Source organism: Juglans regia, chromosome 16 (genome assembly GCF_001411555.2).
Source record: "Juglans regia cultivar Chandler chromosome 16, Walnut 2.0, whole genome shotgun sequence".
Taxonomy (NCBI): Eukaryota; Viridiplantae; Streptophyta; class Magnoliopsida; order Fagales; family Juglandaceae; genus Juglans; species Juglans regia.
In genome coordinates, this window is record NC_049916.1 from 24198277 (window position 1) to 24312018 (window position 113742).

Here is a 113742-nt window from a genome sequence, read left to right on the forward strand (position 1 = left end):
CGAAATCGACAACCACAACATGGTCAGTTTGCGTGAGGGAACCTCCATTAATATACTCAGATCACCGATTAATGATGGCGATGTAGCGACTCCAAAGGTAGCCTTGTCGATCAAGGGCCCCCATTGGTACCAAAGGTAGGACCATGGGTTCATGCCCAATTGCTTCTTCATTTTTTTTTTTTTAAAGTTTCCCTTTATCTAAGGTTTTCTATGTTTAATTTTTTTTTTTATAATTTTGTTTTGTTTTTAAATTCAATTTTATAAAGTTTTTGTTGATGTCGTGTTTCGCAACTCGAGCACTTCCATGGTATCCAAGCTCGCGTAACCTGCAAAATTGGTAGAAGGGCTCCGATGATGTCCGAAGTCACTCTGATGCCTACGTCAATGAATGATTCTCTATTTGGGAATTTAGAGGAATAATAAGAACAACCAGAAAATTAAGCCCGCCCTTCCATGGGTAGGGAGCCCGTTATTTATACCTGATACAAGTTTTGTTGCCGAGGGGGTCGTGGTATGTCAGGTGTAAGACCTGCCATCACTCATTTCTCTCTACCATGATGCGTCTGCTCGCGACTCTTACGATTGAAGGGGATCGTGGTGTGTCAGTTGTGTCAGGCCTATCCTCTGCTCTTTAGGGGATAGAAGATCGTGGCTGGCGCTGGTGTCAAGCTTGCTTCCACTTACTTCCTATTGCCACAGCGTGTGTCAGTCCGCGACTCTGACGGCTGATAGAGATCGTGGTGTGTCAGGTTGTGGGTAAGGCTGTCCTTAGCATACGGGATGTGTTGTCGCGTGTGGGGCCTCCCGACTCACACATTTGAGTGCGTCTTCCTTTGAATCCAAAGGGTCTGCGCTCGGGCGTATTCAATATTCCTTGTGTCGCTGGGTGCCTTGTCCAGCATCCCTTAGTAGGTCCTGGTGGGCTGCCGTGCCCCGAGACATTCTCATCGGTTCCTCCGAATCCGGCCCCAAAAGATGTTCCCAATTGGGTTCGTCGTTCCGGGCTCAGCATGGAGTCATCCGGCTTGGACTCTTAGCTCTCGGAGGGGTCTTGTCCCTGGCCCGAAGCCTTTGGGCTTGGCCTCCTCGGGCTTAGAGCTCTTGGATCCGGCCTCTTTGGGCCCAGGCACTTTGGGGATGGGCCTCTCCCTCTCAGTCTCAAATTTATTTTTACAACTCAAGTGCTCTTTAATTTATTTTATAATTCTATTCATTTTAGTTCTCTTGTTTCTATTTTATTTTATTTGTTTAGTTTTATTTTTTGAGAATATGATTTTAATTTTTGGTATTTTCTAATTTTAGTTTATGACTCTCTCTCTCTCTCTCTCTCTCTCTATATATATATATATATATATTTCATTTTAAGTATTTCTTTTCCAAATTTTAGTTTAATCTTCTTAATTATATATATACTTTTAGTTTCTTCAGATTTGGCATGTCGCATATTGATTGATTATTTTTATTTTTTAAACCACTGATCATTATGCATTTTGACCTGTATCATCATTACATTTGTTTTTTTTTTTTCTTTTTCTTTCTTTCTAAGCAAGTTCATATATTATAATTAAGGGATATAAAAATACATGAGTAGGAGGTAGGGGATCCCGACAAAGAACCTTTCTTAACTAGTGCAACAATATAAAAAAGAAAAATAAATGGATAGTGAAAATAAATAAATGTTTCCTATCATTCTCTGCTAAGAGAGAGTCATACAAAGTAGCGGTTTTTATACAATCTAAGAGTGAGATTGTAGTTCCATGATCGTAGGCCTTGAGGATTATAGTGATTGCATTTTGTCTTAAAGTGACTGTTGGAAAAGTCCATTGTCTCGTCTTCACGATCAAAAAGTCCATTGTCTCGTCTTCACTATCAAGTGGCCAAATAGGATAACTCTTATAATAAAAAAAATCGAATAAAGATCTGAACTCCATCGCGTTATACATCGTCACAAAACTCCACTCTCTCTTAAAGAAGTACATGTGATTCTCACGCTGAGGGCAAAAGTAAAAAAAAAGTGAGGCTTATAGGTTGTGGCGAAGAGAGACCGCCAAGGGACCAAAGAGGAGGTGGTGATTGTCGAGCACCAACAGTTCACATATTTTACTAAACTCTTTAGATATAAGAGTATCCTAGCAAAATCTGGGCAAAATAATAAGGAAAATAATAAAGACAACAATAAGATAGATGCAAAATGGACGGATTATAGTTTAGATCAACTTCAATAAACTTCGAAATCTATGGCGGTGCGTAGTGCCCACATGCCTGTCTCCTTGCAGTCACAACAGTCAAATATGAAGGGTCTGATGGTGGCAAATCCATTGGTCCGACGCGTGTGGTGAGAAAAGCTCCTGAAAGGAGTGACGCGTATGGCCCACATGCATTAATATATGATCTTATTTACTAGAGTCATTACATTTAGTTCAAACATGATAAGTGACTCGTGAATGCCATGGTAGCATTTTGATCTACCATAGAATTAACGAAAATCTGGTCAATCATGAGCATTAATACTCTAAAGACACTTAAATTGGACACAATTCCCACACATCAATAGTTGAATCCACTCTAAATCGAATTACGAAGCAGTAATATTTAATTAATAGGGCAGGAGTATAGTATTGATGCATCATATATATATATATATATATGTATATATAAGCTATATATGTACGCAATGATAAATTTGTGACGGCGCGTGAGACCCACATTCATTAATAGATGAACTTATTTACTAGAATCATTATGTTTAGTTTAGACATAACAAGTAGGGGTGTAAGTTGAAACCGAAAAACCGGTCCGGACCGGACCGGACCGGTTTTGAATCGAGACCGGTTCTTAGAATGTGAAAACCGGCCGGTTCCGGTCCGGTTCCGGTTTTAGGATTTTTCAGACCTGACCGGACCGGACCGGTTGATAAAAATATATATAAAAATAATATTTATATTATTGATAAAAATACACATTTATATTTTGCAATGATAGAGTTACAATTCATTTATATTTTATTTACAACTTATCAATAAAATATATTTATTTTAAATACATCAAATCAAAATCAAAATTAAAATTAAAATAAATATTTTAAAAAATATTATTTTATTTAAAAATTATAAACAAAAATTGTAAAGCATTTCTCAAAAAGAAAATTCATCGTCTAATGTTCCTACTTCGATGAACGGTTTGAAAAAGCATTTGAAAAATAATTAAAAAAATTCATTTTTTTCCCCTTCATTCACTCTCTTATTCATTGTTTGTGTTGCATGATAATCATAAGAGCAATGTTACGTATAATCTTTATTTAAAGATTCTAATACAAGTTTAGAAAATTTTATCTTTAAAATTTTTTAAAATTACAAAAATATTCCTCCTAAAATAATATTTTTTTTCATTTAATAAAAGGTCTGCACATACCGTTCCCAAATGAGGACTACAAATAGAATTTCTCTAATCATAAACTCACTTTAGTTTTTGCTTTGTTTATTTTATCTCTCTCTTCCTCTCATTCATTATCATTCTTTTTACTTGTATTAACACTTTATAGTTTTTATTCTTCCATGTCTTATATTCTTTTAAATAAAGACACTATATTACCTCCGTACAACATTTTATAATCTAGCTGAAAATATTTTGAAAATGACTATTTTCTTGAAAAACTCAACACTTTTTTTTTTTTTTATCACTAGGAAGGTTTGTCAAAGTCATTGAAATTAACAGCTTTAATCACCACTCAATGCTTTCTTTCTTATCGTAATAGTAGTAGCTAAACATCTAATGTCATAATCATGGTTTAATGAGATTAGGCCGGCATTTATGGATGCTTAGGATATCTTTAAAAGTTTCTCGAAATTTTGTGAATAGTAGTTAAATAGTTTGAGTGAGGATATTTTATTAAGTTTTGAAAAAAAAAAAAAAAAATTCAACACAATTTTTTTAAAATAAATTTTGTATTGGAGTGTGTAAAAGTAAATAGATAAAGTTAAAAAGCCACTTGAATGTAATTTTTTAAGATTATTTTTGTTTTAAAGTTTGTAAAAATTATATTGATTTTTGTATTTGAGTAATGATTAGGTAATATGATTAGACGAAAAATTTAAAATTTTAAAATTGAAATTGTTTTGTGTGTAAATGATGTTTGGGAATGAAGTAAAATTTTTGTTGGAAATTCTATGGTTATCCACACATGCCCTTTAACTCTCCTAAGTATTCTTTTCAAAACGATTCATTTGAGTGACTAGGACAAATAAAAAGTAGCAAGTAAATCTCGACTCATTACCACAAAAGAGCCAATTGTTAAACTTGTGACGTGGTTCTTACTCTGATACCAATTGTTAAAAATTAAATTATTGATTTAAAATTCATAAGACTATTAAATACTAATTTAGTTAAACATTTAATTCTCAGGATCATAACTGTTGAGGACGTTCTTCACCGATACACACTCTCAACCTCCTACAACCAAATAGTAAGGGGGCTTGGGGGGTTGAAAGGGAACCCTCCGATGCCTAAGTCAGTAATAATAGGTGTAATCTCCGATCCAAAATATTTCATACCCTCATTAAGATACCTGGTCCCTTTAAATAGAGGTTTTGTCTTCCTGGGATCACCTGGATTAATGACCTCACCCATTAATCCACTCTAAATCGAATTACGAAGCAGTAATATTCAATTAATAGGGCATGCGTATAGTATTGATGCATCATATATATATATATATACATAAGTATATATGTACGCAATGATATATTTTTATGAGAAAATATACTTACAACCGTGAATTGTGTAACCGCCGCGTAATCGCTTTGAAAAAAATAAATAAAACATGGGACCCACATGAAAAAAATTAATTTTTTAATAGTAGACCCCACTCTTTTTCAAAACGATTACGCGGCGGTTACGCACTTCACGGTTGTATGTAGAATTACTCTATTTTTATAGATCAATGGAATTAGAATCATGGTCCAAAACGAGGTTACAAACTAGAATTCTCCACAAAATAATTCAAACGAATAGATTATAAAATAATAATACACTCTTAATGAACCACTGTGACATTGTATCCAACAATTGCATCACCGGTGTTGGCGTCAAACCAATGTGTGTGGGCAATGGCATACCCACGTGCAAACCGGAAAAGTCCTGTTCCGCCTACGATCGCCATCTCACGCACTGGATGCGTCGCCGGGTTCTTGCCAAGTAGGCTAACACTGCTACCATTGTAGATGCCATGCGTGAATCCATAGTTCATGGCCATGATGAGACCAAGTTCTTGTTGTCCTGCTGACCCGTACAGACCTTGAGCCCTGCCCACGAGCTCTGAATTCGGATCGGCTGTCTTTGTTAAGGGATCGTCTGCCATCATGAGAAGGCCGAAGGAAGTCGGAGATTTCTGAGTGCCAGCGGCTTGAGCCACCCTAATAGCGCTGGGGTTCTTCCCGCTGACTGTGTCATGGAAGTAAAACTGGAGTTTGGTCAACGTCTTCTTAGGGAACTTCTTGCTTGTGGCCCAGTTCTCTGCTTCCGAGCTTTGAGCCCATGGGATGCCTGCAACTAAGAAGAAGAGCAGTAGAACTGTGCCTAGTTTTGGCGCCATCTCTGTTCCTTTCTGTTTAGCAAAGTTTTGTGGAACAAAGAGGGATGAGGGTACTTTGGAAGATGGGGGTAACGGTTTGGAAAGTCTTACATATAGGGCATGGGGGAAAGATTCTAGCGTCGTTTTTGGAATATGGAGAAGTAAGTTTAGCCACATTTGCAGGGCGTCCTCTGTTTTTTTTGAGTGCGCCAACTGCTTTTACTACTAAATCAATAACCAAGCTGTCTTTAGCCTTTCCTCCGATTTTTGGTGTGTGGGCTGGCAAACTTACCCATAATATAATTTTGAAAAGCACTGAGACCATTGCCTTAAGATAATGGAACTGAGATCAGAGTAATTTAAATTTTCAACTAGCTAAAATAATATGAGAATGGCACTCCTAATTTCTATCTGCAATGTCTCCATCCCCACCGGTTCTAAATTTTAATTCCATGGATATTGATGGAACCCCTAATGCCTCAAATTACGAGGAATAACTCCAGTAAAAATAAGTTTTATTAATTCATATGTTAACATTTTAAAGGATTACAACCTTAAATATCGATCATGTTTCATAGATATGAAACTCATATCATGTAATTTTATTCACTACGATGGATGAATGTTAATAACCGTATCTTACTCGTAGTGCTGAGGAAGCGTGCTTTGAGGTTCTTGATCAGCAATAAACTCCATTGACGAGGAGAGAATCAGAGATCGGGTGTCCTCCGTACCCTGGTGGCTTGTTCAAATCCATAAGCAATCTCAATTAGCTTCGGTTCTGTACCCTTTAGCCCACCGAAACAGATCCCAAATGGCATTCCATCGCTTTCATACCCTCCAGGAACAGTAATACCTGGGTATCCTCCAATTGCTAGCACTACGGCGGCATCTTTGCCAAGCGTCACCATTGCATCCAAGTCATTTTCCTTCATCATTTTCTCAAATCCATATTTCGACAGTTTTTCCAATTTCTCGTGTGCCTTTATCTCTTCCTCTCCAATCCCATTAGTCATCTCTGATTTAATGAACTCGTCCTGTCCAAATTCTTTCATCATTTCCTGCATCAGCCAAAGTTAGTTCAGTATAATAAAATGCACTGGCTTTTGCAGGGTAAACGTTATAATTATTAATAGTCTAGAAAAGATGGGCAATAATTTCCTTACTTTGATCTAAATTTTTGTTTACAAGTTTGATAGTTTCACGTCGTCTAAAAACCATATACACTTACCAGGATAGGGTGATTCGAGTTGAAGGCAATGATATCTGACAATGACCTCACGGTGGAGTTGAGGAGTTCTTCTAGGTAGGTGTTTATGGAGAGCTTGAACTCAGCTAAAAGGAGAACTAATTCGCCACTTATATAGCGATTCATAATGATATCAATATTTGCAATTTCTAGATTGTCCACTATAGTTGCACCTCTTTGCCTTAATTTGATAACACGTGAAAAGAAAAAGAGTCAAAGAAGTATAAGGATAAGATAAAAGGTTAACTTCATTCTATCATCTAATGTCAAATCATGAAATAATAAGAAGATGATGAGAAAATAGATAATGAATAGATTTTTTCTTGTATGACACACATGATGTATCTATCTCTCTTTAAAACTGAATACATAATTCCAGCAAATAATCAGGGAGAATCTCTACTCATTCTATCCAATGCGTTCCAGGAATATTGAACCAACATGCCAAATGAGCTAAATTGTGAGGGTGGCTTGCTTACCTTAGCACGTTGAGATGATGCTCGAAAGCGGTAATGGCAGTGGATCCATTATAAGAGTCCAAAAACGGATACCTGACAACGCCCAATCTCTTTCCGTGGAGTCCATCTTCCTTAAGGAATTGACTGTAGCCACCTGCAGGTATGAACTTAGCAGCTGCCTTTGTTGCTTCATAGTCTTTTGGATCGAATCCCACAATTGCCTCCAGCAAATAAACTGCATCCGTTACTGTCCTGCAGATGGGCCTGTCATTTCGTCATAATCAAAATTCATGAGTTAAACATCGGCCCAGATAAAGTGTCCATGGCTGTTGGCAGGGACGGGTTTTCGGGGGTCCAAATTTTGACTTTTTCTTTTCTTTTCTTTTTTTGTGAAAAAGAAATTGGTTCAATAAAGTCTGTATTTCGTTCTTATTACGATTCACCTCTATTGTTTTTTTGTTTTCATGGTAGCCCAATGTGTTTTGAACGATTTTGAATAAAATCCATCCATTATCCAACATACTTAACGAAGAGCCCACGTTGAAAATATTATTATCTTTTTAAGAAATAAATTAATATAAAAATTAAAATAATCCACTAATAAAATACTTATGTCTCGTATGGTTATACAATTCAGATGAGATGAGATATTTTGTTAAAAGTTGAATAAAATATTGTTATAATATAATTTTTAATATAATTTTTGTTTTGAAATTTTAAAAAATTGAATTGTTTATTATATTTTATGTAGGAATCTGAAAAAATTGTAATGATTATATGAGATGAGATAATTTGATTTTGTGTAATCAAATCAGTCCTTAAAAAAAAAGTAATACTACGTACATGATTTTGTGAAATGCACAAGCGTCATATTGTCGCTTTGAAGAATAATAGGATTTATTATTAAAAAATTAATTTATTTCATTTGTGCTTCATATTTATTCATTTTTTTTCAAAGTTATTGTACGACACTTGCATACAGAACTACAACTATCATTTCTCAAATTTATGTACCTTTTCTCAAAGAAAAAACACGTGTTTTCCTAAATTAGAAAAGAGTAGACAAATTTGACAAAGTACAAGAGGCTTTTTTTTTTTTTTTTTAAATAGTAAGAGGATATTGATCATAGTGTTAAAACTAAGAATAATACTAATCATCATCTCAATTTTTATTATCTTCTATCATCTCATGATATGGTCTTGGATAGTTGAAGATTATTTATTATATTTTACTTATGAACCTATCATCTAATGTCACACTATAGGATGAGCAGATGATAATGAAAAAAAAAATAATGAATAAATTCTTTCTAAAAGTAAAGACATTACGTGTAAAGACATTTTGCACAAAACATCACATCCTTTCATAAGGTAATTGACATCCTTTCATTTTTTTATTTTTGTCTTTATTTTTTTCATCTTTTAGCATTACTCTTTCTTTTATACCGAGTATTCAAACTTATTTTATTGGTAAGTTATCATGATCTGTATAATTTATACATAATTTAAGAGTATTGGTATTGGATTCATCATTTTCATTTTCAAAATTTAATAAAAAATATATGTTTTTCATAAATCTAAAACCTCTCTATCCATAACCCTACATTGGATTAGTTATTGGATTCATCAAAATAATAATATAATATTATTTTGTTAATGATAGTATTTTTAATTTATTTTTTTCATATTTTATAATTACACTAACTATATATTAATTAATAATTTAATTTGATACTTAAATTATTATTTCCTAACTTAAATATATTGTGTCTCAAAATTGAGAAATAATAATTTAAATAAATAAAATAATGGTTATAGAGTGTGAATAGTGAGTTTTCAAATTTGAAGATGAAGACATTTAAGCATATGGTGAATCCAATGACATGATTTTAAAGTTAAAATTATCAAATTTTAAAGATTGGACTCATTTGATGAGTCTAATATTAGTGCTATTTATCACTTATATTAAGTATTGACGAGAATTGCAAAGTCAAAATTTAACATTTACTTATGTATTAATATAAGATTTTAAAATAAAATAAATAATAAATTTCTTATAAATTATCTCGCAATTCATGAGCAAGAAATTACTAAAAAACTTAATACTAATGTGATCATTAATGAATTTTATGCTCTTGAATAACGTTAAGGTCAATTATCTATTTTTAATTGAACATATAAACTTGAGCAATGCTATTTATCATTTATTATTTGTTAATATGACATTAAATATGTAATTAAGGGAAAGCAGTATTGCACAAATTTTATAGAATTTTCTAATAAAATTTTATTTCTTTAATTCAAACAAATCAAAATCAAATAAAATTTAAATAAATTTCAAAAGTTTATATTTTATTAAATAATTATGTGAAAGTAGTGCTTATATCTTTATCATTGTTGTATGATTAGTCAAAGCGGACATGAGAAAGCAGTCTCTATTAAATGGGTTAGGAAAGCGACAAGTTACCCGATTGAGTCCTGACGGGGCGAGATTGGGATGACGCCGGCCCTGCTTGTGAGACCGACAGTGGGTTTGATCCCTACAGCCGAGTTGTGATCCGCTGGGCAGATGATGGAGCCGTCTGTTTCAGTCCCCACTGATATTGATACCATGTTTGCTGCCACCGAAATTGCGGATCCACTGCTTGACCCGCATGGATCTCCCCATTCCACATATGGATTCTGCATGTATTTTTCCGTAACACTTATTTAAGTTCTGTTTGTTTTGAAAAATGAACGAGAAAGAAAAAACATAATATACTGACCACGCTTCGTCCCCCTCTAGCAGACCAGTAACTGGGGATCTTCAAAGACCGAATACCATACCACTCCGTAAGACTAGCTTTCCCTAAAATCAAGGCCCCGGCCCTTCTCAGGCGGTCGACCACGCCGGCGTCCCCAGGTACCTTGGATCCCAGCAGCGCGTACGACCCAGCCGTGTTGTTCAGCTTGTCCTTGGTGGCTATGCTGTCCTTGAGCAGCACCGGAATGCCGTGCAGCTCTCCCAAGCTCCCGGCGGCTGCCTCCTCCCTCTGGCGATCGGCCTCGTCCGCTTGATCCCGCGCGTCTGGATTCACTTCCAGCACGCTGCGAAGCAAGGGATTCAGCCTTGCGATCTGGTCGAGGTAAAGGTCAACCAGTCGTCTGGACGTGAGTTCTTTCCGGGAGAAGGCGCGTTGGATGTCGTCGATGGTGGCTTCGATGATGGTAAATTGTGAGCCGTGGGTTGTGTTGACGAGGCCGGAGAAAACTAACAGAAGGATCAACGGTGAGAAGAGGAGAGAAAGTAGTGGACGACGGTGGACACCCATTTCTTCTAATTATTTTTCTCTCTATGCTCTATACATTTATCTTAATGAATTAGGAAATATAATTTATTCTTCACTGCTTTGTGATCTTTGTTTTGGATAGAATATTGTCTGAATCTGAAATTCTTACATCACTCCTTTTTTTTTTTTTTTACTTTTTACCTTTTTTTATAAGTATGGGGAGTTTTGAATTTAAATTTTTTATTTGAAAAATCAGATCATATATCATCGGGTGACGGGTCATCATTCTCTTAACTTTTTGAAAAAATTTTGAAATCTCAGAAAAAATATTTTAGATGTTGACTCCTTTTTATTTTTTAGAAAATTTTATAAAAATAGTGAGAATGTGAAATAATATTTGGACTGTAAAAGAAAAAAAAAAGGCGGCGAGATTTTTTTAAAAAATGTCTAAAAGTTTTGGTAAACATTTATATTATAATTAATAAAATGATATGCACTTCTTCCTATTTATGCAAATTTTTAAGATATGTAATGATTTTTCCGATCATATTAGTTCTAACGAACATTCAAAATATGAATAATTTTTTATAATTATTAAATAAAGAGATTTGATTTGAAGATATTTATCTTATCTCAATAAAAATTTTTTTATCTAATTTCTCTATAAATAAAGACTACTGCTTTATATTATATTACAATTAATAGTACTAAGAAAGATGTAGCCACAAAAATGTATGATCTTCCTGATCATGATCTTTTTTCCATCTCATTTTAATTTCTATTATAATATATATTATCATTTTATCTCAGGCCAGCCATACATGATTTATTCTGGCTACTCAGTATCATGTTGGTAAAGAAATATACTTAGCGATGAATTTTGTCCCCTACAAACACATGAGAACTAAAGATTATATATAGCTTGACAACAGCTCAAGCAACTTGATTAATATAACAATGATCAGCAAGAGATCTCCATACATGGTTTGGGTACTTTCGTTTGGTGAAGAACTTTTGTTCCTTTTAGCTTTGCCAGTTCAGAAATGTCTTACCACTACTGTGTACTCCACAATGGAGTCACCGGTATTCTCATTGAAGAAAATGCACTTTAGATTGGCTACCCTCTAGTCATGATCCTCAACTTCCCTCGCCCTCCAAACACTGCAAATTCTCTCTCAATCTCCGTCACCAGATTCCTAGAAAGCACGCTAATGGAGCTGCCGTTGAACTCACCCTTCCGTGAAACCAAAGTCGAGGTAAGCCACAAGCATCAACTCGGCCTGCCTCGCAGACACATAGACACCTCGGGAGTTCCCAATGACCGTTGATTTAGGGTCCGGACACTCCTTCAATGGATCATCAACGACCCAAATGGTGCCAAATGGGGTGAGCGACGTGTTAATTTGTGCTGTGCCATTGGCTTGGACCACCCGGACTGCGCTAGGGCTATTGCCTCCGGGCGTGTCGTGCAAGAAAAAGTGGAGGACGGTCTCCTTCTCCCTCGTGATACGGAAGCAGCAGCATTAGAGAGTAGTACTGTCGAGGCAAGGTGGCTATGGTGACCATGCACAGAATGAAAAAAGCACAAATTAAAGAAACGAATTTTCCTCGCCTGAGTTTCATGCTTTCCTCGATCGCTTCCTTCTGCATGTGTGTGGCTCTGCTCTCAACTGTGCATGAGGATCATGAGTTTTTATACGCACGTTGTAAACAACCAAACCTCACTAATCGAAGATATTGCAAGATTGCCCGCACTTACACGTACGACTAAGCAGTGCAGTGCTTGGGAGCCACTCACTAATTCCATTCCAGACAAGTTCAGGGGCGGCTCGATATATTTTATGGCCTAAAGTGATCTCCCATTTTGGGCTGCAAACAATGGCCACTGATGAGGGGGTGGGTATCACAGCGAGATGAGTGGGTGGGTACCACAGCGCGCGATCGTAGGAACTCGGGGATGGGGAAGAACAGTGTAAAAAAAAAAAAAAGAGGGAATGTGTTTTCGTTTCGGGGGGGGAAATTAAACAATCCGTGAGTTAAGTGCCCTAGAGATGAATTGCAGCGATTGTTTGACCGTCGCAATAATTTTTTAACTTTTTAGCGAAATACAGCGCCGCAATATCTGTCAAAATCGCTGCAATTGATATGTACAGTGATCCACTCCTAGTAAATCGAAAGGCGTTGTTTACTCTATGCGACGAAAAATAAAATCGCCGCTAAAAATACCAATTGCGGCGATTTTGTCTGCAACAGGTGAAAAATCGCCGCAATTGAGCCATTTTCTTGTAGTGATGATTTGCAAAAACCTAAGTACATGATGATTTAATTTAAAAATAATAATAATATTTAAATATTAAATATTAAAATTTTCTGAAATGCAAAACAAATATTAATATTATTTTAAATAATAATATTTATTAGTACTATAACAATTTGAAACAGAATTTAATTTTTTTCTAAATAGAGTATTATTTATTATCCATATATATATATACTTATTTTAATTAATACTTTATTATGAAAACAAATAAGGCCATCGATATCAAAATAAACATCATATTTTATAAAATATTACAATATATCATTATATTTTTGCTACTTCTATTCCAATTTCACTATTGTCTTAAAATTTTGTATATTTTGAGTAAGATTTTTTTTAATAAAACTTCTATATTTACTATTTTTTTTACCAAATTTTACCATTTAAGATTGATTTTATTTTAAATAAAAGAAATTTCATCTTTTACGCTAACTAATATTTTTTGTCTATAGGTTAATTTTTAGATTTATAATATTTTTTTTTTCTTTTGGGGGCCTACCAAAGTGGGAGGCCTTAGGCGGTGGCCTTAGTTGCCTACCCCTTGAGCCGGCCCTGGACAAGTTTCGAAATGTTTGGATAATGAGATGAGATAAGATGAATTAAGATAAAAAAAAAATTAAAAATTAAATAAAATATTATTAAAATATTATTATTATTTTGATATTTGAAAAAATTAAATTGTTTATTATATTTTTTGTGATAATTTAGAAAAATTATAACGATTAAATGATATGAGTTGAAATGAATTGAGAAACTTTTGTATCCAAAAATGACTATTATTCCAACTATGCTTTGGTGCCCTCCAAAATGTTTGTATCCTCCAAAATGATAAAGAGAAAATATATTTGTAACCATGAATTGTGCAATCGCCGCGTAATTATTTTGAAAAAGAAAATGAATAAAGTATAAGACCTACATGAAAAAAATTAATTTTTTAATAGTGAATCACACTCTTTTTTAAAGCGATTACGCGGCATTTGTGTACTTCACAATTATATATAGAATTACTCAATATTTAAAAGAATTATCATTAATGAATTTGTGTGGGCTTTTATTTAACATTATAAAAATTAAAATGCACTTAAGGCACTTTTGGGACATATTTACGGGGCATCCTAGCATCAATATCCTTTTAATTAATATTACTTGAGAAAACCTTCAATTGCGTGAAATACTAGCTAGGTTGCCTCCATTGGCTAAAACGACAAATTTTCAAGTCTTTTATTAAGAAAGAAAAGTGTAAAATAGTTTTTTTGCGTGTATTTGTATTTTATTTTTACACTTTACATTTCATTAGTATATACATTACATTTTACTTGTATTTACCTTAGGCTGGTTCATTTACCTCTTAGTATAAATACTTGTATTATTTTATTTTCACTTACTGAAACATTTGGGCATTTTCGAGATTATTGAAATAGAAGAAACTTCTAGTTTTTCTATTCTTGATATGGTATCAGACGTTTTCTAGGATTTTTTATTTATTTTTCTCCCTCATGGCAGCAAAAGTTCCGAATCCTCCTTCCTCTTATCCAGATGTTGCGAGTCTCTTCTTCCTTCATCGTAGCGATAAACCTCGGCGTTGTTCTGGTCACACAACTCTTGATTGGAGACAACTATCACACATGATCTCGTTCGATGACCATGGCCCTTTTTGCGAAAAATAATTTAAGGTTTGTGGATGGTACGATTCTTGAACCAATATCTAATGATTCTTTTTTCTCTTCATGGTCACGATGTAATAATACGGTTATTTAACTCGGTTTCTTTTGAAATCGCTGCTAGTGTACTGTATGTTACCACTGCTTTTGAGATATGAATCGATTTAAATGAACGATTCTCTCAAAAGAATGGACCTCGGATTTTTCATATCCAGAAATAGATTTCGTCCTTGTCTCAGAGACAACTTTATGCTAGTGCTTATTTCACTCGATTGAAAGCTCTTTAGGATGAATTGGTTAATTACAAACCAACTCCTGTGTGTTCTTGTGGTGCTGTAAATTTGTTGAATTCTTATGTTCAATTGGAATGTATTTTACAATTCCTTATGGGACTTAATGAATCTTTTGTTTCGACTAGGGCTCAGATTTTGTTAATGGAGCCATTGCTAACGATTAACAAGGTTTTTTGTTTTGTTATTCAGAAAGAGCAACAGAGAGAAATTTTTGTTACTCCTCCTCTTGCTGATGCTCATGCTTTTGTTGCTAACTCTGATGCTTCGAGATATGTAAAATCTTTTTCTAAGAAAGATCAACCAGTTTGTAAATATTGTGGAATAACCGGTCATGTTGTTGAGAAATGTTACAAACTCCATGGTTTTCCTCCTGGATACAAGCAAAAGCTGCGGCAGTAGTCCATGGCCACCAAGTTATCCTCAATGATAATTCTTCAGCAGAATCTCCATTCTCCTTGACTGAGGCCCAATATCAGCAGTTGTTACCTATGTGTACTCTCAATCATCAGCATAAGTTTGATGATTCTAGCCATGTGGTGAATACTGTAGCTTCTTCTTCTCATTCTTTTTCTAGTATTGTTTCTTCTAAACATTATATTTTTAACTCTAACAGATATACTTCATTTAATCCTTCTAATTCTAGTTGGATACTTGATACGGAGGCTACAGACCATATGGGTTCCTCAATTGATATTCTTACAAATGTCACTCCTGTTCCAAACACTTCTGTTAGATTACCAAATGGTCAATGTGTTCCTGTTTCACATATTGGCACTATTCATCTTTCTGAATATCTTATTCTTAAAAATGTTTTTTGTGTACCTACATTTACTTTTAAATTGATTTCTATTAGTAAACTCACCAAGTCTCTCACTTGTTTTTTTTTTCTTCTGACTTTTGTTTAATTTAGGACCTGACCACCTCGAGGTTGATTGGAGTGGGTAGACAACAATGAGGACTCTATATCTTGCAACAACCAGAGACTTTTCTCAACCCTCATTTGCCATAATTTTTTCCAAATAAACATTGTAATAACAATGATACTTTGTTGTCAAATGTTTGTTTCGCTTCCTCTAAATTTTCATTGTTTCACCTTTGGCATAATCGATTAGGACATCCATCTATTTCAAGAATGTATTTCTTGAATAAAATTGTGCCTAATTTGGTTGTGTCTGATAACCCTTGCATTGTTTGTCCTTTAGCCAAACAAAGAAAGTTGCATTTCCCAAATAATGATAATCTCTTTGATTCACCTTTTGACCTTGTTCATTGTGATGTTTGGGATCCATTTTCAGTCCATACTGTTGAAGGTTACAATTTCTTTTTAAGAATTGTTGATGATTGCACTAGGGCTACTTGGATTTATATTTTCAAGAATAAGTTTGAAGTTTCTTTTTTAATTCAAACATTCTTTAAAATGATCAAAACTCAATTTAGTACAAAGATAAAGAAAATTCGTACTGATCATGGTACTGAATTTTTTTTTATCTTCATATCTCATTTCCAAAGGTGTCATTCACCAACATAGTTGTGTTGAGACTCCACAGAGGAAACATCAACATATTCTAAATGTAGCTGAGCATTGTTGTTCCAATCTCATTTGCCTCTCAAATTTTGGGGTGATGTTGTTTTAACAGCTACTTACTTAATAAACAGATTATCTTCTCCTATCACCAAAAATAAATCTCCTATTGAAGTTCTCTGTAATGTTTCTCCTTCATATGAACATTTAAGAATTTTTGGTTGCTTATACTTTGCCTCTACCTTACACAGAACTAGAACAAAATTTGGTCCTAGAGCTAAGGCTTGTGTTTTTCTTGGTTAGCATTTTGGTATCAAGGGTTACAAGTTGTATGATCTCAAGACAAATCAATTTGTTATTTCCAGACATGTCATCTTTCATAAACATGTTTTTCCTTTTCATCATTCTTACTCTGATTTGTCTTCATATTCTTCTCCATCAATTCATCTTCCAATTCCTTCTCAATCTTCAACTTTTTATATGTTTAATGTGCCTTTAACAGTAACTACTGATTCTTCTTTGACTTCCCCTATTTTTTACTTACATAATAGTTTGTCATCCCAATCTCCTTCAACAAATAATACTTTACCATCACATAATACTTTACCACCAAGAAGATCCACTAGAATTCGAGGAGCTCCGGGTTATTTGCAACATTATTATTGTAATTCATCTACTACACACTCTAAATCAGTTTCTCCAATAGGTTTTGTTCATTCTTCTTTTCCTTCTTCAATCAAATATGATATATCCAATTTTGTTTCTCATGATCAATTATCTCCTGGTCATAAATCCTTTGTTTTTGCTATTTCTGCTAATATTGAACATGAGTTCTATCATCAACAGTCAAGCACTCTCATTGGAGGGATGTTATGGCTGCTAAGATTGCTGCTTTAGAACTCATACCTGGACTGTTGTCAATTTGCCTCCTGGTAAAGAACTCATAAGCTGTAAATGAGTTTATGAGATCAAGTATCGTTCTGATGGTTCTGTGGAGAGGTACAAAACAAGACTTGTGGCAAAAGGTTATACTCAAACAGAAGATTTAGACTATTTTGAAACATTTTCACATGTTGCCAAAATGACTATTGTCACAACTTTATTAGTCATTGCTGCTGTTAAGAACTGACATCTTATCCAACTTGATGTTAATAATGCTTTTTTACATAGTGATCTTTTGGAGGAGGTATACATGAAGTTGTCTCTTGATTTTCATATTAAATGGGGATCACAAGTGTGTAAGTTGAATAAGTCTCTTTATCGTCTCAAACAAGCCTTTCGACAGTAGTTTTTAAGTTTTCCACTACTCTTCTTGATTTCGAATTTCTGCAATCCAGATCTGACTATTCCTTGTTTACTAAGTCCACTTATCATTCATTTATTACTCTACTTGTCTATATTGATGATATTTTGATAGCTAATAGTGATTTGGAAGCTATGAATTCTTTGAAATCTTACTTGATGCTAAATTCAAGCTCAAGGATCTTGGTTCCCTCAAGTATTTTCTTGGCTTAGAGGTAGCCAGATCACCCATTGGTATTTCACTGTGTCAGCGAAAATATGCTCTTAAAATTTTATAAAATGCTAATTTTTTAGCATGTAAACCAGTCTCTTTTCCTATGAAGCAAAATTTGAAGCTTAGTAAAGATAATAGTGACTTGCTGCCAAATCCCAGTGTTTCGGAGGTTAATTGGTAGGCTGCTGCATAAACAAAAATAATATGTACACATAATAATAATAATAAAATAATAATAATAATAATAAAAGAGTCTACCAAAGCCTCGGCAAAGGAAGCACATGCGTTTGTTGTCTCATTCGACCATGGGCAAACAAAATGACTTGCAGTTTTTTTTATAACTATATATTAAATGTTCAAATTTATTTTTTTATAAAATGATATGCTTGTTGATTGATTGTGAAATGAATTGTATAAATATTTCATTAAGAACACGACAGGCCGACCCAAATTCAACGCCCAAAAGACAATGGCCGGCCCATAGAATTAGAGGTCTTGCTCCTAAATGAACCAGAAGAGAACTGCACCTAAAATTCAAAGAAGAAAACCTAATTACAATATACAAAGATACTACTACCGACTAGCCATTAGAAAAGAAACTTCTCTTGTCCTCCCAAGACCCAAAACTAAAGTTCTGCTTATAGCATATTATATATATATATATATATATATATATATATGCGCTACATATATAAAGCAATATGCCACATGCATTCATTATAAAGACGTCGTCAGAACCCAAAAAAAAAAAAAAAAAAAGTCAAAATGGTCAAATAAAATGCATTCACTAAATACAAAATTGTCACTACCTTAATCCCCTACCAAAATTGTCTTACGACTGTTTGACAGTAATAACATTCACGGCAAAAAAAAAAAAAATACAAGTTAGTAAAATAGAATAAAAACCCTAAAGAAAAAACAAGCATCTCATTAACCAAGAGCCTCTACCACTTTCTGCCTCTTTTTCAAACCTCACCATTGAACGTCACCTCTCCTAATTTTTCTTCAACAGAACCATCCTCAGTTGTCTCAGCACTGCAGAAAAGGATAACAAACAATTAGTAATTCAGTTAAATAAGCATATTGCAGCAAATACTTTAATGGAACAAAGAACAAAGAAGCGAGCTCAATAATTCCTTTCCTCTAAATGGCAAAAATATAAATACTTTTTCCATTCTCTAGTCATGCTTCAAAATTAATAATATGTATGCCACTTATGAAAACAGTATTTCAAAAAAAAAAACCAAACAACGTAGAAGTCATCAAGTTCTCAAAATCATTAACTATCAAGACCCTACAGGCTACAAAGACAAGTTTCTATTCAACTGAAATTAAAATACCTTCAAATGCACATATTATTAACTGAAAATTAAAGTGCCTGACTTTACCACAACAGTGGATTCATTAAGAAGATGAGGTAATAGCTCTAAAGTGAAAAACTGATATGTTAAAAGCAATGCAGAGATTTGTTTTTCCCATGTAATTATGGATCTGTAAAACTTGCAACTTTTGTCATCTGTAACACATATCTAGAAAATTGATTCCTCCGTACTCATGTGAGACCCACACGGGTTATAGGCAGGAGCAGCAGTGAACCAAGACCAAAAACAGGAATGCTTCGGAATAACACTAACCATTTGCACGGTTAGTGGGTTCAACTATATGCATTCCCAAGAAAGTTATATGTTAAAATAAGAACCAGATCATATATTTTTAGAATGAAATAGATGCCTGGATTCTGACTGTTGATACATGAAATCAATCAGCAGGATTGAAGTGGCAGCTAATCAATTTGCACAAATGTCATTACAGGATATGAGGGATTGACCTTTGAGCATAATCAAATCATGGAGATAACATGATACATTTTGGGAACCAAATTTCCCTCGATTCACTTTGGTTCAACAAAACCCTAGGATCCCTTACATGATTTCCTAGAGCCGCCGTAAAAATAAAACCTTAGCTTTGAAATGGTCACTTATTGTTGCCCCACATAGCAACCAATTAAGGTGAGTGCAATGTCTGTAGAACAAGCTTAAAATGCTATTTCACACAATTATGGAAAAATTACACTCTCTTTAAGTACTAAATTGAACTCCTCCGAGTTATAATGAGCAAAATTATTACAAAGTACTGATAACAAATATAATTACAAAGCAACACAGTAACACAGAACAATCTAGTGGGTCGAACAATACAAAGCAAACAATCGGAGTAAATATGAAGCCGATATATAGAATGACAGATAGCAAATTAGTTCCTCATGCCAAATGAGCAAACAAACAAACAGAAAACAGTCTCTAAGGAACAAAATTGTAAAGCCACATAATCAACAGGCAATTAAAACCAACAAAGATCATCAGAAACCAAACAAGAAGTAAGCATCTTTTGCTGCAATTCAGCGAATTGACGAATCAGGCAGCAGACTGAACAAACCTCTGAGGACGGCTACTTTCAATCGATTCTGGCTTCCTCCATGTCCGATTATCCTCCTCCACTGCCAAGCGGCCATTCCCAAGCCCAAAATCTCTCGTTCCGAATGAAGAAGGCCTCTCCGCCTTCTCTACCACCTCCTTCTTCGTGGTTTCTAGCTGCTCGTCAATCTTCTTCCAGTCCTTCCCTTTCTCTGCCAGAACATCCTCTCTTGGCCTTGCCTCCCCAAATGGATTTGAAGTCCTTGACGGCTTCGAAATCATCCCCGCCCCCTCCCGCTTCTCCCCATTGCTCACAGGCAGAGTCCTCGGATGCAAATTAAGCCTCGGTCTTTCAGTCACACCACCTGCTCCAGTACTCACCTCCTTCTTGCTCCTCGCCCAATTATCCGAATCGGCACCACCATTCGAAGCGAACCCCACCCTTCTCTCACCGCTAGATCTCCGTCCGTCCGTTGATGGCACAAAGGCCTTGTTCGATCCCCAATTGTCGGAATCATCCGCTCGAGATTGCGAGTTGAAAAGCACACCTCCACCTACTCCTCCTCCTCTTTCTCTCCTATCAAAACCGTTGTTTCCGACCGTCGGTTTCTTCGCGGCGGCCCAATTATCGATCTCGTCGGCCCGAGAAGGTGCCGAGTCCCTGTCCCTGTCCCTATTAAATGAGCCGTTTCTGCTGGGCTCATCGGAAACCCTAGAAGACCCCCACCGAGAATTGGAATCGTCGCCACTGGAGTAGCGACTGTTATTGTTGGAGCCGTAGGACCTAAAGCCGCCGCCTATCCGGTTGCGGTCTCGTTCAAGCTCCTCAGCTGAGCGCTGACGGGGGCCAGTGGGGAGAGCCAGAAACTCCTCGGGGGTGAGTCCCTGGGGTTGTTGCAATGGATGTCTCGTCTGAGTGGGCATGGAGATAAAGTCGGCGTGGGAGAGGGTCTGGCCCTTCTTCTTCTTGGGCTTGGTGGCAGCCGCGGCGGAAAGGGACGGAAAGTCCGGAAGCGGCTCGGTTGGAATCCCGGAGATTGGTTGGTCGAGGTTCTGTTGCTGTTGCTGGAGCTCGGCCTCGTGTTCCTCAGAATCTAGAGCCCAGGCGCCGGGTTTGGCCCACGGAGACACAGTTGCCGCCATAGTCTTCTTCCTTCACCTTAACTCTGTCGTGCTCGCTGGCCGGATGCTTGGGGTTGCGTTCGTTTTCAGCTTAGCAGTAGGGGACGAGGGGGTTATTCCCTACTTTATATAGGTAGGGAAGTGGGGATTGGATCGTTCGGTAAAAGAAGAAGGATGTTAAAATGGGAATGAATGGACGGTGGTGATATGGGGTATAATAGTCTTACTGACAGACGGCTTTCCCGGTCGAGAGAGCGGGGCTGGTTTGATTTTGTAGATGAGGTAACGTAGAGTTAAAATTAAAATTAAAAAATTAAATAAAATATTGTTAGAATATATTTTTAATATTATTTTTAATTTTAAAATTTAAAGAAGATAAATTTTTTATTTTATTTTATATTAAAAATTAAAAAAATCATCATAATTAAATAAATTTCATCGAGATTGAAAACAAAAGTTGCAACATTACCTGCTGCCTTGGGACCTAGTTTCGACATTTGTAATATTTCAAAATTTTGTTAATATGAAATATTTTATAATTTTGTTAATGATAAAAATGAGTTTAATTTTGTTAATGATAAAAAAAATTTATTATTTTTAAAAAAATGAGTTTAACCGTGATAAAGTGGGTTTTTCAAATGATTGTATATTTCAAATTTATATAGTTATTTATTTTAATTCAATTTTTCAAATTCTTCTATAATTCAATTCAAATTTGTTTTAATTTAAAAAAAAAAACATTTTATTTTATATTGATTTCTAATTATCGACCTAGATTTCATTGAAAGCAAAAACATTATTGATTTATGATATCTTTTTTTAAGGAAGATTGGTGTCAATAACCATTCCTTTCTTATCCATGGATGTGAGAAAAATGACTCTAATAAATCGCAAATTCATCAGGACGACCTTGTCTAGATCCTAGGTCAATAAATCTGAGACCGATCCGTTTGGTTCTATTTTCCATTTATTTTCTCTTTGTTGTTGTTTTTTTTAGAATGTTTATTAGGGTTCAGCCCCTCATAAAACATTTCTTGTTTTAGCGAATAAATCAAACATTATATAGTAATCTTCAGATTTTAACATTGTATTTTGTTACTAAACTATATATTCAAGCTTTATTTGCTTGACTTATTTAGTAGTGTTGTTATTGATTAAGTTACTTGTTAATGTTGTGTTTCGCGGGCCTAGACAATTTCATGCTGACAGCACTCAAACTCTTCCTTACAAGGAGGAGAATGGAGATCTTGAGGTCCGTGGTACTTCTGACGCTCAAATTAATTTCAATATTAAAGATGAAGAGAGAAAATCTTGAATAAAGCAGTAATATGTATATAGATGTTAATCTCTTTATTGATCGTAAGAGATGTCTATTTATATCTGTTGATCTGGCCTTCATGGTAGCATGATGTCGCTCTGTAGGATATCTTCTTCCTTAAGTTTCTCCCATTTTAATAATGCGGCTATCCGCCATCTTGATCTTCTTAAATCACATTGAATACGACATACCTTCTTCTCTAATGCAAGCCATATGTTTGAATACGACATACCTTCCTAAATCAAATCTTTTTTGTTTCATTAATGCAAGCCGTCTACCGCCTGATACTCCTTAGTCGCATTAAATATAACATGCTTTATTATCTAAATCTCTCTCATATCTTCTATTTGGGCTTTTGAGGTATGCTCGACCTGCCCCCCAAGTCTGGGCTTCGACCCGGGCCCTTCTCCTTGTTCGGGCCACAAGATAACTCCCCTCACATTACTTAATAGAATTTTTTAATAATTATTAATATCCCATATTCTATTGAGAAAATAATTTGAATAAATTATTTTATAATTTCAATGTCAGATCCTATTATTATTTTTTTTAATTTCAATATGAGCAATTTATCATTCTATTTTGATCCATGCAATAAACAACATGTGACTGACTATACCATACCAAAAAAAACAAAAACAAAACAAAACAAAGATATTGTCTGATTCATACTAATCTTTATTTTATCACAAAATAAAATATGAAAAGTCTGGAATGGATCATAAAAACCCACCAAAACCATAACCATGAACATGACACCATGGAATTCAACGACACAGTAACAAGTTAAACGACACCATCCCAGTAGATGAACCACAACCACAAACAAAACATAGATTATTACTGGATTTATAGTAGATATCAGATCTAGAGTTGACCACAGTCAGCGATGACCACGGGCTTTGAGGTCTTTCCGGAGCTCGATCCTACCTTCTCTATCGCCCTCACCACGTCCATCCCCTCAACCACCTGCCCGAACACCACGTGCTTGCCGTCCAGCCATTCCGTCTTCTCAGTGCATACGAAGAACTGTGATCCGTTGGTGCCGGGACCCGCATTGGCCATGGACAGGACGCCGGGGCCAGTGTGCTTCCTGCTGAAGTTCTCGTCCGCGAACTTCGCCCCGTAAATGGACTCTCCGCCGGTACCGTTCCCGGCGGTGAAGTCACCGCCCTGGCACATGAATCCCGGGATCACCCGGTGGAAGGCCGACCCCTTGTAGTGTAGCGGTTTACCAGCGCGACCAGTGCCCTTCTCGCCGGTGCAGAGTGCCCTGAAGTTCTCAGCTGTTATAGGAGTGGTGTCCGCGTAAAGCTCCATAACGATCCGGCCGACGGATTGGCCGCCGATTGCCATGTCAAAGAAAACCTTAGGATTGGAGGAAGCCATTGATGGTGATGCAAAAGATTTGAGTTTCTGTTTGGGTTTTCTAGACAGTCTGAGGAAGTTATATTATATACAGGGGAGGGGCTAGCCACTTGGTTCTGGAAGGTTGAGTTGAAGCGCTGGATAGAGACGCGTGGGAGGATCGCGGAGGTGGTTGGAGTAACCAGGGCGAGGTTAAAATTTTGACTAGGGTTAGTGAGTGGATCCGATCTTATCCGAGCCGGCTGGGCTGCTATGGTGTATGCTTTTGTGTCATGGATTGGGGTGTAGGAGAGTGGAGCGACGAGTCGTGGACTGACAGACTAATGACCAACCAACCATATGGGAAAGAGCGAAAGCGACACCGTTGAGAGGATTTACCATTTCAACTTTGGTAGATGCATCAGTATTGTTATGGATGGAAGTTGCCTCTCAATTTCCCTTTCACTTGTATTTTTATGTTCTTTATGTATTATTAATTCTCCAAATCGACAAGAGATTCTGTTTTATCTATTTATTTATCTTTATTTATCATGAGCTTGGACCAACAGAGATTCTAACAAAAAACAAAAAAGATGGGGGTCGTATTCAACGCATCGATCGAGCCCTGGATGAAACTGGAAAAAAGAAAAAGAAAAAGAATAGAGAAGTTGGAACTGGAATCATCATGTATGCATTTTGAGCTAGCATATCCCCCCCATGTATGCATTCTGAGCTAGCATGAAACTTCAAATTCTCACACAAAAAGAAAGAAAATACGAAACGTTCAGCTCTCAAAATGCCATTTGTTCACGGTTACCGATGTGGAATCACGTATAGAAACAAAATAGTAAAGTGACTCAGCCTAATGGCCGTATCTTTCTCAAAAACCACCTCCCTGGAATCACAAAACCAATGACCAAGAAATTGCTACAAATGATAAAATATTTAAACATGTCCAATATTTTATACACGCCTTCTTTTAAAACTGTCACGAATCATGTTGCTATCTCGAATTATTTACAAAATCTAGAACTCCTACGCCTTTTTCTACTCTCCTTTTAGGCCAACGGAATTCACCAATATCAACATGTATTTCACAAGAAACCCTCGGATTGTAACAAGCCTGGATAGACTGATAATATTATAAGTTTCAAGGACTTCATTGACGCTTTCAGAAAAGCATGGCTGTCTGTTGCTGCATAAAATGAACATCACCAAAAATTTTATTACATGCAACCAAGCATTGGGTTATTATCAGATTGTCAGAGGGGTGAAAAGACTAGTACCTCTTATTAACAATTTTAGTTCCTTTGAGAAATCTTCAACACGCCCCAGTACAGGTCTTATGCCACAAATCTGTAGAACACACAGTTCCAAATATAAGGCCATCTCCATTATCTGCAGCAATAAGCAGCAGACATTTTGGATTTTGGAATGAATCCGCTCCGACTTGTTGGCCTCACACAGCTCCGTAACAATAGCAGCGACCTGATCCTGCATTTTGATGGACTGCCGTGTTAAAAGATTGATCTTCAACGACATGATGACTTCATCTAATATCAAGTACAGGACAGAAGATGTTTTGCCGATAAAAAGTACGCTAACACGTCAAAATGTTGAACGAATAGCTTATAAACCATTGCCATCCCATTTTGCTGAAATAGTTGATTATGATAAAAGGATATAAATCATCATCATACCTGTAAACCATGTAAAATTTCAGGCATTGGTAGCTCAGGAAAATGAGCAAGATCAACAAACCCCAACTCCTCTGCCCTTTTGGCAGCACCCTCAGCTTGTAAACACAGAAATTTCAAAATAAGAAATGCAATTCTGTAGATCTTTAAGGCAATAGCGTCTGAGAAGTATGTTTGAGAAACATCATTATTCTCATTTGCTTGATCCTTGATTGTTACAGCAGTTGAGACAGCAGTGAACTTATGTTTTGACACACAACCAAGAGGTGAAAGAGCAAACCATCCACTTCTACTTTTGATGACAGATGCTTTCTTGCAGCAATCAAAGTCCTCCTTGAGGGTAGGAGGACATAAAAGAGGGGCACCCCTGCTGGAAGCCTCTCCATGGCGTTGAGTTCCTCGGCTAATAAAGGCCAATAGGTGAATGCTTTTCTCTCTCAGCTGCGAATCCATTTCTTTCATGGATTTAACCCATGAATTCCAATGTTTCGCTAGCGCACACATTAGCATGAGGGTGTGCTCTGTTTCCTGAAGAGCAGCAAAAGAAGTTTGTGTCCTTTGAGCCCGAGGTCTTTTCTTGTTAGGATCATCAGATGGAAAGTCTGGTGCATTGAGATGATAAAATATCATATAAGCTTTCTCCGAGAAGAAGTAAGGTATCATCTTGTCCACAATATCACTGCCAGTTGAACTGTCTCCTAAAGATTGAATTATAGCTGTAACCACTGACAAGCCAAGTCCCCATATGTGCTGAGGCTTTTCAATTTTGTCAGATGAGCTGGAGATGTTCCCCTCACTATTAATTGAGGAGAAAAGTCTACCATCCGAGGATTCAGCAAATAAAACCCTCAGAGATGAGAAAAAACCAGAATTAAGAAGCATTTCAGCACCTCCTCTCACTCGTGCCAGTGTCAGAAAGAATTTTAATATTATGGGAAGGGATGCAAATGAATTTTTATCTTGAAGCTTAAGAATTAAATTCTGCAGTTGTAGATGATGTTGTATGATTGGAAACCAAGTGTTTGGCATCAAGAGACTTCTTAGTATAAAGTCCATAGTCATCAGAGAGAGAGTGCAATGCTCAGCCCTAGTAGTGCAGTTGCAGAGAATAGGTAGAAGCGGAATAGTTGCATTTGAAATCTCAGCCGAGTCTTTGACAGATTCCATGTCTGTTGCCCCATCAATTCGTGTACCAAGGCAAGTAAACTCCACAGTCGATAGAAGCAACGTCAGTAAGAGTTTCATTGTCGTGTTAACCCCCATAACTGATCGCCTCAAGTCACTCAACACTTTAAGGCCAGAACCCAAGGTTTTTAAGACAAGTACACGAGCGAGCAAGGACAAACTCTCATATGCAGATCTCACAATATGGAGAAGCAATTCTACTTGGCCAGTTAGAAAACATAGGATATCATCAGAGCCATCCAGAATTGGCACTAATGATTCTACTGTGGCACAGAAACATTGGCAAATATGATCAATGCATGATAAAAAGACTTGGTCACGGACCTTTGCTCCAACAGGTTTTTGCTCTGGTGACTGTATGAGTGGGTAAACATTAATTAGTTCTGTAATAAAGCAAATTTTCTCCAAAAAAAAAAAAAACTGATTATTCTAACCATGAGTTTGAACTACATTAGCTATATCACCAAGATGTTGACACAAGGTTCAACACATCCGGACAATCAAATTGCATGCCTGGCAGAAATCACTATGAAAGAATTTAAATAAAGGGTTTCACTTCGTTGAATACCGCAATGCCTCTCCATGCTGTAGAATCCTCACAATTCCTTTTGTGCTCCATTTAGAAAGAGACAATTTCTTTGTTTGACAGGTAAAATAAAGTTTTATTGATAACAAAGTAGGTGTAGCCCAAGCTCACAGAGTATACAAAGAAAACACCTAACAGCAACTAGGGAATAGACATTGATACAAGCAAATCATGAAAACTAGTCCCATCACAATCCATTTAGTTAAAGATAATTACTTACTTTCATGCTCTACATATCCACGAAATGTGACTCATACTTATTTTTATGCTCCAATGTAACACTAGAAAATTTACTATAGGCAATCATCAAATGTAGCTTTAATTGACATGACTTCCACAACAATTTGCAGGTAGAAGGATGCAGATCTAAATTGCAAAATTGCTATAATCCTATACGTTTTCCATCTAATAACCATCAATTTATCCTTTCCAGACATTTCGTTTAAAAAGTGGACGCATAATAAAACATAAAGTTCCATATCAAACGTCTATAGGTTCCACTGCCCAACACACCTGCCTTCTTCAAAGCATCATTTTGACAATAAAGCACGGTGGTAAGGCATGATATCATTCACTGCGACTTCATTATCACATATACTATGAAACTTCCCAAAACACACAAAAATCAATTTCCGTAGAAGAAAACAAAACCTCAGATAAATTGCATTATACACGGTCCTCATAAAAGTTAGATTACGATCATTATTTCACATTTTTGTATTAGCATAAAATATAAAGGTACACAACCCTTCTTAAACTTTGCATTTTTGTCCCTAATAAATCCCAGCTTTATGGAAGATGGTTCCTATTTGTATTCTATGGTGCATATGGAAGGAACAAAATGATCCGAATTTTGAAGATAGGGAATGCTCACTGGAGATTAAATTATTCTTTGTTAGTACTTTATTCCTATGGGCTAAAGCTATTGACTTCAATGGGCTAGATTTTCATGATTTTCTTGTTTCTATCTCTTCCTCTTAACTAGGTGTTTCCTCTTGTATACATTCTGTGCACTTGGGCTATCAACTATGCCTATTCCTATTAATAAAATATTTTTATTTATAAAAATAAAATCCAATCATTACCAAAACAGCTGTCAATAATGTATTTCTAACTTGGGAACTTCAAAATGGAAAAAAAAAAAACTGATAACTCACCTGATCCTGGTAGACTGTTAAAACAGTTATTAATGCTTTCAGTGCAGAATGCCTTGAATTTGCAAGCAACACCATTGAGTTTGCATTCTGCATGCAACGCAACATTGTTTCAGCAGTTGCTTTGGATGCTTTCCACTCCGAATAATCCCACATATCTAATCCCAAATCTGCTCTGAGGCGTACAAGGTCAAACAAGTACACATCTTTGGAAGTAGCAGAAAGGTCATCATCATACTTATGCTGATAGCTCTGCAAAATCTTTGATTCAACTAGATACTGAAAGAGTTCTTTGAAAGGCCCAGGACCAATTTTACGGCCTTCAAGCTCACCTTGTATATGATAATAAAGATCACTGAGAATTAAAGAACCAAGCTCCTTGCCTTCACTGCAATAAGTAAATAAACTACAAAACTGATTTCCACACATCTAAAAATGAAATATGCAAGTTAGAAGAAAAAACAAGTACTGATAATTAAGCAAAAACCTTGTGTTTGAAAAAAAAAAAATACAACCTGAAATACTGAAAGTGCATAATATCAAGCCAGTGCCTATATAATTTGTCACGTCCTTAATGTAGAAGACGGGGCAATTCCTCCAAATAATTTCAAGTTGTGTGTATAACACGTTACAGGTTTAAGTGCCTATTTATATAAAATATAAGTAATATCTAGAATTGTGGTCAAGCACAATTATAAACAAACCAGAAACGCAAAGAGAAAATTGTATATATAATCAACAATAGAGGATTGACTCATTTCCAGAAGAACTGACATAATTATATAATTTTACAAATGGTAATCAGACAGTTTTTTTTTCTAACTAAAAAATTTCATTAAAAATACAAAGGATCATTTCCAGTTTACAATACATCCAGATGTATTAGTTCTAAACCCCCTACCCCCCAAGGACCAGTCTTCTCTATCATTAGTTCACTTCATGAAGTTGTAATTACAAGTTTAGCATTTGGATCAGAAAAAGATGACTATTGAAAGGCTCTACCTGTAACCACACTGAGAATATTGAGCCAACAATTCAGAAAAGGCACGCTGAGTGCTCAACTGCAAACAGGAAATGACATACAAATTTGGAGTTAGATGTAACTCCAAGAAAATGAAATGAAGAAAAAGATTAAAAACGCAAATCTGTCTGTCTTAGATTCAGGATCGAACCTTTTTCCAAATCACATGGATCTTCTCAAGTAATGCGACAGACAATGTTCCTGAGTCATGGGCTGCTAATCTACCCATCACATGCACGGCGAATAAACTGGAAGCAACCTGTAAAGTTGCAACTGACTAAACTGATTCTCTCTCATATCAAATATAAAGAAGATAATAATCAAATAAGACAGATGTATTCTACACCAGATACACAAAACGTATAATTAGGGCATGCATAAGCATAACTGATAAATAAAAAGCACTCATTTAGTTGACTAAAGAATTGTAATCTTAACTGTCAAAAGTAATATCACCTGTCGAAAGTAAATAACCCAATTCTCAACCACATCATCATCTCAATTAACATGTTAGAATAAATAATAGGGAATCGAATATGGTCACCTTTGCACGGAAGAATTTTTCGTTGTTGTAATCACAAGAAGTATGTGACTTGATCAGATTGCCTAAAACAGAGCTCTCACACCAGTTTGACACAATATCTCTCACAGCTTTTGATTTTTCAACATTGACCGCATTTTCTATCCTGTCCTTCAACTCAGCCCCATGCTTTACAAGTGATTCAGCATGTGACAACTTCTTCTGCAGGAACATCTCATATGCCATTATTTCTAATATTACAGATTGACAGCGATATTTACATGCCAAGTCTAGAGCCTCCTTTTCAGTCAGATTTTCAAGGGCCCCATCTTTAGTGCCAGCAATTAACGAAATATAGTTGGACAAATGTTTCCAGAAATTTTCAGAGCTCCTCAGCCACTCCAGAATATGTGTGTATTGAGCAGCCCCTTGCCACAAGGCCTTCAAGAAGTTGAGTACATTCAACAGGATTCTGGGATTGCTGCAGATAAAAACATCAGCAGATTAAAATGTGAAGCTAAGATAAGATGCAACCGAATAAAAAATGAAAAATATAGTGCACTAATAATAATAAAAAAATACTGACAAGTATACCTGTTGATAAGATCATTTTCCCTATCAAGATAGTGCATGAGTGCATCTACCAGAATTGATTTCCTAGAACCCTGTGGCCCAAGGGAAGTTTCATTTGCTGCTTGCTTCGCATCACCACCATTGCTATTTTGGACATCTCTAGACCCTATGGCAGAAAATACGGCAACAAGAAAAGCAGGCTGCAGAAAGAATTTATATGTTAGGAAACGATACCACGAAGAGCTAGAGATGATAAGATGAGCAAGAGATTTACATGAGAACCATATCTAGGCAATAATTGAGCTGAACTTAGTAAAATAATGCTCAATTAGGCCCAAATCAATTTTCCTGGGTTCATTATGGTTTACAATCTTGGGTTTGGCCACCTTACTCATATCAATGTGCCAGAAACCCCAAATTATTAATTTTTGTTTTGTAGGTCCAAACTATCAACTTTGTTAAGCACAACCTAAGGAAATGCCAAATCATAGTCTTGGATTGGATTGGTGTTGTTTGTATAAAAAGAGCAGAGAATCCATCAACCATCTACCAATACATTGTGAGACTGCCACAACTTTGTGGAATGAATTTTTTGCTAGGTTGGGTGTGGCTTGGGTGATGCCAAGAAGGGTGGTTGACCTCTTAGCTTCATGGAGAGATCTCCACGGCACTTCTCAGATTGCCGCAATTTGGAGAATGGTTCCAATCTGCCTATGGTGGTGTCTTTGAAGGGAGAGGAACAGGTGAAGCTGCGAAGATCGTGGGTGGTCATTGGATGCACTTAGAGATTTCTTTTTTAACACTTTGTTCCAATGGTCGATTGTAATTGATTTTAATGGCATGACCATTCATGATTTTCTTGTATCACTAGAACATCACTCGGTGTTGCTTGTGTATATTTTTTTTTTATAAGTAAAAATATTATATATATATCAAGAAGGAATAACCAAGTACATTGATGTATACAAGAAAACACCTTGCCCATTGACCCCAATGACCCAAAAAACCCGTAAAAAACAACCCAAAATACACTAAGCATGACCCCAACCCCTTGCTTCCCGTAGAACTAAAACGCTACCCGAAAACCCAACCCCAACCTCTTATTTCCTCCTTTAGAACTAAAACTTCACAATGCCCTCCCTTTGGACTTCCCTCTAGTTGAGCTACCACTCTTAGTGTCGTAGTTGATTTCCCAATGAAGACGTTGTAACTCCCTACTTTTCTTGAAACTTGATTTGGTTTCAAGCGCGTGGCTTGCCTCAATCGCAGTAATTAGTTCTTTAAATTGGTCTTCACATCCTCCATGTGAAATTCCCACAAACTGCTGAATCTTGCTAACTTTGGGCAAAATCCAATCTGCTATTAGATGAAGAGAGACCAAGGGAGCAACATTATCCCCAGACACAGCATCCAACTGCACTCTCGCCTCTGGACATTCCTCTATACAAGGCACCAACGCCATGCTCATTGGTTCTCCAGCAACTCCATTGATTCTCTCCAACAATTTCAGGCCCATTGGAGATTCTGGAGTGACAGCAAGTTCCTTCACCTCTAGAGTGGTATCGGATTCTACATCTCTTTCAGACCTCGGAAGCACCATTTTCGTTCTACTCCGCCGAGGGAGCCATAGTTTTTTCAAGGACCAAGGGTGTAACAAGAGGCGAATGGCATTCCATTACTGATGTCTCAACGCCGATACTGGATGTAGACCCCGCTTCAAATATTCCAGATTTCCTTTTGACCCGCCATACTCTCCTCGATCAGGTTATGAAGACAGAGCCGAATCCAATTTTCCGTTCTCCTTTAGAGTTTAAAGGGTTCGGGCCCGTCTTGTTTCTTACAACTATGTTGTCTCAAGCTGATATTAAGTCTATTTTCGTAGACAAGCAAATTATTGCTGCCTTCAACTTGACCAGTTGGGTTTCCATCTCCTTTAAAGAATTGTACATCTCTACAAGCGGGTCTTGAGTGGTGATTTGCAAACTCCCCTCATTCTGAAACCCCGAGGCATGACCCGTCTTTAAAGCGGTCGCATAGGATCGCCTCGACACCGAGAATGTACTTGGGTCTTTCCCTTCCAAGCTCTCTTCCGCGCCACCTACACGTCTTCTATAGCCCCCTGCATTTGAGTTGGAGGGACTGGCCCCCCTCCAGCACCTCTGTCCTTCCACAGGATTGGTCTTGCCGTGGGAAAAATCATGCAGTACCTCCCCCATCCTTCTCCAGCAACTGCCCTTCTCCTTGGGGATGAATATAAAATTCTACCTCCCACCACCACCATACTCCTCTACTGCCATATAACGTCCTCAAGAATTTGAGCAGCGATGTGCAGTGAAAGTACGCCTGCCTTCCCACACAGTGGAGTAAAAATCATGTTTATCATTTGTACACGCAGTCATGGCCTTAGCCAGCCATTGTATTGTTGTTGAACCCAGAACCAATTTTGAAATCACCCTTCGACTCCTGTCAGTAATACCCAACATGCTCCCCTTCTTCACGAGTGTAAAGGATTTAGATTCTATGATCAACCTCATAGAAGAAACCATTCTAAGCCCAAATAGCCCCAACACCCAGAAAGAAACCTGGTCAACAACCAAATGTCATCTTTCAGAAACCATGGAAAGATGCGGCTGTTGGTCGCCGACACACCGTAGCCCTATGAGGCAGCAGCACGGCCACCGGAGCACTTTGGAAGGCAGCAAAAAAAGACCTAGGGAAAAACAGGTCGCCGGTGGGATGACCGTCACCAGATGGCCCTCAGCGAGGTCACCGGGGCCCGTCGGCCTTGTCTGTGGAGGTGGTGAGGATGCCCTCGCCGGCAAGTGTGGTTGGATCTCGCGAAAATAAGCTCCAAGAAGTAGTCTCGCGAAAAGAAACTGTTCGCCGGAGAGGACCGACACCGGCTGGCCCTCGGCGAGGACACAGGGGTCCGTCAGCCACATCTGTGACGGAGGTGAGGTGCTACTCTCCGATCAACAATGGGTAATGGGTGACGGCTAGATGGGTGTACTAGGGTTTACGAGTATCAAATGGGAGATGTAAGAAAAAAAAAAAAAAAAACTTTTTAGAAAGTTGTACGAGGGTTTACGTGTATATGAACTGTGTACTTGGCCTTTTGCCTATTCCTACAATCAATAAAATCTTTTCTATTGAAGATATTTTGAAGACAAATAGCGTTCTTTTGAAGATCTTCGTTATTTTTTCTTTTCTACTTTGAGTTTGTGGGCTAGGATCTTTGTAAGGAATGATGATAATGTACTAAATCTGTTTCTGTCGTAGTTTCCTGCTTTCTAGTGTGTAGCAAGTATTTCCATTGTATACTTCCAGTGTACTTTGGCTGTGCCTATTCTTGGTAATAAAATTCTTATTAATTATAAAAAAAATCTTATTTACTGATAAAATAAATAAATAAAAGTTGATACAATCGTATTGGGAAACTGTCTGATTTTGAAAGATCTAACATCTTATACAGAGATCCATTCTATCTAACTGAATCTTCTCGATCCAGAAAAGCTTCAGAAACCAATAGCACCACATTTTTACTAAAAAATATGTACAGGTACAAGTCAATTATTCTCCAACATAATAATAAAGAATGAGGAATTAGGTGGAGCATATCATCAAAAAAATATCAAACCTGGAGCAAGTCTCAAACGAAATCAGATTTAGTCCAAAGCATGTAAACGTGTTATTCCAAACATTGTTTAAACCTCCAAAAAGGTTTAGAAGGTATCACACCTGATAATTTGCTGCAGACGTGAGCATAATGACTATGGCAACAAAGAGATCTTCATTCCATGATGATTGCTCAAGTAGTATGTGGTTAACAGAATGCCTCAAATCTGTAATCTAAAACCAAGCAGTTAATCAAAATAAGGTAGAAACAACTCATCTAATCAATAGAATGCTACAAAGAAGGAAAGTAGGAGAAAAACTCAAACATAAAATGGAAAACCTGCTTATCATCCAAACCAAAGCATGCATTGCCAACCAAATATTGTTGCAAATAATCTGCAACAATCAACAATTCTGACAGTACCCTGGCAGCACCAACTTGGATTGCCTGCATAGACAACTCAAAAAAATTCACCAAACATTCTAAAAAATAAAGTACCATGTGACATTGATAAAACTTAGAAGGAAAATAAATCCATGAAGGTATACAGGATTATGAACCAATGGGGTGCAACCAAAGCAATGCACAGTAAGTGCCCAAATAAACTCCAATCCAATCTGTATAGTCTATCTGTAATTTATGCATACATGTCTATGTGCAATGCAAAAATCCATCAGTAGGAGATGCCTTATTGAAGGCATGTCTGAGTCCAGACAAAAAATTAACACTGCAGTAGTCATTTTTCCATACACGTGCAAAGTTGATGATAGCAGAACACACGTGATCACCAAAGAGCACACCTCCGTTTTATAATTTTTTCCAAAATTTCTAAACATATTATCAAATTGTCTACAACCCCAAGCACAAAAAATGAATCATTAGGTCAGCAACCTTGTGTAATATATTGGCAGCAGGCCATGCAAGAAGAAATCTAAGCTTTTCAAGACAAACACACTTGGGATCTTGTGACTTGTCCCTCTGGTGCCAAACCTATTGGTTGTAAATAGGTGTACTCAGTCAAGTTTTGGTTTGATGGCTCACTAGACCGATATAAGGCTCGTCTCATAGCCCTTGGGAACGGACAGGAGTATGGTATTGATTATGAAGAGACATTTGCACCTGTTGCCAAAATAACTACTGTACGGACTATCTTGGCACTTGCTGCATCGCAGGGATGGTCTCTCCGGTAGATGGACGTGAAGAATGCATTTCTACATGGGGATTTGAAGGAAGAAATATATATGTCTCCACCTCCCGGCATGTTTACTACACCTTCCTCAGAGGTTTGTCAGCTACGCCGATCTTTGTATGGACTGAAACATGCTCCGCGTGCATGGTTTGATAAATTTCGCTCTACTTTACTTGCTTTTCACTTTACTCAGAGTCAGTTTGATTCCTCGTTGTTTCTTCAAAAGACTTCTGCAGGAATTGTATTGCTTCTGGTATATGTTGATGACATTGTGATTATTGGCTCTGATACTGAGTTAATTAAGCAATTACAACAGCATCTCAATGCCTCTTTTCACATGAAAGATCTTGGTCCCTTGCAGTACTTTCTTGGCCTCGAGGTGCAAATTATTCCGACTGGTACTTTGTTATACCAGCATAAATACACACAAGAACTAATTTCATTGGCTAGTCTCCAATCGGGTAACTTTGTTCTTACTTCCTTGGAGGTAAATCTTAAGTTTCGTCAGGAGGAAGGCGAACTTCTCTCAGATTCATCCTTGTATCGACAGCTCGTTGGGAGTTTGAACTACTTGACGATTACTCATCCTGACATTTCTTTTGCTGTGCAGCATGTCAGTCAATTTATGCGGGCCCCCCGACATCTTCACTTAGCCGCTGTCCGCCGCAATATCCGATATCTGAAGGGCACCTCTACACGCGGGTTATTCTTTTCTAAGGAATCTTCCTTACAGTTGGTGGGGGTATAGTGATGCTGATTGGGCCGGATGTGCGGATACCCGTCGCTCTGTTACTGGCTGGTGCATGTTTTTAGGCAATGCACTCATTTCTTGGAAGAGTAAAAAGCAAGACAGAGTTTCCAAGTCCTCCACTGAGTCTGAGTATCGTGCTATGTCTTCCGCATGCTCTGAGATCAGATGGCTTCGTGGGTTATTGGGTGAACTTGATTTTCCTCAACTTCAGTCCACTCCTCTTCATGCTGATAATACCAGTGCTATTCAGATCACCGCTAATCCTGTCTTCTATGAGTGTAAGAAACATATCGAAGTCGATTGTCATTCCATACGAGAATCCTTTGACAAACATGTGATTACTCTTCCTCACATTTCCACCGAACATCAAACTGTCGACATAATCACTAAAGCTCTTTCTCAGCACCGGCATCAGTTCTTGGTTGACAAATTGATGTTTCTTGATCTATCAGCATCAATTTGAGGGGGGATGTTATGGAGATATGATTTGGGATATGATTTATTGTATTTTTTATGATAATTTCCTTTCTAGCTAGATTAGCTATTGATGTAAATACTTACCTTGTATAGCATATTAGACGCATAGAATCTGGCAACAATCTTGTATATTCTCTTCTATATAATGAAAGCAAACCCTCGGTAAAGGGTATTCAAACCAATTTGACATGTCTAACACAAAATTTTGCTGCAAAAACCTATAAATTCCTTGATGAATATTTATTGGATGACCAACCATTAACAGAGAAAAGTAGGTGAGAAACTGGTGAATTTTTGTACGAATGTGACGGAAACACATTATATGTAGGAAATAAGATCTAATTGCATTGTCAAGGAACGAGAGATGAAGAGTATCAAAATTTAAGCATGATCACGTACAGATTGAGGGAGGAGAAAGCACATACAGGACTGCGAAAATACGATATTAGGGATATAACGGCAGCCACGACAGGAACTGGTTTGGTCATACATGACAGCACTGCTTGATAAAAGATAGGAAGGCTGGAAGATACATCCTGGAAAATCAACAGAACTGAGTTTCAAATTTGTATTTTAAATTATCTGATCCATAAAATCACTGCAACAATCAGAATGAGAAAGATATCTACAACACATGCATATATACTAGCAAAACTAAGCTTGATAGGTTGCTCAAGATTGTAGTGTAACAGGAAGAGTCATGAGAACTTGAGAAGACATACATTAAACAAAAAAACTACATCTATTTAGCATTATAAGAGGAAATTTCACATGAAATGCTACTTCACAAAATTATTCAAGCTTAGCATGTCAATCAAATGCAAAGCTCTGTTTATTGAAGATACCTTTGAAAATTTGGAGATCATGATGAAAAGAATATCTAGAACAGAACTCATGGCGAGCTGTAATCCTTCAATCTCCATCAATTCAAATAGACGGCTAACATAGAGATTCTGCAGGGAATTGTTCTCACATCAGTAAGGAGAACAGAAATCTTGTCTGTCATGGCTAGGCAAAATTGGTAGAGATGGAACATAGCTTACCTCTAAGGTCTGTGTAGTTGTACACACAATTCGAAAGAGTGTGTGGTGGATAGAAGAATCGCGAAGTAAGACGTCATGAATAACCTCACCCAATCTTTCGTAGTATGAGATTGACAAAATGCATTTTTTCATAACTTCCAGCACCTAAAACAGTAAACACATGATCAGCCTATCATGTTATTTTGGCAAGGTTTGCAATAAATCAGGCCTCCAACAAGTCAAACAAAGAAGATTTGCAATACCAGTAAAGACACCTTAAAAGCCAGCAAAAGAATGTGGCTGATACACGTGCAATAATTTTGAGATTTTCAATTTATACATCACAACAAGCAAGTTAACTACTGGGAAAAAAAAAAAAAAAAGTTAACTGTTGAAGATCTTAAAGTATAAGAACTACATGATCATAGAAATCGGTACATTCAACTACATTGAAAGAAATCAAAAACAAAACAATATGTGGACAATAACTGGAAGATAAATGTTACCAACAAAAGAAATAAAAACCGGAACACATAGATTAAATGCTGTCTCTATCCCCCTACCATCCACTTATAATATTTGAGAGTCAGGCCAGACCTGACAAGAGGTTAATGGAGAGCAAAGTTTTTTATATCACACGCACAACCACCAGAAAGAGCTTCATCAGGAAACAATCAGTACTTGCATATTAAAAATAGTTTTTTTTATACAAGAAAAATTTATTAATCAACATAATTAGGCTGCTCTACCAACTGAGCTATATCCGTCCGAGCCCAGTGGAGCATGCATGAAGGAGTCAGATGCTTCTTCTATTATAGCCCAAGGTCCCAAGTGCACAGGGAGTATACAAGAGAGAACACCTAATTACAAGCTAAGAGCTGGAAAGAGCAACATAGAGATTACGAAAACTAGTCCCATCCAATACAATAGCCTATGCCCAAAGTAACAATGTATGGGGGGAAAAAAATCTCTAATCCCTCCCAGTGAACGTTGGACAGATTTCTTGTATACTTCGATATAAACCACTTATGCTTATGAACTCAATATATTCTTTGCAAAGAGAAGTAAATTCCATTAGAAAACGGTGAAAAAAACAGATGAAACAAGACAGACAACAAAGGCGTCCATCACTGTTACAACAAAAAGAGCATCACAAGATACAGTTTTTTTCATCAGTAAAACAAGGATTTTATTGAGGATATAAATAGGCATAGCCCAAGTGCACCAGCATCACAAGATACAGTTGACATACAATCAACGGCTTAAAGAGATCATTTGATAGGAGGGGCAGAAATGTGGAAAGATGGGAAGAAGTGGAAAGGAAGCACATTCTTTTCTTCTATTGTTTGTAGTAGAAATGTAAAATTGAAATGACAATTAACGAAAAAATATATAATTACTGTTAAGCCCTTTTAGTTAAAGGATATAAGTACTGATTAAGAAATATGGGATTCAGACGCATTAACAACTTCTTACATACCAATGTTGGCTAATTATCCTGAATATATATCTGCTTGCATGGGTTTAAGAGAAAGCATAAACTTTTTTGCAGTTTTACAATGCTTAAGGCTCTTTGTTCTGGACTTTCACCTGTCTTGGCAGTATTATGTGTACCAATCAAGACTCAAGCAAATGGTTGATTAAAAGAAATCCAGAAAAACAAAATTATTGGATTATTTTGTACATGTCTACAAAAAGTTAAGTAGAACATAAAATGGAAACCAAGTTGTAGCATTCCAGAGAGATCCAAGGTGTACCTTCAATGTTACTTTCCAACGCACATACTTCGCCTTGTATTTCCAGTACTCATGACTAACTAGCACATGCTGCAGGGAGAAAACAACTAGAGCCAGGACAGAATCATCCTCTAATCCTGTTTCCACAAGCCGCATAGTAAAGTCCAATACTGTAAAAAGTTTTTGAACCATGCATGTCAGAGCCCATAGAACACATAGATAATATGATATCAGACAGTCCGTGCACAATCTTACACAAAGACAGATCCTGATAATTAACTTCTTAAAATACTCCTCTATGTAGGTGATGTTATGCAAGTTTTCAGTGAATTTCACTCTTTTCAAAAGTTTGAAAAATCCCTTAATGCGACTTTCATTGCTCTCATTCCTAATAAACAAGTGGCTTTGATTATTGAAGACTTCCGTCCTATAAGCTTGGTTAGTAGTGTTTATAAAATTATTTCGAATGTTCTTGCTAATCGACTTAGCCCAGTGATGGAACATATTATTTCTAAGTCTCGGAACGCTTTCGTTCGTGGGAGACAGATTCTTGACTTGGTACTCATTGCAAATGAGTGCCTGGACCACATACTGCAGGAGGGTGGTTCTGGTGTTCTTTGTAAGCTTGATATGAAGAAGGCTTATGATCATGTGAATTGAGAATTTCTCTTATACATGCTTAAGAGGTGCGGTTTTGGGACTAGGTGGATTTCATGGATGCATCATTGTATTTCGACAGCACGGTTCTCAGTTCTAGTTAACGACACACCCGCGGGCTTTTTTGATAGTTCGAGGGGTTTGCAGCAGGGAGATCCTCTATCTCCTCTTTTATTTATTATAGTTATGGAGGCTTTAAGTAGGATGGTGCAAGCGACCGTTGGGAGAGGTTTCTTATCTGGTTTTCAGGTGGGCAATGGTTCTAGTAGCCCTACTATCATCTCACATTTTCTTTTTGCAGATGATATCTTAGTCTTTTGTGAAGCGAATGCTAGCCAGGTACATCTCTACGAGCACTCTTACTCTGTTTTGAAGCAATGTCAAGGCTTAAGGTGAACCTTGGCAAGTCTGAGATGGTTCATGTAGGTGAGGTTTCTAATATCCGTAGTTTAGCAAGTCTGCTGAATTGTAAGGTGTCCTCTCTTCCAATAAAATATCTAGACCTTCCGTTGGAAGCAACTTTCAAGAATAGAGCTACTTGGAATGGGGTGGTGGAGAAGGTAGAAAAAAAGTTGGCTAGTTGGAAACTGGTGTATTTATCAAAAGGGGGTCGTCTCACTCTCATCAAGAGTACTCTCACTAACCTTCCTACATATTTCTTATCGCTATTTCCTATGCCTATAGGGGTGGTGAACAGGATGGAGAAACTTTTTAGGGCATTCTTATGGGGAGGCATGGGAGAGGAGAAAAAAATCCATCTGGTAAGATGGAAGACAGTATGTGTCTCAGTTGAGAATGGGGGGTTGGAAGTGTGTAATTTGAGAACTTTTAATAAAGCTTTATTGGGGAAATGGCTTTGGAGATATCATTTGGAGGAGAGATCTTTGTGGAAGGAAACTATTGACGCTAGACATGGTGTCGCTGGAGGTGGTTGGTGTTCTAACGAAGTGAGAGGGGGGTATGGGGTGGGTGTATGGAAATTTCTAAGGAAGGGGTGGCCAAGTTTTGTAAATCAAATTCGCTTTGTTGTTGGTGAGGGCAATCGAATCAGTTTTTGGAGGGACATGCGGTGTGGAGATCAAGCATTGGAAAGGGCTTTTCCGGCTCTATATCGCATTGCAGGTAATAGGGAGACTTCAGTGGCGGATGTGCGGTTTTTTTCTCATGGGGGGCACCAGTGGAACGTTCTTTTTATTAGGGATTTCCATGAATGGGAATTATCTATTGTTTCAGATTTTTTTAGGCTACTATATTCTATGGGGACTCATAGGGCACAGAGAGATAGATTGACGTGGAGGTCTTATGATCATAAGATATGTACAATGAAGGCGTATTATAACATCTTGACAACACAAGAGCATACTCCGTTCCCCTGGAAGAATATTTGGAGGACTCGTGTGCTTCTAAAGTAGCCTTTTTTTGCTTGGAATGCTGCTCTTGGGAAGATATTGACCACGAACAACCTGAGGAAGAGAGGATGTGTAGTGATGGATTGGTGTTATATGTGTAAAAAGAATGGAGAATCTGTGAATCCCCTCTTATTACACTGTGAGGTAACTAGGGTGTTGTGGGATGAGATTTTTCAAAGGGTTGATGTTGCATGGGTTATGCCTATGAGGGTGGTGGATTTGTTGGGTTGTTGGAGAAAGATGCAAGGCTGTCATCAAGTGGTTGCAGTGTGGAAGGTGATTTCGTTGTGCATTATGTGGTGCATTTGGACAGAAAGGAATGTGCAATGCTTCGATGATAAGGAACGCACAATGGCCAAGTTGAAGAATTTTTTTCTCCACACTTTAATGTGCTGGTTTTCCGCTATTGTATTGCATGGGGATAATGTTCATGATTTCTTGTCTTTAATTTATCGCTTTTAGAATGTAATTAGGGGCCCTTCTGTATACTTCCTGTGTACAAGGGTTATGTCTACTTCACTCATATATAATATTTATCTCTTACTTATCAAAAAAAAACTCTTCTATGTCTTAGAGGTGGATACAACTTTTATGACAGTTTTAATTACTTTTTTGGAAATTAATAGGATATTTATTGGAAATGCAAAATTTTCCACTTTTGCTAAGTAAACATTTACTTTAAAAAGTCCTAAAAAAAGCAAGAGATTTAAATAGGGATGGGGGGAATCCATACAAAGGTAAAAACAAAAAGAAAAAGGAAACAAGAGTTTCAAGGACCAATGTAAACCCATTACAAAGAGGTGCAAAGAGACAAGTTTTGATCAAGAAGATACCAATTTGAGAGGGAGTAGGGGCCCAGCACATTTTAACCAATTTTTAGAGTGTACAAAGGGAAAGTAACTCGATCTTATCATTTTAAGTATTCGTGCTGGCTTGGTTGATGAACACTGACTCAAAGACCATTTGAACATGGCCTGATCTGGCTAACGTCTTTGTGACGCACTATGCATACAATACATACATTCAGTTTTCTAGGCGTAAACTAGAACTCGTTAAGCAAGGACCAGCTCAGTCTTTCACTGACTTCATAACTCGGAGGAGGGCCCAAGCTGCTCCTCATATTTCACATTAGTAGTAATTTGCTTACTCAGTACCACGTCCCTAATGAAATGACAATCAACTTTGATATGCTTGGTTCTTTCATGGAACAATGTTTATGGATGAGACAAATATAAAGATACAGCAAAACACAAGAAAACTACTACCAGAAACATGCCTGATATAGCCAGCGGGTTGTCGTTATCGTTCTGCTCGCAGTCAATTAGAAGCATCTTTGCCAGTTTTCCAGAAAGTAACCATGATCCACTAGACAAAGGAGATAAAAAGAATTAAAACACAGACTATAAATTCATTCTTCTTTTTTTTTTTTAATAAGTTATCAATAGTTCTTCTTTTATAAATAAAATAAAAATCACGGATTGTTAACACAAAGCAAGGAGGCCACCGCACTTAGTAAACATGCAATTCTGCGGAATCACATATTTACACTTTGACATTTGATTAACAAAAAAAGTTACATGAAATTTGAACTAGAGGATTCACCTTGATGAACCATTACTGTCAACATCGTAGACACTTGTCCTTAAAACCACATCAAATATATTTGCCTTTAGAACCACCGCAGCAACATGAGATGGGGAACTGACAAAAAAAATGCATTTTTTATCAGTAAATAAGAATTTTATTGATGATAATAGGCATGTTAATGATTGAGGTTGTAGTATTTTTTGTTTCTGTTTATGGCCATAAACAATTCACACACAAATGTCAAATATGTAATAGCAAAGAACCAGACCAAACACGAACAAAAGATTCATTCAGAGCAACCAAACAAAAACATATACCATTTCAACAACTTGCCCAGAATCTTGACACACATGGACATCAGAGCAGCACTGCTGGAGTTTGGAGGCAGATTTCTGACCAAAGTGCAAATGGTTTCAGCCACCCTACAGTGGACATAAAGACAACAAACTATCTCCAACTTAAAAAGAAGCATAACCATGAAAGGGACGACTAGAAAATGAACCCAGGAAAGGAAAGATAAAAAGGAAGGGAAAAAAACATCCAAGTGTCCTAATTACCACATATTCTTGTCCATTGTCTCAGTCATCCCAGTTTCTTCAGGATGCAATAAGCTGCCAATCTCCATCAAAGCAAAACACAAAGCCTACATATGATAAATTGATAGAAATTAGGTGAGAAGAAATCGAAACTGAAAAAATTAAACCGTATTTATTTAAAAAAAACTGCCGGCCCTATAAAGGATGAACTTTATTTAACACTAAGACCCAGGGATGAAACAACCCAAGCTAAGCATTGGGGTATTCAATCTCAGCACAGTCAAGCTGGATTTGTTCAAATGAAACTAGGCTTTAGCCAAGCTGCGGCAACCATGTTCAAGCTCCGTCCATCATCATGGATACGGGCTTAGGACAGAGAAGTCAAATGTGAGCATGAACATGGGTATCATGCCGGAATAAAAATCACACAGAAATAATCGAGGAAGAGCTCAACAAAGAACAGAGATAATGATAAACTTTCGCAACCAAAACCATACAGAAATTTATATAAACCTAAAAAAAGTCAAGATTTTCTATTAAACACTTCTCATCTATTAAACATTCCTAGAGTGAATCTAAGTAATAAAATAAAAATTCAGGACACAACTCAGGAAATTTAAAGGTGAAATTTCGGAACAGACACAAATGAAAAATTAAGGAAAAGAATGCCAACGACAAGAGAGAAGAAAAATTATTTTCTTGGCCAAATAAAGCACTTGGCAGTACAGATCCTGTGGAAGGAAAAACAAACTCCAAGAGCCACAACAATACCAATAAGAAATTAAAATCGCAGTTTATTATAATCTTTAAAATGCAACCAAGTCTCAGATCGAGAATACAAACAGAGCCATTTCAGTTAAAAAAACAATGAATCTTTCCAAGTTGACTGGATAGCAGGGCAAAAAGGGACAAAAACAAAGAGATAAACAGGTTTATTGAATACGAGTCAGATCACTATAGAAAGCTGAAACTATAGGACCAAAGTTTTCTGACAGCAACACCATTCCCAATAGAATGCATCAAAGAATCTTCTAGTGTAGTAACTCGGGCACCATGTTGATCATAGAGAAAAAATTTATAATAGAAGTGTCCATACAAAGATCAATATCCAGGTTGAAATAGATCAAAGGCTTGTCACACGATTAGATTATGAAAGGACTATTGACGTTCTGATCTATCCACGTCCACCACCATCTAATGCAGCTCAAACATTTTCCTTTAACACACCACATAGCAATGGACGTTCTCAGGCAACAGTCAATTTACTATCATAAATTTCTATCAAAATCACCTAAACGTGACCTAACCTAAACAGTTCCAAATCAGATTTGGCAGGATATCAAACAATAGTTAGATAAAGCAAACAAATTACCGTGTTAAAAGACACCATTCGACTAAGCAGGTCAAGAGTAAGGAAAACTTCCTCACTTTTGTCCAAATACGGCTCCTGGGCCAAACGGAGAAGCAATACCAGCATGCCAGACTGAACATACTACAAACAGAAAAAAGATGCATATATCAGCAAAAAGGAGCAGCTAATATAAAAACTGAATTGAATCACCAAATTGACACGACAGCAAGACCATAACCATGTGTCCAGGGTCCAGGGAAGCAAAACCATGAACATGTGAAAAAAGGAGATTCAAGAAGAATTAGCCATGACCAGAATTTTAAGGTAGATATCATTCACTATGCAACCATGACAAAACATGGATTTCAAGGTTACAATCAATTTCATTGTAATGCTGCACCAAAAAATAAATAAATTGATGGACTCAAGTTCTTTCAGTAAAATGACAAAATATTAAATAAATATTCCATGTAAGATATGAAAAACATTCTACAACACCTCATCCAGTCCAGAGAGGAAGGTCAATCACATGAGTGTTATAAGAGTAGGCCTTTTCAGACACCACAAAGTTAGTGCCACGATAATAGATGGAAATCTAAGGAAGAAAGGGAAATAGATATAATAGTGTAGAAACATCCAAAAATGTCAATTGAAATGGTAATCAACCATCCATAAGCAATGGACTTGAAACCTAGATTAAAGGAACATCCTTGTTTCCAGCAGAATCCAAAGGGCCTAACATAACAAAATTGCAAACGTTAATTTAAAACCATTAAAAACTGTCCAATTACCTCCCATCGTACAAGAGCAGTATTATCACCAATGATTTTCAAAATGTGTCCACGTGTTTTTCCAGGAATGAATAAACCTTCAATTCCAGGAATGTTAATTGGCAGGTGTGTTTCAACAATTTGTGAAATGTCATCCACCAAAGAATCTCTACTGATCTCACACAAGGATGATATGCCAACCGACTTGTCAAGAAAGTTATACCTATCAGCAGAATGAAGACAACAAATGTATTAAAGGACTAAATATCATATAACAGTAGTATATTCAAAAATAAAATAAAAAAGAGAATCATAGAACCCATTTATGTTACAAAAGGGATGTATGATTCAGCCAATGGGATCAACCTGAAATTAAACAAGTTTTGCTTACACGCATTCTGCAGGCCAAGTTCCTTCACAGAGGGATGATAAAAAGCGAACAAGTTCTATGGTCCTAAAGGGGAATTCACCCTCTAAGTTACAGAGAAGACACCGAATGGGACCGTCAATAAAACTTTCCTTGTCCCAGAACTGAATACAAAGTGACTCCTGCAAATTTAAGAAAAATATTTCCCAATTAGAAAACTATGAACAATAGTTAAAATGAGGAGCTGAAATATAATGAATGACCCTGAAGAACACTGATCATTATACAATCGAACCTCGCCTCGATAAATTTTGCAGAGAACATCCAATATAGAATTAAGAGTACTGTCCCCTATCTGCACCATGATGAAAGCGGGATAAATCAGAAAAGCGCTCAATAAACTCATTTAAAACAACTTGAAGATATACATAGTATAGTTACCTGAAGATTAATCTCATACGATGCAATAAATGCAGAAATAGAAGTCCTCAGGACACTTCGATAACCAGCAATAGGTCCCTGGGTAAAAAGCAAATGGCGAGAAAAGAAGTAAGAAAGAGAGGTTACTTGTTTTAAAAAAGGGAACATATACAAGAACTTGAGAGGAAAAAAGGCAAAACTACCAGAAAATGCAAGGACCAAAATAATGTTGTCAAATTCGAACTCAATGTTGAACAATAGACTACAAAACCTTTTCTCTTTGGATTAAAAAATGTAGTTTACTAGAGCTGCATTGTTTATGATGAAAAGAAGGACAAAGCAGTCAGAACACTTGAAATAAATGAGAAACACTAGAAATGAGTCATGTGAATGCTTTGTTACAAACTAGATAACTCACATCTGTTTCCTTCAGTACATCACTTTGAAGAATTTCAAGAAAATAATTCAAGGATCCAGCCTCAAAGGCTTGACGTACATAACCAACGTGATCAATCTCCTGGAATATAAAATAAAAATAAAATGGATAGCATGGTCAAATTTGAGATGATCATAAATCCCAGTGTGGCAAACAACGATTCAGTAAACAGAACCATGTACCATCAGAACATTATTTTCCTCCTTTCCTGGAAGTGATGAACTTAGGCAAAGAAACACTGCCCATGCTAGAATTAGTGGACTGGCCTCTTTCAATTCCAAAGCATTGAAACTGGAGATTATTGCATCCATCTCCAGGATATCGGGCAATGCAAAAACAGAGACACCCTTCCTGAGAAATTGAAAAACATCTTCGAAAAATTATGACAAGCTATTTTAAAAATGAAAAATGGGGGGTTTAAAATGAAAAGGCGATGTAAGGGACAGTAATCAGCAAAAAAAAAAAAATCAGAACCAAAACAAAAAACAGAAATCAAAGTGAATAAGTTTCCAATTACAACCAAAAGGCTTCAAAATTGTCCACTATACATCTACACAAATCCAACCCAACTGCCTTTGCAAAGTCTCCCTAAAATATGGCATTATTGGCTAATAGAAAAGATGTAACACAGAACGAGAACTTAGAGAGTGCAGTAGTGTTGGACAACATCACAAAAATATAAGTACCAACATCAGTCAAACAAGCAATTTTTTTTTTTATGTTGAGGAACCTCTCCAAGGCAAGGCCCTTCAAACCCACCCCTACAGAGTAAACCCCAGTCTCATGCACTGCACCCTCGAAAGTTTCCCTATATGGAACTGGTTAAATTGATGGCTTTTCACCAGAAGATGCGGCTCCAAATGATTGTTTGCACACATGAGGTGTTAAACCTTGGACCTTAAAGGGAGTGATACCCCAAGCCAAGCCTTTACCACTTGGGCCAATCCCTTGGGGTTATCAGTCAAACAAGCAATTGCTCCCCAAAAGGTAGACACTGACACTCATGTCTAGTTCAATAAATGCACTACACATGAGTCCTTAGTTGATAGGTATAACACCAATGTAGCTCTACCACAGTAGCCTCCGTATATTCAAAGGCCTGGGTATTCTACTCTCTCCTTATTCTCCGCATTAAACATAAAAGAGCCAACCTCCATGCTACCAAAAAACTTACCGTGCCCCTGCTTTCTTCCCTAGCCCATCAACAATTCTCTTACCCTTCTAGTCATAACCCAATTAGCATCAAACCACTTCAATAGCAAAATCAAATAGCATAAATCACTTGCAGCTTCAAAATGAAGAAGAAGATGATCAGCTGACTCTCCATCCTTCTTAAACATACAACACTAATTCACCATTAATGATGTTCCGCTTCCTTGGGTTATCTGACATCATTATCTTCTCCGATGCCATTGAGCTATGTTGTACTTAAACACAAGATCCTAGGAAGAGAGAGTAAAGACTACATTATGGATTATCTAATACATTAATGACTCAATGCATTTTACCTCATGGGGGATTTATTCATTTGGGATTCAATGTGCCAAAACCTTTACACTGTATTGCTCAGTAATTGTGCGAAATCATCAACTAATACTAGGGTATTTAAAAGGTTTGACAAGTCATTCTTTTCTCTGACAGACAGAAAGGCTCCTATATAACTTTCCACATTACCTAGTAAGCATATATAAAAGGTTGCTAACAACTAGTTAAAAACCTGAAAGGAATTTCATCATGAACCATCTGGAGAAGAATATCCAGGTCCAGGGTTTCTATAAGGATAAGTAGCAGCTGAACTTTGGCACGATAAGAAGAATTTAGTGCATCAGATGATATTTCCAGCTTTCCAAAGTTGTAAGCCCCAGATATGATTCCCTGCAGGTGAGTTTTGGAGCAAGGATCAGGATAAAAGGAATTTAAAAAACAGTACCATTACAAAGATTAGAAAATACCTTGTAGAGGGAGCACATATTTTTCCATCTTCCACCATCGCAACTACAAAATGACTCATAATATGCTAGGAAGAGGTTGTCTAGAACCAAATTGTCTTCTATCAATGTCTCCTCAGCCCACAAAGTGAAAAGATCAACATCCTACAAAGCATCCCCACAAGCCAACTAAACTTTTAAAAGCACAGCTATGATAACATGTGATCAAAATGAAAATAAGCAACCACTTTTTTCCTGTAAAATAGAGCATGCACGCATCTACATTTTAATAACTAGCTGTGTACAAACATGATTGAAGAAACAACAGAAGGGAAAAAAACTTGTGATCACATGCACCATATAAAATTTGACCAAGCCACTAAGGGAGGGTTAGCCAGTATTTATGTACTGGCTAACCCTCCCTCCCTCCCTCCCTCCCTCACTCCCCCTTTTGGCACAACATTAACTCACTAACCCGACTGCAATCAAACACAAAAATGAGCTAGCACGTTATTCCAACATCCTGAAGTCTATACACTGCATTGTGCTACTGAAAAGAGAGTACAAGACCCAGTGCACCATTAACATAAGTTGATGTGGAATGAGGTTTTTGCTAAGCTTGGCATTACTTGGATGATGCCCAAGAGGGTGGTGAATCTCTTGGCCTGTTGGAGAGGGATTCAAGGTAATCGCGAAATAGCGGCCGTTTGGAAGATAGTACCTCTTTGTCTTATGTGGTGTTTTGGAATGAGAGGAATGGGCGTTGTTTCGACAACAAAGAACGATCAGTGGGAGGGATTAGAGACTTCTTTTTTCATACATTGTTGCTTTGGGCTTCGGTTATTGTTATGGATGGGACTAGTCTTAATGACTTTTGCGCTGTTTTTCAGCTTTAGCTTGTAATTAGGTCTTTTTCTCTTGTACACTTCCTGTATACTTGGGCTATGCCTAATTACATGGTTTAATAAATTTCTTACTTATCAAAAAAACAAAATTTGATCGTGTTGCTAGTCAATATAAAAACTCTATTGGTCTAACATCATAAATTCACATGCCCAACTGATATATCTGTCATGCAGCAACCAATCTATTACAATCACACAGGGTGCACAGTAGAAGACACGTGCAAATACTGCACATACCATTTGCTCAGGATGACTGGAGGATAGGAGATCTTCCAGTACAGATATTAATTTCCTTTCAAGTCCATTGGAAAACAGCTTTAGCGCCTCCTCTCTAATAATCTGACCTTCTTTGGAGCCAGTGCCAGCATGTACTGCACCCAGATTAGTACAATTATGGTAGGAAGTGTAAAATCTCAGAACCAATAAGCAACAATTCAAAACCTTGAAGCTAAGGAGTAAGTTTGCAGGTATAGTTAGATTGAAAATCCACATGGTTCAACCACTCCGTGACAATAAAAGGAATAAACTCAAAACTAGAGAACAGAAAATAACTGGGAATCAGAAGAGCTCCACAATGGACTTACAGGCGTGTACTAGAATTTGTCTGGTACACTTTAGTAAGCACTGTCGTTCCATGTAATACTGAAGCAATATCTGCATGAAAACAGCAAAAGGAAACAGAATATACGGAGGGGAGAAAAACAAAGTTACACAAGTGGCTAGCAGTGGAAAAAATCTTCAAATATAGCATTCAATATCTCTACGCAAAGAGCATTTCACACTTACAACTAAGGTAGACCGGATTGAGTAAGTAATACAATGGCATTTTGAACGTTCACATCAATTGGATAACAAGAAAATCACCTTCGAACTATAAACCAATTATGGCTCGAGGAATAAAGGAAAAAGAAGAAGCTACTAACCATATGAAGAAATTCTTGAACTACAGAGTGAGCACCTAATTTGTTGTCCTCGAGAGACCTTTCAACAAGAATGTACGATTGCACCTCGTTTAAACACTGAATCAAACAAGAAGAACAATGTGGTGAATCAATAACCACCTAGAATATTAATGGTAATGAGTATAATGAGTTCCATAACTAACAAATTACAAATTAGCAAAAGGCGATAAAGGAACTCACCAAGTATGAGCTGATATTTAAAGCCTTTTCTCTCAATTCCGGCTGTATACTCAATTGGTGAGTCCCTAATTTAATTTTCTGTGAATTCAAAGCCTCCCTCGATTTCGCATTCGGTGGCTTGAAGCACGACACTGTGCCAACGAACCAGGTGTGATTGTCCCTTAACTTCTTCACCTAAATAAACGCCGAACAATTCAACGTTATATATAAAATATGCATAAAGTTACTTCATATACTAATATGGGAGAGAGAGAGAGGGGGGGGGGGGGGGAAGGTTAGGGTTTACCAGATTTGGAGGAAGGTCAGAGGAGAGAGGGGCATTCTCAAGCTCGGAAAGGAGGAACGTGAACGGGTCCCACCAGAGAGAGGCGTCGACGGAGTTAGTGCTCGCCATTATAGGCGCTTGAGAGAGGTTGAAGTACAAAAACCCTAGCGGAAGAGCGAGAGAGGAGGAGGAAGGGGTTTATGGATTTGAGTTCTTTTCGCGCTTTTGTTCTTCCAAGTTCCAAGGTTGGTTTGGCTCACAGTAGCTGAGAGAGAGCGACTAAAGACGAGCTGTGCTTCGAACCGACCAGAATGGTATGGGTACTTCAATTTTTTGAGTCCATCTCCTTCGATGTAGTGTTTAAACATGTAAATGTACAATTCTTTTGAAAAAATAGATTACAAACGATCATTTGGATTAGACTACAGCGCTAAAATATAAAAGTACAAATTCTAAAATTATTAACCATAATCATTTATAAAGCGCTAGCATTGTACTTATTAAATTTATCTTTAAATTTTGATAAAAATTACGTATTTTTCATATATTTAAAACCTTATTATCCATAATTTCACATTGAATTAGTCATTGAATTCATCAAAATAATAATGTAATATTATTGTTTTAATGATAATATTTTTGATTTTTTCTTTCATATTTTATAATTACACTAACTATATATTAATTAATAATTTAATTTGATACTTAAATTATTTTTTTCTAACTAATTTTTTTTTTCAACCTAATTATCCAATAAACATATCTTACCGACCTAATGTGGGGCCAGTTTATGCATAAAGAAAAAAGCACATGAATTTAGTAGAAAAAGGACAATGAAATTCTTCATCCACGTTACACACCACATTTAAAGAAATTCACGTTTGGGGCGACCTTTAAATAAACGATCTGGGTGAAAATCTAATTTTACTAATAAAGTAATGTAGATAGCCATCAACAGTAAATCTCTAAATTTGAAAAGAAATGAAAATGTCATGTAGCTCAAAACATGAAATTTGGATATATTATGAATCCAATACTAAGATTTTAAAGTAAAAATCATCAAATTTTAAAAATTGAACTCATTTGATGAGTCTAATACCAATGTTAAACTGCGCCTCCAATTACTACTCCAGTTGTCTCTCAAAATGATAGCAAAGTAATCACCATCAATCCATTGCGGCTCAAGAGTGTTGAAATGAGTTTCCCACACTAACATCTTAAATCCCTACTTTTTTTTTAGTTTGAACTTAAGGCCATGTTTGGTTATACAGTTTAAATGAGACGAGATGAAATATTTTGTAAAAAGTTGAATAAGATACTGTTATAATATCAATTTTTAATACTATTTTTATTTTTAAAATTAAAAAAGTCGAATTATTTATTATATTTTGTGTGGAAGTTTGAAAAAGTTGTAATAATTATACAAAACGAAATGAGATAATTTGATTTTGTGTAACCAAAACTTGGATAGTGTTTCATCTCATGTCATATTAATTATAATTTTCTCAAAATCTCACATAAAATATAATAAATAATTCAATTTTTTAAAAATTTTAAAACAATAATAATATTAAAAAATAATATTCTAATAATATTTTATTTAACTTTCATCTCAACTCACTATCCTAACCGGATCTTAATTTTATGGCTTTGATCTTTAGCTCTATAACTTTTTGATAATTTCTTAATCAAATTTTTGTTAAAATTAAAAATGAGGCAAGTTTAGAAATTAATTTTATCCATGTAATTTATAATTACTAATATATTTAGTTATCTTTTGTCGGGTTTGAAAAATGCTCAGTCCTAATAAGCTAAGAAAAACTCTACTTGCAACAGGTTGGGAACCCCCGCGAAACCGATTGCATAAAAAAGTTTATTTTTTCCCACTCTCATTTCATTCCCCCACCCCCCCCTCTCTATCAATTTTTTCGTTCACTTGTTCACTCATTCTCCCCTTCAAATTTTTTTTCTTAGTCTAAAAAATAAAATGTCAGCATTAATTCATAACTAGATTACTTACAGACAATAACCCAAAAATACAAATTCATATACCAATTTTAATATCACCCACATCAAGCTGAGCAGCAATTTCATCCAAATGCTTATTGACACTCATATCAATCAGCTTGGAGCTAGCATTCCCATACATGACGGTGCACTTGACCACCAAGCTCAAGTCAATAAGGGTTTTGATCCTCATGTTCTAGGCCCCAATCAGCTTTTGCACCTGCTTTGTGATTTGGGCCAAGTGTTGCGACTCAAGCTTCACCACTGAGCTAAGCATCGCCAGCTCCGTGTTGATCATCTTGTTGTAAATCATCTTAAACTTCTTCACAATCTTCTGGATTAGGTCAATCCTCTTGTCGTCCACCAGGATATTGAGAAAGTTGGTCGTGTGCGGCTACGGAAGACATTTTGGTGCCACCTTTACCATTAGAAACGATCTCCAGTTCCCAGATCCAGGCGGCGAACTCTCATTCTTCCAGACCAGAGATCAAGCAGAGTAGAGCTTTTCTTCTCCTTCCAGACAACGCAATCTCCTACTTCCCAAATCTGAACTTTCCCTCAACTTTCATTGTGTTATGTTTTCGTTCTTTTATTTTTTTATTTTTATTTATTGGCTGATGTGGCTCAACCAGTTTCCCAACGGTTACTTGTGGCAGTGGTATATTGAAAAATCAAAAAATCTACTCAATCTCTTACTATTCACATAACTTCTACACTTTATATTATTTTTAATTTTTATTATTTTTTTTTATTAAATATTTATTATATAAATAATGAATAAAAAATTTAAAATAATTTAAAAAGAATAAACTCAAAAAAAAATTCAAAAAAATAATTAAAAATTTTAAAAAATGTGAAATGTAAAGTGTGGTGGAGGTTGTGTAGCAAAACTCTAGAAGAATTGGCTAAGAAAAGGGCTCAAAAGGTGAAAGCACCTCACCAAATACTCTGTCCTAATTGACAAATTACAATCCTATTTCTTTGACAAACAAAATTATGCAGAACCAAAAAAAAAAAAGGAAAGTCTCACCTATATCGAACTGAAAAAATAATAATGAACAGAAAAAAGTAATTTCTGATTTTATTATGAGTGTTAATTATAAAGTACCGTTACTAATGGACTTAGGCCTCGTGCATGAAAGTAAATTGAAAAAGGAAAAAAAAAAGAAAAAAACACTAAGGGCCTTTTGAGATTGCATTAGGAGTCTTTCAAGAATACTTAAATATCTTTAAAAATTCTTTAATGAAAACACTTTCAATGGACAAAAACACTCATACAACTTTTAGACTTTTAAGGATATGGCTATAATTTTTAAAAAATAATCTTTAAAAAATCAAATGATCGTTATTTCTATCTCAAAATTTATTTTTTTAATTTGTTTTCAAACAAATGTAACACGTTTCAAAATATTTCAAACATATGATTACTAAATAGTAAATAATTTTTTAATAGTATAACTCATCGCTTAAGGCGCTATAAGTTGTAAGCTCTAAATCTATAAACTATATTTTCCACCACAATCCCAAACACGTATTAAAAGGCACTCAAGGCTAGGGGTGTACAACTTTGGGTCTAGATCGGAAAAACCGACCGGACTGAACTATATATATTTAAAATATTTTTAATAATTTAATAAATTATTTGTATATAGCAATTATATAAGTTGATAATGTAATTTTTATTTAATTTATTATCATTGACCATATAAAATATAAAATAATATATATTATATATTATCAATTAATAATAAATCATGTGATAATTTGTCATTATATGTAAATAGTTAATATATCATATATTTATACATGCTCTACTATTTACACTTAATTAAATTAATTACGTCTTTTTTTTTTAATACCTAAGATGCAAGCAAGCATGGATAATCTATGTATAATGAAATTATTTGATATTCACTAACCATATATAAAATATACGACATTATTAATAATTATGCATACTAAAAAATAAAGTTTAAGGTCACATTTGGATATTGAACTAAGTTTAGTTCTTTATAAATAATAGTGAGTTGAAATGATGAAGTGAGTTTTGAGGAGTCCACCTAAGACGAGTTTAGATGCATTTAGATGTTAAGATAAGTTTAGAAGTGTTTATGGAAAGTTAAAAAAGGTTATCGGTCCCATGTGTAAAGAAGTAATTTTGAATTGAGATGAATTTAATGATTTGAAAGTTGAGTATTTAGATGTTAAACTCAGTTTAAAATTAGACTGAACTCTAAGTTCTAAACGGGACCTAAGTTAGTAAGTAATAACTATCAACATCATAAATATAATTATAGCTAAATATTTTTTTAATGAGTTAATTACAGAATTTACATTAATAATTTATTTAATTTTAATTTTAATATTTTTTATTAATTTATTTAAAATAAAATAAAATAATAAAATAATTTCACCGGATCGAACGGACAAACTGAATACGTACAAGCAGTATGCGCTATGCAACGATTTAGCAAGGTGGTCGTTTCAATACTCTCGAGGTGATTACGACATGTCGCCTCAACAGCTCTCCAAGCATTGCATGATTGCATCTCTAAATGAGAGTTATAACGATGACTCCAAATTGTTAAGTGGATGTTGTGGGCTTAACATATCGTTGAAGTTGAAGATATTGAAAGCAGGCGATTTTCACATGGACCACATATGGGCATTTATAGACCCACTAAATGTCCAACTGCCTATGTACCCAAATCCATTAACGCTAGATAGATATATAGGTCGTGCAATAGTAATCCAGAACGGTGATTGATCTTGTTAGTTCATGCATCAGTTTCATTCATAAAAGCACATGAATCCAGATCGAGTACGTAAAATACATAACACAAAAAATAAATGAAGACTTTACGTCTAAGAATCGAATGAATTTTACAGCAAAGTTCTTTTGAAGTTTGACAGAGCTCTAGATCTTTAGATTCACGCCCTCAAAATGCATGCAAGGTTGAATTAATGCACATGCATGCATGTTAGGTATCTGGAAGTTGGTCTGTTAAGTGACCTTGTTTATTAACCATCGATGTCTAAGGCTCTCAGCCCTTTCGATATTGATTCTAGCTGTAAAAGAAAAAGGAGATAGGGGCGGGGAGGAAATGCCGTGAATCGTGATCGTCGTATGAACAGAGAGTAGTCATGCATGCACCGGTGCAACAACTTGTTTGCAATCTGATCAACTCGGTGTCATTCGAGAATATATCAAATAAAAGTTATCGCAAAATGGAGGATATATATTTTGCAAGACAAGATAGTACAATTATTACAGCAAGTCAAATGCATTCGGACCTCTAAATGTAAAACTAAAAGGAATGATCCACACACGGCCTATAACTTCGACAAGTAATAAATATTGATTCATATCTCTCTCTCTCTCTCTCTCTCTCCAAGCCTTTTCATTTGCACCATCTTTTTCTTCGAGGCTTTATTACAGTATTAAATTTCCACACCAGACTTAATTAAATAAAACAACATCGTTTCCACTTACATTTGGAACATATACTGCAGTGATCTAAGGATGAGGTGGCAACGGAGGCCACTTTCCAAACTTGGGGTGGGGGAAATACTTGGGATGCTTTGGAATAGGAGGAAGTTTAGGATGAAGTGGGACTTTAGGAAGGGGTGGGCAAGGCTTCTTATAATATGGAGGGATCTTTGGGATTGGTGGAAGAGGTTTATGGTATACGGGGGGTTTTGGTTTGTAGATTGGAATGGGAGGAAGGGGCTTTTTGAATTTTGGCAGAGGTGGGTGATAGATCTTTGGGATTGAAGGAGGCTTGAAAATTGGTGGTTTCGGTTTGAATACTGGAATGGGAGGTGGAAGTGGCTTTTTGAATTTTGGAAATGGCGGAGGAAGTGGCTTCTTATATACAGGTATCGGCGGTGGAAGTGGTTTCTTAAACTTTGGAACAGGCGGAGGAAGAGGCTTCTTGTATACAGGTACCGGAGGTGGAAGTGGCTTCTTGAACTTTGGAATTGGCGGCAAAGGCTTCTTATATATGGGAGGGAAGACCTTTGGTGGTAGTGGGGGAAAGACCTTATGAGGGTAAGGGAAGTGATGACCAAAGTACTTCTTCCAGTGTGGATGGGGAGGAAAAGGCGGCAATTTGGGTAGTGGCGGGTGTTTGTAGTGAGGCCACAGGAAGGCTGAAGTACATGTCACGGGGGAGAATTTGAGTTTACCAGCCAGCCCAAAGGTATGTTTTCCATTGGCTTTGGACTTGAATATAACTTTTGAGGATTCTAGGCCATTGTGGGCAGGGCATGGTGCAGCTGATGCACTGTGAAGCTGCGCATAGCATTCTTCATTTAGTTGTCCGTCTTTCACGATCTCCTGAGGAAGAGACACTTCAAACTTTCCTTCTTCATCGAGCTTCCCTACTCCTCTGGTCCTGAAGTGTCCATTTGCTTGCTTGCAATCAACTGTCACAGGAAGCCCTGCACAGTAATCCACAAAATCATTTTTGTTCGTTGCCCACTATGTCTTTGGCATTTCAATGATCACAGTTCAGATTTGATCAAATAATGGTTACCCTGAATCCAACCACTTGGAGCTGCATCTCGGTTTCTTTTTTCCACAGTTTTCAGGTAATAATATAGACTAAGAGTACAGCATATATGAGTGGTAAGTAGGTATCACAAGACAAGACCCTTCAAGAAGCAGTAGGGGCAAAGAGCATATCAGGTAAACCATGCAGCAATGCATCTTTGTGATACGTGGCAACATCAATGCTGACATTTAAAAGAACAATGGTTCAAGGAGAAAAAAAACAAAAAAGAAAGATTAACAGTACCTGAAAAGGCATGGCTAGTCTGAATGTTACTCTGCTCACAGTCTGCACATTCCCCAAGACCAACTACCTCAACTGTCTGGTCACTACCATAGCAGAAACTTAATGTGAAAAGCAAGATCACCGAGCAGCACATAAGTGCTCCTCGGCAAAAAGGAAGCGTTCGCATTGGCAAACTCAACTTTGGATCCCAACAGAAAAACAAAGGAATGAGAGGAAGAAAATGTAACTTGGACAGAAGGCTGCTTAGCAGCTGAAAAGCAATATGCTGCTATGGTTTGATGGGTAAGAATGATGACTGAGGCCTTGTTTTTATAGAGATCTTAAGGAATTGATCTCAAAGGCAAACCGACACCACACTTAAGGGCTTCACATGAGGTTAGGGACCCATTGAGATTAGTTTTTCAATATGAGAAAGATGGTCACGATGCCCACTAGTTTTGTCACCAAAAGGCCATTGAATGAGCTCTCAACTGCATGCACAGCTAGATCTTTCTGTGCTCTCTCTCTCTCTCTCTCTCTCTAAACCTACTAATAAAGCTGTCATAAATACTATGCTTTTTATGAAATGTAGGGACTGGATTAATGAAAATTTTCAGGCCTTTATAAAACTAACATCGACACTGTAATTTGATTCTCGAGCCCTGATACAGTCAGTTAGAAAGCCTCAAAGAGTCAAAAGTGAAGGTGTACTTGAGGCATTAGTTTAATTGACCCATGTCATTGCAAAACCAAACACATTGGAATTTACACGCTTGCAGAACGAGGATCATCACGTTTCCAAAATCTTAAAAGAATTTGAGGTAGGTGCAGAATAACTTGGATTCGTCTAGCCAGCATCATTCATTCCTAGAGATGTTTACTTTTACTTCTCACGTTTCTTTTTCTGTGACTGATATCCTTTAAAGAAAAATCAGAATTATTTGGAACCTACAGGTATGGGTAGTATTTGTTAATGATATAATACAAATAATTAAATTTATCTTTTCACATGAGATTAAGCTTTTGGGACAAATGATGATTTCACATGGAATAAGAGCAGAGGTCTTGAATTCGAACACTCTACACTCTTTTTCATTTAATTAAATATTTGACGTATTAGGGCTACTCAATGAAGGGGAGTCTAATCAACACACGAGGATGAATGTTAAAAATATAATACAAATAATTAAATCTATCTCTTCCTACGAGTTTAAACTTTTGAGACAAATGATGATTTCACATGTGATCAACCTTATCCGTAGCAAACTTTCAAAGCATAAGGTAGAAACCCTAATACTAACTCAGTGAACAAAGCGTAGAGCCACTAAGCGAATATTGTATCAAGACAAATATCTGGAGTGTCTTTGTCTTCCCAAGTTAAAACAATCATGTGCTCCTATATCATTGTCATTAAGATGTTAGTTGTGATGGACATACAACGTAATAAGACACCGATTAAGTAGATGTTCAAGGCTGTCACAGAGAAGCACAAAACTTGTGGAGGAGGAGGAGGAGGAGATTACTCTAGCTGATGCTGTGCTTAAAGTGACATCCGCTGAAAAGCACAATCCATGCCGACAGCGATTATCAACAATAATTGGCTGAAAATCATCTAAAAAAATACACACTAAGGAGTTCTAATATCTTAATCGATTGCTGCAGAAACCAGAGTTATGATAAATCCAAATGCTAAGTGCGACCATGATTGATGCGTAGGATAGATGGAAGGACCTTATCATATATGGTCACAAGCCTAACCATTTTGGTTTTTCATGTGTTAGTGACTATTGGGAATAGGAAAATTGGGATTATATTTATGATAAATAAAAGTCGATGAATTAGTAAAGTCAAATGGTCAACTTTGACCTTTTTATATGTAATTAGGAAATGTACCTCAAATATTAGTATTTATTAAGAAACCCCAAGATGATCCAGGCTGAATGCCTACGAATTTATACCAAAATTAGATCACATTAATTGGGAGTTCTCATATACCATGGGGGTCGGGATTTAAGAGTAGAGATCAGCCAGGTTTACAAGCGGTATACGCATCTTGTATCTTTGAATTATCCAAATATACTATATATATAAACTCTGATTATGCATTATGCTCTTCGGTCTGAGCAATTTGGATTTAGTTTCAAACTAAACGTTGAGATCGTTACCACCCTTTGTACATCCATAATCACGTTTTGACGGAAGACCAAGAAAGTTGTAGAAACCTATATCCGTAATCCGATCATCAAAAATCTGAATTTCCTCGTCCCTTCAATAAACAGGAATACCCAGATGCCAGAAGCATGACCGCTCAAGACCAAAACACTAGAAAATATCCCATCTAAACCGAAATATCACAAAATTTAAATCCGATTACCATGACAATAAAAGGCTGGAGTATATTGCAGAGACCCATGATTGTGACTTATACCGAAGTTAGTCCCACATAGGAAAGGAGCTGCTCAAAATTAAAATGGGTAGCATCTTGTCAGACCACAAATAAAATGTGATTTGATGAACCCGCAAGCTCAGCAAAAAATAAAATTGGTCTGGTTTCCAAAGTTAATCGTTTAATCTTTCAAAAAGGTTTAAACAATTTCAGTCAGCTTCCTTTCTCCTCCAACCATAAAATATCTGGGGTAGATCCCCCACATGATATACCTCAAGAGGGGAAATTTTCTCACAATGACACAAATATATGCTATAGACCCACAAATATCTTACTATAGATGCAAGCATTTCAGAATGTACAAATGCATAATATGCTGCACTAATTTTGTCAGAATATGTCGAAGGCCCTACATCACAGCATCCACAAGAAACTGCATTGGTGAAATTGTAATATAAAAATGGCCGTCCCAGAAAATTTTCAGTTTCACAGAAAATTGTATCCCTCCTAACTCAAATCTGTGTTAGTTTTACCTCAAAATGATCAAATTCATCTTTAAGAAACTTTTAATGTAAAATATATTCGAAAAACTACAACAGAAAGACAAGCTTTTCTGGTCTAATTTTCCTTGCAGTTTTTGGAGCTCTCTTAAAATCTCTAACTGCCTAGCTAGAGTTACAAGAGTCTGAACTTTGGTGAAGTGGCTTGTGCAGCTTAACCAGATGAGAATGCTTATCTACTTTTTCTTCTTTGATTTGCTGGACAAGGACTGCGTATATGCGGTTCCCTGAGTGTTGGAATGGGCAGAAAAGAATACAACAGCATTAGCCATCACAATTTCAGCAAATCGCCAGCAAAACAAAAAAGATTCAGTGGGTACAGTTTTTTATTGGAGAACAAAATCTACAGAGAAGTTGATCTGATTTTTTATTTTTTGTGTTTCCTACTTTCTATTTAATTCTAATCACACTTCTGTAATGTCCCATATTAGGTATAGAAGGTGGTGAATGGGATCCCATACTGCTTGGGATGGAGAAACTCTTGCCCTTTATACTAATTTCAAGGGGCTTCAATTGTAATCTTAACTTGTCCTTTTGGAATATCCGTCCAGATGTGTGGCTTAACCTTTCTTTGGACAATTAATATTAGAGCAAATCCTAGTCAAAAGTATGGGTTGTGCAACCCATTATGGAATGAAATTGTAACAATCCAAGGAAAATCCCCAACCACATCTGGGATGATACTCCAAAAGAACAGGCTAAAATTACAATTAAGAGTCCTTTGGAATCATTATTAAGGGCAATAATTTTTTTATCTTAGGCAATGCGGGATTCATTCACCTACACATGCACCCAATCTAGGGTATTACACATTCAAACCACAACCAAAACATCATAGCAAAACTCCTTCCAGTAATACTTCCCTATCAAGGGGACAACAATTTGCAAGAACATTCATTTACCATGGTGAAGCATAAACCACTCACCTGAAGCCACTCATCCATTGATGCATCTGTAGTCTTAGTTCCAACTTCCACCTTGGGAGCCCTCTTAGTTTTCTGACCGAGTACATGCAGACAGAAGGGGAATATTACAAGGAGAAAACACACAAAACAGACGTATAAAATGTAGCCATGAGGATATAATTGAAAAACATCTAATGGGCCACCAAAGAATTGCTGAACTCTCTCGCAGAAGAGTTCAAAATATGAGTAGCAAGAGAGTCAGGATAATATTACATTTCCAATCAAATTTTCAGCTCTACAAAATTAGTATGCTGAGATACTAACATTGTATTTTTATAAGTAGAAATACTAACATTGTAAGTGCACAATAATTACGGGTTTGTGTCAGGACGGAGTTAACAACATCATATTTGAATACTAGAAACGTCGACAAATAGATCTCTATTCAATTTATTATCACATACATAGTTAATGAAGTATCTAATCATACAAAAGGCACGTCTGAAAGTGCATACCTTGGAAAGGTTCTTTATTTGACCACGAATCCATGCGCCCAGCAGAACAAGAAGTGAAATTGCAAGTGTAACAAGGAAAACAGACTCAATGCTCAGAAAATTCCCTGCCTCAACAACTTCAATGGTACCATTATAGAAGGTGCTCTGGTATGGATTCTGGTCAATTTCATAAATAATGGTGCCTACAAGGTCAAAGGTTCCAGCCTGCACAAAAAAGAATGAAATGCCTAAGCTCAAACAAAAGGATCTTCTTCTATCAATTAGCACGTTTTGGGAACACATAGTGTGGACAGATGAAATACCTGCAAGAACTTGCTAACAGCGAATATGTATGGGAAAGTAGCCTGTGCTGAAGCTGGTACTGACGCGTTGTTGAAAGCCTATACTTAAATTACAAACAGATGAGTAAGCAAGGAAAACCATATTGAAATCAACCATAGAAGATAAGAAGAAAGAAAAAGAATTTCCCCTATACGAAATCTAATAATCAAACCCCCCAGTGAGCCCTTACTGAAAGGGCACCACCCAACCCCAACCAGCACAATAAGGCACAACCATTTATAATGCTTAAGAATTAAAAACAGTAATTCTGTAACAGAAGAATAGAAAACATAACGAGTTAGGGGAACCAAAACCAACAAAAGATGGAAAAATTAACCCAGATATAAAGCTGTATATAACACCAAGAAAAGAATAACTGAAACACAAGGAAGATTGAACAAGAACTTTGTACAGAACACAAAAGTAACATAACACCCTGGCAAGATATTTATTGAGTACATAAAAAATCTTTTGACATGCAAAATTCACCTTGATGAAATATACCAAGCATAGCTTTAATTTCCTATAAGGTGTTCCAACGAAGTGAGAGGAGGGTATGGTGTGGGTTTATGGAAGTTTATGAGGAAGGGGTGGCCATGCTTTGCAAATCAAATCCGTTTTGTAGTTGGTGAGGGCAATCAAATAAGTTTTTGGCGGGACATGTGGTGTGGAGATCAAGCTTTGGAAAGGGCTTTTCCGGCCCTATATCGTATTGCAGTTAACAGGGAGGCGTCAGTGGCGGATGTGTGGTTATTTTCTCATGGCTCATATCAGTGGAACATTCTCTATAGTAGGGATTTTCATGACTGAGAATTATCTATTGTTGCAGAAATTTTCAGCTCACTATATTCTACGGGGACCCCTATAGCACAGTGAGATAGATTGAAGTGGAGGTCAAATAATCACAAGTTATGCTCAGTGAAGGCATATTATAACATCTTGACAACACAAGATCATTCTTCGTTTCCCTGGAAGACTATTTGGAAGTCTTGTGTGCCTTCTAAAGTAGCCTTTTTTGTTTGGAGTGCTGCCCTTGGGAAGATCTTGACCACGGACAACTTGAGGAAGAGAGGATGTGTAGTCATGAATTGGTGCTACATGTGTAAAAAAAATGGAGAATCGGTGAACCATCTCTTACTACACTGTGAGGTAACAAGGGTGTTGTGGGATGAGATCTTTCAAAGGGTTGATGTTGCTTGGGTTATGCCTATGAGGGTGGTGGATTTGTTGGGCTGTTGGAGGAAGATGCAAGGCTGTCATCAAGTGGCAGCGTGTGAAAGATGATTCCGTTGTGCATCATGTGGTGTATTTGGACGGAAATGAATGTGCACTGCTTTGAATATAAGGAACGCACATTGGCTGAGTTGAAGAATTTTTGTTCCACACTTTATTGTCGTGGCTTTCCGCTATTGTATTGCAAGGGGGCAATTTCCATGATTTCTTGTCTTTAATTTATCGCATGTAGAATGTATTTAGGAGTTTTTCTGTATATTTCCTGTGTACATGGGCTATGCCTATTTCATTCATATATATAATATTTATCTCTTATTAAAAAAAAAAATTTCCTATAATACCAATTTAATGCAAAAGGCAATATAATTCATTAAAGACAATATAGGCAACATAGCCCTTAGATTTAAACACTAACCAGCTTCCTTAGAGATCATGGATACATTACACATCTGATCAAACATAAGTACACCTAGAATTACCTGTGCAGTGAGATTTTGAACCAGCAGCTGATGATCGAAAGGAAGATGAATGCTGGCCTTAATTGCAATGACATTCAAGGTTGAGTCCCCTGCTTTTTAATCCAAAATAAACAAATGAGCTAAACTTGAGCATTAAGAACAAGAATGAAAAGAAAATTGCATTGCAATGACGTGTACAACACAAATGCCAAACTGGCCTTTCAAAAAGAACAAAAGATTGTCTAATAGGAAGCCAATAGAAAATAGAACACAGAAACACCTTAGCAGTAACCAATACATCATAGCACGCCAATTTCCAGTGCATTTCAACACTACAAAACAGGGAGCTAATTACCATCATTTTTCATTCCAACCAACAGCTCAGTCTCTTCTCCAGCCGGCACCACTACAAGGAAAGAAACTAAATCAAACACAGCCATCTTCTACAACAACAGGAGTATTTTGTATGCGCAATTAGATAAGACTATTACCTCGAGCACCATTCTTTGGGAAAACACAGACTGTATTAACTCCTGGAGCTGGGCTAAAATTCTCATCACCAAAATCTTGGGCATCCTCACCAACGATCCCAAGATCACCCACTTCTTCAACGGCCTCTGTAGGCTCCACATCCGAACCCACTTGACACCTAGCAACTATCAGATAAAAGAGCCATCAATAATGAAATTTTCACGTAGAACTTATATCATGCTGTGAAATTAAACTCATGCATTCAACAAGATATTACCCCTAAAACTGCCAAACACAGTTCACCAACTATGTAGATCAAAATCCAGAACTAGGCAAGCTGAATTCAACTGTCTACTTACTGTAAAGCGACTGGTGCAAACCGTACAAGTTCACCATGTTAAACAGATAATCAAATACAGCATCCACAACTCTTAAGTAATCTTCAATTTAAAAACCATTTGATGGGCAATTCAAAAGTACTTTTCATCGCTTCCCTAATTAAAAGTGAAGGCAAAAGTTGCCCCAAAAGGGAGGGAAAGAAGTGACATTAGTGTTTGAAAAGTATTTGTATTTAGTATTTTCATTAAAGATATATAATCATGTTAAATTTCACTTACGAAAAAGCAATTGCCATAATCAAGTAAATTGCTTGAATCTCTCGAAAAACAGTTGACTTCGTGAACTCAGCCCATGGGTAAACACGCCGCGTAAGTATAAAATTGAACATCGAATCAGAGGATACGAGGGAATAAACAAATATCAAACTAAATCGAAGCGCAAAAACCGAAAGAATCGGAATCTTCAGCCGAGCCAGATCTCCATCAAATAGATCAACGCGATCGTGTCATGCATGCAAGCATCAAATAAGCCAGAATTCCAGGCATGCACAATCATTTTTTTTCTCAGTATGAAACGAATAACAAGGGACACAAAGATGCATCCGAATCAGAGAATGAGCGGGTGGATCTAGATCTGGAGCTAACCTTGGAGTAAAGAAGAGGAGAGAAAGAGGAGAGCGAGGAAGAAAACCCTAACGTTCTTCAGCGCCATCACCATGGTCATGATGGGGGAGGTTTGGATGGGTAGGAGAGGTGGGTATGCCTCTGGGTTATTATTGGCCCGCGTTGAAATGGGGAATACGGTGACGAATGACGATCTTGACTCGTGTGTTCAAAACTTCAAAACCCCCGACTCTACCGTCCACCCTACACTTCCCTCCTGAATCAGAAGGAAAATGCCAAATCCGAGAGGGACGCGTGGCGTGGGTCCAACGTTAGAATATTATAAGTTTGTAGTAGGTGTTTACGGAGTCTAGACTTTAACCGTTCCTTAATTTAGAATGGGGAGTGATGATCGTACAGTTATATTTTTATAAATATAATGAATTGATTTTTTAATTTAAATTTAAATTTAATTTTTATTTTTACTTTTAAAATAAATTATAATATTTACTTATTTAACGACTGTAAATATCTTTTTTTTTTAGATTAAAAATACATTTTAGCCGGAGTATGAGACAACCACCTTTTTAATTATGCCTCAACAAATTCGACGCTAAATTACTCGAAGATTACTAATTTTAAGGATATGATGTATTGTAATAGAAAAAATTTATTCTCAAATCAATACGTACAGCATGTATAATAAAATATTTACACTACATAATTTAATTTAAAAGATAAATTTTAAAATTTAAATCTTATAAATTAAATCTTAGCATTTAAATAATATGAATGATGAATTTTACATAATGATTTGAGAATAGAATAATTCATTTAAAAAAATAAAAATACTATACTTTTATATTTCAAGATTATCTAATAATTATTATTATCTATTTTTTGAGGTTGCAATAAACCAGACTTTATATGGCAAAGGAAGAACACCAGAAATTGTGGGAGAACAATGAATGCTGCAATAATAACTGCAACCATACAAATATCTCAAACAAACATTTACAGGATCTAATCATAAACTATCAGATAGTAAAGGAACTTGCCAATTCCATTTTCCTTTTTACTAGGTAACTCAATCTAAAACATTCGAATAACAGTACAAGAATTGAGCCCAAGAAACTATCGACAAAACCGGGTTCCACTGCTTTCAAAAAAGTACAAAAGCTGGATCCGTGGATGTGCGGGAGTAATGATACACAATACATTTTCGCAATATATTTCACAACAATATTATAAGATGAGAGTATTCTTGTAAAATGATATTACTTTTATAAGGTGATTTATAAAAATATCTCTCATTTAACACGTTGTTGTGAAATGTGTTGTGAAAAACATTGTGTAAATTATTTTCCATGCAGAAAACGATCAAATCAGTCCCCATGGATGGTATAACGCTCCCATTTTCTTGTGGAGTCATATATCTGTCAGAAAAAAATGAAGAGAAGTGATTAGAAAACATCATGACAAGCATCCTAACAAGCGTCCATTGCACTTCCAAAACAAGAAGCTAAAATAACCAGAAAATATCGGTGTCAAACAATCTAAGAACCCCCGCGTTTCTGAACAGGTAAAAGCACCCGAGTGGTATGCATGAAAAGTTCATTTGGAATGAACCAAGATGCCGTGGTATAATAAAAAATCTGGATTGATAACTAAGTGTGTCATAAGCATAGGGGATAGGTCAACTAAAATGTGTGCGTAAACTGTGAGAGAGAAACCCACCTCCCATCTTGAAGCAGGAAAAATATGCTTGTTCTTTTCATACCAGTGCCTCTCAACAACTTTCCCGGCATGAGACTGTTATAAGGAAAAAATACATATCAAAGTTGGTTTACAGATAGAGCTGCTAGAAATTTAAATTACTAACATAATGAGTAAAGGTGCCATTTTGGCTACAACACATTTCTCCATATACACAGGTAACTTCCAGTCAGACAGTCAGAATCCAACATCCAAATGCATATATCGTGTATTGTAAAAATGAGAGGGGAGTTCCTTTTTCTTTGGAAGGGGGAGGATAATTTTGGGGGTTAAGTTTCCAGAATCAGACCTTCAAGCACAAAGGCCAAAATCTATCATTGCAGAATACATCATTAAGAATTTCCAAAATGGGTCTAGAGAGTTAGCATGTGCCACATTTTGAAGTGGATATTTGCGCTTTTTTAATAAAATTGTACTACTTATAAAAAATGCATGTGCAACATTTTTAGCAGCATGGAAGTCATGTTTCAGGCTTGGTTGTGCCCGTGATTTGATATTTAGTTATTTCAATTTTCAGTTCATGCAAAGTTGAAGTTAACTTTAATATACAAAAAAAATAAAAAAACAAATAATAGTAGGTCAGAAAGAGAATGTACCTCATCCTTTTCTATCGTTGCATCAGCAGTTGTTCGCACATCCTCATGCACATCAAAGTGGAAAAGCTGCATAGAAAAAAAAATATATGAAATAATTCACCTTTAATAAGGACCGGCTACACAGAGAGGGAGAGAGCTAGAATTAAAAGGAAAAATACAGCCACTTGTTTCACAGAAAAGACCCAATTTCATTGTCATCTGCAATTGAATTAGGTTTCACTAACAAAATCCTGGTAGTAGCAACAAAGAATCCAGGGTCAGCAGCAGTACAAACATGGTAGGGGATTTAGGGCAGAAGCTATCAATGACGGCATCAACTACTTTCTGTTGATGAGCCATTGAAATGACCCATGGGAGGCACAAGCCACATTTGGGCTCATAATCCAAAAGAACTAGTCAAGATTTAGATTGGAGCCTCTTGGAATCAGGACTTGAATTTCTCCTTCTTAAGAAATGTGGGATCCCATTCACCATTTTCCTCTACACAATCATGCAGTCTAGACTGTAGGGTATTACAGCCATATACTACAAGATTTCTACTTCATCTTCCTTGAATCTTACAGTATAATTTTTCTCCAGATTTATTGTCAAGAAAGCGAAACTCCAACTCAAAACCAAGAGGTGAAAGCTCATGACTACTTGACAACTGTAGGTAAGGCATAGTTAACTCATTTCCATCATTTGCAAGAAAAACAAACTACAGGAACACTAAATTTTTTTTTTTGATAAGTAACTACAGGAACACTAAATATTAATCTCTTCTTTGCCCATTTGTAATTTTCCTACCATTTTTTTTCCTGAGCAATTTGGGTACCTATTGGAACATGGAGATATAGCCAGCATGATAACATGTTTTTTTTTTGTAAGTATAGCCAGCATGATAACATGTCCCAACACATATTAACTTCACTCCCCTAAAACACATAACGAAACAAAAAGATGGAAGGGAATTTAAAAAAAATTGAACATTACCGGTCCACTTTTGCCCCTGGCCTTGTTAATGATTAGATCATAAAAACTATGCTGCTGCAATCCCACAATAACAGAAACAAATGATGGAGAATTAGTTACCACATGCACAACAGTTTAATGTCAAAATCATACTCAGGTACTTGTTTTCAACAGAATCTTACATGGGGAATGATAAGATCTTCTTTCACATAAAGCAAATTCTCCACTGAGGTGGTTCGAATTTCTCGAAACTCGGGTGCAAGTTGCTGCTGAACAGCTCGAAGAAACTCTCCTATTGTAACCCCCTTGTGTACCTGAATGATGAGAAAAGTAAGCAGGGACAAGAACAATAAAATATCAGTACCTAACAGTTGAGAAAGAGAATACTACAAGCAGTAGCAAATAATATGCAGTTCAGGTAACCACTACTCACCTTAATACCCCGCCTATGACCAGCTCCATCCCAATAGCTGTATGTAATTTCAAGAGGCTCACCTGAAATACATGCAAATCTGGATCCAGTCAAGATTTTCTTTCCATGCAGCCATATAAAATTTACCAGCATCAGAACATGGAATTACTTCGAATCTGCTCCTGCTCAAGAAGCCACTGTCTCTGTAGCCTTTCACGTTCAGCTTGTTCCTCTGCCTCCCGCTCACTGAAAGAGCATCCTCATCACATCTAAGATCAAATGTTAGTCCCAAGACTAGAGAGAAAGAGAGACAGGGACAGAGAGAGAGAGAGAGATAAAACACCTGTCAGGCAGAAAGCTAGTTTCCACTGTTGGATCTTTACCAAATTTGCCATGCCGAAGCCTCTTTGATTGTGAAGGTTCTGTAATAAGATGGTAAAAGAAAGAACCAGCAATGAAGTTGCTTTTGCCTGGCATCAATCCAGCATTATTCTTTTTAAAAAAAATACATGCACATTTTTCAGAAAATAACTATAACACTAAGATGTAGGTTCGTGTGAGATACATCAATTCAACGAGGTTCATGACAGAAATCAAGAATTAAATAAATTTACATCCTCATTCAGCATTTCAAGAACTTCTTTGTTCCCAGGGACACACTCCAACAGATTCAGTGCATGCATTTTTCACAAGATGCAGGGCAGTGCTGATGGTCCACATTAAGATTCAGGTTGGACTATGCATCAAGTGGTCATAAGATCGCTTTTTAACTATTGAAATAAATAACAAGGAAACCATATAGATGACTCTGGATTATTTGTGGATTTTATATATGGACCCATTCCAACGAGCTTATTCAATAAATACATTCTTCTATAGTTCTATGTGATTCCAAGACATGACATTTAGTTGAGACTTACGGTATAGAGTACCTTAAAAAATTGTCCTAAGATATTCAGGATCAACCCTCTTGGGGGTAAAAACTCCCAAGGCATCAAGGTATAAACCATTAAATACTAAAACACCTTCTGGACCTGTAGGGAGGGAGTTTTGTGCATCATCAACTGACTTTCTGTAAAAGACGAGACTCACACAAACTTCAGCAAGGTCATCATACAAATGTTGGAAGAGAATTTAAGAAAAGTTCAATATTTTTGTTAAACCATGCATTTTCTAATATGGCTAAGCACCAGCCCACGAAATCTTCATACAACACAATTTCACAAGAATGATAATAAATAATTAGGGATTAGAATCGAAGTGATATAAAGGAAAACTATTCTAAGGCATCCAGAATTTTATTTTATTTTTATAGGTAAACGATAGTATTAATAAGAATAGGCATAGCCTAAGTACACAAGATGTTATACTAGAGATAAGACCTATCTAAGTTGCTGGGTATCCAGAAAAATTATTAACGATAATATTCCACAAATTCACTCATTACCAATATATGCAAAAAATAAAATAAAGTAAACCCCAAGGAGTTGGCCCAAGTGGTGAAGGCCTTGGTCTTGGGGTATCACTCCCTTTAAGGTCCAAGGTTCAACACCTCATGGGTGCAAACAATCCTTTGGGGCCACACCCCCTGGTGAGCCAGCGATTTAACTAGTTCCGTGTAGAGAAACTTTCGAGGGTGCGGTGCACAGGACTGGGGTTTACTCTGTAGGGATGAGCCCGAAGGGCCCTGCCTTGGAGAGGTTCCCCGACATAGAAATAAAAAAAATAAAAAAATAAAGTACAAAAAAAATTATTACTATCAGAAGCTATTTGTAGTAATTGGAGAACCGGAAACCTAGGGGTTTTAAGCCAAGGATTAAATGCTTACCATTTTCACCATCCTCCTCTTCACTACCATGCTCGATATCATCCGCAAATGACAACCGGGAATTTCCCTTTATCTTTCTCTGTTTACGCTTTTTTAATTGAAGCTCCTCCTCCCTATAACAAAAGGCATAACAAAATCAAATATTAAACAGCACAAACAAAGGGTCCTAATATATTAAAAGAGTTATTCTATTCTATGTACACTATCCGCATTTCATTTAAATGGTAAGATTTGAGTCATAACATTCAAATTTTAAAATTTATCTTCCAAATCAGATTATGTCAATTAATCACTTCCACACCAGCTTGAAAATATAATTTGTGAAATTAAAAATCACTTCATCGTGCAAAATTTGATACGTAGTTCAAACTCACTCTTGCTGCTGCTTCTGAAGTTTCTCCTTCTCTTCCTCTTCGAATTTGGTCCGAATATTAATTCTCTATACAGCAAATTACACATTGGTTGAAATCAATAACAAACAGATATTCCTCTTTATTGCTTTATTATTGAGCATGTGTTAAAAATAATACCTTCTCAACATACTCCTCCCTAGTAACCAAACCCACAGTTTCCTTCTTAAACGCGTGCTCAAGAATCTGAAATACCCATTTTTCAAAAAAATAAATAAATAACAATAATAACGAAAAAAATTAAAAGAACGAGCTTCAAATAAATTGATACGTAGGTATCAAAATCAATTAGAAATTTAGAAACCCTATGAAGTGATAGAAATGGTTTGAGGTAATGTGTTTAGGAAACGAACCTCGGCCCGACTTTTACCGAACTGGAGGAGGCCCGGCTGGCCTTTGTCGGAGGCGGACTTGTCCTTGAGCTCCTGGATTTTGCGGCGCTCGGCTTCCCTCTGCTTCTCGAGCTTTCGGATCCTAACGGAGTCCTGGGCCGTGCCCACATACCCGTCTCCCATGCCCGACATCTTGCTTCCCCTTTCGCTCCAGTCTCCGGACTCTCTCCCGGCTCAGATCGAGAAAACGAGCGTGCGAAGTTTTGGAACCGTCAATCGTAGGACATTAATTATAAGAAAAATTCTTGACATTAGCTCACACCTTAAATACCACTTAAAAAATATATAATTTTATATTTTTATTATCATATTTTATATTTTAATTTAATATAAAATATAAAAATAACAAAATAAAATCACATATTTTTAAACAATATATAAAAATGTGAGGTTTCTATGTATCATAACTCTAATTATAAATTCATTTCGAAATATAGATACTCGTTTGCCTAATAATTTTTTATTTGAGCATTGTTATTCGTAAGTCCACACATCATACACCATAATTTTTTTTTTAATTTTTTAAAGTTTTTTTTTAATTTTGTTTGGTTTTATATTTTCTAAAATAATTGAGTTATTATATTAATAATCCATATACTACATATTTGATAAGAGAAACAAATTAAAAAAATCACAAAACATATGATGTGTAGTGTAAGAGACTTATCAATATAATTTTTCTTTTCGTTTTAAGATCAATTTTTATTGTTACGATTTAGAGAGTGAGACCGCATGATTTTAAATGAAAATTAAAAATTAAATAAAATATTATCTATTATTGTTATTATTATTAAGATTATAAATTGATTCTAAAATATAGCTCCTCGTTTGCCTAATAATTTTTCATTTTAAGATCAAGTTACGATTTGGATAGTAAGATGAGTTTGTTTTAAAAGAAAGTTGAAAGTTGAATAAAATATTAATAGAATATTATTTTTTAATATTATTATTATTTTAAAATTTTTAAAAATAAAATTATTTATTATATTTTATGTAAGAATTTAAAAAAATTATAATGATAAAATGAAATACTTTCACTATCTATTATAAATTTACAGAGATTGTATGCTTAAAATTAAAACATGGGTACATTTGTTTATAATTAATTAATATCATCGTATTACTGTATTAAAAATAATAAATTTATTTAGATTCTAAATCCCCATATTTATTATCTATTTAAAATATCATTACAAAATTTATATGCATATGATTACTCCTAAAAAATTAACATATTATTTATGCATGGAAACTGTTATCAATAAAACCCCCGGATTAAAAGCTGAAAAATATTTAATATGTCAATTGATCTTAATATATTTTCAATAAATAAAATTTATTAATTATCGTATTGGTCTTTAATATAGACTACTAAATAATTTATAAGAAAGTCATCATTTAATTCATGTCAATACTTTGCCACAACAATATTAAAAGCTGAAAATTTTCATTTAATTTATTTTAATTCCAAACCTAGTCCTAACAATATTTATAATTTAATTTTTGGCCTGTACATATTAATGTGTAAAGATGACGTAGCGGAAACGTACAAATGAAGAAAATTCGGGAAGAGTTGTGTCTTCCCAATGTTACGAGCCACAAGTTTTATTGATAAAACTCTGTAAACTTTTACAATATTCAAAGATACCTAATTCATCCCACATTCGGGTCTTTTATACGGAAATAAACAATTACGGAAAGAAACAAAAAGAAACAATTGAGGAAACTTATTTGGAAAAGGAAATAACATTGAAAAAGAAATAACAATTAATGACACTTTATTCAAATGAAATAAAATCTGTAATGATCCTTATATGACGTTATTAACGACCTCCTCTGTTTATGGCCTCAAGTCCTCTGTTTATTTCGGTAAGTCGCTTGATGTGCTTGCGTCAATCATGTTTGCTGCATCAGGTTGCTTCTGTCAATCATGCTTGCTGCATCAGATTATTCCCCACTCGGAAGGAAGCTCGACCTCGAGCTATGGTCAGGATAAAGTTCTTCTTCTGGTGGATGGTACTCAAAAATGTCTGCTACGTTGAAAGTAGAAGAGATTGACATGTTATCGGGGAGGTCTATGATATAAGCATTATCGTTTATTCTTCTCATGATTCGGCATGGTCCAAACTTCTTATTCTGTAGCTTGTTGTAAGTTCCAGCGGGAAAACGTTGCTTTCGTAAATGCACCATTACCAAATCTCCTTCTTGAAAAATCCTCGCTCGTCTATGCTTGTCCACTGCTTGCTTGTAACGTGAGTTGGCTCTCTCCAAATTGATGCGAACATCTGAGTGAACTTGCTGTATCATTTCTGCCAAATTTTCTGCTGCAATACTAACGCCTAGAAGTTTTGGAAGGGGAATTAAGTCTAGAGTATGCTTTGGTGGGCGAGTGTAGACAACTTCAAATGGTGTTTTCCCAGTGGATTGGTTGATCATATTGTTGAAAGCAAACTCCACCTGTGGAAGGCATACATCCCACTGCTTTGGTTTGTCTCCGGAAATACACCGAAGCATGTTGACCAATGTGCGGTTTGTGACTTCCGTTTGGCCATCAGTTTGTGGATGGCAAGTGCTACTATATTTGAGGTTGGTTTCAAACTTCTTCTAGAGGGTAATCCAAAAATGGCTGAGGAACTTAACATCCCTGTCCGACGTGATTGACTTCGGAATTCCATGAAGGCGCACCACTTCCCTAAAAAAGAGGTGGGCGACATTAGAAGCATCGGTTGTCTTTCTACATGGTATAAAATGAGCCATCTTCGAAAATCTATCAACCACCACGAAGACGGAGTCCACCCCGCGCTGGGTGCGTGGAAGGCCGAGTACAAAATCCATACTCACATCTTTCCATATGTTTTCTGGCACTAGTAAGGAGGTGTAAAGTCCAGTGTTTTGAGCTTGCCCTTTTCCCACTTGACAAATGGGACACTTTCTAACATACCTGCCAACGTCCCTCTTCAATTGAGGCCAGTAATACCTCTCAGCAACCAAGGCAATGGTCTTGTCTCGACCCACATGGCCTCCCAAACCTCCACCATGTAACTCACATATCAAATGTTCGCGCAGAGAAACCTGTGGGATACACAATTGGTTGCCTCGAAATAAATAATCATCTTGGATATGGAAATCTCCTGTAGGTAGTTTGAGTCTGCATTTCTTCCAAGTCTCGGCAAAGTCATCATCTTCAACATAGAGATCTTTGAGCTGTTCAAAGCCAGTAATTTAAGTTCGTAGGGTGGCCAAGAGATCCCCCTGTCAGCTAAGAGCATCTGCAACCTTATTGTGCTGGCCCGACTTGTACTTGAGTACCATGGTGAATTTTTGTATGAACGTGATCCACCTGGCGTGCATTCTGTTCATGTGGGCTTGAGTATTAATGAATTTCAGTGCATGGTGGTCACTATACAGAATGAACTCGCGTTGAACCAAATAGTGCTCCCAATGCTTTAAGGCCCGGATTATTGCATAAAATTCCAACTCGTACACAGTCCATTTGCGCCTTGCTTCGTTAAGCTTTTCACTAAAGAATTCGACAGGTCGGCCCTCTTGCGAGAGAACTGCTCCAATGCCAACAATGGACGCATCACACTCTACCTCAAATAATTTTTCAAAGCTTGGCAGCGCAAGAACTGGGGCTGTAGGTAGTTTCTCTTTAATGACAGCAAAGCTCTTGTCTTGTTCATCACTCCACTGAAATTTGCCCTTCTTCATGCATTCTGTAATTGGTGCCGCCAGAGTGCTAAAATTTTGGATAAACCTTCGGTAGAAAGTGGCTAGTCCATGGAAGCTTCGAACTTGAGTGAGGGTTGAGGGGCGTGGCCACTCTCGGATGGCCTGAACTTTTGCTTCATCCACGTGAATTCCATCTGCACCAACAATGAAACCCAGAAATAGTAATCTGTTGGTGATAAAATTGCACTTCTTTAAGTTAACGTACAGTTTGTTCTCCCTTAGAACTGAGAGCACTTCACGCAAATGCACCATGTGTTGTTGCTCATCTTGGCTGTACAGGAGAATATCATCAAAATATACAACAACGAACTTGCCAATGAAAGGCTTGAGAGTTTGGTGCATGACCCTCATGAAGGTGCTGGGCGCGTTGGATAAACCGAATGGCATGACTAGCCATTCATAAAGACCTTCCTTTGTTTTGAAAGCAGTTTTCCATTCATCGCTGGGTCGAATTCGTATTTGATGATAACCACTCCTCAAATCAAGTTTTGAAAAAATTCTTGAGCCCGCAAGCATGTCTAGCATGTCATTTAATCGCGGTATTGGAAATCTATATTTTACCGTGATTTTATTGATGGCGCGACTGTCCACGCACATTCTCCAACTACCATCTTTATTTGGAGTGAGCAAGGCTGGAACGGCGCATGGACTCATGCTCTCACGGATCAGCCCCTTGCAAATGAGGTCCTCGACTTGATCTTGAATAATTTTGTGTTCATTCGGACTTATCCGGTAATGTGGCAAATTGGGGAGGCTAGTGCCCGGAACCAAGTCGATGCAGTGTTGAATGTCTCGCATGGGGGGTAAACCAGGCGGCAATTCATGATGGGCTATATCTAAAAATTCCTCAAGTAGCTACTGAACATGGGGATGCATTTCGGAAATGACCTCTTCCGTTCTCCCTTTTACCACTAACGTCAAAACTTCTCCACTTTCTTTTGCATCCATTAGGAATTGATCTTCGGTTACCATCAGAAAATTATTCTTTTTCTCAGGTAATGCTGCGTCGTTGGACTTCTCTCCCGTGGGCAACAACACTACATTCTTTTCATGCCACCAAAAGGAATAAGTGTTGTCACGCCCCTTATACGTGGCATCCACATCAAATTGCCACGGCCTTCTGAGCAACACGTGACACGCGTCCATCTCTACCACATCACAGTCTACAACATCATTATAACGTTTGCCAATCGAAAATGGAACTCGGCAAGTAGTGGTTACCTTAGTCTCGGCGCCCTTCTTTATCCAACTGATCTTGTATGGCCTAGGATGCTTCTTTGTGCTCAGTTGTAACGTAGAAACCAATGCCTTAGACATAATATTTTCACAGCTCCCACTATCGATAATTAGATTGCAAACCCTTTGATTAATGGTGCAACGAGTTTTGAAAATAACATGTCTCTGGGTATAATCTTCAAGCTTTGGCGTCAGGAGGAGCCTCTGAATAACGCAGTTCACTAGATCACCTTCGTCACCTTCAACAAATTCTTCCTCTTCGCCTTCATCCTCTTCGTCTTCCTTGGTCAAATCCTCGCCATCCACCATGTTAACGGCTCTTCGAGCAGGACACTCATTGGAGCGATGTCTCGGTTGATTGCAGCGAAAACATTTGCCACTGATAGGTTTGTTATAAGGATTTTGGTTAAGGCTTCCCCTGCCCCCGGTTGGAGTGGTGCGTTTTGCGTCCATTGGTCACGACTGGATGAAGGGACATGTGGTGGATTCAATTGAGTTGGTGGTTCAGTTACTCTGTTTACTGTTGCATAGCTTGGTGACCTGGTGGGGGGGCGGACAAGTTGTAATTCAATTTTCATAGCCAAGTTGACTTCTTCCGATAGGGTCCATACCGTGTGCAAGGTGACTTTGTCTTGGATGGCAACGCGCAGTCCCCCGATATATCTCGCCACTTGCTGGCACTCAGTCTCGGAAAGATTATTCCGAGAATTCAATCGATAAAACTCTTCCGTATATTCATTGGTAGTCCTTGCACCCTGCTTGCAGTTCTGGTATTGCTGATACAAGAGTTGTTCATAGTCTGGCAGGAGGAATCGTTCTCTCATCAACCTCTTCATTTTGGACCATACACGGACATGCTGCTTGCCTTGGCGCCTTCGGTTGTTTTGCGTTTGCTCCACCACGCCGATGCTCCACCCCTTAATTTGTAAGCTACTAACTTTACTTGTTGGTTTTCTCGTATTTGCATGTAGTCGAAAAAATTTTCCACTTCCGACAGCCAATCGAGAAAACTTTCAACATGAAGATGACCGTTGAAACATGGCAAATTAATTTTGATTTTGAAGTTGGTATTGCCATCACGACCCCTATGATTCCCTCCTTCCACTAAGTTTCCGAATTCTTCATACTGGAGGAATCATCTCCACCTCGGTTTAGTGGTGGACGCCTGGGTCCCCTTCCTCCACCTGGATGAGCCCCATCTCCTTGCCTTTCATTTTGGTCCCTATTACCCTCCATATGGACATTGGTGATGGAATTTTGAATGTCTTGTAACATGCGTTCAATCCCCTCAAATCGTTGCTGGTTTTGTTCGTTCTGAGTTTGGATAGAGTTCCAAAGGGCTTGCGCACTGAGGTCCTCATTCCTGTGTTGGTTGCCTTCGTTTCTTGCCATTGAGCCAGGCGAGACCTTGCTCCAATGCCAATTGACGTAGCAGAAACGTACCAATGAAGAAAATCCGGGAAGAGCTGTGTCTTCCCAATGTTACGAGCCACAAGTTTTATTGATAAAACTCTGTAAACTTTTACAATATTCAAGGATACCTCATTCATCCCACATTCGAGTCTCTTATACGGAAATAAACAATTACAGAAAGAAACAAAAAGAAACAACTAAGGAAACTTATTTAGAAAAGGAAATAATATTGAAAAAGAAATAACAATTAATGACACTTTATTCAAAGGAAATAAAATCTGCAATGATCCTTATATGACGTTATTAACGACCTCCTCTGTTTATGGCCTCAAGTCTTTTGTTTATTTCGGTAAGTCGCTTGTTGTGCTTGCGTCAATCATGTTTGCTGCATCAGGTTGCTTTCGTCAATCATGCTTGCTGCATCAAAAGAAAATGATATGTGAAAAGTTATATTATGATATTCAAAGCTAATTTAACCTATCCACAGCATAATAAATCAAATTGAATAAAACTAATGAGAAATTCAAAATCTTAGGTCATCCCTTGTGTTGCATCTCACATCATGAATCTCTCTTAATGATTCTAGTACAGAGTAGACAAAAACAAAGATTATTAAATCACTAAACTTGCATATATGCGTTTACTCGAAATGCCAATTAAATCACTAAATATTTTTAAAACTATAATTAAATAGTTGCTATTTATCTTTGAATGAGATAAAGAGGATGTTATTTCCCTTTTAAAGAACTCTAAAATCAAAAATGATATTTTCCAATTTCTTAAGATTTTTGTTTATTGATTGAACATGTGAGGACGTAATATACATTAGGCCCACCCTATCACTAAAAGACATAATATGAGAGAGGGAGAGATGACAAGAAGGGACATGAAGGGACAATAAGGTGAGGGTGTCAAGAGATAAAAGGCAAGAGGGTATCCGGAGAAAATGGGAGAGGGAGAGGAGGGCCAACACGCAAAAGTAAAGCATGACTCACCTTGCAGGGGCACGTGGAAAGAGGCATCAAATAAAGGGGGACTGCCAGACGACTAAAAGGGGGTTTCTTCTTCGACTTATTCTTCAACCTCTTGAGAGGAAGTTTCGTCGATTGTATATTCTTTAGAAAATATATTTAAGATCTTCATTATACAGTGAGAAATGAGAGGCTATGAAAGACTAATAAGAATATTGTAATAGATTTCTCTTCCTCAAACGTCAATAGATATATGCATTATGCCGAATTATGTAAATCTTTATGTCTATCTCTCTTTACTTTATTTGCATTTATTTTCTTTTTACTGTAATAGAAATACGCATTGGCACCATATAGCTGCATCAGACCACTACCAGGGCACTAGACCATGCCGATCGAGGTCTGAATCGTCATAGCAGGTCGGAAATTACTATTTCTCCCATTTCGACTTGTTGTGCGATTTTCATGCATCAACAAAACTTTTATAGACGAGACACATAATTATCAATATTCTCAAAATTTATCAAAATTTGATTCCCAAATATTATTCAAAGTCTCAAATACAAAATATTTATTAATTTTAAATTTTTAACTTTTTAATCTAATCATTATCTAAACACAAAACTCAATACAACTTCTACAAAATTAAAAATAATATTAAAAACTTATATTCAAATAATTTTTAAATTTTATAGTATTTTTATGCAATTTTTTTTATTATGTAATTTCTAAAATTAATTCAAACATTTAAATTAAAACAATTTTATTACTATATAAATCACGAGATACTCCAAATACCCAGACTACCCCGTAAATCTCAAGACGTGTCGGCGGCTGCGACAAGGCGTGGGAAGCACAGCGAAGCACGACGCGAATCAGCGACTGGGCTGCAGTCTGCAGATAAGCTATTGGAGTGAACTTTTGACGAATTCAAAGTCCAACCAAAAACAATTCAGAAGCGGCTCTCTCGTCCGCGGTCGAAAGGGGAAGAAAGGCAAAAATGGACTTCATTCAAACCGTATCCGCCCCAGATTTCCACCCAACCCCTCAAGATCCGGGCGAGCTCTCGACTCCTTCCCTACCATATTCCAGGTTAATATCAGTTCCGCGTTTCAAGAATTTGAGCTTTGGTTGTAGGCGTAGCTTTTAACGTGATTGTTTGAAAAGAAGCAACCATGGAAGTGCTTTTATTCTTTTCGACACTGCAATGAAGTTTGTCTGCAGTCACCGATATACTGTTTCCCAATCCACTAGAAATGCCTTTTCTTGTGCTTTTATTCTGCCACTTTTGAATTCAATAGAAAAAATACTTTAACGAATTACCTCTGCAGCCAAAGGTATGAAGTGGATTGCATATCCGCAAGAAAAACCCAGAAAGCTGGCCGAGAGAAATTGAGGAGGGATCGACTAAACGAGCAGTTTGTGGAGTTGGGAAATGTTGTAGGTAATAATGCTGCTCTCTTTATTGTTCAACGCAATTTAATTGTCATCTAATTACTACCGTCGTAATATGCAAATTAGTGTTTGAATAACAAGAAACTCTCATCTCATCTCAATATATGAATACCACAAACACAAATAATTTTCAAATCCAAATATTTAATTTTTCATCTAATTATTATAATTTTTTCAAAATTTAAAATAAAACATAAAAAAAAAATTTAACATTTTCAAATTCCAAAACAAAAATTATATTCTAACTATATTTTAACTTTAAAATATTTTTATTTAACATTTTCTCTCTTATTTTCTAAAATTTTATAAACATCTTAACTCAAATTGTTTCACTACTATTAATAAATTATTTTATTATTATTTATAAATCATCTCATCTCATCTCATCATCCAAACGAGACTGCTACATCTCTAAAAATATCCCATATATAAATAGTAGGAGCTAGCGTGTTCTTTAAGCTGTTATCTTGCGGCATCAGCGTTCTTTGGTTTGACTCTTCACGAAACAATATAATTATGCACCGTCAAAATGGCTATTATACCATCTATTTGATAATGACATAAGGTAGACAATAAAGTCGCAAATTAAGTCCCAATTAAGAGATGAGATGAGGTGAAATGAGTCGAGATAATTTGTAAATAGTAGTAAAACTTGTGAGTTAAAATTTATGAATAATAATAAATAATAGTGAGATGAATTATCTCTCAATCCAAAATGGCTCTAATGCCTAACTTTAGGATTTCTAAACTTGACTTCAGACTCTCTTCAGTTCACATTTTTGGTATATTCCGAATATTGCCGAGAAGACTACTTATTTGGATATATCTTTTAAAATTGAAAGCATTGTTTCATCAGTTATTCGATTTCAGTATTATGGATCATGGGTCTTATTGGTGTAGAGTCGCAATGTGTAAAGTCCTAACCTATATTGGATTTTGAGCAGCCTTTACACTAATTTAAATTAGGTTTTAAGCCCGTACCAAACTTATATATTAAGCTTTACTATGAATTCTTGAAGAGTGATTACAATGTAGTAATCCACCACTGAAACTGTTTAAGGACGAGTTCTTTACTTTATTTGGTCAAGTTTTGCATTGAATGTGAAAATCATGTTCATAGAATGGGTATAATTTTAGCTATATTTATGGGAGCTGCCTTTGTTCAACACAAACTTAATACATACATGCCAAGCGTTTAGTTGCTTTTGATTGTAATTTCTGGTGGTCATGTACCTTTTGGCCAGAAGCATGACAAAAATATATGGTGACTTTAAAATGCAGATCCTAGCAGACCCAAAAATGATAAATCAACCATTCTAGTTGATACGATTCAAGTGCTGAAGGACCTTGCATCTCAAATCAACAAACTCAAAGCGGAGTGTTCTACACTGACTGAAGAATCCCATGAGGCATTCCTTTTATCAATTTGTCTTGATGTATATGCTGTGAGCTGTGGAGTTCATCAGTGAGGTTCTGACAGTATTTTTTTTTATTTTTGAGGTATATAGTTGATGCAGGAGAAAAATGATCTTAGAGAAGAAAAGGCATCTCTTAAATCTGATATCGAGAACCTTAATGTCCAATGTCAGCAGAGACTGGGGGCGATGTTCCCATGGGCTGCAATTGATCACTCTGTTGTCATGGGCCCACCATCTTATCAGTTTCCAGTACCAATGCCGATGCCTCCGGGGCCAATTCCAATGCATCCGTCTATGCAGCCTTACCCCTTCTTTGGAAATCAGAATCCTGGGCTCATTCCAAACCCCTGCTCAACTTTTGTTCCATATGTACCTCCAAATACCTCGGTCGAACGGTCTGCCCGGCATGCATCTCCACGTAACCGATCCCCCATCTTGGATAAACAAGATTCAAGATGCAAGTCATCTGGGAAGAGCAAGACTGGGGAAAGTGAGGATTCCGATAATGTTGCTACAAACCTGGAGTTGAAGACTCCTGGATCTACTGAAGATCAGGTCAGTTGCAGCCTTTTTAGATTGACATATTAGCATTGCACTTAACTATCAAATTTTAAATAATTGATATTAATGTAACTGTTTCACAGGATTTGTCACCAGAACCAAAAAATTCTAGGAAGCGTTGGAGGGAGGAAAACAGTGTAACTGAAGGGAGTTCTTCAAGTAGGTCTTCTTCCTCGGTACAGGATAGCTCTTCCAATATCGTGGTTGGTGGAATAGCTGATGAATGAAAACTGGTAAAGACTAAAAACAAGAGCAAGAAAAGAGAACTAGGTTTTATTCCATTTCTTCATGTACACCATCAATCTCCTTGTCTTATTTATTGTGTAGTTTTTTCTGATTAACTTTTATTACTTATCAAAAAAAATTATTGTGTCGTTTTCTGCTACCATTTTGTTTGATTCCAACATCATAGCAGAAAAAATGTTATGCAATCACATCCACAAAAAAAAAAAAAATTAACAAGAACGAAATGGAGATGGACTCACGGACTTACGAGGATAAAGATTTTTCTCACTTTATATAAATGGGGGGATCCTCCCAATCTCAGCATTCTCTTATGAAAAATTCTATTCCTAAGCCTCATACACCACACACCATCATTTTTATAATTTTTTTAATTTTATTCTCTTACTAAATGTGTAGTATATAAATTATGAGTATAATAATTCAATTATTTTAAGAATAATAAAATCAAAAAAAACTTTAAAAAAATTTAAAAAAAATAAAAAAATTTTGGTGTGTGGTGTATGGGCTTATGAATAGCAATGCTCTTCTCTTATACAGGGTCACTGTTCGCAATTGAAAAAAAAAATATGTTGAAGTGCTGCCTCGAACTACTGCAAAGTTTCTTCAATAGTCAATACTAGATTTCTAGCTAGGCCTCTTTTGCACTTTGCAGTACTTGAAAGAGCCTAGTCCAATATCCAAGACGCCTTCCATAAAAAAAGAAAGATTTCTATGATCTGGAGGTGTTTTCCGGGCACTTTATTGCCTAATATGATGCAGGCCGAAGCAATTTTCTCTTTCAAGCAATTCTGAATTTTGGGTTTTTGCGGTGCATCACCTTGCCTGAAGGCCACAAATATGATGGGCAGATTTGGTCTCTGTTGTCCCCTTCTTCTGGGCAAGGGAAGAAGTGCCTTGTAGCCTGTTTGTTCAAAGATGAAAAACTCAGCAGGTTGGTCTGTCTGTATTACATTTATTATGGTATACCAATCATAAAATAACCAACAGTTGGCTTATAGGACAACATGATGGTAAAGTTATTTATATTGTCTAAGATGGCATTTACCTTTTGATTTGTTTAAATCAGATTGGTTTAGTTGTTGTTTTTTTTTTCCTGTTAATGCAAATGAAGTCCTCTTGTGGAAAAAGAGTACTTGGTTTTTTATTTTTATCCAGGGTTTGTGGGGATCATACAATGCAACGATTATATTGTGCCTTTATACATGGTCAGTAATTACTTCTCTCCGGAATTTCAAGAGCTATAGCGGAGGATTTATTGAGGTCCTTATGGTCGGTAGCATTGATAATTTAGAATGCTAGGAGTACATAAATACACAGACGCTAGTCATACCAGTCAGTGGTTTGCTCGACAGATAAATCTACTAAGAGCATTAGTATTGACTTAGTCAAATATCTTTTCATCTTTAAATTTAGTTAATATCGCTACGATAATTCTATCGTTCTTTTCAAATATGAAATATACTGAAATAAATCTAAATGTATTTTTTTATTATATTTCGATACTCTTCCCGCGGCTCTTCTTCTTCCCTCCTTCTCTATCACGTTATATTTCGCCTAGTCCTGCTCTACTGCCGCCCGAGCGGTATTTATGGCTCATTCCCTTTTCACTTTCTTCTGGACATTCTCTCCAGCACGGCTCATTCCTTCTCTCTCTCTGTCGGCAGCTTCTCTCCAGCACGACAAACCAACAACACGGTAAAATTCGAAATCTTAATCTTGATTTTGCTCTTAAAATTTTGTTATATGTTATTTTGTTATATTTTGAGATTATTATATTATAGATATAAGATTTTTATAGATTGTACATATGAGATTTTATCATCTATATACATATAAGATTATTATGTTATAAATTATTAGATTGTGAAAATGAAAATGAATATAATTGTTAGAGATTATGAAAGATTACGAAAATAAAATATAAAAGTAATTAAATAATAAAAATTAATTAAAGAAATATAAATAATAAAAAATAATAATATTTTATTATTATAAAGAATATAATAATTAATCTAATATAAAATTTAAATATTAAGTAATTATTTAAAAATTAAAAAATTACATATTCTTCAAATTTTAAAAAATTTTAAAGATTGAGATGAGCAATGACAACAGATTTAGAGCAGAAAGCCAAGCTGAATATGCTAGTCTTTGCCTGCACAGGGTTTGGATGGCTATAGCCTATATCCAGCCAATGGTGCCGAATGGATGCAGGGAAATGGCTTGATTGATGTGCTTTATTCTACTCAATTAATTCTGTATTTTTTTTAATTCATTTTAACCAATCTCATCTAATCATTATAAGTTATAATTTTTTTAAATTTTTATGTAAAATGTAAAATAAAATAAATAATTTAATTTTTTTAAATATTAAAATAAAAATAATATTAAAAAAATATATTTTAATAATATTTTATTTAATTTTTAATTTTAATCTCAATTTATTCCATCTGTAAAAAAAAAAACAAGATTGTTACCCTATCAGTATCCTTCAATATTTTGATAAGGAAAACGAAGGATAAAAAATTATTAAACTTTTCGATAATCTTAACTTTATACTCAATAGTATTAACATTATGTTTATTAAAAAAAAATCATTATGGAAGAGTCTCAAAATATGAAATATTATTGATATGAGTAATGATAGATATATTTTTAGGGTGTGTAAGTTTTTTACATTTATTTAAAAAAAATGGGGTCAAATCATTCGAAAAATAATTTTTTTTATGTGATACTACTTTTTTTATAAATAATGCACGAAATTTATACATCTTAAAACTGTAAATATCATCTCTTTATCAATCAAGTGGTGCTCCATATACTTACAACTTTTATTTACATTTTTACTTACAAGATTTATTTTGTCAGTTTTGTTTTTAAATTCAAATTTTGAATATCAAATTTTATCATTTTAACATATCATTAACTGACACGTGGAGAAATAAAATTTTTATAAATTTTTTTAAGTACAAATAACATTTTTCTTATCAATATATATCTTGCCAGTCAACATAGCAAAATTAACAAATCTATGTTCAATAAATCTAATTTTTATTCAAATTGAACTCTCTGGAAATGAGACACAAATCCTTGTATACCTATCCTATAAAAGTAGTGATAAACACATAACATTTTATATCACACTTTTTATCACACTTTTCACAACATATGTTATAAAATAAAATTATTTTTATAAAATGATATTAATTTTATAAGGTATTTTATAAAAATATTCCCCCTTTTAAAACATTATTATATAGAATGTTGTATAAATTATTGTGTGTTTATTATTTTTCATCCTTTAATGGCTTGTTAAATTAAATTTAAACCTAGACCCAATCGGAACCGCACCCGGAAACACGTCACAGAGTCCGACCACATTAGTTCGTTCCACTTCCACTTGTAAAAGACCAAATCCAGGGTCCAGACTCCAAACCCGGTTCAATAGTCTCTTTCCCTCAGTTTCTCGCTCACGCAACGCTTTCCCGGAAACTGAACAAAGAAAACAAAAGACGGACACATATACACCTGCGCAAAACCCTCATGAGGGCGCAGCGAACGTCGATCCACGCCGTGTCAACATGGGTGCGGCGACAGCCGCCGAAAATGAAGGCCTTCTTGGCCGTGGTCTCGGGCATGGCGGCGCTGGTTCTGCTCCGATTCATCGTCCACGACCACGACAACCTCTTCGTCGCCGCAGAGGCCGTTCACTCTATCGGAATCTCCGTGCTCATCTACAAGCTCATGAAGGAGAAGACTTGTGCTGGTAAAGTTCAACACTTTTTCCCTTTGCGTTTCTGGTGATTTTTTCCTGTTTGGTTTTTGTTGAACTGATGAGAAAACGTGGGAATTTCCGGATTTTAATTTATTCTGATCTGGATAAAAATGATTTTTTGATAATGCAAGTTGTTTTCCCCTTATTTTGTTAACTACTGCCCGGTGTGAGTTATAGGCAATTTTATAGGTCTGATTGAATGGGTTTTTATTGTTTTAATTACCGTTTTCTACTTTTTTTAATTGGGTATATTAAGTTCGGAAAACTAAAGTTCCATATGTAAATATTGTTTTTCTTTTTGATATCTCCTAACTTTGCCGATTCAACTGAGAGCTCCAAGTTAATTTCTTATTTTTTGGTTCCTATGCTTTAATGGCTCATCCAATTCCCATCTCATGGGCAGGCAATAGAATTGTTTTACTGATAAAAAAAATTGTAATTGCCACCAAAATTAGCAGGCACAGTATGTTAAAATCTCATGATTGTCATTATTTGAAAGAATGGACTATGTATATACACATGCATACAGACGCCCATGTATATTCTGAGAAGGTACATTGAAGATGAATAACTGTGTTAAGCCCTGTACTGTTCAACAAGGTCAGATTCGTGCGTTATCCCTTTTTTAACTGTTCTGTAAAATGAGAGATTTAATATGTATTAAGTTTTGAATTAAGTACTCATCAAATTGTATAATCTCAGGCCTAGGCCTAAAGGCTAAGAGGATGTTATAAAATCAAGTGATTAAGACTTGCATTTTAGATTATTGAAGGTGAAGAAACTTTTTATAAATAGGTTAATATTGTGAGGTTTGCCATTATTAATTTTGTGGTTGCTTTAATACTTACATCTGGATTATACGTTACAACTCAAGATTTATCACTTCTACAAGACTGTAGTTATATACCAAAACATAAGATTCGCAAGGAAATAAGTGTTAGAAGGTTTTCCCGATGCTGCACATCTCTGTTTTGCTGCCTTCTCTTAGGGCCTTTTGACATAACCATTTTAAATTGGCTTTTAATGATGTGTAGGACTATCTCTCAAGTCTCAGGAATTAACAGCGATTTTTTTAGCTGTTAGGCTGTACTGCAGTTTTGTTATGGAATATGATATACACACCCTCCTTGATTTAGCTACATTGGCAACAACCTTGTGGGTTATTTATATGATCCGCTTTAAACTGAAATCTAGTTACATGGAGGACAAAGACAACTTTGCAATATACTATGTGGTGAGTTTTCCTCCTGATTCACTTTTATAGAAAATGTGTCATTTTGTTTAATTTTTGTTTCGTTTCTTTAACCTTTCCTCTAAACATAATATCCTGGTATTTTAACTTGGATGCAGGCGGTTCCCTGTGCTGTGTTAGCTTTGCTTATTCATCCATCAACTTCTCACCATTTTGTGAATAGAATCTTCTGGGCATTCTGTGTCTATCTGGAAGCCGTTTCAGTTCTACCCCAGTTGCGGGTGATGCAGAATACAAAGGTACAATTTTTTTACGAGTCAGATGTTTTTGAGGTTTTTCATATGAATAGATGTTATAGCCTATGTAATTCATTTTACTTCTTTACTTCCAGATTGTTGAACCATTCACTGCACATTATGTGTTTGCTTTGGGTGTGGCAAGGTTCTTGAGCTGTGCCCATTGGGTTCTTCAGGTTTGATCTTGGAAAGCTGAATCTATATATTTAATTAGGTTTTGTCAGTTTATGATTTGTTAGTGGCATTTTAAAGATTGAGTTTGTGGCTGTGCTGCTTTTAGGATTGCTGCCCTTCAATTCTGTTTGAGGCAATTTTGTACAGCAAGTGTGGTTACCTCACTTTTGGGAGGGGATTTTTTATCAGACAACTTAAGATTACACTAAACACATAACTGTTAGAAGTATTAATTGGTTTTTTCAATGATGTCCTACTTTTTTTTTTTTTTTTTTATAAGTAATGTCCCGCTTTTATTATTACTGCTCTCTCTCTCTCTCTCTCTCTCTCTCTCACCCTCTCTCTCTTTCCTACATGTGCATGGCCACACACGTATTGGACTATTCTCTGTTATAGGTGACCAACAAAACACCATAATTCTACTAGGAATTGCTTTATTAGAGCACCAATATGTAGCACAGTTAGAAGGTTATATAGCTTCACACACGACATTATTAATCAATGCCTACAAAATAAAAATTCATTTGTTAAAAACATTCAATATAGATGTCAAATTGTGACTGCTTTATATAATAAAAAAATGTCCCTCTTTGGGGCGCAGACTGATTGGGTCTCTAATCTGTCACATGTTGTTGATATTGCTTTCAACAGGTTTTAGATAGTCGTGGACACTTGCTGGTAGCATTGGGTTACGGATTATGGCCTTCTATGGTTCTTATCTCAGAAATTGTCCAGACTTTCATCTTGGCAGATTTCTGTTACTATTATGTCAAAAGGTTGGTTTGCAAACTTTGACGTATTTTTTCTACCCCCCTAATGACTGGATGTGACCCGTTTGCCTTAAGGTGGTATAAATGTGTTTTATCTAAAATTACTGTAAACTTAATTATTTGCTTGGCAGTGTTTTTGGTGGCCAGCTTGTCCTTCGCCTTCCCTCTGGAGTGGTGTGACAGGGAGACTCCTTGCCGTATACGTTCAATGAATGCAGTGCCATCTAAAGATTAACTTAACTGGGCATTCTGGGTGGTTATCTTTGTTTAAGTTACGGTTTTTGGTCTCCACACGGTTCTGATTCTCCCTGTAATGACTATTTGTCAAATGTATTTGTAAAGATGGGGATGCAGAAGACTTTGATATTTATATATGAAAACTGGATTCCGATAGTTGGTCTATGTTTCCAGTGTCAACTTTAACATCTGGCTCATAAGTTCATCATCGTGTTAGCTTTTCCGACTCGAGCTATTTTTAAATGGTTAGCGGCAAGTATTAATCACTTGAATGATTCCAAAGTCATAATAACACCCTGGTTTGTGTTGTTTTCTTGGGAAGGAGGAAGCCTTTAAAAGGGCGATTTTAGTATTCATGCAAGCCTTCACTTTTCATTTTCTATCCTATGATGGTCTCCGGTCGTCCGGTCGCCCTTCATGTGTTATAGTGTGGTAGATCTTTTGATTTTAACGGAGGAAGAACAGGTCGCCATCAATCGATTTCTTCCTCGTTTCCTCTCATTTAAATGAAGGTCGTACTGTTAGAACTGCTGTCTGTGTTAGAACTCATATATTGGAGATAAGTTTCTTGTTGAACGCTTAGTCGCAGATGAGATGGAATGAGATGAGTTGAGATAAAAGTTAAAAGTTGAATAAAATATTATTTTTATTTTGAAATGTGAAAAAGTTAAATTGTTTATTTTATTTTGTATGAAGATTTGAGAAAGTTGTAATGATTAAATGAGAAGAGAGAAAAATGATTGGGAAAACAAATGAGTTTCAAGATCATTTTGATTTCTTTGGAGGATATTAGGCTAAATTCCATTAGAAGCTCAATGAGACTAAGAAGCAAATTGCATCAACAGACCTTATTAGGCCGTATGGTATGAACCTATAGATTATGGAATACAATGTCTTGTTGCAATGGAAGTTTCCGTGATGTTGGAGCACGATATTCTCAGACAGTGAGGTTCCTTGCTAGAATTCCCTCAAAGGAAATCCCAGGTCCGAAAGCCAGTATCAGGCCCCATTCATTATCTCCTTGATTTTCCTTCTTAATCTTGAGGTTCTCTTCTATCATGTACTCCAGCACATACACAATCGTGTTACTGCTAGCATTGCCATAATCCATTAGAGCTCGTCTGCTTGCATTTAGTTTCTCTGGTAACAATTCAAGCCGCTTTTCCATGCGATTCAAGATTGCAGGCCCACCCGGATGGACTGCCCAAAACATCTTATTGTATTCCTTGTCGGGAAACCCAACAACTTTGACCAACTTCGTACAGAATCCTTCAATGTTATCTTCTATTATCTGGGGAAGCTCCCTTGCTAGCTTGAAGCTAATCCCCTCTTCTGTTAGCCGTCCATCAATTGTCTTCTCAGTGTCTGGCAGGAATTGCTGGATTGCCGTATGCAGTTCAAAGAGAGGCTTTTCATAGCCTAAAACTGGGTCTGAGCCAATTAACATGGCTCCAGCACCATCCCCAAAAAGTGCAACACCAACCAGATCATATGGTCTCTCAGCACTCGGCGGCTTGAACCCAATAATGGTGGTTTCAGAAGTTGCAAGCAAAACTCGGCTCCCAGGATTGTTTTCGGCTATGTCTTTTGCGACTCGGAGGCCAGCAACCCCTCCTGAGCAACCCACAAAATAGAGCATGACCCTTTGAGTGTTAGGACTAAGTCCAAGTCCTTTTGCTAGGTAAAGGTCCCCACCGGGTAGCCGAGCTTCGCTTGACGACACATAGACTAAGTGAGTTATATCTGAAATAGGTCTGCCCCAATTCTTGAGGCAAGCTTGTGAAGCTTCAACAGCCATCCTTGTGACTGCATCATTACAGATATCTAGCCTTTGCCTTAAAGTGGGTAAGCCTTCGACGGCAAGCTCCGGATACTTCTTTAGGATCTCTTCTGACATTACCACATACCTCGTTTGGACTGTCGTTGTCTTGCCTGCAAATTGCCATAGAGAAACATAATGACAGGATAGCTATGGAGCTAAATATACCACATGAAGTGTCAACTTGCCTAATAAATTGTAATGCATGGCATGAATTTTGGAGCAGAAGAAGGTTTTGTGATTTGGCTTGCAATGACCATTTAGTTGGATAAATACGTGGGCGTGGAAACGTTAGTTCTAGCGCCGATCCAAGAAATGCAACACACATTTATATGGTCCCAATACTACAATCTTCTACAACACATATACACTGAATAACAAAACTAGTAGCAAAATAAGAGTGATGTTATCGGAGTTACAGAGTCGAGTAAGCTTCTGTTTGAGGACTGGATCGTCACAGTTGGTGTCTTTGAAATACCCATCAACGAGATAATCTTGCATGACAAGTTGGTGAGGAAATGCCTTGCCAAGAGCCAAAATCGTAGCTTTGCCTGGGTTTGCCCACTTTGTAGAACCTCCTTGAGCAACATCCTCACTTCCCATCTCTTCCTGGCTCCTTCAAAGGAGATGTTGATAAGTATGTTTGCAGAATTGCAGTGAATCAAGCACATGACTACCACATATATACAGTTCAACCGCATGCTTCAACCATCAAAACAAGCTTGAAAGGACCAATTGTTTAAATATACCACAGCCAATTTTCTATGAGCACGATAAAGGTTATTACAATTTCATAAAAGGCTGGGACATGAAGCGTGCAACTTCTTATTTATTTGAGTAATCGTTTAGTTGAAGAGCAAGCCATTCATGTAAAAGCCATGTTTAGATGCGTTGGTAGATGTTTGGTGTAGAATTTGGGACTATAATTGTTGTGTAATGTTTGTGTAATGCTAGATATAGTAGTCTCACGTATTTCTTCAAAAAAATCGTGAAGCTTACAATTAAAAAGTGTTTTTTTATTTTATTTTATTTTATTTTTATGTAAATCTCAAATTTGTCCTATTTTTTCAACGAGGCAAGAGATACACATTCCACAATTGTACAAATTATTTTTTATTTTATTAATAATCAATTCATGGCCTTGGCATAGACAATTATTAAGTATTTAGTTTTGTTAAAAAATATATACAAACAACAATAAATGTAATAATGTTTATTTTATATTTTTATCCCCTTAAATTTATATAAGAACTTAAATGAGATTTTATTTATTTATTTATCAAAATCCAGTTGGCGGAAAGTGAAACCCGCAAGGGGCAATTGAAGATTTGAGTCCAAAACGCAAGAAAGTGACATCCAAGAATATGCATTATTATTGTTTTGGGATTCATGTTTTTAGATTCGGAGATGAATTGAAATAATTTTAGGTAAATTAAATAAAATATTATTAAAATATTAATTTTTAATATTATTATTATTTTAAAATTTGAAAAAGTTAATTATTTATTATACTTTGTGTAAAAATTTAAAAAAATTATATCAATTAAATGAGATGAATTTTCAATCCAAACCATGGATATCTCTGCCGAAAAAGAGCTCCAAAGCTTTAAATTGTGCTTAACTCAGAGCCCTCGACCAAGCATTGCTTCAGTGGACTTTATGGCGTCAGAGCGAACAGTCACTATGTTTTGGTATTTGTAATATGAAAATGGAACTTCTTGACCAAAGTCATTTTTTCAATCACATGAATAGATACCAAACGATTGGCAGAGGAAAAACAACCCCAGACAACGATTGGCTGTGAATGCTGCTGCTTCAAACTAAACATAAATATAGGCATTACACTTTCAACATGTACCTCCTCAAACTATGGACTATTGCTATTTTGCCTTTAAGAGCACACACTTTAGATAAATTGAATACGTTAAGATAGAGGTTTATGGGACACTTCAAATATAGTTCCATAGAGTTCGACAACTTAAGATATAACTAGCGTCAAAGCTCAGAGAGGCATTTCCCGTTGATGAAATCAATAACCTGAGTAACTGCCTGATCAAGTGCAGCAGTCACAGTTGCCAAATTCTGCAAGAATTCCTCGGCAGTTGGTTTCTCGCCATCCACTATATCAGTCACAGCTTTTACAAATATTGCAGGGACTTTCAAAAGGTCTGCCACATAGGCAACGGCAGCTCCCTGAAAACAAAAAAATCAGGAAAATGCCTAAATGTAGGATTTCATGAAAAACAGTTCATTTCTAATCTACAATTAGATCCTAGAAACATAGTACATTTATTTGATAACTTGTAGTTTTCTACCTAAGCCACTCCTTTACCAAAGATGTGCTCCACAGATTGCAACTAATACAATGAAGTAAGAAATATGTTGGGCATATGTCCAGTGGCACTGCCCATGAGAAGGATGACAAATATTGCGGCCGAAGAGACAGACATACATACATGGACACACTTGAGCTAATAGGGATAGATTTGACATGAAATGTGATTGCAATCTATGTCATTCCTCATGGTTTGGAAGGACTTCAGTTGTAGGGTCCATCCCCGTATGAAGTTTGAAAACTTGCGTAACATCCATGTGTTGGCATACGCTACCTTGTGAGTATAGCAGGGCTGAGGGCACACAGATTTAAATGATCCATTTTCGAAGGAGGAAAGGAGGGGGGTGCACAAATCCCTGACCTTGAGCCTCCAAAATCACTAGATTCCAAAAAGAAAAAAAAAAAGTCAAAAGATACAAGATTCTGGTATGGTTGATCTGATCCCGAAGAAGGAATTTCAATTTTCTTGAAGATCACAGTCTTGACAATTACAAAACATCACATGACATGGTTTCACAGAGGCGTGAGAGAAGGATAACATATTTTTTATGCTAATCTCAGTTGTGCATTTCAGGATAAAACAAAGTAAAACTCATGCTCACTTAGAGTGCTAGTTAAGTAACGACTTAGATGATAACATCCATATTATCATCATGCAATAAGGCCAAAAATATCCATCCCATTGAGTAGAGGTTGATGGATGCAAAACCACGCATGAGTGAGCATGAATGCCTCGTCTTATTAACCAACAAAAGTATTTAGAATTCCAAAGTAAAACGTTACCTCCATGTCTTTAATTGTAGCATCATTTGCGATGATTGATGCTTCATCTTGGGGGGACATATCAAGCGAGTCACCAGTGGACAATTTCCCAACCTGAACCATGCAGAAAGGGATTTCAAGACTGTGAAGACCTAAGGTATTATGAAAGATAACAAAATGGAAAAGAAAACCTGATCTTCGATTATATTGAGAATCTCCACCATAATTTTTTTTTTATCTGTAACCTCCACCATAAATTATTATACAAGCATATGCATATGCATGAATAGACTCATACAGATGTACACAATCTGCATAGACATGCTTCATTGTGGAGCAGCCATGACTAAATCAAATGATCTCATTGGTTGCAGACATATTATTTCAGTGGTATTTTTTTTTTATGGGTAACTTCAGTAGTGAATTTCTAATGGCACAATGGGCCCAGTTCCAACCTATTAAACTTTCTATGCAGCAGAGTATCAAGCTTTTCAATTCAGAATACTGACCAAAGAAATATGCACAAGTGTAGCCACAAAGGAAAATGGAAATCATAAAATGAGTCTATGTGCTAAGACATTAGGAACTTTCTCTTTTGTCCCTTTTGAGCTTATTTGTAACATGAGATACATCATTCACATCAGTAGTGGCCAATGCCACTAGTAGTATTCATGTAGTCTTTCAGCCAAAAATAATCCTTTTTTCATAAGAATAAAGTTCTCTTAATGGGAAAAAGACATAGCCCAAGTACACAGGAAGTATACACAGAATACATCTAGCATCAACTAGGAACAAGAAAAAGATGCAAACAAATTGTGAAAACTATCCCCATTACAATCAATAATCGAAGCCTAAGAAAAAGAGTGTTGAAGAAGATTCATTTCAGCTCATCCAAGGAACACTCCCGGTCTTCAAAACACCTACCATTCTTCTCCATCCAAAGGCACCAGATAATGCAATGAGGATTCAGCCAAAATAAACTAACGGCTCAATTTATTAAATCTATTACCTTCTTTTCACTAATAATGAATTTGGGGGTGTAAAAAATCATGTGCAGGTGCATAGAGAATAAATAGCTTGGTCCCATTGGTTTATCCCAAAGGATAAACAAAACCCATCCGCATCGACATGGATGCTTTTCTTTTTAGTTACTTCTTGTCCAGGCTCATAGTTAACTTTTACAATGAATAAATATGAGTGACTCAGGACGACCATAAACAGCTAGCCATCAAGCAAATAAAGGTTTGAGATGTTCAGTATCAATAAGTCTAAGCATTCTACTAGACAATAATCACCTTTAGGTTAAGCTCGTTGACAAGATTGGGGGTGGAGGAGGCTTGGCGTAAACCAACACCATACATATCAAAAACCTGCAGAAGACATTTAAGGCAAAAATAATTTAGATGCAAAAGTAAATGTGAACAAACAAAAGTAAATTTGATTGCTTGTCAAGCAAATGAGTGGAAGAAACTGATCAACTACTTAACCACAAGCCAATCAAATGAGTAGAATAAAGATCATCAACTAATGACTAAACATGTAAACCACCATTGGTCGCCTTAACTAAACATGAGAAGATTGAAAATGATACAGTAAGGCGTATGTATTTATTTCCTTCTCTGAGTGTAAGTTAGTTATACTTACGGGTATAGGTATTCGTCTATCATGGAAAGCACAATCAGATGCAACAAATACATCACCAACAGCTGCTCCTTTGGCCTGAAAGCATCCAATAATTATTTATAATTTTAGTAAGAAAACTATATCCTTAAACATATGCATGTGCTTGTGTTTGCATATTTTTGTTCTCCTCCTTAGTCCCTATGTTAATATCCTTATTTTTTGCACAATTGCAATAAAGGTGTATAACATTTTAAGGCCTTTTCTAATTCATCCATTAAACTTTAAACAATGGATACAAAAGTGAACTTTTGACATAGTGGGACAATCACTTTAAGTATAAAAAAAGTAGATAAAAAAATAGATAACCCCCAGATGATTTCGGACCTAAAAACAAGAAAAAAACAAAGCAGTAAATATATTCAAGCATACAACGTATACCTTAAAGGCACCGGCAGTGCCTGCATTTATTATCAGGTCTGGCTTTAATGCTTCGATTGATGCATAGGTTACAAGAGATGCTGATACTGTGCCTACACTATCAACCCCTGAAAAGAAAGGGACCACATAAGGACCAGTAACAGAAAATCTGATCTAAATACAGCCACTTCTATTCTGATGATGCATTTGATTGATAGATGTTGAACATAACCCCAGGCGCATGTCAACGTCATGCTTTAACATGGGCACTTCAGACCTTAACGTGCTCTTAAACAAAGTATACTCCCTAGGTGAGCTAAATAGGAACTCAGATATGATTTCACAGGGCTAAGCCTGCCGGGATACAGTAAAATGGGGAGGCAGTTGCATTAGAGTTGCTTAGGTTTCACATTTTGGTGGGTAAATGGACTAGACAGAAAAGTATGCTTTCTTAATCTTCCACAAGCGCAGCAATCTTTTTGTGCATTATTATGTTAGCGCTTTTCCTTGTCACGGTAAAGTAGTTTGCAAGATGCGTTGGAAATCACAGAAAAGCATATTCACAGCTTAGCCATAACAGATAATCCATTATTTAAAAAATTTTAAAAATACCAAAAACATAATTTAGCACGCATAAGAATCAAATACCTACCCAAAGCTAAATCTTTCCCTGGCCAGATCAAATTGATGTTAAGATCCTTGTAAGCACCATGATACCGGACCCAAGGAACCCCTTTTGGAAAACTGCACCATTGCACCCAGACAATCATAATTTTTGTATTAGTAAAATAAACCTATCAAAAAGCGGCATCAGACAATCAAACTTATCACCCAACACTAAAAATCTTGCGTACTCGGCTTGAATACCAAGGAATATAAAGCTTCAACAGCTGAGGTAACCAATAACAATCACTTGATTCCCGTAAAACAGACCATTTGCGCGTCGACAAGATCACTCAGAACTACTCAAATCCACCAAACATGTCATTGATGTCAACAATGCTTTGATCGACCATCACAGACACAAAAATGGGTTTTAAAAAATACTGACTACATCCTAAACCCCCAATCAATGCATCGATTGAGCTAGTGAAGAAAGTTTATTAAGTTAAAAAAGACCATTAAAAGTAAACACAAGCTTTATGGATCACAGAAACAACGTAAAACTTGAACTTTTGGTCCTAAAGCCTCAATAGCGAGTGTATCTTAAAATTTAAGAAAAGATAAATAAAACGCAGAGAGAATAAGAATCTGACACGGGTTCGAGGTCCTCGGTAAGCTGGAGCTTGTTTACCAAAGGAAGTGCCTCCGTCTGCATAGCTGGTACCCAAAATCACCATAAAAACACTTGCAGAAACAATAAAAGTCCCAAGAAAACAAAATGAAAGAGATATAATTAATATATATATATATATATATGTAGAGAGAGAGAGAGAGAGAGAGAGAGAGAGAGAGAGAGAGAGGCACCGATAATGATGACGATGGTGGAAATTGGCCGGTCTTGAGGCTGTGAAACAACGGCGTCCTCCGATCTGTCACCGTGACGAGCCATAATCGCCGTTCCCGTCTCTACTGAATCCGATGAGTGTCCAATATTCTTACGTTTTCTGTAAATCTAGGAAGAGAAGATTCGAGGATTTTTGATTTCTCGTCTGCACGCCAATCAAGAGAAGACAGGGCAAAAGCAATCTCGCGGCCCTGATAACACAAAGGTCGCACTCTTTTTTCTTTCTGGTATAACGAACACAAGTCGTACTAGCAACTCGGATATTATTACTTTTGTACAGTGTCGATGGACAATCTCCCTCTACTCGTTTGTACCAACTATCGTATAAATTTATAATTACGTTAATAACGTTAAAATAGTTTTGAGTTAGTATATTTGATTGATTTTAAGAAATAGAAACATTTTAGCCACTAAAAAATTATATACAAATAATTTTATAAATTAATATAATTTGATATAGATTATCAGATTGTAAAATTATTTTTATTATAAAATAGATCTAACGGATCATATGAAGTCACGTCAATTTGTAAATTTACTTTTATAGAATCTTTTTATGTTTCCAACACTTATATTTAAAAAATAAGTGATAAAATTTTAAATAAAAATATTATAAATTTTAAAAAATATTTAAATATAATTTATGTTTTAAAATTTGTAAAAGTTGTGCCAATTTTTATGTTTGAATAATGATTAAGTAATGATTAGATAAAAGAAAAGTTGAAGATTTGAAATTGAGAAATTTTTTATATTTAAGTCATGTTTGAAAATATAATTATAAGAAATTTTGATAATTTTAAAAATTTTCATATCTCATTTTATATCAACGTCCCCTTATTCTTTTATTTTAGGTACGGTTTGGATAATGAATTGAGATGAACATTGTATAAAATATTATTAGAATATTAATTATTATTATTGTTTTAGAATTTGAAAAAATTGAATTGTTTATTATCTTTTGTGTGAAAGTTTTTAAAAAATTATAATAATTAGATTAAATGAGATGAAATGCTTCCTATATCTAAACGGAACCTTAATGGCTAAAGGTATCAATTGGCACTCAAATTTTTCCATCTTTTATAAGATGATTAATGACTTGTACAATTTTTAAATATATAAGTCTTCGTACAATATTTTGTAAAAAAACAAATCCTACAATGAACATTGAAAAAAAAAAAAAATCAATTTATTTTGATGGAGGCCACCTTTTTTACAAATTGCTTGTAAGAGATCTGTGCACTTAAAACTTGTACATAACATGAATAATAAAAAAAATATATAATTCATCATTCAATTAAATATCATTTTTATATAATATTAAATTATTTAAAGAGTAATTTTACATACAACTATGAAATATGTAAACGCCGCGTAATCGCTTTGAAAAAGAGGGGTCTATTATTAAAAAATTAATTTTTTTCATATGGGTCCTATATTTTATTCACTTTTTTCAAAACGATTACGCGGCAGTTACACAATTCACGATTACAAATAGAATTACTCGCTTACTTAGTTTTTATACCGTAATAGAAATCTCCACTGAAAGTTTATCCAAAAGAAATTATCATACTAACTTTATAGAGAAAAAGTTATGTATTAGAATTTATTTTGAGATCTGTTAATATTATTTTCATAGATAATGTGGCTAAAGCATTTCTTATGCAGAATGTACACTACATTTAAAATAGTTTTCAAGATCAAGATCATCCTTTTCCAAATCATGATCTTAAAGGTTTATTATGGCCCCTGCTTCTGCCTAGCCTTCTAGGCTTCAAGCCGCCCCTGGCATAACACTTCGCTTAAAAAAAAAAAATGCTTTTAGGTACTGTCTGTTTTCATGGTGACCCATATAAATACTACACGCATATGTATATGAGAATGGCCCAAGGATGGAGAGGGGAGCTGGTGTTTTGGGGGATTTTTATGGTAAATTCTGCCACTGAAATCTTTAAAAAGTTATAAGGTTCCTCTAGACTGAAATCCCACACAAGCCAATGCCAAGTATTGTCACATTGCATTGCAAGCAGTGTCCAAAATGAAAGGTTACAAAGCAGCATCATGTGCGCACGCAGGCGCAGCAGGATTCCTGGGCAATCACGTAAGAACCTTGTGTCCATGAGAAAACCATCTCTGTTCAGATTCTGAAACCATGTGATCTGCCATAATGCATGTGACCCCGATACGGTGTCGATGATTTAACCCCACCTTGAGCAAAGATTACTTCGAATTTTAAGGTATCTGAATTCTGATCGAGCCAGATCGACTGCTCAGTTGGAAGATATGGTTTTTCTCCTTTGGCAGGAGGGAGAGAGTAACCATCCAAGTTGACTGTCATCAACATCTGTATCCATTTTATTGGCATGGTTTCAACACAGACATTCTAAAATAAATCATAGGCTGTATGTACATGAGGAAGAATTTTGACAAATACATTGGATTGGTTCATGTAGACTCTGACGCATACATATAGTACATCATCAACCATTTGGTAATTAAAAAATTTTCAAGAAATAAAATCGAATAGTGTTTGAATTTTATTGATCAAAGCCAAGTTGCTAGTGTTACGAAAGTAAAGAATATCAGAAGAATGATTTGGTAGTAACTCGGTCTTGAGCTGCAGCCACCATTTGGAAGCATTGGGAAAGTGTCCGGGAGAGGCATTTCACAGTTTTCACCATTGAAGTATATTCTTCTTGGGAAAGCCCATCCATTGCTTAGTGTAAAGGAGTGAGAATCCTTGTTCAAAAGTATCTCCGTGTTCACTGAACCCAGTTGATCCTCATCAGCATGTAACAGTTCAGTATTGTAGAACTCTAACCCCCAAAGGAGAGCAACTTCATCTGCAAGAGTCCCCAGGACTTAGATATAGAACACATCTATAATTGCAATGAAAGGATTGGTATAAACTATAAAGCATATATTCCAGGCTTATGACCTAGTCAAATTCTCCATTCTCCCAGGCTTGGGACAGACATATTGCAGCTTAATATCAGAGAATTAGTGCAGACACGTTTATTCTCTTTCTCTGTAACATATATATATATATATATATGTATGTATGTATGTACATATTGTACCTAATATTCCTCGGAAAGAGGAGCAAATGTCATCAAGCTACAAGGAAATTGGTCTCTGTAAAATATAATTAGGTACAAGCTGTGTAACATTGTAAAAAGGAAAAGTCTTGATTCTTGGCACTTTAACATCTGTTGAGTTACAAAGATTCTGAAGTTTGAGCATTTGGAAATGTAGAAAAACAATAAAGAGACGTTTCAGTAATTACCTCCAAACCCAAGCGTGGGAAGCATTTTATTGTTGAAACTGTATGTTTTTGCTTGTTGGCTGAAACCAGGATGCTGAACCAGCACATTCCAGTCTGAGAAGTTTCTTCTATAGTTGTAGTTAGAAATTGTCAGTTTCACCCTCCACTGATTCATATAATTGTTCTTAATATGCCAATGGACTTGAACCGGGCACATGTGATCAGTGCATTGAACTACGTCATCCAAATCCAGGCTTGATGAGCGGTCAACTTCTCCGGTATGGCTGAGGGAGAAATAGGAGAGATAAGAGGGAGATAAACTAAAAAATACATGCAGGATCAAGGGACATGCCAAAATTCCTTGAGCTTCGATTCAGGCTTTCATATCTAAAGAGTGCACTCAACATTCAACAATAAGAACTTGCCTTATGCATGATTCTGTTCTTTTGTCTGCATCTTTGCATCCACAGCTGCACTTGGGGCATGATGTGATGGTGGGATTGTAAAATGTGGAAAGTGAAACACAGCAGACTGGAGTTTTGTTTGCCAAAAAGCTCGAGTAAGTGCATGTTGATCGCCAAGTTCCTGCAAAACACAAGTGATGTAATATGAATTTTGGTCTTTAAAGAAAGCAATTCAATCATCCTGATAACAAATCAATTCTCAAGAATGCCGTTTTGAGCCTAGTTCAATCTAGCTGCCAACTATGGAAGGCTGGTTTAGGCTTTTGTAGTCTTTTTCTCACAGATGCTTTACTCAGGGACATGTCATCATGCCTTCATTTGGTTTTGGTAATAATCATTACTTTTACACACACACACAACCCGCCAGTGAACTTTTGGAAGTTAATGGTGACTACTAAACCTCAATAATCCTGACAGATTAGCACTTGACTTCAATTCTCTGTAAAAGAAAACATAGCCTCTATTTGGTAGAATTAAAAACCACAAGTTATTTAAAACTAATGGAAATAAGTGAATTTAATCTGTATGACTGTTGCCATGAAGTTTCCTCTGTTAGCCTATGATCAACAGAACAACGTATGCCTCATTTCAGATTTCTACAATTATAAAACCAGGTTAAATTGTGGCAATAGAATGGTGGTGCATTTGGCATAAAGTACTTACTGAAAACCTGAACTTGTCTTCTACCCCCAATATCTGAAGAAACTGTGGGATCAGTGTCCAAAACTGGGCTACAGGTGTAACCAGGACCTGGTGCCATTAAAGTAAGATTTAGAGGCGCTTGCACATAAGTATTTTCCCCTATGTTGCCAACTGTAATTTCAAAGGAAGAGAATGACGCGGCAGGGTTGATTGCCCAAGCAGAAAGAAGACCACCACGGCAGCAATCCTCCGACTTGTTTTGTGGTAAGGCTCCTGGCATGAGATCAGCTATGGTAGGGTCTTTCTTGCAGGAGTGTGGTACCTGGTATTTGAAGGATGAGCAATTGCCTTGCTCTGTGGCAAAGGCACCACTCATTGACCATATCACTTCATTCATGGCCCAAGTCCACCCTAGTTTCCACCCAGGTTTGTCCACATGGCGATACTGATAGTAGTTCTGGGTAGTAACCCTTGCCTGAAAAGAACCATAATGTTATTAGAGATCTAGTAGATGCACATAGCGGGCAGACTTCCTCAAAATGATCATTTAGAACCTAGAGATTGTCTCTGAAACATACACATCAACCTAGGTTTCTTAAATGATAATCCTGCACTATAGGGTTCAACAAGTTTCTTGAATTAGTTCTTATCCCACTTATTCATGGTTGAATCTTCTAAAATTTATAGTCTCAAACATGCACATATGAAATATGTTTCTCTCCTTAGTATGTCTACCATGCAGTGATTATGATGGTAAAAAATAGTAGAACTAATCTGTGATTTTGAGGTGGAACACTTTACTAACCACATAGCCATCAGTTGTCCATTGGTGAATGTCGAAAGTAACGGTAATGTTTCCATTTGGATCCAAGGGATCAAAGCAATCTGCAAGCAGAGAAAACGCCATCCTCATTATAAGCAAGAAACAATTCTCTCCCCCAAAAAACTGAATCACAGAAGCAGAAAAGGGAAAATTGTGATGCCTGCTAATCCGCAAAAAGCAACTAAAACGATTGACAGCAGTGCAGAAGGCCATACACGGGAAGGAATTGATGCCATCTTTCTTTGGAGATGATCCGCAGGAAAGAGATGGACAGACGCTAATATGGTAGAGCCGAGACAAGCAAGGTCTTTATTTGATCACTTCATTTACAAGAAGACGTATTCTGCACTAATCTGGAGGAACCGAATTTCAGCTCACCCATCATTTCAACATCCGGACCAAACAAGAGTCGTCATTGGAATTATCAAACTGGATATGGACAAATAAATCCAATGACCAGACTCATGAAGAGCCAATCAGAAGATTCTATGATGATCCATGCTTACTAAGCAGCAGAAAAAAAAAAAAAAACCTTGAAAGGCCACGGTAGGAAAGTTCTGTAGATGATGACCCATGCATGCTAAGCAGCAGAACAAGTTGGAAGGCCGCTGTTGTTTTATTCCTCATATCCCATTTGATAGACATTGTAAAGCTCGGCACACGCTCTGTTTCAAACCACGCGGCAAAAGAAGATTGATAATGTATATTAATTAAGCTAAAAAAAAACTTGGAACTCTTGTGGCTTGCATCATCCGTGTGTCAGGGTATTCCTAGGCATCTTCCTCTGGAACACATCTTCATCTTCAACTCCAAGCGTCGAAGATGAAGATGTATAATTGGAAACTTTCTTTTGTCTGTTTTATGTTTCAGAAATGCTTTAATTATACCTTCTTTTTTTTTTTTATAAAACTAAATTTATAAATTGATATGAGTTGATAAGCAATTCTCATTTTGTTTTGTTGGATGGAAGAACACTTTTGAATCCAATACACATGCAAGGCAAGCATAGGAATCCATGCAAATGTCACCTTTATGTAAGCATGACATTTCAAGTACATGGCGCGGGGGTTGGGGGAGTGGAGTCCAGGACTCATGAGCTGTATATGGCTTGAAAAAAAAAAAAAAAAGGTAAGATTCATTATTAAAAAATTAATTTTTTTTTATATAAATTTAATATTTTATTATTTTTTTAAAACAATTGTGCTATATTCTCTCGTAAAAGTTAGTGGGTGGGCTATGCTGCTGCGGTTGTAGGGCTGAACCCTGCAAGGTGCCTGGGCCCAGAATTGGTGCAGGGAATCCTATTATGGGATGGGCATTGGGTTTTAAAAGGAGATTTTATCAAATAAAAATTATGAAAATTGGCTCCACTGACTTTTGACATTTGTACATTAGCTAGATTATCGAGTATATAGATTCGAAAGGGTGAAAACGAAAGAAAAAAAAGATTAAACAAAATAATCTGTGAGGCAGACTGTATTGACGAAGGAAGAGACAAATTCAGAAGGCAAGACTAAATTCCATAAATGGAGATGCTAATTACAAAATGGGAGAAGATTCTATTGGATAGATTCATCTATTAGAAACATTCTTCAAGAGTAAAAAAAGTAAATAATTGGATTAAATACAATTATACAAAAGTAAATCAATGAAATAACGCGAAATTATCTGATATGTTAAATTGTAAAATTTCTTTTATTGTAATAGATCTAACAAATCACATTAAATCATATCAGATTGTGAGTTTATTTTTGTATATAATCTAAATTTAATTGTAAAGATAATAAAAAATAAATAACTTATTACAATTTAAATATTTTTCAAAAGTTTGTATTTGAGAGTTTATTAATTAGTGTCGTTTGGATTCGAAGATGAGTTGAGATGAATTGTGAATAGTAGTGAGATGAGTTGTGAATAATAATAAGATTTGTGAGTTAAAATTGTTGAATAGTAATGAGATGAATTGAAATGAGTTGAGATGAATTGAGATGGACTGTGAATACAAACGATGAGGCTTTTATGGTTCCATTGATCTCTCTTTTCTTCTACTTTTCTCTCTATGCTATTTTTCTTATTATTTTTGCTTTCTTTTGTTGGTTTGTTTGTATGCATCGTAAAAGCTAATCCGGCCACAATTCTTTCTCCGCCAGATCATGGCCTGTGCTACAAAATTCTTGTTTTTTGAAAACACGAGTTTTCTATTTCCTTGTCTAGGTTTAATCAAGCCATGGATTTTGTTGTCTACCCTGAAGCTGGCCGTCCGTATCTCCAAACACCATCTGTGAAATCAGAAAAAATCTCCCCAAGGAAAACTTTTCTCTACTGCATTGGGTATTCTGGTTGGGGCAAACAAATACCCGAAGGAGGTTAATGAGGTTTTCGTCAAGAGCTTTGAACTTGTGCTGCTGTGGTTTGTGGAACTTTCCTTTTTGTCTTGGCTAAAGACCCGAGCTTTAGCGTTTGTATTACTTTATGTTTTAAGAAAAGAATAATATTAGATACAATCATAGATCGTACAAGCATAAAATCTAGAATCTGAAAAATGCTTGTGCCTTTTCTTCTAAAAGCCAAAAAACATCTTGGATCATCTATCTTTGATAAGGTTTGTGATCATTAACTGTTTGGCACAATAAAAGTACGGGTGGATGCCCGTTGACATTACATGGCTCCACTTGCATGTCAACATGTTTAAAGCATTACAATGGATTAGCACACTCAATTTACCAAATACAGAACTTATGGTAAATAGTAATCATTATGATAACAAAAATTTATGGTTCTTATAATATAGTTAAGGCAGCTGTGCTGTATGACTAGGAAGATGGCTGCAAAAGTGAAGAGGAGGAGGCAAGGGGCTCGTGCACGACTGAATTTGTAGAAACTGAAATCGGATTGCCCTCCAGTTGCAACATGATACCCCCCAGGATTTCAGTCAATAATTTCTTGAACTCATCTTCTTTAACCATCTTCCCATCATCCACATTCATCATCTTGAACACATCACCAACAACCTTATCCATCTGTTCAGTTTAAGACCAAATAAATCAAATATTAATTATTGTTTAAGCAGGGGGCTTGAAAATGTGTGTGACACACATACATTCGAGCGGCATATCAACTAGCCAAGCCCTCAACACCATAATTCCTCCCAGCCAAATACATCAATCTAAACAGAGTTACTCCAACACAACACGACATTCTGCTTTACAACTAGTTACTATGTTTTTTCCCTTCTCTATGCATGACTGACGCAATACGGGGTAGCATCATACTAGTGCACATATTATGCATAAGGGAACTGTTTTCACATCAAACAGCTATATTATGCTAACATCCTTTGAAAGTACTTATTCAATGAATCAATAAACCTATGCTGTTAACATATTACTGAGATAAATTCACTCAAGTTCCAGTTAGTTTGAAACTGAAGATAACTTAGCTGTGACTGTAGCAGCATACCTCTTCAACTGCACCAACTGGAGGTAGACCAGCTGATGGACCCACAACATCCAACGCCACTTGCAGATACTCCTTAGACAGTTTTCCACTGCGATCTTTTGGAACATTCTCTAAAGTCGCATTCAAAATCTGCAACATGCAAGATTGTGTCATGGAGTTCTCTTTCGTTAAGTGTGCACCATGAATTTTAAGTCGAAAAAAAGATGGGCATTTTCACTCTATAAAGTATAAACCTTGTCTAATTCAAACTGGTTCGATAATAATCTCTTAACGCCACTTCCATCAAAGGTATTTTCACTGTGGGCGACAATCACAGGCAGCTCTTTGAGATGCTGAGCCACACGCTCTGCAACTTTCTTAAACTCCACCAAGAATGTTTCTTGAGAGACAGGTTTGTCCCAATCATGACAAGCACAGGATCGAAATGCTGGTTGCACAATGTTTTCCAAAACCTACAAAATAAAAAGAACCCGGAAAATGGAAAAGAAAAAATAAAATGGTGTAAATGTTTCAATATCTTTTTGACTGGAATGGAAAGTGCTTTTCTTCCTAAGAGTTTGTACTCAAATTCCACGCTTAGGCAGCAAGGATATGATTTGAACATGGTATTTTTTATTAACGGTCTTTACATATTCAGTAGAAATCAAGTCGGTCTGAGCTGAAATTCGAAGTTAATTGCAAAAGAAACAATTACCCAAGAATCCAAAGAAGGGGGCATCCCTTGATCCACGCTAAGTTTTTCAAAAGCCTTAATTATAGAGTCTCGGAGGGATCCATTGTGTGAGTCTATCTGTGAAAATATGGATACCATCTCTGGTTCAAAAGTGGGGCCAGTGATGAATTCAAGAAGGTCTTCACCATCAATCCGGAGTATCACAATAGGATCCCGCTTCAACCCGGCAGCCATGCCTAAAAGAATGTCTGAAAGAACCACTTTGAACTCAGTCTTGCTCACTGTTTCTTGTTTCCCATGTGTGAATTCATTCAAGACCTGTATAACATAATGTCAACCAAGGCTCTAATTTGAATATTTAATGAGCTTACAATGTATGAACTGTTAGCATTCTAATTGTACATGAGAACTTGATCCACAATTTAAATCTGCACGATTAACGATCAACGATCACAGGTGATTAGTGGTCTGCTATCCCATCTCGACTAAATGCCACCATATTTAACTGGTAGATAACAGGACATTTATATCAAATGCCAGGCCTAATACTTCGATCATTCTTACTGAACCAACTGAGATATATAGTTGCAAAGTGAGAACCTCGATTACATGCTCGATCGATTTCATGTAAAGTGAAAACCCTCCTTTGCCTAGCACGCATCACACATGCACTCTGGCTTCCTCATTAATCTTGAGCCAATAGGTTGACGTTATTTATAGAATTCTGTGCTTAAACTACTAGGATTTATTGGGTCAGTTAATCCAAGATTATCGCTCCCAGAAACAAAGAAAAGGTATAAACGCACATAATTATTGGGTAAAGATAATGTCACAGGTATGATACGAAGAAAATAGGTCTATTTAAGAGTCATCAATATTCTAACGTACTATACAGACGATTAACATGCTGTAGTGCAATGTGCTCAAATTCTTAATGAAGAAGTCCTTGTTGTCTCGGGAAAAAAAAAAAGCAAATGACATAAACCTGTTGTTGTTTACTAACTCCAAACCTGCTTGCACAAAAGATAAGGTATCACGTATGCTTTGACTTCCAATGCTCTTGATTACGTTTCAGAAGTATTCAGGGACAGTAATCTATTTGTAAGTTGCACCCTCGGTCCTACATCTTTGGCCACTTAAATTTAGTTGATCTTTTTTTATGGTTTTAAAAGAAGAAACATACGAAGCAAAAGTAAACATTGAAATGGAAAAGTACAAACTTTCTCGGCTAAAAAAGTTCTAAACCCTTTATTTTTCTCTAAACTCTGTGCCTCAAACCGACCCCCAAAACCGAGACCCAGTTAAGGGCAAGAAAAAGTACAAAGACCAGAGTTAGAGAAATGGGACACCGGACACATACCTCAGAATAAATGTGATCGGAATCAGAAGCGGTCCCCTGAGCTGGCAAACCCAGAGCAGCACCAATATCAGCCACAGCAGGCTGAAGCTCCTTCACAGAGAGTTTCCCATCTCTATCCCTATCAAGCTCCTGGAACTTATGGTCCACGAAATTGCTAAACACCTCGTCGTCCCCAACCAACTTCATTATATCCGAACCATCCATAACCTGTCCGTGTTCTACGCTTTTCTTCTTGGGTGTGCCATTAGGAGTCTCCATTCGCTGCTTCTCTCTGGTTTTCTCCTTTTTTCTCTTTTTTTTTTTGGGGGGTATGGGGTTGATCTCTGCTTTCTTGTGAGTCCTGTGAATTGCGTTGTGTGCTTTGGGTCGGAGTCTCGTGAGTCTGACGCAGATTAAAAGTGAGAAGAGTTGCTTTGGGAGATAAGAGGCTACCTTTGCTTCTTCAATGGATTTTCATCAATCATGGCCTCTGAGAGAGTGAGAGAGAGAGAGGGCGGGTGTGTTATTTAGGGAGGTGGGGAAGCGTAAGGCGAGTTTCATGATTTCCCTTTTCAAACAGCACTTTTGACCTTACAAAACTGTGATTCTGCGTCATTTCAAAGGAAGAAAAGAAGCCAAAAAAAAAGAGATTACGCCATCCAGGTACTGGATAACGCTAGAACTTTATAATTAATTTAATTAACATTAAAATAAAACGCTGGAACTTATAAATAATTTAATTAACATTAAAATAAAATAATAATATTTTTATTTTTAATTATTTAAAATGTAATATACCAAGAAATATGATTTTTTAAAAGAAGAAGATCATTCTAGTTTTATTTATATATCGATGAGTATAATTAAAAATAATAAAATTATGATCAAGATCTTATAAATTAATTGACAATATCTTAATTTCTCACTAAGAATGAAATACCTCCTCCCAATATATAAAAAAAAAATGACAATAACAAAATTATGGTGAATAATGGTATTTTTAGAATTTTCCAAACATAAAATTAAACCAAAGATTTATTCTAGATATAGTTCTAAATTGTATAACTTGCACACTTATTTTAAAAAGAGAAATAATATTTACAATTATAGAGTACGTAAATTTCATATAATCTTTTTGAAACAATGAGTCAATACAGAATCCACATAAAAATAAAAATTAATTTTTTAATAGTCACTATTTTTTAAAATGATTGTACAATGTTCACATATTTCACGACTGTATATAGTATTATTATTTTAAAAAATAATTAAATATACTATTAAAAAGTAGATTTTTTCATATACATTCAAAATTTATTTTTTTAAATAAAATTCACATGACTTATATACTTTAAAATTATATAAACTATAAATATACTTTCTAATAGTGAATTTTCTATTTTTCAATTTGTACCGTTTAAATACCATTACTCCTAAACTAAAACAATATTAATATTAAGATATTTTTTTTTTTTTTTTTACATTGGAGAAGTCGGTCGAACTATCATATCATCTCCATCTCGGAATTCCTCAATTTCTTAGACATGTTTTCCACGTTACTTTCACTTTTCTTTCCAAAAACAACCCACCCTGCCCACGAGTGATGATTGGTTTGTGGTAGGGACACGTGGGGCGGTCTGGGAGACTCGAGATAAAAAGACAAATGAGTTCGCTAAAACAACCAGGGTCCAGATTTTTATGCTTTGGTCGGTCCGTATGGGAACGACACGTTGTCCTGACTCCTGCCCGACTAATCTCTACTCCCATTGCGTATCTCTCACGTATATTGCCACGTGGCTTTCGTCCAATGAAGTAGGGACGACCACATCATCTCTTGTTGTATTGTCGGTTTCAAAAGCTTGTCTCGATTCCCACCTTTCGTAATGATTAATACAAAGATATAAAAAATAATAATTAATATATGAAAATAAAATCGTATTACAATTACAATATTATTACTGTTTATTTCGAAGAATAAATTTTAAAATTATTTTTATTAAAAAATATATCAAATGTATCATATAAAATTATATTAATTTATATAAAATTTTTTTTTATAACTACATGACTTCTCAATTTTTAATCCAGATGAGTTCAGTTTTCCATCAATAAATTCGGACTAGAGAGGCTTTATGGTATGGGTCCTAATCTCAACAAATCAAAGACAGAAAAATATAATCGTTCTATAAAGATTTGAACATTTGGGCCCACGTGTCGACCCTTCCTATAGCTTCCTCCCACGTGGCAGCAGCAGGTGGAGGGTGAGCGTCTTTGACTTTTCTTTATATCCCGTGTTCGTCCAAATCTGCATGTTGTATATTTTTTTACCTAATTTTTTGCTTGACGACCGTCCAATAAAAAGTCAGATAAGTTCCTCATTCCAATTCGCTTCTGGTAACTAATTAAAGTACTCATGTCTCCATTTAATTTTTTTACATTTTCATAATTATTTAAATTATTACTTAAAACTATAATAAATATGAAGAAAGTATAAATGATTGAAAGAAAAAATTTGTTTTATTTATTAGAATAAAATATTTATACAAAATGATTTAGGGATAAATTATAACTCTTTTACTGTTTATGTCTCAAAACTTTTTTTAAAAATAAGAAACCGAGGGATTTTTAATGTTTTATCAAAAAAATTAAATTTTTTTCTCAAAATTTAGAATTATAAACTCTAGACATCCGGATGGATGATCTAAACTGATGACAAAGCCTGTTTTATTTTAAAGTCATTTTATTTATTTATATTTAAAAAATTAAAAAGAAAAAGAAAAAGAAAGAAAATGATTATGAAAAGTCAAATACTGCACAGTGCACTCTATGTGACCTAAATGAAGCCATGGGTTGAGAGATGAGAACGAGTAATCACTGGGAATGAGTTATCTTATCTACAGCAGATCTATAGTGGACGGTTGGGGCCATCAGACACTTATGAGGGAACTCTCTAGAGTTGAGTCGGATATGTTAGACAGTGAGATAAAAATTTTTATTTTTATATGAAAATTTAAAATATTATTTTTTAATATTATTATTATTTTGAAATTTAAAAAAATAAATTGAGATTTAAAAAAATTAAATTATTTATTATATTTTATATAAAAATCTAAAAAACTATAATGATAAAATAAAAATTTTATATGTGATCCAACTTGCCAGAGCCACTCAAACTGATATTATGCAATTCCGACTTTCCTAGAGTCGACACATATCTGAAGAAAGGTTTTATCTGTCTCATCGTCTCTCTCTGTCTCATCTTTGCTCTTTTTCTAATCTCGATCTCTCTCTCTTATCATCTCTCTCGTCGTCACTCTCTCTCATTTCTATTCTCTCTAATTTCAAATTACAGATGTATAATATAGATAATATCATATAGGATACGTAAAAACGGCCGCTCTCAACAGTGGCTACCCCAATATTAATCAATGCTATCTGATGATCTGATCACCTTTCTTGGAAATGGTAACATGTTGGGACAAAAAGGATTACACCAGAGTGAAATCCACTCCAAATGCAAATAGCTTTAGTCACCATCCAGCCATTTTAATATTGCACGCTGTGCAGCCTGTTAGAGAATAAATTGATTGGTCCAGTCTTTTAAAAATTTATCAGTAATAATAAAAAAAAAATTAAAAAAAATAAAAAAGAGAGAAATTAAGAGAAGTTGAATCAAATTCTTAAAAAAAAAAAAAATTCATAAGATAAATTAAACTCTCTCACCCTGAAAAAAACATATCTCGATAAAATGAATATCTCTACAAATGGAGAGGAGAATTCTTTACGTATGGCTTGGGACGGTTAGACTAAATTTTTTCATTATATCAATGTGAAGTTATGAAAAATTATAAAATCACTAGTTATAATAAATTTTACTCTCAAATAATTCGTTGATATAGATTTTTATGTCAAATTACGTAAATATATGTTTCTCTTTTATTTATTTTTATTTTTTTATTTATTATTTACTTTATAGATTATGCGAAAAACACCATATCGACGTTTGAATTAACCTTGTGAATTAAAAATTACTCTTTCTTTCATTCCAGCCCTTTTGTAATTTTTGACATTAACACAGCCATTGGCAGATCTTAAAGATAGAGGCACAAGGAGTTTGTGAACTACTCTGGCCAAGAATGTCATAAAAGTTTATAGTACAGAGTGGAAGACCTTCAGTTAATCCTAAATATTCTGTCATCAGGCAAAAATTCAGGCAAAATCCGAATAAAATATCACTATAAGAAATGGGTATATATTGAAGGTTTTCCATGAATGAGCTGAACATACACATCCCAATTAAACAATTACCATCAAGAGTATGCAGTAATGAACAAATTGACATCAAGTTCTTACAAGCAGGACCTACTTTTTCTTCATACATGAGTAGCTGATTACAGTGAGGTGGTGCTTCTGCTCGAGAAGAAACATATTGCAGAATCTCAAAAGACCTCGTCTGGCCAAAACCCAGAGCCTTTTCCCAGTAAAATAAGTTGATTACAGGGTTATGAAAATCAACTTATTTTTTCGGTGCTCAGTGTTCGAAGACTGCATATATATAACATGGAATAAAAGCATCCCCGGCCAAGTCTCTCGCAGACGGTAATCATAGCAAATATACGAAAATTAAAGAATGCATGAGAAGTGCAGGTAGAACTTAAAGCAGTACATTGCTAATAATCACATTCAAATTCCTACACCCGAACGGGAGGGGAAAAAAACGAAGGCGAAAAGGAAGCGTCGGGAAACTAAACGTCATAAAAGAAGAGGCTTAGCAAATAACTGCGGTCAGAAAAAATTAGAGAGAAGAGAAGAAAAAAAAACTAGTCGAGGGAGAGAGCGAGAG

At 36.1% G+C, this 113742-nt stretch overlaps 15 protein-coding genes across 19 annotated transcripts; 2 read left to right on the forward strand and 13 right to left on the reverse strand.

Moving 5' to 3' along the window:
* Positions 1–4906: 4906 nt before the first annotated feature.
* LOC109006578 (dirigent protein 23-like) lies at positions 4907–5959 on the reverse strand. Its single transcript, XM_018985907.2, has one exon. The coding sequence runs from the start codon at positions 5744–5746 to the stop codon at positions 5033–5035; it is 714 nt and encodes a 237-aa protein (XP_018841452.1). The 5' UTR covers positions 5747–5959; the 3' UTR covers positions 4907–5032.
* An 87-nt stretch (positions 5960–6046) lies between these two features.
* Positions 6047–10647, reverse strand: LOC109006577 (probable amidase At4g34880). Its single transcript, XM_018985905.2, has 5 exons — positions 10042–10647; positions 9744–9958; positions 7298–7540; positions 6801–6999; positions 6047–6630 (listed from the first exon to the last, which is right to left on the reverse strand). Exons 1-5 carry the CDS (start codon positions 10585–10587, stop codon positions 6280–6282), a joined length of 1554 nt encoding a protein of 517 aa, XP_018841450.1. The 5' UTR covers positions 10588–10647; the 3' UTR covers positions 6047–6279.
* Positions 10648–11582: 935 nt separating this feature from the next.
* On the reverse strand, positions 11583–12195 carry LOC109006477 (dirigent protein 4). Its single transcript, XM_018985768.2, is given in 4 exon segments — positions 11583–11665; positions 11668–11782; positions 11784–12045; positions 12158–12195. Coding segments are annotated over 4 exon segments (498 nt in total).
* A 6428-nt stretch (positions 12196–18623) lies between these two features.
* Positions 18624–21543, reverse strand: LOC109006574 (eukaryotic translation initiation factor 4B3-like). Its single transcript, XM_018985902.2, has 2 exons — positions 20294–21543; positions 18624–18892 (listed from the first exon to the last, which is right to left on the reverse strand). Exons 1-2 carry the CDS (start codon positions 21412–21414, stop codon positions 18823–18825), a joined length of 1191 nt encoding a protein of 396 aa, XP_018841447.1. The 5' UTR covers positions 21415–21543; the 3' UTR covers positions 18624–18822.
* A 1809-nt stretch (positions 21544–23352) lies between these two features.
* Positions 23353–24583, reverse strand: LOC109006576 (peptidyl-prolyl cis-trans isomerase 1). The gene has a single exon (XM_018985904.2). The coding sequence runs from the start codon at positions 24098–24100 to the stop codon at positions 23579–23581; it is 522 nt and encodes a 173-aa protein (XP_018841449.1). The 5' UTR covers positions 24101–24583; the 3' UTR covers positions 23353–23578.
* A 355-nt stretch (positions 24584–24938) lies between these two features.
* Positions 24939–51672, reverse strand: LOC109006573. The gene is made up of 32 exons (XM_018985901.2): positions 51380–51672; positions 51094–51267; positions 50875–50970; positions 50536–50605; positions 50189–50322; positions 49071–49211; positions 48836–48993; positions 47301–47469; positions 47101–47199; positions 46704–46781; positions 46558–46617; positions 46287–46444; positions 45917–46118; positions 45147–45266; positions 43796–43881; positions 43556–43660; positions 43254–43352; positions 42928–43016; positions 39607–39755; positions 37871–38014; positions 37673–37780; positions 37253–37363; positions 34750–34857; positions 34533–34643; positions 30816–30994; positions 30246–30702; positions 29853–29960; positions 29683–29741; positions 28684–29068; positions 25759–27294; positions 25345–25552; positions 24939–25253 (listed from the first exon to the last, which is right to left on the reverse strand). Exons 1-32 carry the CDS (start codon positions 51485–51487, stop codon positions 25153–25155), a joined length of 5910 nt encoding a protein of 1969 aa, XP_018841446.1. The 5' UTR covers positions 51488–51672; the 3' UTR covers positions 24939–25152.
* A 4911-nt stretch (positions 51673–56583) lies between these two features.
* On the reverse strand, positions 56584–58457 carry LOC109006570 (proline-rich protein 4-like). Its single transcript, XM_018985895.2, has 2 exons — positions 58165–58457; positions 56584–57808 (listed from the first exon to the last, which is right to left on the reverse strand). The coding sequence occupies exons 1-2, from the start codon at positions 58328–58330 to the stop codon at positions 56883–56885; spliced, it is 1092 nt and encodes a 363-aa protein (XP_018841440.1). The 5' UTR covers positions 58331–58457; the 3' UTR covers positions 56584–56882.
* A 2421-nt stretch (positions 58458–60878) lies between these two features.
* On the reverse strand, positions 60879–66193 carry LOC109006572 (translocon-associated protein subunit alpha-like). 2 transcript variants are annotated; one of them, XM_018985900.2, is made up of 8 exons: positions 65976–66193; positions 65013–65177; positions 64877–64927; positions 64543–64631; positions 62812–62889; positions 62510–62713; positions 62016–62087; positions 60879–61316 (listed from the first exon to the last, which is right to left on the reverse strand). In XM_018985900.2, exons 1-8 carry the CDS (start codon positions 66052–66054, stop codon positions 61266–61268), a joined length of 789 nt encoding a protein of 262 aa, XP_018841445.1. In that variant the 5' UTR covers positions 66055–66193; the 3' UTR covers positions 60879–61265. The 2 variants fall into 2 exon arrangements, with proteins under 2 accessions (XP_018841445.1, XP_018841444.1); XM_018985899.2 differs by having other exon boundaries at positions 64543–64634; positions 65976–66174.
* Positions 66194–66884: 691 nt separating this feature from the next.
* On the reverse strand, positions 66885–72536 carry LOC109006571 (protein XAP5 CIRCADIAN TIMEKEEPER-like). The gene is made up of 12 exons (XM_018985897.2): positions 72260–72536; positions 72027–72092; positions 71871–71935; positions 71497–71609; positions 70012–70090; positions 69838–69914; positions 69690–69751; positions 69439–69570; positions 69278–69331; positions 68306–68371; positions 67671–67745; positions 66885–67369 (listed from the first exon to the last, which is right to left on the reverse strand). Exons 1-12 carry the CDS (start codon positions 72428–72430, stop codon positions 67319–67321), a joined length of 1011 nt encoding a protein of 336 aa, XP_018841442.1. The 5' UTR covers positions 72431–72536; the 3' UTR covers positions 66885–67318.
* Positions 72537–80450: 7914 nt separating this feature from the next.
* LOC109006568 (transcription factor bHLH121-like) lies at positions 80451–84030 on the forward strand. 2 transcript variants are annotated; one of them, XM_018985893.2, is made up of 6 exons: positions 80456–80742; positions 80982–81094; positions 82387–82514; positions 82614–83078; positions 83168–83317; positions 83868–84030. In XM_018985893.2, the coding sequence occupies exons 1-5, from the start codon at positions 80651–80653 to the stop codon at positions 83309–83311; spliced, it is 942 nt and encodes a 313-aa protein (XP_018841438.1). In that variant the 5' UTR covers positions 80456–80650; the 3' UTR covers positions 83312–83317; positions 83868–84030. The 2 variants fall into 2 exon arrangements, with proteins under 2 accessions (XP_018841437.1, XP_018841438.1); XM_018985892.2 differs by lacking the exon at positions 83868–84030 and having other exon boundaries at positions 80451–80742; positions 83168–83469.
* Positions 84031–86691: 2661 nt separating this feature from the next.
* LOC109006567 (ER lumen protein-retaining receptor erd-2.2-like) lies at positions 86692–89957 on the forward strand. 2 transcript variants are annotated; one of them, XM_018985891.2, is made up of 6 exons: positions 86692–87096; positions 88182–88339; positions 88456–88596; positions 88689–88769; positions 89419–89543; positions 89669–89957. In XM_018985891.2, exons 1-6 carry the CDS (start codon positions 86874–86876, stop codon positions 89715–89717), a joined length of 777 nt encoding a protein of 258 aa, XP_018841436.1. In that variant the 5' UTR covers positions 86692–86873; the 3' UTR covers positions 89718–89957. The 2 variants fall into 2 exon arrangements, with proteins under 2 accessions (XP_018841436.1, XP_018841435.1); XM_018985890.2 differs by having other exon boundaries at positions 86693–87096; positions 88140–88339.
* A 601-nt stretch (positions 89958–90558) lies between these two features.
* LOC109006566 (type III polyketide synthase B) lies at positions 90559–92319 on the reverse strand. Its single transcript, XM_018985888.2, has 2 exons — positions 92013–92319; positions 90559–91706 (listed from the first exon to the last, which is right to left on the reverse strand). The coding sequence occupies exons 1-2, from the start codon at positions 92194–92196 to the stop codon at positions 90712–90714; spliced, it is 1179 nt and encodes a 392-aa protein (XP_018841433.1). The 5' UTR covers positions 92197–92319; the 3' UTR covers positions 90559–90711.
* Positions 92320–93387: 1068 nt separating this feature from the next.
* Positions 93388–98563, reverse strand: LOC109006565 (5'-methylthioadenosine/S-adenosylhomocysteine nucleosidase-like). Its single transcript, XM_018985886.2, has 8 exons — positions 98198–98563; positions 97987–98050; positions 97383–97474; positions 96752–96858; positions 96335–96409; positions 95986–96060; positions 94712–94804; positions 93388–93786 (listed from the first exon to the last, which is right to left on the reverse strand). The coding sequence occupies exons 1-8, from the start codon at positions 98280–98282 to the stop codon at positions 93589–93591; spliced, it is 789 nt and encodes a 262-aa protein (XP_018841431.1). The 5' UTR covers positions 98283–98563; the 3' UTR covers positions 93388–93588.
* A 2116-nt stretch (positions 98564–100679) lies between these two features.
* Positions 100680–104079, reverse strand: LOC109006563 (COBRA-like protein 1). 2 transcript variants are annotated; one of them, XM_035686620.1, is made up of 7 exons: positions 103961–104079; positions 103589–103781; positions 103411–103490; positions 102627–103080; positions 101925–102084; positions 101521–101783; positions 100680–101077 (listed from the first exon to the last, which is right to left on the reverse strand). In XM_035686620.1, the coding sequence occupies exons 2-7, from the start codon at positions 103662–103664 to the stop codon at positions 100779–100781; spliced, it is 1332 nt and encodes a 443-aa protein (XP_035542513.1). In that variant the 5' UTR covers positions 103665–103781; positions 103961–104079; the 3' UTR covers positions 100680–100778. The 2 variants fall into 2 exon arrangements, with proteins under 2 accessions (XP_035542513.1, XP_035542512.1); XM_035686619.1 differs by having other exon boundaries at positions 103589–103965.
* Positions 104080–105964: 1885 nt separating this feature from the next.
* LOC109006564 lies at positions 105965–109495 on the reverse strand. Its single transcript, XM_018985885.2, has 5 exons — positions 108921–109495; positions 107582–107878; positions 107121–107339; positions 106888–107016; positions 105965–106448 (listed from the first exon to the last, which is right to left on the reverse strand). Exons 1-5 carry the CDS (start codon positions 109176–109178, stop codon positions 106242–106244), a joined length of 1110 nt encoding a protein of 369 aa, XP_018841430.1. The 5' UTR covers positions 109179–109495; the 3' UTR covers positions 105965–106241.
* Positions 109496–113742: the final 4247 nt, after the last annotated feature.

Bases quoted from the DNA above. Each gene is read 5' to 3' on its own strand.
- LOC109006578 (XM_018985907.2), bottom strand. From the start codon at position 5,746: ATGTGGCTAAACTTACTTCTCCATATTCCAAAAACGACGCTAGAATCT.
- LOC109006577 (XM_018985905.2), bottom strand. From the start codon at position 10,587: ATGGGTGTCCACCGTCGTCCACTACTTTCTCTCCTCTTCTCACCGTTG. The intron at 7,541-9,743 runs GTAACTTGTCGC...ACGAAATGACAG, and splicing joins CCCCGTCAGGACTCAATCGG to GCCCATCTGCAGGACAGTAA. The intron at 6,631-6,800 runs GTAAGTGTATAT...TGGCTGATGCAG, and splicing joins ACTCGAATCACCCTATCCTG to GAAATGATGAAAGAATTTGG.
- LOC109006574 (XM_018985902.2), bottom strand. From the start codon at position 21,414: ATGGCGGCAACTGTGTCTCCGTGGGCCAAACCCGGCGCCTGGGCTCTA. The intron at 18,893-20,293 runs GTTTGTTCAGTC...CCTTTTCTGCAG, and splicing joins GAAAGTAGCCGTCCTCAGAG to TGCTGAGACAACTGAGGATG.
- LOC109006576 (XM_018985904.2), bottom strand. From the start codon at position 24,100: ATGGCTTCCTCCAATCCTAAGGTTTTCTTTGACATGGCAATCGGCGGC.
- LOC109006573 (XM_018985901.2), bottom strand. From the start codon at position 51,487: ATGGCGAGCACTAACTCCGTCGACGCCTCTCTCTGGTGGGACCCGTTC. The intron at 38,015-39,606 runs GTACACCTTGGA...TTACTGTTTTAG, and splicing joins GTTGGAAAGTAACATTGAAG to GTGCTGGAAGTTATGAAAAA. The intron at 30,703-30,815 runs GTATACTTGTCA...TTTTATCTGCAG, and splicing joins GAAAATGATCTTATCAACAG to CAATCCCAGAATCCTGTTGA.
- LOC109006570 (XM_018985895.2), bottom strand. From the start codon at position 58,330: ATGCGAACGCTTCCTTTTTGCCGAGGAGCACTTATGTGCTGCTCGGTG. The intron at 57,809-58,164 runs GTACTGTTAATC...ATTACTGTGCAG, and splicing joins GACTAGCCATGCCTTTTCAG to GGCTTCCTGTGACAGTTGAT.
- LOC109006572 (XM_018985899.2), bottom strand. From the start codon at position 66,054: ATGACCATGGTGATGGCGCTGAAGAACGTTAGGGTTTTCTTCCTCGCT. The intron at 65,178-65,975 runs GTTAGCTCCAGA...TTTATCTGATAG, and splicing joins CTCCTCTTCTTTACTCCAAG to TTGCTAGGTGTCAAGTGGGT. The intron at 64,928-65,012 runs GTAATAGTCTTA...CTTTCCTTGTAG, and splicing joins CCCAAAGAATGGTGCTCGAG to TGGTGCCGGCTGGAGAAGAG.
- LOC109006571 (XM_018985897.2), bottom strand. From the start codon at position 72,430: ATGTCGGGCATGGGAGACGGGTATGTGGGCACGGCCCAGGACTCCGTT. The intron at 70,091-71,496 runs GTAAGCATTTAA...ATCTTATTACAG, and splicing joins AGAGGAGGATGGTGAAAATG to AACCTTCACAATCAAAGAGG. The intron at 69,915-70,011 runs GTGTTTTATCTC...ATGCTCTTTCAG, and splicing joins ACTAGCTTTCTGCCTGACAG to TGAGCGGGAGGCAGAGGAAC.
- LOC109006568 (XM_018985892.2), top strand. From the start codon at position 80,651: ATGGACTTCATTCAAACCGTATCCGCCCCAGATTTCCACCCAACCCCT. The intron at 81,095-82,386 runs GTAATAATGCTG...TTTAAAATGCAG, and splicing joins GGAGTTGGGAAATGTTGTAG to ATCCTAGCAGACCCAAAAAT. The intron at 82,515-82,613 runs GCATTCCTTTTA...TGAGGTATATAG, and splicing joins TGACTGAAGAATCCCATGAG to TTGATGCAGGAGAAAAATGA.
- LOC109006567 (XM_018985890.2), top strand. From the start codon at position 86,874: ATGAGGGCGCAGCGAACGTCGATCCACGCCGTGTCAACATGGGTGCGG. The intron at 88,340-88,455 runs GTGAGTTTTCCT...ACTTGGATGCAG, and splicing joins ACTTTGCAATATACTATGTG to GCGGTTCCCTGTGCTGTGTT. The intron at 88,770-89,418 runs GTTTGATCTTGG...TGCTTTCAACAG, and splicing joins GTGCCCATTGGGTTCTTCAG to GTTTTAGATAGTCGTGGACA.
- LOC109006566 (XM_018985888.2), bottom strand. From the start codon at position 92,196: ATGGGAAGTGAGGATGTTGCTCAAGGAGGTTCTACAAAGTGGGCAAAC. The intron at 91,707-92,012 runs GTAACTCCGATA...GGCAATTTGCAG, and splicing joins ACAGAAGCTTACTCGACTCT to GCAAGACAACGACAGTCCAA.
- LOC109006565 (XM_018985886.2), bottom strand. From the start codon at position 98,282: ATGGCTCGTCACGGTGACAGATCGGAGGACGCCGTTGTTTCACAGCCT. The intron at 96,410-96,751 runs GTATACGTTGTA...GGATGCTTTCAG, and splicing joins GCACTGCCGGTGCCTTTAAG to GCCAAAGGAGCAGCTGTTGG. The intron at 94,805-95,985 runs GTGATTATTGTC...TGCATGGTTCAG, and splicing joins TCAACGAGCTTAACCTAAAG to GTTGGGAAATTGTCCACTGG.
- LOC109006563 (XM_035686620.1), bottom strand. From the start codon at position 103,664: ATGGCATCAATTCCTTCCCGTGTATGGCCTTCTGCACTGCTGTCAATC. The intron at 103,081-103,410 runs GTTAGTAAAGTG...GGTTCTTTTCAG, and splicing joins GGACAACTGATGGCTATGTG to GCAAGGGTTACTACCCAGAA. The intron at 102,085-102,626 runs GTAAGTACTTTA...TGTGTTTTGCAG, and splicing joins AAGACAAGTTCAGGTTTTCA to GAACTTGGCGATCAACATGC.
- LOC109006564 (XM_018985885.2), bottom strand. From the start codon at position 109,178: ATGGAGACTCCTAATGGCACACCCAAGAAGAAAAGCGTAGAACACGGA. The intron at 107,340-107,581 runs GTAATTGTTTCT...TTTATTTTGTAG, and splicing joins CCCCTTCTTTGGATTCTTGG to GTTTTGGAAAACATTGTGCA. The intron at 106,449-106,887 runs GTATGCTGCTAC...TAAACTGAACAG, and splicing joins CAGTTGGTGCAGTTGAAGAG to ATGGATAAGGTTGTTGGTGA.